At 40.1% G+C, this 117,931-nt stretch overlaps 2 protein-coding genes across 3 annotated transcripts; one reads left to right on the top strand and one right to left on the bottom strand.

The window, feature by feature from the left end:
* Positions 1 to 23,862: 23,862 nt before the first annotated feature.
* Positions 23,863 to 55,333, top strand: GDA (guanine deaminase). The gene is made up of 14 exons (XM_005530360.3): positions 23,863 to 24,090; positions 29,066 to 29,154; positions 30,856 to 31,027; positions 33,568 to 33,655; positions 34,896 to 35,001; positions 39,351 to 39,378; positions 40,786 to 40,893; positions 41,360 to 41,467; positions 43,580 to 43,677; positions 44,175 to 44,242; positions 44,697 to 44,843; positions 47,051 to 47,169; positions 48,012 to 48,039; positions 48,764 to 55,333. The coding sequence occupies exons 1-14, from the start codon at positions 23,968 to 23,970 to the stop codon at positions 48,832 to 48,834; spliced, it is 1,353 nt and encodes a 450-aa protein (XP_005530417.1). The 5' UTR covers positions 23,863 to 23,967; the 3' UTR covers positions 48,835 to 55,333.
* Positions 55,334 to 70,188: 14,855 nt separating this feature from the next.
* ZFAND5 (zinc finger AN1-type containing 5) lies at positions 70,189 to 86,379 on the bottom strand. Of its 2 annotated transcripts, none has more exons than XM_005530361.3 (6): positions 86,231 to 86,379; positions 83,095 to 83,252; positions 82,537 to 82,648; positions 82,091 to 82,188; positions 72,085 to 72,210; positions 70,189 to 71,835 (listed from the first exon to the last, which is right to left on the bottom strand). In XM_005530361.3, exons 2-6 carry the CDS (start codon positions 83,243 to 83,245, stop codon positions 71,687 to 71,689), a joined length of 636 nt encoding a protein of 211 aa, XP_005530418.1. In that variant the 5' UTR covers positions 83,246 to 83,252; positions 86,231 to 86,379; the 3' UTR covers positions 70,189 to 71,686. The 2 variants fall into 2 exon arrangements, with proteins under 2 accessions (XP_005530418.1, XP_087910170.1); XM_088054044.1 differs by lacking the exon at positions 86,231 to 86,379 and adding an exon at positions 84,998 to 85,018.
* Positions 86,380 to 117,931: the final 31,552 nt, after the last annotated feature.

Raw genomic sequence — 117,931 nt, 5'->3', positions numbered from 1 at the left:
AAGTATCTTCCTTTTTTTTTTTTTCCTTGCTTGTATATGTTGTGTACTTTTTGTAAGTGTAAAGAAGGTACTTTGGCATGTGTTTATACTCAGCACCATACATTCTCTTAGTTCTTCAGTTTCAGCTGGTTAATCTGAAAATATGTCTTATCCTACAAAGCCTTGCAAAAAGAAGAAACTCAATTATCAAGATAGACAGGGCACCATTTTCCAAAATCAGTTTGCAAAGAAGCCTCCAGATCTTTAATTACTTTTGGTATACACTCATTCTGAAAAAATGAGAAAAAACTTGAAGCAAGGTTGGAACAAAGATCCCATAGTAATTCCACTGTGAATCTATACAACACATTTCTTTGAACTGGTTCAGTACATCTCTTTTAAGAAAGATCAAAAGTTCACTCAACTATATTTCATGGAACAAAGTCCCAGCTGAGGAGAAAACTTGCATTTTAAGTGTCTGCTGGACTGTGACTGCAAAATTGAAATTCAGGCTGCCTGTTTCTGTAATCCAGATCTAGTTTTAAAACTGAAAGTGCTCATCTCTGCAGGGCTGTGACTATTAACACCAGAGCTGGACATAATGCCAGATTAGTGTGCTTTGGTGAAAAGTGAGAAACAGAGGAATGCTGCTGCTAGCTGTAAGATGTTTTCCTGAAGGTGCAGTAAATCACACCCACAATATTACAGGGATTCTCTGGACTGTTGATAAAAAAATATATTTTGTTATTGTAGTAATAGGAGCATATTAAATTTTCCTTCCTTTGCTGCTGGCAAATGTAGACTGAATTTTGTAGCAGAAAGAAGTAATGGTAAGAAAAGATGGTGGGGAGCTCAGTGTGACTTTGAGGGATCTGAGGGGGCTTTTGGGGTCCAGTCAGGATAAAGAAGATTTCTTTCTTCCAAATATTTCTTATGAGCAGAGTGCTGCTTTGCGGGGATGAGCTGGTGACCAACTCTCCTTGACTACACCCAAAATGGTGTGGAGTAAAACTGAGGATGCATGAGCTTGCATAAAATAAGGGAGATAAACTGAAGTCTCATTCTTTTGGTCAAACCCTACCACTCCCAAGCTAGGATTATCTCTAGAAACACTTACTGTTGCCTGGTTCCCTTCTTTATTTTGGCTAAGCTGTTCCCTGACACAGTCATCACTGATCTTCCCAGAAGTTAAATCACCAGGTGAGACAGGCCATCCATCTGAAACTCCAGTTCTTTTCTTATTTTTTTGTTTATAGTGCAAGCTGCTTTGGAGATTATAATGTTGTTTTAATCCTTACAGTTAACAAATGCAATGCATGACATGCCCTTTAGCATTTCTGTGGTGTGACACCTGACAAAAGACAACTCAAACAATACTTGGAATTAAAAAAAAAACCAATTAAAAGTAGTCAGAATTTTAAATCCTGTAGCCTATAGGTGTTCCAGTTATTTTGTGTGGAGATGGAAGACTGATCTCTTCCTCTTCAATTCAAACAAAGCTGAAGTAATTTTTTGAGATGTATAATAAGACCTTTTTCTAAGAAGTAGAAACCCTTTTTTTTTTTTTTTTTTGCCATACTCCCTGATCTATAATTTAAAAAAATGTATTTAGCTTCATCCTAAAATTTTAAATAACTTTGTTGGTGTTTGAATTAATGATGTCATGTTTTTCTCTACCAAACATGCATGGATGAATTTTATTAATGAAAAGGAATTTAAAGGGATGAGTCAGAGAACAAAATATATTAACTCAGAAAACCTGTGCTAGATTCTGAGGACACGTTTCATGTTTCTGTTCTGCCCAAAGTTTCACCAAACTCTTCTGAAATTGGGGTGTGAAAGATTGTGGGGGAGGTATTTGGTGAAAGAGAGGATTTCTGTTCTTTCTCTCTCTGTGGAATCTCTTGACCTTCAATCCAGACAGAGCTGTATATTTCTGAGGTTGGATCTAGACTAGCTTGAAATTCTTTTGAGTCACGGTGTTGCTGCAGCCAAAACCTGTGCATTGCTTAACATGCTTTGTTAAATCAACTTAAAATTATCGCCTCTCTTACCCTCTCTTACCTACCCCATGCATCAGACCTGTTAGTGGCTTTGTTCAGTGTGATGGCAGCCACACATATCAAAAGATTGACTGATATCAGGATCTGCAGGTTCTGTAAAGTTTATTTGGTGCAGTTGCATAAAAACAGTAGAACTAAGACAGAGATAGCCAGTGTGCAACTATTAGAAGAAATCAGACAGCAGTCACCTAACAGGTGACTTCTAGAAAAATCAAAACCTTCTAGAAAATCAATAACACATGTCTGGGAGGACCACAACAGACTGGCTTTGACCTAGAGAAGGAGGAAATAATACTTTGGGCCAAACCTGCCAAATTTGTTTCTCTTTTCTTTTATCACAGTGGTCTTGAGCCTGGCAATCCTGGCCTCAGAGACCTAAAGCCAGTCGATCCTGTAAATATCAAGCAGTATCAGACATGTGGTGTGATATACTTAAGGCCTGAATAATGGTGATTAATTTTTAGTTGCTAAGCATTTGCCTAGTCTTTGAACATAGGTAAAAACAGTCAGGAAGTTTTGAAGTTTACCTGCCCCCATCACAGCAATCCACAGGTGCCTAACAAAAACAGCTGCAACAGCACCAAAATGCACTGCTTTTTATGTCTTCACAATGGTCTTTATCCTTTAATACACCAGGGACACGAGACAGGAGCACCTGAGGAGAAAATCTTCCTCACAAATAATGTCTTTTAGAAGCATGTGTTAACTGCCTTTATGAATCTATTTTACAGTGTTACACATGCTAATACTCAAGTCCTTCACAGATGTCAGAGAATGTAAATACTATTGTGAGAACAATGGGTACATTATTATCACAATTTAACCCTGCAGATGGCTTTCAAAAGCTCTGTTTTCAAAAACCAGTTTCAAAACTGGTTTTAGCAGGCCAGATAACCTGTCCATGAGGTCTAGCTGTACTGTTTTCTGATTAATTAGACTGTATCTATATCTCAGCCTTGTACAGGAAACCATCTGACTTAACAGGACAAACTTTTTCTGACTGTGCTTTCAAAAACCAGAAAAGATCAAAATTTTCTTTACAACTGACAGGAGGCTGCTGAGGTCTGGTGATTTTTTATTCTCACCACTGTTGGTCACCTTGGCATTGACGCCACCACCATCATCAGAGCACAGCCTTCAGCAAAGGCTCCAGGCCCTGCTGCGCCCCTGCTGCAGTCAGCACCCTGTCTCTCTGAGGTGGCTTCACTCCCTACAACCTGGCAGCTGTTGCAGTATTGTACTCAAAATCCTGCTTATAGGACAGAGGAATCACAAGTAATGAGTGAAGTTATAAATGTATTGTTAGGATGATGGAAATCTTGGAAGACTAGCTCATGAATCTTTAATCATCTGTTGGATATGAGGGTGATCTGGCTGTGGGATATGATATGCCATGGATTTGCATGGGTTGGTCTGACTGATCTGGCTAGCTTAGGCAGGTGTTCCCTTTCTTCCTCGACGTTCCATGTGTGCTCTTCCTGATGTTGTGTGCTTGAACAATGAGGACAGCCTCCCCAGTAATATTGGTCGCTGGTCAAGGGTGTGTGGTAGCTGTGTTCCCCTGCTGGAAGTGCTAAGTAAGCTCAATGTCCATTTGCAGATGAGTGCAGGGTGGTCAACATCCAATACTGAAGACACATCCAAATGAGAAGCTGCACACAGCAGTCTGCCGGTGGCTTCTTTTGGAATGGCTGAGGGAGCTGGGGTTGTTTAGTCTGGAGAAAAGGAGTTTCAGAGGGACCTTATCACTCTCTACAACTACACGAAATAAGGTTGTAGGCCAGTGGGATGGGTCTCTCCTCCCAGGCATCGAGCGACAGGACAAGAGGAGGTAGCCTCAGGTTGAGCCAGGGGAGGTTCAGGCTGGACAACAGGAACAATTTCTTTACTAAAAGGGTTGTTAAGCACCAAAGAGGCTCAGTGAAAGCTTTGAAGGAATGACCAGACATGGCACTTTGTGCTATGGTCTAGCTGACATAGTGGTGTTCAGCCAAAGGCTGGGCTCAGAGATCTTTGGAGGACTTTTCTGATCTTAATGATTCTATGATTCTGTGATCTAGACCTAATTATTGCAGAACATGAATTAATAGTATTTCAGTCAAATCACTTCTATATGGAAAAGTCTTGATAATAAAAAAAATAAAATTGAAACACCCCCATTCTGTAGTTTTTATCCCCCTCTTCCTAGAGCTCATCTTCCCATTGCTCCCCTGCATCTTGAAGTAAACAGATTTGGGCCCCTAGAGAGAGAAGTGTCAGAACCTGTCACCCTCATGAATCATTCAAGAGGAAAACGATACTGATATCACTGATTTCTTCTTTCTCTTTTTTCTCTTTCTCCAGGAGCCACTTGAGGCCACTTGTACACATTTGCTAACATTATCTTTTTTTTACATCATCCTTTTTCATCAGTGGTGTGTAGCATCATGCTACATCCAAATTTACTATATATGGTGCGCTCTACATATGGCAGTTGTCATTTATTTGTTCTTTTGGTTATCTTTAAAACCAGTCCTGGCCAGCTCTGGGTCTGCATTTCTTTAACTGATCACAGGAGAGTTGTTTATAGCTGCAAAGTCTCTCTCCATGCCAAGCTTGCTCCCCGCTTTCTATCGCCCCATGCCTGAACTCCTCTGCATCATATTGTGAATCTCTGCTTTCCAAGGCCTCTGCTATTGCACCAGACCTGGGTTTCTCTGACTTACATTATTGTGCCACAGGTGTAATTATCCCAATCTGCATAGAATGGGGTATTTCTGCATAGAATGATCTTCACTGTTATCTGTAAAAAAACGTGGTTTGTACTACGCACAATTAAAACAATCATCACCGACACCTCCTCGATTAGAGGAATTACTTTCACAGCTGGGACAATAAAAAGAATTTGTTGATAGATCAACAAAAATTCATCCAGAACAAATCATTCAAATCAACAAATCAAATTTATCCAGATCTGAGAATCTTCAGACCCAAGGTCTTGCAAATTCAATACAAAGAGTAAGTATGACATGTCTCAGCCCCTGTTAGCTGCTCTGAGCCACCGTGGAAATGGGGAAAGATACCATTGCTGCCATTTGTACCCTAAAAAAGCCAACTAACAAGTGCTTTAGGAGCATACTTATTTCTGAAACTTTTGACAGGAAGGAGAGAGGGAGTTGCCTCTCCTCAAAGGTATTTGATGGGATCAGGATTTATAAAAAAAGAGATATTAAGCTGTTAGAGAGTGTTCAAAGGAGGACCATGAAGATGGTGAAAGGCCTTGAGGGGAAGTCTTGTGAGGAGTGGCTGAGATCCCTTGGTCTATTCAGCCTGGAGAAGAGGAGACTGAGGGGAGACTTCATCACAGTCTTCAAAATCTTCATGAGGGGAAGCAGAGGGGCAGGCACTGATCTCTTCTCTGCGGTGACCAGTGACAGGAGCAAAGAGAATGGGCTGAAGTTGTGTCAGGGGAGGTTTAGGCTGGATATTAGGAAAAGGTTCTTCACCCAGAGGGTGGCTGGGTACTGGAATAGGTTTCCCAGGGAAGTGGTCACAGCACCAGCCTGACAGAGATCAAGAAGCATTTGGCCAATACTCTGAGGCAAATGGTGTGGCTCATGGGAATCGTGCTGTGCAGGGCCAACAATTGGACTCAATGATCCTTTTGGGTCCTTTCCAACTCAGCATACTCTGTGATTTTGTCACCTGGATGAAGGGATTGAATGTACCCTCAGCAAGTTTGCTGATGGTACAAAGCTGGGGGCAGTGGCTGATCCATCTGAAGGTTGTGCTGACATTCAGCAGGACCTTCATAGGCTGCAGGTTTGGGTGGAGAAAATCCCAATGAGGTTAAACAAGGGCAAGTGTAGGGTGCTGCCCCTGGTGAGGAATAACTCCAGGTACCAGCACAGGTGAGGGGCTGACCTGCTGGAGAGCAGCTCTGCCGAGAAGACCAGGGAGTCTTCATGGATGACAAACTTGTTGAACATGCAGAGAACATTTTTTTCCATATAAGGCAAGGTGATCATAGAATGTTTAGGGGTTGCTCTGCCCCTATCCAAGGCTGTAGCCCCACCCTAGAGCTCACCAAATTCATCAGACATGATTTCCCCTTTGTAAAGGCATATTGCCTGTTACCAATCACCTCTTCATTTTCAATGTGCATTAGCAAAGTTTCCAGAATTTGTTTCATGATCTTCTCTGGCACTAAACTGAGATGGACTGGTCTTTAGTTCCCTGAGTATTTTTTCCTCTTTTAAAAAATGCATGTTGTATTTCCTTTATTCCAGTCATCAGGGACTTCACCTGACTGCCATGATTTTTCAAAAATTATGGATAGTGGCTTAGCAACCTCATCTGCCCTCAGGACCTAGGGAGGAATCTCATTGGGTCCCATGGGCTCTGTCAGGTTCCTTAGGTGGTCTTGAAACTGATCCTCTCCTATGGTGGACCTGGGGATTTTATTCTACCAATTCCTAAATTTTCTATTCTGGACTTAGGAGGCATGGCTGGAGAACATTGTCACAGAACAGACCTTGGAGATCAAGCACAAAAACTTAGCCTTTTTCAGAGAACTTGTAGGTGGGATCTCATAGGAAGTATTCCAAAGGGGAAAGAATTCCATCAAAGTTTGTTGGCCTTCAGGGAGAGCATTCTTCAAGTACAAGAATGGTCCATCCTCATGAAAACAAGGAGACAGCTATTAGTAGGCCAGCTTCATGAAACAAGAAAGTTGTGACACGTCTTCAACAAAAAAAGTACAATACAGGTGGGGGACAGGGGCAGGATACAGAGAAGTAATAAATAAACACTGCCAAGGCATGTAGAGGCAGAATAAGGGAAGCCAAAATTCCATCGGATTGCAAGAAGTGCCAGGGGCAGTGGATGTTTTTACTGCAACATTAGTCGCAGGAGGCTGACCATTGCAGGATGGGGTTGGGGATTCAGTGACAGCAGACATGGAAAAGGCAGGCCTTCACCACCCTGATTGCTGTGACCAGCAAAGTCTGCCAGGTCTCTGCACTCAGTGAAGGAGGAGAAGAGCTGTCAGTCCATTTTGATGGTCAAGTCAGGGATGATGTGGGAGCACTTCACACCCACACACAGCCTGGGACCGTCTCTGCTGCACCCCAGGGTGCTGAGGGACATAGCTGATGTCCACGTACAACCAGTTTCCATCAGCCTTTCAAGGCTGCAGATACCAGGGAGAACCCCAACAACTGGAAAAAGCCAAGTGTCACAGCTGCCAGGAACCACATGTCTGTTGGCTGACCGTCAGTCTGGGGTAAAATCAAGGAGGGGTACATCCTGGAGCCTACATCTGGGCACCTGAGGGAGAAGACAGTGATGGAGAGCAGTAGCAAGAATTTACCAAGGGTATTTGTTGCTGCTGGAGAAAGAGTCTCACAGTCAAACTCTCAATCCAGAGAATTTACATTTGCAGAAATAAACTAGGCATTCATCTGAAGTAAACACAAACTGAGCTACATGATGTTTTCTTCAGCTGTGAAATGCTTACTTTTTCAGAGGTTGGGTGATTGGAAAGTGGGAGCCAGAGCCAAATTCTCATAACTCCCAAGGCTAGATGGAAGATCACTGGACACTGTACTTATTCTACAGGAAAATGATTCTACTTTTGCTGCATTTTATCCTTTTGTGGGGCAGCTGTATTATGAGGGATACTGAAATATGTACATAATGAACAAATTCTTAGGGATCATAATCTGCAGAATGTCTCTTTTGCTGCTTTCTATCCATCAAGTTTTCCTGAATACAATGAGTATTGTATTGTATGAGTATTCTATGGAATAGTCAATATGTACCATCCTAGTAGCAGCACTAGCCACTCTCATTTCTATATAGTTTCAGAAAATAAAATGCAATCTGCTTTCCATTGTTTCTCCTATTGCACAAGAGCTGGGAAGTATATGATTCAATAAAACACACTGGTTTGTTAAGGTAGAGAAAGATCCAGAAGGAAAGATGTGTATGAATATTTTAGATTCCTGAATATGTCTTCCTCTTTTAGTCTTCACTGAGTCTTCAGGATGACTGGAAATACAAAGCCTGATTTTAAACCAGTGGGAGTCAGGTCAGCTCCATTAAGGACCAATCTGTAAGGCAAAGTGGCCTCTGAGTGTCAGGCTCACCTGGGAATCTTGAAAGGGAAATTCAGTTAGCCATGAAATTGGTGTATTTTTATAAGCTGATGGAGACATAAGAGTAGGACTCCCCCATTATTAAGAACAGAAATAAAATTTAATCACACTTCCCAAATAGCTCATAAATATAAAACCCCTACAGTGAAAATTATGTTACTCTGAAGCAGAAGAATAGTAGGGAAACGTACATGATACATTCAGCAATTCTACAGAGCTTCCCTAATGCAGAAAGCAGCAACTCATCTTTCAAGCCCTATCTTTCAAAAATAAAACTAACCAATTTCTCAAGTATCTCCAAAACACCTGTAGAAGTAATGTTAAAAATAATGAAGAAAGAGTTTTACCCAGTGTCCCAAGACAGAGAGAATTATACAAGGGAAAAATTCTCTCCTGTTTCATTAAGACCAATTTTTTCCCAGAATAAAATCACCACCTTGTTTTTTGCGTCCTTCTTTATTATGCTATTCACAATTCTCATCACAAATCTTTGAAATGCAACCTTACTCTCCCCTTCTACTGCAGCTGCAGTGATCCATAATTTGAGTTCACAGCAGATGCAAGCCTTATTGCAGACTCCTTTTATGGAACTTCTAGTAGGAAATAAGGAAATTAGTTTGATGTGTTATTGTTTAGGAGTGGTGTTCTCCAGTTTTGTGCTCCCACTGAAACCACAAACTGCTCACTCCCTCCTCTCCCTCTCTGGTGCGGTGTGCTTGAGAGGGGAGCTGGGGCACAAAAGGCAAAGACCAGGGGTTGAGATAAGAACAATTTACTGGAAACAACAAGATAAGAAAATAATCAGAAACAGCAACAATACTAATGACAGAATGTACAGGAGAGGGTGATTCACATGTAAAATGCCCACCTACAGCCTTGACCAGAAGACAGCCCTACTCCCTTGAAGAGACTGCCTTCCCCCACTCCTGGCAATGAATTGAGATGGTATAGAATAACTTCTGGGTTCTGGCCATGACCCTGCTGGCTACTGCAAAAATTAACCCTGTCCTGGCTGGAATCAGGACAGATTAACATATATAGTTAACATATTAAGATAGATTAACATAATAAGTTAACATATTTTCATTTCCTCCCTTCCTTTCTTGTCCTCCTGTTACTGAATTCCCAGATTCTTCATCTGAAGTCTGTCCAGCCACAGTCTGTTGTAATTGGGGCCTTTGAGAGAACAGGTGTATGACCTACAGCCATTATAATTATGAAAGAACAACTTATTACCTGAAAGAAAAACCTGACAGAACAACTACTTGTGGAGACCACTTCATTATAAGAGACAGGCTGACCTCGGTTCTGTCTTCTCACACTGTCCTCGAGATCTCTTCTTGAGATAAAATTAGACTTCCAAATTTTTAAGTAGAAATCTCAAAAGCCCTTCAAGAAAATCCTTTGGGGTAGGAGTTTCAGGGCTAGTATAATAAGCTGTTTCACATCCTCCACATTGAAACCGCCTCTCTGAAACTTTTTATACCTCAGTTAGAGATCTGTTAAGCAGAAAGCTATGAAAAAGCTCTTTTTTGGCTCTGCAAGCAAGCACCCAATGGAGATTGGACAGTCACAACAAAAAGAATTGCTGCTAAGTGAAATACATAATTTCAGAACCTTAAGTCAGAAGAAAGGAAAAAAGCAGGGCCAGAAGCACAGGTTAGGCTTGCACATTGAAGCTTATCTATACCCCTTGTGAAACACATATTGTCTTAGCAGGCACACTTTCACTGCAAAAGCATGTAATACGTAAACAGTCTTAAAAAACCCCTCAAGACTATCTTTAACCAGGTTCATCTGAGCATGATTTAAAAGAATGAGTTATCAACAAAGTGGGTGGTTGCATGTGGGAAGTGAATGAAGTTGTTCGGCAGTGAGGAGTTAACGAATTCTGGTGGGTGTTGCTATTTTTATTTAAGGCACACAGAGTTGCTGTTAGTATTAATACAACCTCCGATAATCAGTTGCTTAGTCTTTAACCATTACAGGGTATTAGAAAAGGTATCTTCTCAGTCCCAAAACTAGTTCAATTAAGTTGCCTAGAAAGTGAACTACAATCTGGCATTTTTTATGCCTTCACTGTACAAAGTTTCACAGTACATACATTCCTTCTCCCTGGAGGAAGAAACAGGTCCCTATCAGTAATAAAATATAATTTTAATATACACAAAATCATATATTTCTGCTGTATTTTACTGCCAAAAGTACAGGCAATTGTAAACCGCAGTTTCATTTTGTGATGTAAAACACAATTGCCCACTTTTTCTTTGTAGTTTGACTGTGTCAAAATAGCCTTGTTTTTTCACTTCAAACTTAATTGCTCATCTGAGGAGTGAAAGATGCAAATGAAGGTTCCACTGCAGATCAGCCTTCCTTATAGTTTGATAACTTTCTTATTTAATAAATTTTGTGATTATATAGATGAAGCAAAATCAGGAAGTCTAACAGCAACCATTTCATAATCACTGCCTGTTATTTCATTTCATCCAGTTCCAGTTGATTCAAGATTCCTAGACTTACATGGGATTTAAGTTTTGCAGCAGCAGAACTTTTAGGTCAGTGTTTAAGGAGCATCACCACTCGTAGCAAGAAATCAGAATGGAGTAACTGAGTAACTGAGAGGTCCATGACATTTTCCAGTCAGAAACTTGCTTGGATATTTCTGCATGATTTAACATGGTTAATTATTATTTAAAATGCTCTAGGTTTTGCCAGCATATAGCTCTGGAATAGCCCAGACACATCCAGCTTTGTTAGTTTCCCAGTGTCGCCTGGCCACTGGCTGTGCTGTGCAAATGCCTCTGCAGCAACAATGTGCTTTCTGGAAACCAGGAATTGCCAGGCATCTCTTGTACCCAGACCACCACCTCACTGATCATAATCGTGCTTGGGATTTGCCCTGGGTGTTGGCAATCCCCTTCTGCACAGTGAAGATGGCCTTCCCTCTTGGTAGTCATTACTGCAATACTGGATACCAATTATATGCCAGTTTCAAAATCTGTCTGGCTTTATCATGGAATCCACCAACCCAGAGCCTCCACTGAAGAATGGCACACATATGTGTGATCTGATCTTGCAGGCTTGGGAGGTCTATAGTTGCTGCAAGTACAGCTATAAACTCATTGACTCATAGCACTTACACTTTTCAGGAAGTAATGTTTTACCTAAATTTCTTGGAGAAAAAGCATTTTAAAAGCAAAAAAATATAGACAGAACCATTTTCTATAACATTCATTTCTGAGAATAAAATTAGAAATCAGTGTTGATACCGTGGGAGTTACAGAACTTGTCCTGGGTATGTATGGGAGCTGCTTTTCTTTTCCCTCAGCCCAGCAGGTGTTTCTGCCTCTATTTGTCTTGGAAGCTGTAGGGTTGGGATACAGCAAAACTTGTGTGGCTGTAGAGCCACAGTGTAGAAGTTCTCTTTCTCAAGTGACACAGCCAGAGCAGAGAGAGTGTCTTTGGCTGGTACTTACCTGGTTGTCCAGACATCCATTTTTTTCTCATTTGACAGGGCAATAGGATAAAATAGCTCACACTCTAGACAGTGAAGCATTCACTGAGAAACTGTGGTAGGTGCCTCAGCTGTTTTTCTGAAGCTCAGTGTGGAGGACTCAGAAAAAAGAGCCTATTTGATTTGCATAAATTAACTGCCTTTAACAAAGGCTTAGTTGTGTTGTGGTTTTTTTCTTTTCCTCCCTGTTGCATCTAATAGAAAAAAAACCCAAATTACAGTGTTTTAACAGTGAAAGTGTGTGAATGAGTGTGACTTACCAGGGACCAAGATTCTCAAAGCAGACAAGCCACTTTGCCTGCTCTGTCTTTCTGTCATGGTGTACTATTAAAAGCATCGTACTTGCATATCAAAAGAGCCTGTGAGTCACGACAGAACTTCTGAATCACAAAAAGTCTCGCTTGTGCCACGGATGAAAAAATAGCTTTGCTGTGAATGCTAGCAGGCAGCAGATAATTGAATACCTATGTTTATGAGAGTAGATGTCCAAAGCAGAGCTTCTATGTTCCCAGGAAGCAGCCTCCTACTTGAGCTACTTGATAGTTGCAAGGACCATAGGGTGGACCTGAAAATATTCATAATACATGGTTTAAATACAGATGGCATGTCCTGTGTTCTCCAATTCTTCAAGGGATGTAAGAAACCACTTAAGAGACTGATGACATGTTCTGCTTCTGCAAGCAGACTATTTGGGTTAGGAAAGCTGGAGCCTGGAAAAGAGTGGGTAAAAAAAAAGACAATTTCCTGGAAGAGAAGGGAGACTGGAGATCAGAGGGCTGAGTGAAGATGAATGCCAGGAGATGCCCAGCATTCTTAGCCAGCAACACACAAGAGAAGTGACTGCCAGAGGTGACACAGCAGGAGCTGTGTGAACACACGTGACATTCTGCCTGACAACACTGGGCCAGCAGTCACCTCCCTGCTGCAGACTGAAGTTGACAATTGGAAGCCTAATGCTGGGGGAAGTAAGGGTGTAAGTACTCAGCTCAGTCCCCAGATCCTTGATGAACTGTCATTCAATATACCTTATCTGGGAAACCTTGACAAGTTGCTTCATATTTTTGATTTAATGATTATTAAAGTATTTCAGAACTAAGATTTACTAATGTGTGCCAACAGATGCACACAGATGCTTTGGAGTAGAGATGCTATTGCTCTTTCCCACAGTCATTGAAAGAAATGATGAAAGAAAAAAAGCACAGGAAGTATTTACCTCAATGATTTTCAGCGCTTTTTTCTCTTAAACAAGATTTTTCTGCTATAATGGAAGGATAACATTGTGAAAAGCAATATTGAAAATTTAAAAAAAACTTCACACTGAATATTTATCCAATCTGTTTTATCAGAAATAACATAAGATGGGGTATCATACACAGTCTGTTGTTGACCATCCCATTAATTCATACAAGAATGGCAGACTTCTAGCCGTATAATGCTTCTAGCCCACTAATTCATACAAGAATGGTAGACTTCTAGCCATATAATATGGTATATTATACCATAATATACTTTCACTGTTGATGTGAAAGTATATTATGGTATCTCCATTAGAATTGTGAAGATACTGAAGCTGTGCTCTACATTATTCTTACCAGCCTTTAAAAAAAAAAAAATACAAATTGTCATTGGTACACTCTTAAAAAGACACAGATATGAAGAGTAGCAGATAATAGAATTTCACTTCTGTGATCTGAACATCTTGACTGCTGTGTCTCAAGCAAATTGTGCATACATAGACAGCAACAAATATGATCTGTATGCTGATGAGTGACTAATGTATATTACATTTATTCTGCAGCTAACTGAGATATAGGATTGACTGTGATCTATAAGGCAATATAACTTGTCAGTGCAAAATGACAATCATGTTGGTTTTAGCTGTATAAAAAGGGACATTACATAACCTCTGCATTTGGCTTTACCGTGATTGTTTCTAGCATATGGCATTCAGTTTTCAACATCCATGACAGACACTGAAATCACACAGAGTCAGAAAAAGGCACAAGGAACGTTTAAGCTAGGAAAGTAGGCTGTATTTTGAAGGACAAAAAATGCAATCCATTTAGCTTGTCAGGCAGAGAGAGTGAAGGGATCTGCTTGATACCAGTGAAAGCATAACTTTTATAAAGAGTTTTCCTACTCAATATAAAAATATTTTTTTTTTGTTTGGGAATCCAATGTGAACAAGGTCAAACTATAAATAAAGTGCTTTTTTTTTTTTTTTTTTTTTTTTTTTGCCAGGAAAGGTAGTTATCAATGAAAATAGTTTGGCACATCTTATTGAAGACCATAATGAATTCTCTACTACTACTGACAAATTATTGATCAAGGTCTTCCTAGAGATATTTGAATAAACATACACAACTTTAGGTGTTGCCAGTGGTGTATATTACATAGATCATCAGACTATAGGATAACAGTTGTTTCTTTTTTATAGAAAATTTAGCTACATATATGAATGAAAGGAACAGCTGTGGAACACATCACAGTTTAATAGTCGTTTAATAGTTGTATAACTTGTGTTAAGTGTCTCAGCTTAAAACTTGAATGGAAAAGGACATCTCTTCATGTCGCTGACATGAAAAACTGAAAGGCACACTTAAAAAAAAATTGGAAAATTTACTGTAAGTTTAAAGGAAGCCTGAAGAAAACTTTGTGTAAATTGTAACAATCCTTGAATACTGCAAGGCAACAAAACATGTCTGAGAACAAATTTGAATGTGATAGTATCCATCCATTCACTTAGGCTGAGGGCAAGTACATGAGTTTCAACAAGGTCAAGTACTGGGTGCTGTCCTGGGTCAGAATAGGCTGGGGCAGAGTGGCTGGAAAACTGATGGCAGAAAAGGAGCTGGGGATGCTGTTCAACGGTGGCTGAACATGAGGTAGTGTGTGCCCAGTGGCCAGAAAGGCAGAGGCATCCTGATCGGAATCAGCAATAGCATGGCCAGAAGGACTGGGGCAGGATTGTCTCCCTGTGCTCAGCACTGGTGAGGCCACACCTCAAGTTCGGGATCCTAACTATAAGAAAGACATTTAAGTGCTGGAGCATGTCCAGAGAAGGGTGATGGAGCTGGAAAAGGGTCTGGAGCAAAAGTTTGATGAGAGGTGGCTGAGGGGGCTGGGGCTGTGTAGTCTGGAGAGGCTCAGGGAAGACCTTATCCCTCTCTACAACTGCCTGAAAGGATACTAGCAATGTGGGGCTGGGTTCTTTTCCCAGGCTATCAGCAACAGAACCAGAGGACAGAGCCTCAAGCTGCACCATGAGAGGTTCAGATTGGACATTAGGAAGAATTTCTTCATGGGAAAGGTTGTTAAACATTGGAACAGACTGTCCAGGGAGATGGTGGAGTCATCATCCCAGGAGATGTTCAAGAAAAGACAGGATATGGCACTCAGTGCTGTGGTCTAGTTGACAAGGTGGTCATCGGTCAAATGTTGGACTCAATGATCTTAGAAGTATTTTCCAGCCTAAAAGATTCTGTGTGTGATATGCAAGATAAAGATTGCAGCATGAAGAGGAGTCACAGAACTGAAAAAGTGCTGTTAGTTACAATCTTGTCAATAAATTGAGGTGAGGAAGTAAAGAACGCCAAGCATGATGAAATGATGTCCTTGGACAACTCTTGGCTGAAAAAGACAGGTGATCCTATGTTTCTTAGCATTCATTCATGACCTCTGCAATATTTCTTTGTGTCTTGGTGCTGTGCTTCGTGGCAGTATGTCTCCAGTCAGTAAAGCTTGTCCAGAGCTTTTGCAGATACATTTCCAGCAGAACAATTTTGCCTTGGCATTGTTTTTGGGAGTAGCACTGTGATGATTTTGTGAATTCTGTTGAGATTCTCTTCTGGAGGTGTCAACAAGAGCATGGGTATGTGTTCCTTATTGTCAACTTGAGATTCAAGAAGAAAAGCACACTGTAAAATTGTGAACATGGTTTCTACCTTTAAAAATAAAAAAAAAAAATTAAAAAAAGAAGACTGATATCTTCAGAAGAAGGAAGATATTTAGAATCACTGAATGGTTTAAGGTTTTTTTGACACTTAAACTCATCTAGACCAAACCCTCTATCACAGGCAAGGACACCTTCCACAGGTCCAGCTTACTCAAAACCCCATCCAATCTGATCTTGAGCACCTCTCCATCAGAGATGGAGCACCCACAGCTTCTCTGGGAATCTGTTCCAGTGTCTCACCACCGTTACTGTACAAAATTTCTTTCTTATGGCCAATCTCATTTTAGAGTATTTCAGTTTTAAATTGCTACCCCTTGTGCTATCACTAAAGGCACAGGTAAAAGTAATTTGTATAATAAATAATTATATAAGATCCATGTTAGAAAAAGATATGTTGAAAAACCACAATAAAATCTCTACTGGAGTGTTTTCTTCTCCAGGCTAAACAAGCTCAAATTTCTGTCTTCACAGGAGAGGTGTTTCAGGCTATTCATCATCTTCATTGCCTAACTTTAACAAGTCCTTGTCTTTTCTGTGCTGGAAATACAAGAGCTGGATGCAGTACTGCAGGTGGAGTCTCACAAGAGCAAAGGCACAGAACCCTCTCTCTCACCCTGCTGGCCACATTGCCTTTTGTGCAGCCCAGCATACAATTGGCTGTCAGGGCAGCAGGTTCATATGTAACTTTTCATCTACCAACACGCCCAAGACATGCAGGGCTGCTCTGTATTCACAATTCCTCTGCTGATGCTGATGACTGCCCAAATCAACTGGATATTGTTGAACTTCATGAGGTTCACATTGTCTCAGTCCTCAAGCTTGTAAAGGTCCCTCTAGATGTCATCCTGTCCCTTCAGCTGTACCACTCACCTTAATGTCATCTGCAAGCTTGCACTCAAACCACTGCTTCTGCCATTAATAAAGACACAATCTTATCAGGGCCAATACAGATCCCTGAGGGATTGTCAGGGATCCCCTTGGAATACTGAGGCATTAATAACAAATCCTTGGATACAGCCAGTTTCTTATCCATCTAGTAGTCTATCAAAGAAGCATATCTCTCCTAATTTATCAACAAGGATGTTGTGTGAGACAGTGCCCTCAATGGCTTAAGTTCCCACCTTACCGATTGCCATGATTCAATGTGTTAATCTGCTGGAGGGTAGGAAGGGCCTTCAGAGGGATCTGGACAGGCTGAGACAACAACATGAGGTTCAACAAGGCCAAGTGCCAGATCTTATACTTTGGTCACAACAATCCTATGCAGCCCTACAGGGCTACAGGGGCAGGGGATGGGGTGACTGGAAAGTGGCCCAGGGGAAAGTCCCTGGGGGTGCTGGTCAACAGCCAGCTGAGCATGAGCCAGAGTGTGCCCAGGTGGTCAAAAAAGCCAGTGGCATTCTGGTGTGTATCAGTGTGGTGGTGAACAGGACTAGGGAAGTGATTTCCTCCTGTACTTAATAGTGATGAGGCTGCATCTCAAATCCTGTGCTCAGTTCTGAGCCACTCAATTCAGGAAGGACTTTGAGGTGTTAGAACAGGTCCAGAGAAGGGCAATGAAATGGGTGAAGGTTATGGAGCACAAGTCTGTATGAAGGGAGGCTGAGGGGAGACCTTATTCTCCACAGCTGCCCAGAAGGAGGTTGTAGGAGGACAGGTGTTGGCCTCTTCTCCCAGGCAACCAGCAACAAGACCAGAAGATGCAGCCTTAAGCTGAGGCAGGGCAGGTTTGGATTGGACATTAGGAAGAATTTCTTCACAGAAAGGGTGATTGGGCATTGGAACGAACTGCCCGGGGAGGTGGTGGAGTCACCATTCCTGGAGGTGTTCAAGGAAGGAGTGGGAGTGGCACTTAGTCCATGGTCTGTTTGACATGGTAGTGTTTGGTCACAGGTTGAACTCTGATCACAGAGATCTTTTCCAGTGTAGCTGATTTTGTGAATCTGTGATAGAAGTTTGATTTGATGTTATCTGTTGTGGCTCTAGAATCACATACCCAAGTTGTATTTACCAGCAAATGATTTGATGCTAGCTGATGGTCATCATGATGGGCACCACGTGTCCATACCTAATGTGTCCATGCCTAATACCACATACCTTATGTGTCCATGTGTCTGCACCTAATACATGATTCTTACATGAATAAGTTTACAGATTACATGTAAAACCAGATTTCTGTAGAAACATCCCAGATTTCCTAGTCTATACTAAGAGAAAACTGTGCAAGTATAAAAAGAAGATTATTGGAGGACCTTGCAAACAGAAGGGGAATTTTTTTGTGGTTTCCTGTATGCAGTCATCATTATTTCCCTTCAGCCAAGAGGAAAACCATGGCAAGCACACAACTGGTACTGACAAACAGACATTGCGTTACTTGAAATGTAGATACAAGACAAATCTATGACCAAAAAAAACAAACAGAACTTGCAAAAGGAATTTGAATGTGCAACTCCATCTGCTCAAACTGCCAACATAAACACATTTATTGGGTGTCTAGATGACACATACTAGTACTACTTTCAGCTTATATGATTGAGTGCTGAAGAGCCAGCAAGGAAGAAAAAACTGTTTTATGAGAAACACATTATCAAAAATACTCTGAAAAACTAAGCAAAATGCAGATAAAAACAAGGACTGAGGAAACGAATACAGAGAAGATTAAGGTATATCCACATCTGTCATTTCCCACCTGTAGGAAATCATGTTTTTTCATGTCCATGTGGTCTCTACAGAGGGTATTGACCAGTAGCCATAAGGCTTCTAACTAGGTAAACAGCATCTCATGGAGCCCTGTTAGGAAAGGATGAGGTTGGGAAGTGTTAGCAAAAGAATGAACATTATGATCAGCTTTTATGTGATGAAAACTCCACTTTTTTCCCACTTGTCACATTATTTTGCCCTTTGGGGAAGTCAGGGGGCTTTTATCAAATTTCAGATTGAATTTAGATGAATATGTACATCTACAAGATATTGCTTCTTTTGTCTCATGTTTCCTCCTTCCTTCTGTTCTCTCTCCTTCTTTAAGACAAACTATTGGGAAGTTCAAAATATTGCATACCTCAAATTAGAGACTACCACTTTTAGATGGATTCAAAATCCTGTTTTAGATGGAAATTAGGAGGTTTCTGCCAAGAAGTCATAAATGCCTTTTCAATTCCAGAACTGGTAGTTGATAAAACTATGTACCTGTGAATAAGTAAGTTAGTTAATTCAGTGTAAATACATCACTGTTACAAATGTAACGGTGTTTGGTTATTTTTTTAGTTCTGGCAGTTTATATATTTTTTTTTACTATCTTCTGGAATGAAATGATGAACTAATAATACTGTTAATATTTATATTATTTATATTTTTTTTATATTTCTAATAGACTTCCTTCAACCTGATCAAAAAACTTTTCATGATGATTTTGTTACTTCACTGCACACTTGAAAAGATTCTTCAAACAGCTTAGAAATGCAACTGTTGGTCATCATATTGCAATTATTAAGTGATTTTACAGGAGTAGGTTTGGATGCAAGGACTATTAATTATATCCGAGAATTAGATTATTCACCATGGTTCAGAGTTCACAAATCACTCAAAAGAAAAATTAATTTCAGCATAGGTGGAATTTGCTCTTTGGTAAAGCAGGAAAAGTGTTCATTTGTGGACAGCAATATAGCAGAAATAAATCGTAACATCTTACTTTAATTCCTTACGACAATTTATTTGTGACTACATGTCTAAAGTGCTTTATCTTCTGTTAGCAATGCATAGTTAGATAAACCATCACTGATAGTATGCTGGACATTATTATTTGCTTTTATTGGTTTTAAGCATGAGAATGAGACTAACACAGTCTTCTTTGAACAGTTACCTACAGTGGTTTATGTTACTTCCATGACCAGTGATAAGCCAATCCCATTCTATAATGTGTGTTGGCTCCACCATACAATGTAATTCCATGGATAAAGTTTATCAGAGAAAGATCTCAGGCAATAACAGCAAGTCATGTCCATTTTTTTCACATAAACCTCTGTTAACAGCAGACACCCAAATTCTATTGTATTCTCTTTAAACACAATCAGAGGTGAAGTCCACCAAGCACATTGATTCATCCTTTGTGTCATGTGGGAAATACAAACAAACTTGTCAACAAAATATTTTGACATATTTCACCCATTCATGCTTATACTTCTAGTGAGAGATAGGTTTTACTAATATTTGTGTAGCATTTCCTGTGTCTTCTTAAGAACTTTCCTGGCTTAGTTAATACAATTCGCATCATGAACAAGCCTTGGCAGTAAAACAAAAAAACTTCAAGAGTGTAAGAACTAACATCATCCAATCTGTGCTTCAGTTAATTATGTATCTGTGAGTGAGCAGCATGTGTCATTTGCAGGTTCTAATGATGGGATATTTTTTGACAGTACTATGCCAGTACTGGCCTCTTTAGGAGAAAGAAAGCATCAGAAGATAACTCCAGCATCCCCTGGGAGTGTCTGAGCCTTGCCTTCCCAAGCCTTTGTAGACTTAGGCTGAAAGCTCTAGCTGGGACCTGCGGAGTGAATACTCATGGTAGTAAATGACAGAGAAGCTGTGTTTATGGTCATTTCATCATATTCTTTTTTAGTATCATATTTTCACTTTTAGATGGAGTTGGAAAAGTTAAGGTAACATAGTCTGATTATATAAATTTTTCTGGGAAAATGAAGTGTATGAAGTAGCCTGTGCTGGATTAAAATCTAGCTCCCAACTTAACTTCTTACTTCAGACTAGGTATTTATCATGCTTCATTCCTTTTTTTGTTTTTCTCCTTAATAATCCCAAGGATTGCATAGTTGCATAATCAGCTCTTCCTTATACAGGGAAAAAATCAATTACTGGCAGATACACCAACTGGGTTTTTTCTTCACTTACCTAGTTGCTATGCTACAAATAATGGACAAGGTCCATTTTGATCATATATGCTATAATAACTTTCATTACCAGATCAGAGTAATAATTATCTTATCCTGGGACTCAGGCTGCACAGCCACTGACTTCAGCAGTCTCATGGCAGAGGAATTTTTTGTTGGTGGCAAGTACCCCATCAACTCATTTTTGAAAGCAGTGGGAAGAAGCAGGTTTCTTTTTCTTATATTTCTCAGATGTTGCAGGATCAGCTCAGGTGCTCTGAGACTCTGGATCAAGTAATTGAATTCTTCATTGGTACAGCATCACAAGTGAAGAAAACATCAGAAAGTGAAAGTGTTAAAGAGAATAAAGGCACTCTTATTCTGTTAAAATCTATCCTTTTGCTCCTAGAAATATATTGGCTGATTATTCTTCTAATTCTGAATATGCTTGGCTTCAGGACTCACCTAAAGACTCATTTCTATAGTTGTGTAGAAGTCAATATTTTAGAAGACATAGAGAATCTGATAAGCTACTGAATAATGAGACAGACTTTTTTTTTTTTTAACATTATTAGATTGAAGTATACACAATAAATAATTAAATGTATTAGCACATATATGATAATATGAAATGCTACTAAAGGAACACCCAGTGCATAACTTTTAAGAAACTAAGTATCTCTCTCAAGACAATCAACTATTTTGGGAGAAAAAAAAGCTACATTTTAGCTTAAAAGTTAATTACTATGTAACAGTCACAGCAGAGCATTACACTTCTCTTCCAGGTGGTAAGGTGCCTAGGCAAGTTTATCCCAGAAAAACTAAACATACTTCAATCTTACAACATTTTGGAACAATGACTCAGTTTTTCATAGTTGGCCAAGGTCTCACCTTGACTCATGTGAGTATCTAGGGCATGCACATGTAACTGGTTGCGAACTAAAAACCAAAAAATTTGTGGGAGGAGGGAAGGGTGTTAACCATTCTTCCACCAGCAGTTTTCCACAACTCTCATGCTTTCCCACATGACAGCTGGAAAAACAGAAAAGGCCTGTTTTTGACAGTTCTTTTGACAAGGAAACTATACAACTTCAGAGTGTTTGGAACTAAAGCCAAAAAATAAAAATACTACTACTAATAATAAAAAAATCATAAGCAGTGTTTGTTATTGACATTTCTCCCTAAACGTGCTAATGAAAGAGACTGTCCATATTTTTGGTTTTCGTCTCTTGCATAAATACTGTCACTCAAATAACTGCACTTATTTTTGTAAGCAGGCTGGAGGTAATCCCAGAGATTTTTAATCAAAAACCAGGGTTGAAGCAGTCAGAGATTCTCAGGAGCATCCCCCTTCCCCACCAAACACAATCAAAAGGTTCCTCAGGAACACTGTGCTCTGCTGAATATTATTTTGAGCAGCAGTGTAAATGAGTTTGGTAGCAGCAGATCCCTTGTTTTACCTCTCCAGTGTGCTGCCTTAGGACAGCTGTGTGCTTCACGTAATGCAAATCAGCCTCTTACAGTTCTGGCACCAAATCTCGAGCTCTTGTGCTGCCTGCTGCCACCAGGGCAAAGGTGAGTCGTGTGGAGCAGCAGCTGTTGCTGGAAAAAGTTGTTTTCACTCCTCTCTTCACAGGAAGAGCAAGTGAATTTACCACTGCAGGGCCTGGTCCCTTCACCCTGTTTCTCATCTCCACTCACCTTATTATTCAGTAGCAAAACCAGCCTTTCTCCCACTCTTTTTCCTTCCTGCTGCAAAAGACAATTTTCCTTGCCTAGAGTAATAGCTTGGAAAACAGCTCATTTCAGCCTTGACGTCCACAACATCATCCTGAGAAACAACTATGGGAGAGGGGTTTTTGCAAGTACTATTTGAGAAGACTTCTGGTGTTATTTTTTAAAAAAAAAATATTACTCTCCTCTTTGAAGAAACAGAAAGTGTTACAGTGTTTTAACCAGACTGAACTGCATGGAAGATTTTTATTCCAAAAAAATCTATTTTCTTCCCCAAACTAGATTAATTTGCAAGAGTTGTGATTTGGTTTTTTTGCTATTTTCTCATGATAAAAGATGTTAGAAATACAGTTAAAAACTTAGGCATGTCTTAAGTAACCAATTTTATGTCATTGTGAGTTTTCTTAAACTGCAAGACCTCTCACAAGAATTGCCAATATAAGTAAGTAAAAGTCACTTTCACATGTCTATTTTTTCTTTTTTTTTTTTCCCCACTGGTATCAATAAACCAAATATTTTTTTAAACTTCATTCTCAGTAACATAACACATTCTTATGCAAAGAAAGCAAGATAGAGGATGATGACTTGCCTATGGCAGACTAAAATTAAATTTATTCTCCACTTTCCTGCTGTGTTTCTCTTTCCTCCCACCATTAGTCTGGAGAGTTTGTAGGAAAGATAATCTGCTAGGCATTAGTATAGTGTCAGCACAATGGGGAGTGCAAAGGTCTTTTAATGATAAACCATGTAATGACAAACTTTGCAACACAGCCTTGAGAACGGTAGTGTCAATGCCCTTGGTGCCAAGTTCACTTGTCACTTGACAAGTTGATGTATACAAGTGACTTCAGTCATGAATTCAGAGGACATTCCTGGTGTTATCCTTGACGCACACAATTCTGCCTTTGTGAAGTCTTATCCCAACACTCTCAATAGTGATCCTCTTAGGGTGGGTTCACTATATACTTTGACTTAGGTTGTTGGAGCAGAATGTCATTCTGGGGATGCATTTCCAAGTTAACAAAATCAATTTTTCTCGGCTTTTCATTTTCCAGAGATTGTTTTCTCTTTTTCTGTAGACCAGCTCCATTGAATGAGGCTGCCTGCTTCTGCAAGTTCTGGTGCCTCAGCTAGCACCTATTCTCTATTCCTACACTCTTCTAATGTCCAGTACAGAGGCTGAGAACCGACAAGACAGTCTGACATCTGAAGGTTTTAAAAGTCTTTTCCAACCTACAAATCCTATTGGAAATTAAACTTCTGCAAGTGGTTACAACCCGCAGGTTGGTTGCAGAAGTGAGTTGCCAGGCACTCGAAAGACACTACCAGACACCTTGTCCAACCTCTCACCTCTTCCCAGGGGGAAGCTGGGACTCCAAAACCCACTGGGCATCTCTCCTGTCGTTCGCGCCCCTTGCGCGAGGGAGGACACCTTTCTGGGACGGGGGCATCAGCGGCGGGGGAGGCCGAGGGCTGGGGGCGCACCCCGCACACCGCCCGCCCCCCGCCCGCGGGAAGGCGAAGGGCGCGGCGATGCCTCCCGCCCTCCTTGAGCCGAAACCACTCCCCCTAAAGAAAGTCACCAGGGGGTGGGGAAATGGTGACAGCTCCAGGAAGCCGCCGGCGGCACCGGGAGACAGCGAGGGGAGGCAGCCCTCAGGGTGGCAGCTCCCAGCCCGCTCTCGCCAAACCCGCCGCCGCCGCCATGGGCTCTCCGCAGCGCCCGCCGCTCGCCCACGTCTTCAAGGGGACCTTCGTGCACTCCAGCGCCTCCGCCCCCATGGAGATCCTCCACGGACACCTTCTGGGGGTGGACGATAACGGGACAGTGAGTGGGGGGCTCGGGCGGGGTGTGGCGGGCGGCGGGGGAGATGCCCGGCGGCCCCCCCCGGGGCGCCCCGAGGGGCCGTGGTGCCGGCAGCCGCGCTCTGCCCTGGGTCCGCCCGCGGCGGCTGCGGACCCGAGTCCGCGTCCGGGGGTGGCGAGGGGAAGGGCCGGCCCCGACGGTCTCGGGGGAGAAAGCGGAAAATTTTCGCACTCCTGTCTGTCGGGGCAGGAGCCGCGGAGAAGGGATTTCGCACTTGCGGGAGCTGGTGGTAATCGGGATAGAGCGTCTCCTCGGCACGAGTCTGCAGGAACAGCAGCGTGCCTAGTCCTGGCATTCGTTCAGATTCTCTGTTTTCTTTCAGTTTCACTAGCTGTTTTTTTATTCTCAGGGTATCTAAACAGTGATGGTGAATAATAGCTCTGTACCCACTGCACAACTGTCTAAATGAGGCTTTTTTGTCTTGTCACAAAAAAAAAAAAAAAAAAAAAAAAAAGAAAAGAAAAAAAAGAGAAAACCAAAAAAAGAGTTAGAAAGATGGTGATGCTGGGCATTTCAGTAGTATAAGCCAGGCTTAAAACAAGCATGGCACTTACTGATAATGCAGGAGAGAGTCTGGCAGGGAAGCAATATCGTTCCCTTAACAGTATCACACTTGAAACTGAGTTTCGTAGTGCAGGTTGTGAAAGTAGGCTTGTGATTTCTTGTAGACTCAATAATATATATGAGCACCCTATGTAAAATTCATAAAAGTAATTTTCTTTCCTGTGGCTAAACAGCAGGCTTCAGTGTGTGTCAGGCTTCAGTAACGTTTGAAATCTGTGCAAAGCATATTTTGAGCATTAACAATATTTATTTTTTCTATTCACACGGGTCCATGATGGCCCGTTTCAAGTCAGCCCTTTTATAGCTGTTGAGGAGTCTGGTGCAAGGTGTATCAAAGTCTGTGAGGAGCTGTATTTTGATGAACATGAGGGGAGTAAAATCTTGCATAGTTATGTATTGGCTGGTGTTCTAAAACAATAGATTTGAATGAAAAAAAGGTTTGGCTGGTGTAACTCAGTTGCAGAAGATGGATATTCATACTCCATTCCACTCTCTTTAATGTCAGTTTCTGGAAAAGTGTGTCTACACAGCATCCTTAGGAAATCAAGATTTTTTTAGTGATTTTCCTAAAAAATATGTACATTAGTAAGCTACACCTAGGGATCTGTGCTCTCACTTACTCTCCCTCTTTTAGGGATCAAGGATTCATGGTATACTTTTTTTCCTTCTATAAATGGGCAGATGTTTTCGTTTTGTTTGTTTTTTTAATCCATTAAAACACTGTCTTCCTAAAATAAAATTTCCACCAGAATAGTGTGACAAGTACTCTTATTTTAATCTCTTTTTATTACAAAATCTTGACATTTTAATATTTCAGGGGTTGATAAAGTGATTATCCCATATGCTCTCCTCTCCCTGCTCATAATGTAGCCTCATGCAGAACAACGACTGGAATCACAGAAGAGTTGGCTTTTCAGGAAAGACATAGTGTTTAGAAAATGTGGTTACCTTTATTATTCAAATTTACACCAAAATGCTTCTGTTTTCCTCCCAAATATGTAGATTTAACTAAACAGGTATCCTTTTACCTCATGTTGCTGACTCCATTGTGGAAAAATTTTGTACTGTGTATTAGAGCTTGTATGAACAACTGGTTCTATTTTGCAGTGTGATTCCCCGCATGTCCTCCAAGGGATATAAAATGTCATCTCTCTCCACTTTGCCCCAGATGGAAAGGAAGTTTTATGAATAAAACCATTGCTTTTGTATATAAAAGTCCAAATTATCATCAAGTTAGCACAGTAAGGACCATGTTTAACTGAGTGGTTTGCAGAGTAGTGCACTGTCTCTCTTGAGGAACAGCAAAGAGAAAGACCAGTATTCCTCAGGGTAAAGAAAATATAGGTAAAAAGCATAAGTTGTTATTGAAATGCTGGTGTAATTATCCTAGGTGAGTAGAATATTAAGTAAATAGAAAAAAATAATAACCTAAAAGCCCCTGTGAAAGTCATGAAAAGAGCAAGAGTTGTGGAAAAAGGATTTTAAGAATAAGGTTTGATTTAAGCCATTTGGGAGACTGAGTGTACACAGGTCAGGTGTACAAGGAGGAAGGCATCAGGGTACCAACATCCATCTGGAGTTAATTGCTTAGCCTTTCTCCACAGGCTGGACAGTTCCTTTAGCAGCCATGTCTAGCAAGTGTTCTTGTCTCTCATTTAGCCTCACATTCCAGTTTTGGGAACTAGGCAAACAATAGGCATCATGTGTCTAATTGCAAAAGTCATTTAATAACTGTGGGAACAGGGAGGCAAGAGAGCATATGGGAGGGGAAAGAGGGATAGACCCCTTCTCATGTTCACCTATGAATTTCATAGCCAGAAATAAAGGAAGACAGCCCTGTTGGATCCAAACAAACCATGTTCCTTCAGCCAGAATTGTTCACTTCCTGTTCTCTTGTTAGCAAAATATTTGTGGTGCTTGAAGGCAGCCAGGGTTTGCTGCCTCAGGGCTGATGCACGGTTTAATGCAAGAGCTTTGGGTGTCACTTGGTGTACAAAAGGCCTGAGTCAGCCACAGGGAAATGTTTACCCCTGATATTTGGAGGCTTTAGCCCCATTATATGAGTAACACGTGAGATTCTGTGTTTTGTGATATACCTTTCCCAAAGTACCAGTTATTCTCCTCGACTTCCTTCTTTAAAGCTGAAGCTCTCAGTCTTGCACAGTTCTCTTGACTCGGTAGTGACTCTGCTGTAGAATTTCTTCTTGCTTCTACAGTCCTGAGGTGCAGAACTAATTTAAAGAACTGTGCATCCAGTTGGTTACCTTGAATGCACAAGCAAATACTGAAACAAATATCCAAAGACCTTAAAGCATTCAGATTTAGAAATGCATCCTAAAGCAATGGGGAACAACTCTTGGCTGATTAAGGAATTCCATTGGGAAGTTTGTTTGAAAAAAATGTAGATGTCTTGCTGATTTACCCATAGTCTAACTCAACCATAATACACCAGGTGTCAGGTTTAGAATAGATTTTATGTATCCAGCTTCCTTGAAACATATTTTCTTCATTTTCCCATAATTTAAGTATTTTATTTTTCTGCACCCTAAGAGTACATAACAGCCACTGCTTTTCCATGGCAACGCCTGTTTCCAGAATTTGTCATCTGGTGTTTCATGGGTTTTTTTCCTCTCTTTTTTTTCCCCCTCCCTCTTCACTCTTCTCCCCCCCAGCAGCTCTAACATTGCTCATTCTGCATCCATTTTGACTTCAGTCAAATGAATGACATTTTCTTTATTGCACATCAAATATTTTAGTAGGTCTGTATTCCAAGCCTTCTGCAGTTATACAGTTAATTAAGTTGGATGTATTCCTCTTTGCATGGGGGACAATACTGATTCTCGTGAACTATTAATGGAATACTATAATCTTACAATTTTTGCTAGTGTGGTATTTTTTTATATGACATTATTTAAATATGTTTTCTGACTGAAAATGTAAAACTTCTGTTCTTTAGACAATATAAATCATACCAGCCATGATTAATTTAAAAGACTAGGCAGCCAATAACTTCTTGTCTATAGTTTAGCAGCCTTTACAGTTTAGAAGCTTTGTTTATTTTTGCCTATGGAAAAACCAGAAAATGGTAAATTTCTATGCAAAAGAAACATACACATAAAAAATATCATTAATTAGCAAATAACTGCTAAACAATGCTTTTTTAGTCCTCTTGCTCTTCCTCCCAAGTTTCTTCCTGCTGCAATTTTAGAAGTACTAAGTCTTGCCTTTTTTAATGTGGGTTTTCTTTTCTTTTCAACTGTTGCCCTAGAAACTGCTGTCCTGAGGGTAATACAGGCCCTCAGTGTGGACATCATCCCAGGACCAAAGGGATACTGGTAGCAGGAAGAGTATTCCCTTGAACTTAGGGGCATGAGCTCTTACACCATGGGAGTTAGAAGGCCATGAATTGGTTTCTGTCAGAAGCTGTGGCTAGAGGCAAGAATTTCTCTAAGCTCAGATAGTCAGCCTTTGGCCAGTGGAGACTTCCAAGTCCTCTAAATTGTCAAGTGTTGAGGAAACTTGGATCCCACCTGGAGCCTGTAGTGGGCATTGCAGTTCCTAGGCTCCACAATCTCTGTTTCCTGAGGAGCTGTCATGCCTATTTGTGGATAGACCAGAGAATCAAAGAGTTGAGGATTCAGCTGCTAAGAGTCATGTTGTAGATTAAAATACCACGGAATTTAAAAATAAGTAGGAAATGTGCTAAAATTCTGATTAGGCAACAGCAACTCATCATCAGTAGAATCTATGTTCTCTAGAAGTCAAATGGGGTTGAGTTTGGCTCCAGAATGTCGGGTTTTATTTTGAAATAAGCAAAGATCTCATCATCCTTTTAGCCCATTCTGTAAAATGAAAATATTATCCACATTTTTTCCCTCAATTTCTTTTCTCATCCTAGGCACTGAAAAATATTGAGAAAGCCCAACACAAGCAGAAAATTAGAAAATTAGCTTGATGTCAGTCAGTCATAGGCAAAGCAGGTAATTTGACCCCTCTGGTGGTGAATGCTGCAATTCCTGTGAATATTGCATTCCTGTCAGTCTGTTGTACACCCCCTCAGCAAGTGACTGCATTGCTAGCATGATGTTACCTTAGTGTGTTACAGCACACTAAGGTCTGTGCTGTTCTGCCAAGGTATTATTTGAGAAGGAATTAACTGTTCTATTACAAGGTGGGTGCGGTTAGTCGCTGGATTATGGGGAAGTATTTCAAAATCATACTTGGTAGTCAGGAAGAACAAGTGTCTCAATGCAAACCTAACACCTCCATAGTAAGTGTGTAAAACTGGTCTTAAGATATAACTTGTTTTGTCTTCACATAAAGCTGATGTGGGATGCACGTTTAAAGTACTTAACTATGTTTTCTTTTTTAGATTGCATTTGTGGAACAAGCTGATCAGCTAGAGGAACTGGTGAAGACGTGGGGGTTCAAAACATCTGACATAAGACAACTGAGTAAACAGTATGTGTTTTATTAAAGACTAACTTCAGCAAATGCTGAAGTTTCTTCTTTGAGTGACGTGAAGCAAGTCTTTGGAATACATTTTGACAGGGAGCACATCAAATCCATATGATGCCCATAAATTTAAATGGGAAAATTTCCATTTCAATGCAGTAAGAGCCCTTTACCCAAAGGTGCCTATGTTCTGGATACGATTTGGAGAACAGTCCATGTTCTTTTTGCATTCCTTGGTTTGGGATTGCAGACATGGCTGAATGGTGCCGGCTGATGTATACTGCACAGAACAAAATGCTGCATTTAGCTTTCAGGCATAATCGCTTCTGTGCTTACAGAAGTGCCACTCTTTCTTAAGACTGCATTTTATACCCATTTTGTTAGTAGTGGTCTGTTCTTAACATGAAAGTCTAGATGTAGTAAATGTAGGTAACACTGACACTGCAACTATGAAACTCATTTGCTTGGACTTTGACACATTCCATGATAAAAATGAATATAATTAGAAGTTTTAAACCTTTTAAACACAGAGATTTTGACTTCTCACTATACTGCAGCTGGAACATTTTATTTCTTCTTCATCTACTGAAATCCCCCAACTTTATGGTGAAATGAAAATCTTTTGGACTGTATCTACTAGGCTTTGCATGTAGTAGGATTGTAAACAAATTGTGGCTTAGAATTGAGAGCTGCAGCATCCCTCTAGTAATCAATTGTTCAAAAAATTTTATGCTTTGCTGGAAGGCTAATCATACAATCTTTATGAATAATCAGATGTTTTCTTCACTTGAAATAGCCTGAGGAAAGTGGAAGGTGCAGATGAAGGTACAAGGTGGAAGAATATGGATCAGATTGAGGAAGACTTTTCAGCATTTGTTTTCAGATTGCAAGAAAACAGAAAGAAGGGGAGCTAAAAAGAGACAAAATTCAGTTAATTCAGTAGTCAGGAAGAAGGAAAGAGGAGTGATAGAAATGTTATGCAGTAAGAAGTTTCAGCACAAAACAAAATAGCCATAGCAACTTCCTAGTAATGTTGATGAATTCGTCTGTTTTATTGCATGAACATTACATGACAACATACAGAGTTACATTGTAAATAGGTCTTTCCTGTCAAGATACTGAGCAGAGCTTTTTTCACCGGTGTCTATGTCTGTATTTTTAGACACCGTTCTTCCATTAAGTCCTGAAATTCACTGATTTTATATATCTATATCGACATATAAATAATGTAGAGGAAAACTGGCATATAGAAAGTCACATTTGGTAAATATAATGGCCTGGGAGCTAGAGGCATTCCATCTATATCCATACTAGGAAACAACACTGTGTACAAATCTCTTTTTCAGGTGGATTCTACAGTGGAGTAATTTTAGTTGTGGTGAAGTCTGCTCCCTTTTGTTTGTTGCCATTTAGGGTGGGTCAATATTAGAGATAATTAGATTAATCATGCTCTTACATGGTTTTTCTCACAGTTAGATATATGTATTTTGCTGTGTAAATGGTATTATGAACTGCTTCATACCAAAAGATGGGTATGGGTAGAGGTACAGCAGGAGTTAATAGGCTGATGCTGGAAGACACAGGTTAATTTGTACTCACCATTTATTCTGGTGGATTTTACTGAAGCACACTCTCTAAAACAAAGCTAACTACCAGGGAGAATTTTGAGACATTTTGGATTATTACAATTTTATTTTCTTTCCTTAGTGAATTCTTCATGCCGGGATTGGTTGATACACATATTCACGCGCCTCAGTATTCATTTACTGGTACAAGAGTAGACCTGCCTCTTTTGCAGTGGTTGACTTCCTACACATTCCCAACAGAAGCCAAATACCAGGACAGTGGTTTTGCAGAAGAAGTGTACACCAGAGTTGTTGTAAGTCCTGCAAATGACCTTTACCTACTTGATGACATTCATTTTTGTGTAATATAGGTATGTTTTCAGAAGGTCAGCAGAAAGAGTAGAGAATGTTTTACTGTCATGGAAACCAGATAAAGCCAAGATAGCCACTGTTCTAATTGCTAGCCAAGACTGTCTGTTATTAGTTCCAGTCTTGTTGTGTTGTTGCTGGCAAGAGAGTTCCTTTAATCACAAGGTTAACAATGAACCTTTTATCACCTTTTCTGAATACAATGACCAACATTTAATCTACTCTCAGAATTAGTACAGCTAGCAGCTGCAGACAGGTGCTGCTCCATGCAGCAATAACCAAGTATAGTAAAAAATAAAATAAAATTCAGGGGATGTTCCCTTTTCTGTACAAAAATCCTCTATTATGAACTCCCCATCTGCAAAAGCACATGAAAGAGAAGATACTTTTCATAGAAAAATCTGGGGAGCTCTGAATTAGTAAAGGAAGACGTTGCTGGTGCTGAGGTCCTTATAATGGGAATGCCTTTCACTGCAGGGGCTTTCTATGGAGTCTCTCAATGGTACTGTGGGACAAGAAAAGACTGTGTTTGAGCTAGACTGGTTCTGAGCATTGTAAAATCTTTATGATCCACTGGACAGACAACAAGCAGCTAGGTTGTATTGCAGAGTACTAGTTCTGTCCTATAAATGAAATTTATCCTTTAATATGCGGACTGAAATATCTCCAACAGATTAAATTATTTGGCCAACATAATTTGCCTTGCATTTGTCTATCACAGTGACAGCATCTGTTGCCAACATAATAGCATAATAAATAAGAAATAAATAGTTATACTGTTCTTTGCCACACAAATTTAAAAAGAAATTTGTACCATCTGCCATGGTAAAAACATGAAAGAGCAGCTTGGTCATAAGTTCTAGTGACAAGCACATATGCTTTCAACTGCTTAAAAACAGAGGTGACCTCACCTTCAAACTGTGTGCCCAACACAGTTACAGCACAGGCTGAGTGACACCAGCATGTCTAGAGTCCTCACCCTGGAAGGTGTGTCACAATATCATCTGGAAAAGAGCTGCCAGAGAGAGGTGGAAGTTAGCTGTGGGAGCCTGAACACCAGTTATTTTTGTTGATTTTAGAATTTCAGGTCAAATTCATTTTAGAAATTTAGATAATTCATTTTAGAATGTTTGATTCACATTCCCAATGTGAATCAAAGAGAACAGGGTCAGGAAAATGTCTTCACCTACAGAAGATACAGAATACCAGTCACTCTGCAGTGTTTGGTGGGGCCAGTAATAACCTTCACCTGTTAGAATCAGGACTAAACTTAGATGGAAGCAATGTTTGTTCCTAAGTATCATTGTGCTTTTGAAGTTGTAATGAAAACACAGTGGATTTTTTCAAATCAAGATCCTGTTTCCAGCACTTTCTATACTCAGCAAAAGAAACAATTTAGGTGAAATTTTCCTGCCTTTAACAGGAACCTCCTCTTTGTGCTGATGATTTGGAAACAGAATGTTTTTAATTCAACAATGTTGTTAGGATTTCAGAAGTAGAGGATTATGAATTTTAAAAGCAAGGAAAGACAAGGTAACTTGTGTCAGTAATGAAATAGCTATTTTTGAGACTTTTTTGGAACTCTTAGAGATTTTCATTTGAATATTGTAAGGAAAAGACAGAGCTTGGCTTATCAGATAGTTAGCTCTAGCCCTCCTCCAAACATTGTGCTGGATGTCTCACCTTCTATCTTATTAAAAAAAAAAAAAATTAAAAAAAACTTTTGAAATTACTTGGCAGCCAGAACCAAAATATAGTTTAAGCCTGTATGTTGGATAAGTGGATAACATAGTTTGCATCAGGCCTAAGGACAGGAGAAGCTACACATTTCATAATGAATTAATGTAATTAAAATACCTATTATAATTTATTATTATGTTCCCCAAAAGTAATGTGAAGAGGTGTCAACCTCCATTTCCTTTCAAATGGTGTATCAGGTAAATAATTAGCTCATAGTTTGAGCAGTTGTGCTCAGTTTACTTTTACAGTTAAGTTTGTTATTTTGTATTTGGGATCAACAACAGTTTTTGATACATGAAAACCTGACTTGTTTTTCCAGCTAGATCAGGTTGCTAAAAGAAAACCATCATCTTCCCCAAAAGCCTTGCTTTGCTAACACTAGATAAACAGTCCTTCACCTATGAAGTGAAAATTGAACAGCCTTTCATAACTAGGAAATAACAAAAATGACTAGTTGTATTTCTAAATATAAGCTGGAGTATTTCTAGTTTGGGGGAAAGAATATAGACTGGTTTTTATGGGTTTAGCCATTGCAAAAATTCTGTGAGGAATTCTTTTATTTATTAACCCTCAGACTTAAAACAGCTTTTATGAAATTAAAAATCTATATTTTTACCTTCCCACTTCACTGCAAAATTTCACAATAACTAAATGTTCTTGTAGTTTGAAATGAGACTGCCTGTTCTGTATTTTGGCAGCTTTACTGATTTTTTTCCAGACAGTTGAAACTGATTTCTTTTTTTAGAGACGAACTCTAAAGAATGGCACGACTACAGCTTGCTACTTCGCAACAATTCACACAGACAGTTCTCTTATTCTTGCTGAAATTATAGGTAAGTCTAACAGTGAGTTTTGAAGGATACTGTATGGATCATGTTAGTTGAAGGAAACAATATTTAGGAATTTTAGACTAGCCAGGAATCTGTCTTTATGCTAATGTGTTTTTTATTCATTGTACCTGTCACACTGTGTCCCCAAACCCCACCTGTTACCCATTTTCATTTAAGTACCTCTGTTGTACTGTTGCAACTCGTCTCTTCACTCCCAAATCTGCTGCTGGCTGAGCTTGAATTAGGTCTGCTGGACTTGTTCTCCAGCTGCAGCTCTCTGCTCTTTCTAACCTTTTGTCATTTGAGTTTTAAAAGAACTGAATGACAGGAGACCCAGTCAGTACATTAATTTCCTGGTACTCTGAGGTTTCAGCTGATAATCAATGTCAAAAATCTTCACACACCCTCAAAAATCAGAGAAGTGGAAGCTGCATCAGAATCTTATCCTTCCCTTCTGTTCACAGTTGCAAATGCCTGCTGTTTGAAAATGTTGTAGTTCTTGCAGGATTTCTCAAGGCTCAGACAGCTCATAAAGCAAAGAAATTTAATAAGAACCTCAGATTTCATCAAAAATTACCTAGTCTTTCTGATTTAGTAGGAATTTTTTAAAACTTTTACAATAAACAACCCAAATAATAAAAGTGGACAAAGAGATCTGATTTAGAAACACATTTGACAGCCTAGAATTGGGTATCATACACGTTTTACATATGAGTTCTGATTTATTCATCTAGCATGGGTAAATCTCAGCAAAGAAGCTAGAATAGATCTGGAAAATTCTCCCTCTAACGGCATGTGGGGGACCTGTTAGCAATTTTGCTCCTTTTCCTTAAGGAGAGATGGTTTGCTGAGATCTTTGTGCCTTCTCTCATCTCCAGGCAGTCATCTACTACAGCTACTGTACTTTGATGCTTGTGTTTCTCATCCACTGTGTCACAGCTGTCTATCATTAAAAATTCTGGTTGTGGTTAAACTACAGTAATCTAGCTCTCATTTATAAAGTTGGGTCTTAATGTTAAATGTCCTGTTTAAGTGTTGTTTGTTTCCTTATTTCCTCTTTTCTTTTTTTACTTAAAAGTCACGTGAATGGTCTTAGCTTAGAGACAAGACAAGAGCATAAATTCTGGTCATCTTAAATGAAGGTGGGTGGGGTGGACTTAGTTTTTTTATTTCAGTTCAAGCTTTGGTAATGGGTTCTGAGAACCAGTGATTCTGAGATTTATATTCTAATGCATCTCAACAGATAAATTTGGTCAACGAGCATTTGTTGGAAAAGTCTGCATGGACATGAATGAGAGTGTGCCACAATACAGAGAGATTACTGCTGACTCTGTCCAAGAGACAGAAAGGTAAAATGATAAAATTGATGGCATAACCTTTTAAAATAAGATTTTTCATACATCTGAAAAGTGAATCTCTCTAAGAGCTTAAAGGTGTGAATTTATTAGCAAAGGATTTTTTCTTACTAAAGTACTATCCTCTGCAGTCCTGGCAATTCCTGCACATACAGCTGCTGCACAGCCCAAGAAGCATCTCTCTGGCTTTTCCAAAGAGAGGGAGAAACCACAGATCCAGGGTTTGAGAGGATATGTGTGTTTTCTGCTGCCTCTTTTCCTTCTCACAACTTTGTGTATGGAGGTCAAGGGACCATATATGATGGTGAGGTGGTAGCCAGTTCCTTTGTACTCATTAACTTCTAAGCTATTTCCTTCCACCATTTAGGCTAAAGCTTTATTCATCTATACCAGTCAAACTACTCCAACATGCAGCCAAGAGAATGAAGGAGAATCAAATGAATGCAATATTTGTAGTGGAGAAGAACCAAGACTGGAGTATGGCAGCTTACTGTCATATGTTTTTCTTATGTTTCACACCCATGCTCAGAAAACAGTTAAGCAGATATACAGCTCTTCTTATTTATTTATTTACTTATAAAAAACTATTTATTTACTTATACAAATGTTTCAAATGTCATGCTGAAAGAGAAAACCCTAAAGAGGGATATAAACATCTTATCACACTTGTGTGAGGTTGCTCCCTTGTTTTTACGAACCATGCTAAAGGCATGACAATGAAAGTTAGAAATGGTCATGTATTTCTAATGGTGTTTATATTTAATGACATTTTTAAAACATGTACTATTAGTTACCTTCACTCTTCCAGCATTTTTTTCCCCTGTGTAAACCCCCAGTTTCCATAATATGGCACAAGTCCTGCCATATGGGCCTGAAAGAAACAGAACTTCCAGTTATGATAGTTTTAAAAGCTTCAGAAGGATCTAAATAACTTTATTTTAAATACCTATCTTGTACCTCCAACTCATTCCTTTTTGGTTCTGCAATAAAAAATGTTTCTCAGCTTTGGGTGAGAGGTTGTCACAAGTACTCCATAGCTGTCTAGGGAAGAAAGCTGTGTGCTTCTTGGCATGGATCTGGAGTACTTACCTGAATCACAGCAATACAATTGCAGAACGATGAAGAGGTGTTTAATTAAGAGGGCAACATGTTAGTTGGTTTTTTTTTTTTAGTTTGCTTTTTTAAGAATCTAAGAAACGTGATGTCACACTGTCAGAAAATGGACTACACTCATTTAACTTATTTAGAGTTAATATCCAGAAATATTTGTATTGCATGAATGGAAATAAGACAATTCCAATTTCTTCATATATTAAATTTAAATTTGTCAAAGATCTGAATCTACCATTCTTTATCAAAGAGGATTTAATGAAAAAGTTAGGGAATTGAAGTCTAGAGTACCATATATGGCACTATTAGTCATAGTCAGCTGCAAAGGTGAGAACCTCTGTTCAAGTCAGTTCTACTACAGAAGACTGTGATTTGAAGCTGAGCTTCTTTCCTCATAGAGAAGTACATAAGCCAACAATGTGTATTTTTGCAAAACATATTTCACCACATTTCATCAGTTTTGAAACAGCTCACACTGTTCAAAGAAAGTGAGAAAGAAGGAAAACAGCCATATTGAAATTTTGTGTTGTCACCTGGGCATTATTTTTCTGTTAGAGCTTCTGTTCAAGCCAGTATTTTATTATATCAGGTTAATCAGTAAGAGGAGAGACAGCTACTAGATGATAGCTAATTCACCTTGCATTTTGGATCTCAAAGGTATAGACAGTGGTGGGCTCAAACTCCTTTGGGCTTTGCAGAAGTCAAAACTGGGTCTCTCACTTCCATCTGGTGATCTAGCATGAGCTACAGGGCTGTGAATGTAGCCTCTAGCGTAATTTTCTTTTCCTTCTGAAGACATTTGGTAAAGTTTATACAATATGTGATCAAAATGACAGTTTTCTTACTATGAACTATGACATAAAAATTCACAGATATAGTGGTTTAGATTTGCCAATTTGAGTTTCCCGGCCAGTGCATCAAATAATGTGGTGGGTTTGGTGCTGGCTAAAATTGCCAGTACACCTACTAGAATTACTCATTTCCATCTGTGATATATGAATTAGGAGGAGGGCAAAACAGGTTCAAAACTTTAAAAAAGTTATGAAAAAGGTATGAAAAAACCCCTTTATTAACAGAACTAAAAGAATAAGAAGAATCAGAATAAACACCTTCAGAACACTTTACCTCCCTGTGCCCGACTTCTTTTCTTCCCCAACTGACAACATAGGGACAAGATCTGTCTTGTTTTAAATCAGTTACTACTTCTACAATAGTCTTTCATCAGTTCTTGTAGGGAGAGGAGTTTTCTCCTGCCATGCCATGGAGAATTCTCCACAAGAAACAGCTCTTTTGTGGCCCTTCAGTTCCACGATATAGCAGCTGCCCACGAAAAAATCTGCAATTGTGAAGCTCCTCCCATTTTCACAGCCTTCCCACAGCTGAGTTCATGGGCCATGTCAACTATTACTGTTGTAAGGGTGAGCTGTTCAAAAGCAAAAGTTCTCTTCATCTATCTTTACAATCATCTTTATCTCTGGGAAGAGAGGTCTTCTTCTTCTCTCTGTGGGGGCAAGGGGTCTTCATCACTCTCATCTCTCTCTGTTCAAGTTTGTCATGGGATCAAAACTCCTCAGCCTCCACTTTGTTTTTTCATCATGGATGCATCTGCTCACATCTACAGTTTGAACACTCCATCTCCCCATACGTTCTCATGAATTAAAGGGAATATTTTAGTGTATCATAATCCATCTCTGTGGCCTTACCAAAAGAACTTTCAGCCTCCATACTAGGGAATCTCCTCATTCTCCTTCCGTCTGGGACTTGACTCCTTCTTTACTGACCTTGGTGTCTTCATATTGTTTTCTACCTGTCGTCACTCTGTTATTTTCTCTCCCTGGAGAGGATTAAGGTCTGCAGGTCTCATCTGTGAAAGGGTTAATATCTTGTCCAGACCTGCAGATGGTCATGGGCAGTGGCCGCAGCAGTCACGGCGACGGATTTCAGGCTGCGCTGGGCCCCTCCCTCTGACTGGCACTCGCTGTGGGGACGCCGCAGGGGAGGGAGCCTGGCCCGGCCTGCAGCCGCTCCTGGGGCTCAATGGACCCAGCTCGGCACGGCCGATGACGGGGAGAGGGCTGTGTGAGCAAGGTGTTAGCAGCTGTGAACTGGCCCAGCTTTGGCCCGGGTCCCGCGGTCTCCCGTCCCCACCCTGCCGGTGCTGAGGCCCGGCCCCGCCAGGCCGCGCAGGCTGCGGTGGAGCATGGCCGGCCACACCAGAGCTCACTTACCTTTCAAGGCTGGAAGCAAGCGACAGAGTTCCCGGGCTTGTCTGTTTTTAAAATGTGGAATTCACAGAGGTGGAATGCTTCTAAATGGTTTAATAGGTTGTCAATTCTCAGAGCTAGCCAGATACTGGATTTTTCGAGGCACAGAGGAAGCTCTTAGCATCTCTCAGGGAAATAATTTCCATGGGTGGTTTCTTTTCTCCTTACTCCTCCTCTTATCAATTAATGGGAAACCAGCACAAGAGATCCTGTCCAGAAAGCATTTCAAACTGTCTTTCGGAGGTCACTTACATACACTGAACAAATGCGCATTCAAAGAATTTCCTCCTTTCAAAGTAGGAGGAAGTTTCGTTTGGCGATCTGCATCGATCTGCATCTAGCAAGTGTCTGCTTGCGGTTTTTTGTAGAGGTCTGAGGTAGCATTTTATTTAACAAAGTAAGTCTTTATTTTCTGGAAGGTATATCATCTGTATGCTAACACTAATATAAGCATTTCCAAAAAATCAAGGGTTCTTTAAGTGAATGAGGACATATGCACCCTAATGTAAGATATAAAATATTGCTGCATCTTCTAATACTTGGATTTGAAAAGGTTTAAACACTGCAATTTGAATTCATGGACAAAGTTTGCCTTGTTTTTTCTTTCTTCAATATTGCAGCTGTAGGTTATAATTTTGTTTTCAATTCATTCAATGTAGCATGTATTTGGTTTTCAGGGAGAACTCAGAATAATTACTGCTTGTCTAATGCTAAGTATTTAGATGAAAAAACTTTCATTAGTCTGCGTGTTCAGAGTCAAATTCAAAACTAGCATAATTCGGTGTCATTATCCTGACTTCATTGTGTTCCCTCTTTTTATTTCATCTGAAAATCTGGCTCAAGGTTCTGTAAAAAAATTGATCTGTCTGAAATGTTTAACAGGGTGTCCAAGTATATATTTTTTGTATTTTTCATAATCTATAACATAGAGGACAGATTTATAGCAACTTTATTTCTACCCTTTTCCAGGTTTGTTAAAGAGCTACTAGAAAAGAAAGTAAGTAGTGCTCTTTTTTGAATTCACTTCTGTATTCAGAAGATGCTGTGTGAACACATGAAATAAATAATCCTGCTATCCAAATCTGTTGTCTTAGTGAAAGATCAATAAATATATATCTTTCTGTGTAGTAGACAGATACCATTCTGAAAAATGTTCTGCTCGTCATGTTGAGAAATGTACACTTGTAATAGCATAAAATCAGTTTTCTGTGCTCAGAGCAGAGCAATGTCTCGTGCATTTCTCTATCAAGTTTGAAATACCTGGATTCCTAGAGAGGACAATCTCTAGTTTAAGAAAGGTGGAATTTGGTTCATCACTCTGTGGAATATAAGTAGACAGACTAATTGAAGGAATCCTCACCAGCAGAAATCATTGCTTTTTTAAGTAAAGTAAGTAAAGTTACTAATCCACTATGAAATCAATGTTTTAGGTCAGTGCATGCCTTATAGTGTGTTTCTAAAGAAATTCATGCTTACTCTTCTGTGGTAAAGATAGAAGTTTACACTCCAGTATTATACACAGTAGTACTTTTCTTATCAGCCTTTAGTTTTCAATGGCTTCTTCTGACATCCCATCTCAAAATGTTCAGGAGCAGTTGCCTGGATTTTAATGCCTGAATGGTATGTATCACTAGAGTGATGCCCAAACTCTTACTAGAGTAAGTTGGCTAATTTGCAAAGACCCAAGCTCCTTTTTTTCTGGGACATAATACAAGGAACTGGAGTCCAAGTTATCACTTACTTGCTTGTGCAAAACTCTTGCCTCTGACTGATGACAGAAACTGTAATCCTGTTGACAACTTCCTTAGGAAAATTTTAATCTAGAGTTGCGAGGTGTAAACCTCTGTAGTTCTTGGTGTCTTCCCCACTGTTTCCTACTCTATAACATATCTGGTTATACCACTATTCCTTCTGTCTAGGGAGTTCAGGGCTTTGTTGCTGTTATAAGTAGAGAAGATTGAACAAGAAAATGGCTTTGGTTTTACAGAAGCTTGCAGTTTTGCATCATTATATCTTCAATGGTCACAGAAGTGGGACTGGAAAATATCTGGTCGTTCAACTGACTTATTTCTCATCATCCATGTAGGCTGTAAGCAAATATGAGAAAGAATCCAGTGCTGCTGAAGACTGGTAAAATTTCAATGACTTGATGACAGTTCTAATGAAAACAAACTCTTTAATAAAGTTCATTAAAATTGTTGTAAGAAACCCACACTTTCATTCTCTGTTTCTGCAATGAAATGTCTAATGAGAGCAAGGAAATTACAGCTAAATTTGAGTTGGCAAGGATGCAGTAAGCAGCAAGCAATGAAGACAAAATGTAATTGCCATGTAGCTGCTAGTCTTACTTACGGTTTCTGAAAAATATATGTAGAATACAAACTCCATCTTCTATTATTTTCAGTATCCCAGAGTACAGCCTATAATAACCCCCCGCTTTGGCCCCTCCTGCACAGAGGACTTGCTGAATGCCCTTGGGGATTTAGCACAAACCCACGATCTCCGTGTGCAGGTAAGCTCTGAGAGCTCTGTGTGCCATTTAAATGGCATGGACAGACAGCATGCTGACCATCTAAAGATGCCTTTGGGAGGAGATAAACATCTGATGCCCTGGTCTCAGCATCCACTCTGTTGTAGGCTTGTTCTCTCTTTTTACCTCACAATCACATTGTGTGTTATTTTATCTATTATTTTAACATCTTCCAAAAACTGGGAGTGGGGCCATTGTGTTGCCACACTACTGGGATGTACTCATGTACCATCTCATATCACTTGTAAAAGAACAAATGGAGATACTTCTTTAGGTCCTGTGAAAACTTCTTTGGGTCTGAGGAAAAAAGAAATGCAAGGACTAGATCTAACTGTAGGCTTTACAAACGCTGTTTTTTCTGAATGTATGTTTAACATCAGGAGATTGCCCAGATTGTAATGTCAGGTTCAATGCTGTTTAAAGGACTCTATGCATTTTCTTGTTGCAGAGTCACATAAGTGAGAATGAAGAGGAAGTCAAACTTGTGGAGAACATGTTTCCTGCCTACCAGAATTACACTGAACTGTATGATAAAAACAAGCTGCTAACCAGCAAGGTAGCCACATTAAAAACTTCCCCAACATAACTTGCATTAATCCATGTAGAAAATATGATGGTTTTCTGTACTTACCTGAAAAATCTGTATTGTTCTGTCAAGGTCTGTGACGTCTGGGAAAAAGTAAATTTGTTTTATGTTCTCTGTTGAGGTGTTGGATCTTAAACAAGCCCACACTGTTACTAAGTATTTTAGAGGGGGTGAAAAATAAACATATTTTTATGCTTCCTGATTAATTTTCCAAAGGCTCCAAAAAGAATTAGTGCAGTGGGATTAGAAGGAAGCTAGGTAAAGCTGGTTTTGTATGAATTGGTAATTCTTGGATAGTACCTAGTTGTCCTTATATTGCAAGATACTGTCCAGTTTTTCCACAATGGCTTGCCTGAGGATTTCTTCTGTGGTGTTACATTACAACCAAATTAATTTTCTTCCTATGGAGAAGCAGCCCTCCCCGCTTAATTCTGATCATCAACCTTGCTTGCAGACCGGTGGACTTTATCGCTCTGACTATCCAAAAGCACTCTCATCTCATTTTACCAGCTGATTTTACCAGTCTTTGAGAGGCATAATATCCTGAAGAATTGAAATTCTGTACAGCTTTATGCTGTTGAGATAAATGTGATATACCTGCCCACTGCCATTACAGGTTGGAGAGCCAGGGCACACCTAACTAGATAGTGGACTGCCCATGCAAAAGTGAATATGAACAAACCAACTACAGTCAGAGTACTTAGACATCAGTCAAGTTCATTAAAAAATATGGGAGAGAATTTTCAGATGCACAAGGAGAAGCTGGAAACTCCCTGGGAATTAGCTCTTGCACTCCCATTTCTGTGTTTGAAGTCGTACCCCAGTAAATGACTTGCTTATTCTTCTTTTTGCATGAGAAATCAATACAGACTAGAGAAGTACGTAGACAGTACTAACCTTTTTTTCCTCACATGGTCTTTTGCATGCTGATTTGATGTTCTGAGTGAGTGTTCTAAAGAGCATGTTTGTGCTGCAAAAGCACTGGTCTTAATTCTGTGACTTGTATGCACACAAGTGAAAATGGTAATGAAAAGTCATGATTACAGGTGCCTGCTGGAGTCAGGCTCCTGGGTATTTGGAAAGCATTCTATTAAACACAAGCATAGCAGTAGAACCTCAGATATTGTCTCCCCATCCACTCAAACTAAGACACCAAATCAATTTTTTTTAAAGTGTTTTAAAAGCAGGGTTTTTTTTGAGCTGTTGCTGAAATGTTTCTTTTTAATAACAGTATGGATTGGCAGTGATACGCTTCAAGTAGCTACCATATGTAGGTCCTTATCTGAAGACGTGGCTATTCTCCTTGAGTTTTCAGCTACATTGAACTTGACGAGTAGAGATGGGAGAGGCACAATGTTATTAGGAGATGCTCAGTGAAAGCAGTCTCTGTGCAGTACTCAATTTTATGTGCAGATTGCTAGATCTAACAGAACTCTTGCTCTTCTCTTTCAGTGGGGCATTTGGCATATGAGGTAATGCCAATTAGATTTGTATGGGAATAATTGGTTTATGCACTATTAAATTATCCTATCCTATACTTTTATGTTTTTCTTGTGAACTTATTTTTAATGGCAGTTATGTAGGATAAGAAATAAATGTAGTTTATCAGTTGCATTAAAAATTAGATTATTTTACTTAAAGAATTTTTAATCTCTTTCTCTCTCCCTGGTGCAAACCTTTAGAGACCCAATAGGAAACATTACATACATCTTCCATTTTATCTGATTATTCCTAGATCCAGTAGTTAATTTCTGTGTTAGCTACAAAATATAAATTGTAAGCTTGCTATGGCACTGGGACAATTGGGAAGTTCTCGCTTTTGTCTTTGGTCACTGCAAATCACTGCAAGAGTAGGCACCTTAAATTTTAAAAATGCAAAAAAGCTGAAAGAATGATATGTCAGGCACACTGACAAACTAATCAGTTTTTTTCCTTGTAAGTTTAAGAGCTTCCTTCAAGAAGTGCATTAATTTCACTAGATGGTAACATGTTCTTTTTGGCTATTTAAAGCCATGCAACAAACCTCACAGCCACGGAAGTAAATGAAATACTGAGTAAATTGGTGATTCTCGTTTTCTTTAGACAGTGATGGCTCATGCCTGTCATCTTTCTGAAGAAGAGCTGAAACTTTTTAGTCTTCGTGGAGCTGCAATTTCACATTGCCCCAATTCTAACTTTTCGTAAGTTAAAAAAAAAAGAAAATAGGAGTGGTGTATAACTAAATAAAGCTGTTGTTTGTGTAGTACCCTGAGTCAATACTACCATTGCAAAGCTATTTATATGATACCTCATTACATCATAAATTATATTGGATTGAAGATGACCATTCATCATCCACTTCTGCACAGCGTGCTCTGGACTGATTTGTGGTCTTTCAGTTTAGTTATTGCATCTGTAACCATGTATATACATATTTATTTTCTAAAAATTTGTTTCTTTTGACTGTTCTGTCAGTAGTAGATTCAAGGCATCTCCCTTCCCCCTGAAGTGTGCTTATGTTTTGAGGGAATAGACTATAGTCTTCTTTTTATTAAGCAGACATGAGATACTGCATGTATCCAGCCAGAATAAATAATAAAACAAATCTTGTCTTTGTCATAAAATGACTCTACAGCCCTGCTTTTCCTGAACTTTTTCTGCATGTACCCCACAGAACACATTTCTTCTTCCAATCTAGGTTGCGCAGTGGTGTCTTAAATGTGCGAAAGGTTCTCGAACACAATGTGAAGCTTGGTCTTGGCACAGGTTAGTAGTTTGCTGTGAAGATGGTTTATTCTGGAAACCATTAGGAGATACAAAAACATTCACCTTTTAACATTTAAAAGTCAGCATATCTTCAACTTTTGGTCCTCATTTGTTTTCTCCACTGCAGTAAGGAGGTCTAGACTACTGAAATCTAGGGTTGGTCCAAAACTGTTATAAATGAAAACAAGAAATTAATGAATAGTTTTGCTGTTGTGAGCTTAAAAAGGGCTTGAACAATAACCTTTTAGGCTTCTGCTTTTGTGTTGTGTTCTATTCACCTGACTGTGTGTGACAGCACCTTTATTGGGAATTTATGCCTCCAGAGACATTGCTTAGCAGGAGAACTTGTTGGATTTACCACATATGTCTTTCACAAGTTTGAATTAAAGCTTATAGAAATTTAACATAGAGAATTATACCCAAAGCTTGTTTCTAAGAGTCTGATCCCTTCTAGATGTTGCTGGTGGATATTCAGCTTCTATGCTTGATGCTATAAGGAAAACAATGATGGCATCTAATAGCCTTCAGATCAATAAAGTGAATGAAACAGGACTAACTCTTGAAGAAGCTTTTCAGCTGGCCACTCTGGGAGGAAGCCAAGGTAAGAAGAAGATTATTTGGTGTGCACACAGAGGGCTACAACTCTTTTTGATTATATGTCTCCCTGTCTTCATGGGAGATTCACAGATTTTCTGGTGCCAGAATGGGATCTAACTGGTGGGCAGAGATAATCCTTCAGTTTCTCATACCCATACTAGGCTTTTCAGAGAAGTGTACTCTATTAATGCTGAGAGTTTAATAACAAAATCTTAATGGCTTTCCAGGGTTGTACATTTGCTTTGGAAAGATCCTCAGAATTCTTAGTCATAAGGCTATAAGTGCTTGTCTATTTAATGTACCAGCTGGAAATTTGTTTTCTCAGCAGCCATCACATAGAAGAAAAACTGCAATTACTGTAAAATCATGCATTCTATTTGTCATCGGTTTCTAATTTTGCTTGTGCTTTTTGAGCTGTAAATGAGGCAGTTTGTTGCAAATCAAAACATCATGCAAATCACTCCTCACTCAGGGAAAAGCAGAAAGTGTAAACAGGCTTTTCACCATGGTTGTCCAAAACACAGTTGCATCTGCAGAATACAGTCATATAGTGTATGTGTTATCCAGTTTTGGAGAGCTAGTTTTGTTATGATCAGTGTGCACATAGAAATAGATACCATTAAAAAAGTTTTAGTGGAACTGGTATGATTTAGCAGAGAGGAAATCCACACATAAGTGGAAATCTATTGTTTCAGTTAGCAGAAATGAGCTCACTGCCTTCTTAAGCATTGGTCCCAAATCTTCACAGTGTAACATGTCTGTAGCTGTCAAAAAGCTCCATTGGGAATTATTAATGGAAGCTTAAAAGATGTAGTGAAAATGTCATCAAACAGGTCTTCTAAGGACTGTGTTTGAATTCCTGGAGAGTGTAATGGGGGAAATAGAGAAGACAGAAGATGAGTAGGGAACACAAAGTGTTCTTTTTCCTGCAATATATACTGTTCCACAAAGTGTGAGAATAAACCAAGACACAGAAAGGAAGACTTACAAAAATCCCAAACTCTTATGTGGTTTCCCTTCCCAGCTTCTCTTGTGCTTTTTCTATATTAGGTTTTTCTTAATAAAGTGTTAATTTTGTATATTGATTTTAAGCTGTTTTATCCTTACTGAATCACTTTTAAGGGTAGAATATAAATTACTTTTACAAGATTTCAGTAGCCTGGATACTGAAAGGGAGAATTTCGGTAGCAGAAATTTAAATGTGATTATTTTGTGGGAATCATTTGCTTTGTTAAGACTTCTAAGCACTTGTCACCCTCTTGTGTTTAGTCTAAAAATTGCATTCTGCTCATAAACCTGAAGGAACATGAGATCATTTTAGTTGAAACTAGTAGGTAATCAAAATATTTCATCATTTGTGAGAGTTTAAATGTCTTTAATATATTGTGATATTCTTGTCACTCACAAACTTCAATGAAGACTGAAGTTCCTTTATTAGATCAATCTGAAAACAAATGAACAAAATATTTGCAGATACGTTCTTTGATAACTGAATTTCAGAGTACTGGAAAAATTAATTTTATTCACTGATACTTTCTACAAGTTCTAATTTATTTCTAAAGAGGCACAAAGGCTTCTCTTTAAGTATTCTAAGCACTTGCAAGCACCATAATATATAGCAAGCACCAAGATGAATTTTTTAGGTTTTCAGGGCATGTGGACCTGAGAACTTATAGATGTAATGAAACTTTGAAAAAATAAAGCTAAATAACAGACCACAAGCCAACCAAGCCTTACAGATGGGTATGAGACCTTCAGACTGGCTATAATTATTTTTCCACACCATATTGTTCTTTGTTCCTTCTAATTGCAATTACTCACTGGACACCTCTTTCATTATCATATTACTATATATTACTATTGAAATAGGCTTATACAACCTTTCAAAATTGCTTAAACTTTTTTTAAAAATGCAGTCTAATACTGCCTTAGCAAGGTGAGTGCTATAATATGCTTTACTGTTTCTCTGACTTAATTTCATTGCTTCATTTGGAGTTTGAATGTATTTGCAATATAACCTATTGTTTCTTAAGTCTCTGAAGAGCTCAGGTGATAACATACTCACTATTCAATTTGGTTTTGGGTTTTTCCTCATAATCATTTAAGTTTTTGTTTGTCTTATGAATATTTCAAGTAAGTTGCCAGGTACTTCTAAATGGTAGAAGGAGGCTGGTCCTGAAGACATGTTTATGAACTTGTTTTCTTCCTCAGCTCTAGGATTAGATGATGTGATTGGAAACTTTGAGGTGGGGAAAGAATTTGATGCACTGCTAATCAACACGAAGGCTTCAGATAGCCCTTTTGACTTATTCTCTGCTGATGATTTTGAGGTAATCAGAACAGGATTCATGATCAAAAAAAAAAAAATGGGGGAATGATGTGGAGAAGGTCCATGATACAGACAGAAAATGTCTCTTGATTCTGGTGACAAGAATTGGGTGTACAACAACACTGCTGTCTGTGCTTCAGCCTAGACATATTTCATATATTTCAAATATTTCCATATTTGTTTTTTTTCTTCAGAACCTTGCTTATCCCAGTGACTGCCATAACACCATGAGAAAAATGCATGTAATATTTCTAATACATGTTTTATTAGCCCAAGATAAGTTACAGTTATCTATTTGCAGTGACAAATGGCAGACAAGAAAAAGCAATTTAATTTTAGTCAATGCTTAGAGTTCAGACTGAAAAATGGCAACCTGTTCTCAGAGAAAGGTTAGGTTGCCTTTTCTACATTGCTGTTACAAAATGAGGCAAGCACTCAAGATGGCTAATTTGAGTTAAAAGCACAGTTTTTATGTTGGTCTTATGGTATGGAAATAGCTTCTCATTCAAAAACGTTCTCTGACTAAATAAGACAATTAAGAGCAGTTACCTGAATTTATAAATGTGGCCAGACTGCCTGGAAACAATTCCAGTTCTATAAAAATTATTATTTTTAAGTTTAAATTGAGACTTTTTAAGCTAAATTATTGGTCTTTAGCACTTGACAAACACTTAAAGTTTTGCCTTATTTTCAAAAAGTACATTATGTATGTTAAGTTTTGATATCAGTGTTACTGGGAATATTTAGGAGAACTGTTTTTATCAGTTCTTTCAAGTTCCAAATGATTATGATTCAGGACTGCAGATATTGCTTTCTGAATTTGTTTTCTCCCATTTTTTATAGGACACTCTCCAGAAGTTCCTGTATCTAGGTATGTTTTGATTTTCAATTCAAGCTGAATTCTCATTTCCTACATCAAATGTTGTGTAAATTAATGTGGGGGTTAATAATAAGTTTATTTTTATATAAGTAAGTATACATTTCTTTGCAGTAATTAAATATATTTATTCAACTCTTATATGAACATTAAAATGTCTCTAATAATTGGTATTAATATTTTGCATTAATAAATAAAAACTGGTTTATAATTATTTGTAAATAATACAAATAATGCAGTGTCCAGACCAGGGCTGTGCTGCTGCTGTGTTGTGATGTTGAGGTGCCTGGTGCAGCTCTGGCCATAATGTGTCATGCTCTAACGAGACTTTTGCCTTTCTGAGGATCTGTCTGGGTCACACCAACTTTCTTGCTGGCTGGTTCCCCAGACAGTTCTGATACTGTGCAACAAATAATTTTCTGTACAGATACATAACATTTTGGGGTTTGGATCTACTGAATGTGCAGAAAATCCATGACACTATTGCAGCTGTTGAATGCTATGTTTATTTTTTAAAAAAAAAACATGGGATGTTAAACATTTATTGGTCTTTGTGGTATCCCTGACTATTTCTCTCCAAATGGGCTTTCTTAGTTCTAGGAAATGGTTGCTACAAATAATGTGTTCTAAAACTGTTTTTGTGGACTGCATAATTTTCATTTATTAAAACAGTGTTTGTATTTATGTGTAAATCTCTTGTTTGACCATGTTATTTCAGGCGATGACCGGAATATTTCTGAAGTGTATGTGGCTGGAAAGCAAGTGGTTCCTTTTTCAAGCTCTGTATAAATCCATTTTACTTTTGCAAAATACTCTGCTGATCATTCTGCATCTGATTCGGAAAAGGTTGATTAAACACAGTGCCTGGTCATAAGGAATGACACCTTACTTTTGGATAATGTTATAAAACTTGCAAGCATTGAAAATTTTGTTAGACCTTTCGAGAATTACTTTACCGAAATTACTACCAAAATAGTTCTAGAGGAAATGGCTATTTAAATTTCTTTGTAAAAAATAGCATTTGTGCATTGATAGGGGATCTGATAAATAATTTATTTAAAGAGGACACCTGCTGCTGTGTTTAATAATAGTATAGGAAGCATTATGTGGAACGATGAGATGTTCATTGTCTATAGGAATAAAAAAAAACCCCACTGCTTGTAAATTGATTTTGCAGGTAATAAATATCATGGAAGAATGCAATTTCCATAATATTATCATCAAGTATGAAGAAATCAGTGTCATTTTGGGGAATGGAGTTTTCAGTTTTTCCTAGGAGCTCTTTTAAAAAAAATTTAATTTAAAACATTATTTTTGAAGAGGAGTTAAGTAAGAATTGTGTGTTTATAAATAAATAAATAAGGGTCCTTATTAAAGAATTTAGAATTGTCATTTGTAGCCAGACACTCCATTGAATTAGCTTGATCTGAGTGATGGCTAAATGAAACTTCTGTTAAATTAGAAGCAGGCACTAAGATATCTCTGCAGGCTACACAATGGCAAACAAATTAAGAGGGTTTTCTGGACTAGAGGGAAAGCTTCATCTAGTTCAGCATCCTGCAGAATCTTCCCAAACTCATTTGCTCCTGACTGTTCAGACAGGATGATATGATATCCCTTCTTCTTTCTGTAAGGGAAATGAGTGCATTTAAAAAATTTCCAAGAGAAAAGGTCTCTTTCTGGCCATTACCACCTTTGACTTGAGGTGAAAATCAACACTGAAAAAAGCAGCTTAGCTTTACTGTGCTCTTTGCATTTTTCAATGTGGCAGCCATAAATCCAGCCCTGTTCAATTACAGGATTCCAGTTTAAAAATATGCCCTTTTTTTTTGGAAATCTGAGTGACTTCCTTTCCTAAAAAGGCATATTTTCCTCCTTATTTTTATTTTTATTTTTATTTTTATTTTTATTTTTATTTTTATTTTTATTTTTATTTTTATTTTTATTTTTATTTTTATTTTTATTTTTATTATTTTTTTATTTTTTAGTAAGATTTGTTTGATGAGGGGATTTCTTCTTGTTTCTCTATTATGTTTTTGCAACACAAAGAATGTAAGCTTTAATTTCAGGGTCATTAGAGACCAATATTGTATTTAGATACTGTAAACATGGTTTTAAGGCCTGCTTCAAACTTCTTTGATTTCACTAAGCCTTTTTTCGCACTTTTATCTCACTGCCTGGGGATATAGGACTTACCTCTGTTCACAAAACAAGGGAGGTCACTGCACCAAAGTTTCACTTCATGTCTACTTCAGAGAGAGTGCTCGGCCCAATGCCATTCATAATGTTCTGATTTTAAAAGCTGATTTTTAGAGCTTATGTATTGTTATGATTATGCTTACATGAGACAGCACAGAGTCAAGGAAAAACGTAACAGCTAATTTGGGCACCTACAGCAGTACAGTCTGTTCATTGTGGTTTTTTTGCTGAAGCTGAGGGGCCGTACCAAACAGCGGGGAATAACCAGCAGGTGTCTTGCAGACATCGCCTGGACGCAGCCGCTCACTGAGAGTTCGCTCAGGTATCTTTCAGGCTGCTGCACTGTGCCGCTGCTTGCCGAGGTACAGCCTTCCTACCCATTATGTCCAAAGACTTCTAAGGCTTTAGGAGTCAAGATCTAAGGATTAAGATTTACACATTCCATCAGGGTGTTTTCTCAACCATTATGTTTTTCATGTGTCCCAATCACCTACGCAGTAGCACACTTGTTCAGCAAATAACAACCATTCAGCTCTTTAACTTGGTTTCCTGATTCAGGGACATTTTTTCTCATGAATTTTGACATGAATTTAATTGACCAAATTTCACATTTCAAAACCAAAGAACTGTGAGACACATGTTTTAATCCTCCCAGTTACTGTTTGAAACTATTTTTAGGGAATTATATGATTTTCAGCTTTGGCCTTCCTGTGGTGGAGAAAGATCACACAGACTTGTGTACAATGTATGCTAGTGCCCTACTTCTTTGCCTCCAGAGCTATGAATTAAATCAATGCTTTTATTTTAGTGGTAGTCTTAACTGTCTCTGACTTAATTGTTTTCCCATTATTTTGTGGTGTTTTTAAGAAAGGGATTCAACATTTCTTCTTAAAATTCTTTTGGGGGTGGACAGGTTGCTTATTTGCAATATGAGAACACACTAAAACTTTTAACAAGTTCAGGACTACACTGCTGGCCCAGTTACAAAGGGACTCTCTATGAATATTGCTGCCTGTGAGCTTTGTATCTGTATTTTTTTAATGGGTCATTAGCAGTTTTGTTAAAATTCAAGGATAAGGTAGGAACTCACCTTTTGATTATAGCTTTTTTAATGTCTAGTATCCAGACATTACCCAGACATAGCAACAGAAAATGATCTTTTTTAAGAACCTCAGCTAGGGGAGGAATTTCTGCCTGCAGGTAGTGCCATGGGCTGCCTCCAGCACTCTGCAGTGCTCAAGACCAGGAGGAGTGAGGCCCAAAATGGATAGCATTACATTGAATGCTGAGGTGTTTAGGGATAAAGGAGTCTCAATCTGATGTTTGAGGAGGCCAGTGGAGGAATTCATATAACAAATAAACTGAGGCTCTTTTGACGGCAACTTGTAAGTAGAACTGAATGGAGAAAAAATGTGCTGCAAGAAAAGTTCGGTGGGGTCATTTGAGGCAAAAGCTTGTTTAGTGGAAGATGGCTCATGCACAGAAAAATTTAAGGTTTTAGATCAGACGAAGAACGTAGTAATCAGAATTCTCTGAAGTAATTTAGGGAAAATGACTCACTAAGGAACACTAAAGATCCCACTGTGAAGTTATGGTCCTTGAGACTCTGTGCCTGTAGATTGCCAAGATGTTTGTTTTGGTGGGGGTGGATGAAAGCAGTTACTGCTGAGACTTACACATCTACACTATAAGAAGCTCAAGACTACATATATTCTGCTTCCTTGGACAGATGCCCCTACTGCATATGCACTTTGAAGCAGGCCAAGTAATGGGCTCAGGTTCTTAGAGTCTCTTTTAGAGACTGGAGTATATTTGGAAGGCAGCTGAGCCTACAGTGTAGTTTCCTCCAAAACAAGCTTAATTCTTGTATACCAAAACCACCCTGAAAACTGAACTAAGGTTCAATAAAGGAGAATGACTGGGAATTTAGAACAGCACTATTGTCTCAAACCAAAATGCTAATGGAGGCTAAAACTTGAGCTATTCCCCTCTGTCCTCATCCCATCACAGAACTTAGCAGCAGAATACAAATTGAAACAACCTTCTTCTACCTTCCTCCCTTTTCCCCAACACCACCCCCTCCAAAGAAGAAAAAAAAAAACACAAAAAAAACCCCACCAAAAAACCCCAGACCCTAAAATGAAACAACTGAACACTAAGGGGATATGAGTATGTGGAAGAAAATAAAGGAATATTTTTCAGTCAGTATAAATTGACACATGTGACAGTATAAGTTGACTGATTTAAGATAAAACCTCTGGAAAAATGTACATGCAATTCCAGATGTCTCTCCCCACAAGTTCTCTTACCAGATGGTGGACGAGATCTTTCTTTCTTAATATGTCTTTATGTTCAATGGTAGCACACCATTCAGAGAACAGGAAAAATAAAGGGTATTTGTGTAGAGCTTGCTTGTTGGGACAATATGCTTACTGTGTTCTGTGGTCAGTTGAGCACTTATTTATTATAAATAGAATGTATTTGAATTACTGTTATATGTTGATCTCATTGTGTCACTTTAGGTTTTGAAATACTAGTAAGAATTGCCTATGCATTATGCAGCATTATTTGAATTATTCATGTGTGGCAAGTGGAGTTCTGCACTTTAAAATGTTGCCTTGGCCTAATGTTTATATTTATGCTGTATTTTTGTGCAATCTTAAAGTTTTGTAGGGGAAACAAATGTGTATTTTTTCACTGTACTGAAATTTTCAGTAAGCTGGCTTTCTTTAAGAAAAGGGAACTTGAAAATTACCCTGTCTAAAAGTCTGGGCCTGATTATACACTCATGAATAGAAAAAATTATAATGGTTTTATGATTAGTAACATTTAAAGTAAAAATAAGTGCAGATAAATATAATTTTTAAAATATAATTAGATAATGCAATGTAAGTTAGCAAAAGATATTATTGTTGAATATCTACAGTTTTATGGAGCAAAAGAGAACACAGTTATTCTTGATTATTAAATTAAAAATGATGCTTAAGTCTTGAAAAACAAAAAAACCCAAGTTCTTTCAAAGAATATCCCAGTTTTAAAAGGAAAAGGTACTAATGTCATTAGTCAAACAAGCTGTTTAAAAATATTATTTTTAGCCTTTCCAAGGAACAATCAATAACAGATGATAAGGTGGACATCTTTTAAAGCTCTGGATTTTCATGAATAAACCATGCAGCCCGGTATGTGTTAGGAGTAAACTCACCTGTAAAATTATAGTTTAGAGTCACAGAGTAAGCTGAGTTGGAAGGGATCCTCAGGGATCATCATGTCCAGCTCCTGGCCCTGCATAGCACTGTTCCCAAGGACAGGGAAAAAATGAATTGTAGAAGACATTTCAAAAGATGGGTAGCAGAATACAAAATACTGCAAAGTAGAAGGGAGATAGATAGAGGAACTCATAAAAAGAAGATGGCGTGTCTGTGAAATTTTAGGTGTGAAATGCTCAGAAAAAAAGATACATTCTCAGGTAATATTCTATTAGATCATGGATATCATTCCTTCTAAAAGTCATTGAGGTCCAAAACCTGACCAGGTTTCCAAAGCAATTGCTTACATGCTTAATAATACAAGCCCAAATACCTGCTCATGGCATAATTATGTAACTCTTGATAACTTCTAGACCTCTGCTCCGAGATTTAAATCAAAAGTACCTGTAACAGCTGCAGAAGAAATATCATATAGGGGCATATTATTTTTTATCGACACCTGTCCTGTGAAACACTGGCCAGAGCAGAGGCTGACTTAGTCTGGTCCCAGTGGAGAATTTCTGCTCCTGCATGCCCCAGACATCATTCCCTGTCATGTGCCTTGTCATGCAGTGATAACTGAGCCCAGCACAGGACAGAGTCTGGTGTGACTGAAGTGACTGAATACAAACTCTTTTAAATATCAGATTGTTTAGAAATTAAGCTCATTGCTGAGACCACAGCACATTTTAAATTACACAATCATATATCTAGTACTGAACTTCTAGATACTAGGACTTTGGCTTAAAGCTGTGGGGGTTTTAAGCCCTTGCACTATATGTGCAACAACTCGTGCTTCTCTCAACAGAGAAACCAGTCAATGACATCCGTATGGTATGCAAAAGGGTAACCACAAAATCAACAAATACCATTCTTGGGAAGCCAAAAGGACATCATCAACATTAACAACAATCTGTTTTTTAAAGTTAATAGAACTGTTAGTTTCTGTGGAAAGGTTGAGAAGTGTTTTTGGGAGGCAGTTTCCTGGAAACTTCAGTGTAAATTCTTTCTTAGAAAATGCCCAGTATCTGTGTGCTCCAACAAAAAGGTCCCTTGTGGCTTTTGCAGAGGCAGTCACTTCTGAATGCCTAGACCCTCGCTTTACCCTGTCATGACTCAGAAGTGTGTATTAGCTTTAATTCTGGCACTGATTTGTGGTTTCTCACAGACTTAGTTTGAAAATAACTATGCTAAAGGAGTGGAGCTGGGAGAAGGATAAGGATAAAGGGCAATCTTAAGCCAGCCTGCCTAATGCTTCAACACAAAATATTTATCTTACCAGGTAGCTGTTGTTATGTTTGCACAGCTCTTAGGCTCAAAGATTTAGCTTAATGACTTGAGTCAACTCGTAAGAATTGAACTCAGTCAATGCTAAGACATAAACTGTGAGGCAGTTTTGTTGGCAACTGAAGGCTGTAAACTGCATCCTGTCTGGCCTTGTGGCTTTGGAGCTGAGTTGTGTTCTCCTCTAACAACTTCTACTGATAAAGCTTTCAGAAAGCATTAGCATGTGCTACTTACCTGAGGATATTTGTGCCCCTTGCTTCATGACAAATTTTCTTTCCCCAAGAGAGAATTCACATCTTGCTGGAGTAAGTTTTTCTGATGCTGATTTGTTGGCTTGTCACCTGTTGTGCATAAGCTCTGGTTCATGTGAAAATGCCTAACTGGAGTTAATGTTGTTGAATTTATCCTTCCTTTTGTACTTGTGCAGTTTCACAGAAGAACAATGTATTAGGAGAAATGGTATATGCGATTACCACTGTTCTGCTTGGTTTTGGTCATGCTAAATAGGAAGTCATGTACTGTTGAAACAAAATAAAGAGGCCTTGTGTTTACACCAACCCTTGTCTCTTTCTGTATTTGACTTTTGAGAAGAGAGAGAAAGCTGACAAGCTAACTTATAAACAATGAAGGCCTAAATACACAGCAACACACCCTGTTCTCTGAGGAACCTGGGCAAACCCCATCACTGGAGTTTGCAAAATCTGTTTAGTAAGTACAATGTTATTTTAGGGGCTCATTTCAAAGTTCTTATAGGTTTTGATATATCTTTGTTACCAGATTTGTTTGCCTCATAAATCGAAGTCAGTGCTTCAGTAACTACTTTATTTCTTTTGTGTTGAAGTACACTGTGCTGAAATGATTGCTTCTTCTGCTTAACAAAAGATCTCTTCGTGTTTCTTCACACATACGTGTTTTTTCGCTTTCTTAATTTTCAAAGCTTAGGCATAAAAATGTCCCCAGTCTAAGCAGCTCTGAAACGCACCAGAAGTGGATTTTCTTAAATCAAAAACTGCCATAAGAGGACCACTAATTACACACTGAGGAATTGTATACTGAAATGTTGAGAATTATGGGCAAGCTGTCACCAACTTGCTCAAAATTTTGTACAAGAGAAATAAAGCTGTTCTGTATTTTCATCAACCAGCAGAGAAAAGAAAATGAAAACAACTTCTTTATAGACTACTGTTCTCAATAGGAGGGCCCATTTAGGCTTTCAGAATGGGAATTCTGCTACTTGACACTTTACCTTTTAAAAACACCATTAAGAAATGCTTTTGCAGTATTTCACTGGAGTACTTTGTTGAGAATTACCTGTTTAAAACAGTATGAGACCCAGATGCAAGCAGAGTTCTTATGGTATAAAGGGTTTCCAAGTCAGTTTGAAAATCTGAGAGCCTTTGGCATGCTCTCAGTAAATCTCAGTATATAATTACCTCTTTCACTACAATGAGTTGATGCAGGCACAGTTTGTACAAGTGAAAACAGAGTTTGCAATTCCCCCAAAAAGTCACTGAATAATCCTGAACTCTTTATCAACATGAATTTAGCAGTCTTCTCCCATGACTGTAAAGCAGAAAACAAAAAATTTTCTTGGTTTGAGATCAGATACTGGATCACTTATATTTCAGCTTGATGGGTTTGCAGTTCATAGTTAAAATGCAAAATGCAGGTTCTTGCCCTATGCTTTTACTCTGTAATCAGCAGTCTTCCTTTCAAAGTATGTGACTGTATTCTTTCATTATTTTTAATTAAATACGGGCATTAGGAATTACCTTAAAAATATGGCATAAAAGCCATGAAGTCAAGCTGAAATATGAGCTTCCTTTTATATTTTGTCTTAGTTGTAACATCTCAAAGTATAGAAGTATTTTTCTTCTTAGAAACTGAAAGTATTAAACAGTAGGTACGTTTTCATCTCAGCCCCTGCTTGAACCAATCTCACCTCCCAGCATACTGGTGAAAGTTCACAGCTGTCAGAAACCCAACTTGTCTGATAATTCATACAGAATATCAATTCCAGCTAGCTAAGGGTGGCATTAATGCTCACTGTATTCTCTCAGTGCTCTAAAAATTACTCCCTGGCCTTTTGTTTGTAAGAAGGAATCCCCATTGTTGTATTTTTATGACTTGTGAAACAGCAAACGATGTGCCACATGAGATGAGCACTGTCTTGCAGGACACAGCAGCCAGTGCTGAGCAATCCTCCCTACCCCAGCCGAGGGGCTGCATCTGGGCATTTCCAATATTGTTATACAAAATCCACTGCTTCGAGGGGTAACAGGAAGAAGAGAAGAGTTTGGAGTGTGTGCAGCAGATGCTGTTACAGAAAGAGAGATTCACAGATTTTGTAAGTGTAAACCTATAAAGAATTGACAAGTTGCAATCCTCTGCTCTGGCCTATCCAAGTCAGAGAGAGGTGTCTGAGGCACCCATGAGGCCATGTCTCACATCTTCATCGTGCACCCACCCTTGGGGCTGAATGTCTCAGTGTAACACTGTAACACAGAGCTGGTTTGAGTGGCCAGGATTAGAATTGTTTCAGGCACAGTATGTATCAGCAACATAACACTGTGCACGTGCTAATCACTCAGTGTCTCAGTTTATTATGGGTCTTGTTCCCTTAAGCGTAGTGCTGTGATGAATCCCGTGCTAACAATTTGGGAGGTTGCTTTGACACCCCTTGCTCACCTAGCCTACAGAAGCATCCCAGATTTTCCCAGAAAGCCTGTTGGAGAGCAGGGAGATCCCATCACGGGTGCATCCTCATCTCAATGACGTCACAAACTGTCAAATTAAATCCAAATTTCTGCATTTGCAATTCTTCTGAAACAAAAGCCATCTCAATGCAGTTTATGTGCACAGACAGCTCTCAGCTGCACCCCTGCCTGTTTTGGGAGCTGCTGCTGTTCTGTAGCAGCTGCCCCTTCTGGCTGTAGGTGCTGATGTGGAACTGAGACCAGGTGAGTCAGCATGAGCTACCTTCATAAACTCCTGCACTTCAACTTTTCCTCTCTTTAAAAGGTGCAGAAAGGAAAGGAAAGGAAAGGAAAGGAAAGGAAAGGAAAGGAAAGGAAAGGAAAGGAAAGGAAAGGAAAGGAAAGGAAAGGAAAGGAAAGGAAAGGAAAGGAAAGGAAAGGAAAGGAAAGGAAAGGAAAGGAAAGGAAAGGAAAGGAAAGGAAAGGAAAGGAAAGGAAAGGAAAGGAAAGGAAAGGAAAGGAAAGGAAAGGAAAGGAAAGGAAAGGAAAGGAAAGGAAAGGTGAAAAGGAAAGGTGAAAAGGAAAGGTGAAAAGGAAAGGTGAAAAGGAAAGATGAAAAGGAAAGGTGAAAAGGAAAGGTGAAAAGGAAAGGAGAAAAGGAAAGGTGAAAAGGAAAGGTGAAAAGGAAAGGTGAAAAGGAAAGGTGAAAAGGAAAGGTGAAAAGGAAAGGTGAAAAGGAAAGGTGAAAAGGAAAGGTGAAAAGGAAAGGTGAAAAGGAAAGGTGAAAAGGAAAGGTGAAAAGGAAAGGTGAAAAGGAAAGGTGAAAAGGAAAGGTGAAAAGGAAAGGTGAAAAGGAAAGGTAAAAAGGAAAGGTAAAAAGGAAAGGTAAAAAGGAAAGGTAAAAAGGAAAGGTAAAAAGGAAAGGTAAAAAGGAAAGGTAAAAAGGAAAGGTAAAAAGGAAAGGTAAAAAGGAAAGGTAAAAAGGAAAGGTAAAAAGGAAAGGTAAAAAGGAAAGAAAGAGCAAAAGTAATAATGAGAAGAACAGCAGGAGAGGAAAAAAATGTGTTCAGCTTTTTCCTACAAGACTTCCTTGGCTTTATCTTACAGAGGTGTTTCATACCAGTGGAAGTAGCTCAGGGAGGTGGGTGGAGGGCAGTGCTTGGCTGTGCTGCTCTTCCCTATCCCTGTAGAAGCTTTCTCCCTCTTCCCTTGGAGCATGACTCCTCAAGGCTGGCTGGCAGGATAACTACAGTCGTCTGAATCCCCTGGTAAACCACGGCCCTCTGAGAATGCCCCTTCAAAGTATTGTGTTTCACCACTTTTTGTGAGCCCTTCTCACCTCTGAAGCACAGTCCATCACCTAGAGGAGCAACTGCTTGCATGCAATTTGCAGTTGTTGCCCTACAATAACCACCACCATTTCATACTTTTGCCCTCAATGCCATATAAATTTTCAATTAAAAAAGTCCTCTAGACTTCTTGTAGTAATGAAATCTGCTCTGGAGAAGAGGACACGACCTGGCCAAAGAAACACTTTGTTGTTTGGGCCATGAAAATTGCATTTATAAAATCACTGCAACAATAACAGAAACCCCCAGCAACACACACCCTCCAGGATCTGTGGAGTTACCTGTTGGTTGTTGTCCAAAGTGCACATTTACACAGGCTGCAATGCTGAGGGCTACAGCCTGTGCAAGCATGAAATGAAGGTGGTACCACCTTACAGTGCCTTACCTTGTCCCAGCCACACATGACTGTGTGACAGCACATCACAGGTGGCTGCAGGATCTGTGCCAGGCTTCAACAATAGCTCCTTCCAGGACAGGAAGCTGTGGACATGGGTGCTTGTGCTTGCAGCTAACCCTCTCCACTATTTTCTAGATCTTTCCTGCAAAAAGTGATTTGATTTAAATTAAAGTGCCTGGTAATTTTTTCCAAAAAGATGTTTGCTGCTGAGTGAGAAGAAAGAAGATGTACTTTTAAGGTGATGAAAAAAGAAGTTGTCACAAATAAGTGGATTAGATCACTTGAAGAATCACTGTCATAGGTATTAAAAAACAATTTTAATATAAATTTCCAGAAGCACAGTTTAACAAAGTTCAATGGCAAGATTCTCTGCATTACATACTACATGGGTGAAACATACAGAGTAAAATCAGATAAGAACTGATTTAGAATTATTTACTAAGAGACATAAAAAAAGTAAGGATGCAAAAGGGGACACCATATTTCTGAGTCATGAGATTCAGGATGGACCTCTCATTTTCAAAACTACCAGCTGATATCCGTCAAGTTGAGATCCCCCATGAGTGCAAGGGTGACACTTGTGAGATTTCTCCCAACCTCCTGTAGAATGAATCATCTGTCTATTCATCCTGGCTAGGTATGACCCAGCTCAGTGCCTTTCACATCCTTGCTTAATGAATAATGCAGTTATCTGTAAGAGGCCACCAGGACATCCACTCTGCTGACCTTCCCCTGATCTTTACCCACTCAGCCTGTCATCATCATCATAGGTTTCAATCTAATCTAAACAATCCCTCTCAAAGAGTACACCACTGTCTCTACTGCTTCACTTTTCTAAACTTCTTATAGCCAACCACTGCCAAAAAATAAAATAAAATAAAAAAAAATTATCCTGGAAAATGTTATCTGTAAATTCTGCTGGGAATATTAAACTGTTGTGGGACTAAATAGGCATCAATCTGGCTTGAGCAGTTCTTTCTCCTACATTATGTCCATTCTGTGGATTCACAGAAGTCTTCAGCCATCCCACTGATAACCCTTCAGACCAAAGAAACCCATAACTTTCTGATGTATTAAAAATAATTGATTTGGGAAAAAAAAATAAAATACAGCAAAGGGAGTGGGCACAAGAATTCCAGAGTTGCTAAAAGTATTATATTCTTCACATGGACAGCGGATACATCTATATGACACACCACCCTCTCCTCACTGTATGTCCTCTGCAGGGATAACTGCACTACTCACAAGGCAAGGATGTGAAAGGCACAGAGCTGGGTCAGACCAAAGGTCTATCTGTGGGAACTGAATTAGCTGAGATAGGTAAAACCTTGGACCAGGTTCCTAACACAGAGGGAATAAACCTGAAGCCTTGGGAGGTGGGTGCTAGAGGGATATTGATGGAGTCATTCCACAATAGGTCATGTCCCTATTGGATTGGGGATTGGTTCTCTGCCCTCAGATACACATTGTGAAGCTCACCACACCCCTGGGTCTTTGGATGCAACCCCTCTGACTGTGTGGTCTCTGTGAACATTAAAATCTATCTTTGGGGACTCCATCGTACCCGTCCTGATTTACTCTACCACGCTTGACCTGGCCGAACCAGGAAAGACAGGTCTCAGAACCCCACTGTGACATCCATCTAGCAAAACTGTCATGTTTCTAGTAAGGTTAATGAATATTAAGGATATGGAGGAGGAAAGCAGGACACACAACAAGCCTTCCTTTGCAGACTCCCCTGCTTTCACCCAGCAAATCATATACATTTAACTCAACACTGCATTAGAGAAGTTGGTTTTAGCTCTTTAGTTTGTCTAGTCCCTTTCTGATACATTCAGATTTTTTGCTCTTTGCAAGATCCAGCAACTGTGAATCCCATCTGTTCATTTTTTGTTGGGTGGCACAGTCCTTTCTTCTGTTTGTTTTGCTGGCTGCCTAAACACATCCCTGATTCCCAAACTGCAAGCTCTAGTGAACTATATAGTGTCACCTTTTTGACTAGCATCACTGTCCTTAAAAATGGTTTCAAGAAAGACTAAGAATATTTTGTGTTCCTTATATTTTTGGTTCAATTTATCAAAAGGGTGTCTTCATGTATTTATTTTGTAATTTGGTTTGACACAGAAAGATTAGGGCTGGACAGTAAATGACACATGACTGGACTGGTTTCTCAGAAAACAAGGAGGAGCTGCCAGTACTGCCTATCCCCCCAAAAAACCAGACTATTTCATAGACCTGGAAGCAGCAGAACATTTTGCACATTTTGCAAGGGCCAAACAGGCTGGCATTTGCCTGAAGCCATTAAAATATCTTGTTTCTCCATGCTAAAGGCTGATAGACATGCTGATCTGGGAATTGCTGGAAGATGGTGTCAGACTCAGGATTCACCAGACTTTAAAAAAAAATGTTGTGGAGCTAAAATCCTTCCTTTGATCCAAGACTGATTTACAGTGTCAAGTTTCCACATTTTCCTCCTTCCTGTACAAACGTGCAGTGTGGTATGTAAAGAGGGTAGCAGAAACTATATGACAGGGCTAAGAAGGAAGGGAGATAAGGAAGAGAAGGGTATTTCCTTCTCCCCATTGGCCCTTGTGTATGTAAAACCTAATTCTTTAAATAAATTATTTCAGACAGAACAGGAGTACATTCAGAATATGGAATGTTGCACTTCTAGTAAGGACATGAGGGGAACAGGCAGTTTAGCTGGTTACAGTGTTGCTCTGGGTGTGCTATCTCCTTTTGGAGATGTTTTATGTGTTCCTGTTGATGTGCATTCTGTAAGCACTAGCAGAAATTTACATTCTGGGACAAGTTTAAAAATTTGCGCCAAACTACAGACATGCTTGAGTTCTGACCTCAGCGAATTTAAAGCTTGCTGCAACTGGATGCACAAAGTGCAAAATATCCTTTTGGATCATATATTCAAACTCACTTCTGTTATTCACATGAACACTCAGAAACATCTTTTTTTTTAAATTGTCTGGATAAAATTCAGATACTGTGGTGGCAAATGTGTGATGGATGGATGGATGAACTATATGATATTACTAATAGCAAGGATAAGAATTTGTGAGTTGTTTCCTGAGGTTACCATGCAACCTCAACATGAAAAAGACCATGAAAATTTCAGCTGGCCTTCTCTTGGAATAAGGTCACAAAACCAAGGTATTAGACATTACCAAGAATTAGTTCATAATAACAACAGCCTTTTAAAAACGCGTAGTCATTCTTTTACTGTAGAGGGTAAGAACAACAGCATAGGCCCTTTGCTTTTTATGCCTTTGGCAGAGGCCAGGAGAAATCAGATGGACACTGTGGCTTCCCTGGTACAATGGTGAGCACCTTCCTTGGGCCTTGAGGAACCTGCCAGCTCTGCCCCTCTCTGGAGCAAAGGAGGGCAGTGCTGACTGCTTGCAAAGGTCTAAGCATCTTGCTCTGCTAGATGTTGAACAATTGCATTGTACTGTTCCCCTCTGAAAAGTTTGTGCATTGTACTGTTCCCCTCTGAAAAGTTTGTGCTGCTTTGGAAGAATTAAACCTTTCTGCAGGCATAATTTAACCAACCACTTCCACTTTCAACAGCATGTGAAGATTTTTATAAAGAGAATTCTTGCCTGTTGAGTAAACACTACACCCTGGTTACTAAAAATGTCTATATAATTGTTTTGGGTGTTCTGTTACTTGGGCAGGCTTCTGAAGTGTTAACTGTGATATTAGTGCTAAATGCACTGAGCTGTCTTTTGCATTTATTGGAATTGTGACTCACTGAGCTGACTAAATCGCTACATGTTTAACTTCAGAACAAGGCAGAGCTAATGTATTTCAAAGTGGTATTTGATAAGCAGATTATTCCACTGCCTACAAAAATCCATACTAATAATTAGAGAAAATTAAGTATGAGAATGAATTACGTGGTGTCTCCTGCTGACATAAATAGCTCCCACACTCCTCTCTGCATTTTGCTTGGTCTATTCACAATGCAGAGCGTGAGTAGCTTGAAGCAACCATGGCCTCAACATTGTATACTGGACTTTGAGGCTCCTATTTTAACATTTTATCATATTGTCATAAAAACAGAACAAACGCTCTTATCTCCTGTTACAGTCATTATAAAATTCCATGTTGCAAATCTTTATAAAATCATAAACCAGGGGAAAAAGTATTCCCCCTTCTCTCACAAGTCAGAACAGACATGGCCAAAATTCACAAAGAGGCCCTATAAAGAACAACCATACTTCAGGCATTAAAACTTCCTTGTTATTAAAGGAAAAACATCTGAAAATCAAAAAAGGGACTTGAAGCACAAAACACCCTCACTGGATGATCCACATGGCCGCTTGCAGGGCTTTGTGCAAGCTGTTGTGGCACTGTTGTGCCTTGCCTCTGACCATAGGTAAAGTGAAGTCAGTGTCTCTTGTTGAAACTCAGTCATCCCTGGCACTTGCAATGAGTGTGGGGGTATGAGAATGCTCATGCTGGAGCAATGGTGGTGGAGGAGGTGCTGTCCTCCCCTCTAGCAGGCTCAGCTCTGCCTGGTGACTTGGAGCATCTTCTCCACCTGATAGTGCCTTGTCCCAGCAACCTGGGGACCAGCAGAGGCAGTATGTTGGGTGTAAGCACTCACCCCCTCCATGGTGCCCTTGGCAGGGCCTGGCAGCTGACTGCATCCCCATACTGCTGAAACTGCAGATCCATCATCACAGCGGTGCTGTGCCATAGACAGCCCCAGGGCACCATGCTCTGGCCTACTCAAAGTCCTTCTGAGCTCTGGTGCTGAGCAGTACATGGTCAAAGTGATCTGATTGTGCCTCAGCTTGGCACTATCAGCACAGATTAAAAAAACACACCTGCCTAAAATATTTACTTGTTCCTGGAACTTTGCTCTGGGACTAGCCAGTGTGACTGACAACTTCTTTAATTGAAAAAAATGGGGTCGTTTCACCTTTAGTTTTTAGCCTTGGGAAAGGGGAGCCTTAAGGCACCAGTTAGTTTATTTTATTTCAGTATTTTTCTAAAAGCAATTTCCTTATATTGAAATTCCTTTTAAGTACCCAGGGAGGAGGAGGAAAAAAAGGTTGTTATTTAGCTGGCTGAGTCACTGAAGAGAGAGGTTTGTGGCGGTGCCAGGACGTGTTGCAGGGATGGCGTGGGCTGGGGTTGGTGCTGCAGCAGGTCCAGCTGGGACCCCTGCAGCCCTGCCAGCCAGCCTGGGGCTGCTGCAGCGACACAGGTGGCCCAAACTGGGCTCTGGAGAGACATGACAGCTGGGACTCCTGCTTACATGGGGATGGCAGTGCCAGGGCTCAACCCGCAGCAGGGAGACCCTGATGGGCTGTCCTGGACACCCTTTCTCTGCAGCTGATTTTTGTGACTCACTTTCAGACATGCCAGAGGGAAACTGAGGCACAGTGAAGACTGGCTAGCCACTGGTTATGTTAAGCTCAATCAAACTCCTGAGTTGGTTGTGTTTCTACATTTGTGGGCTGAGAATTTCCTTTAAGTAGGAAAAAAAAAGCTATGAAGTGTGTTCATGGATGTAAACCCTGCACACACCAAAGGTTTTGAAACACAAAAGCATGCATCTCTGAACAAAACGTTTTCCTTCTCTACATACAGCTTTCAGAGGACTGGGAATTTTCAGGTGCAGCTGTTGCCTAGAACAGAGCTGTGCAGCAAGCAGGTGTGTTTGAACAACAGACTTTTTAAAAACTCAGTGATGAGGTTTGGGAAAACAAGAGATTTCAAACAGTACTTTTGTCGGTACTCCACCTAACTAAATTGTGTTAAGAACAACCCAAATGGAAGCTAGCAACATAACTGATGTTAGTAAAACATTCCCTAAAAATAAGCATATTTAGAAGAAAAAGAAGTGGAAGTTACCCTGACTGCTAGGATTTGCAGTCTATTGTGGCATTCTTGCTTTCAGCTTTTCTAAAAATAGTTCTCAATTTGTAGCCCACACCAGCATACTACTCATACTGCAGGCTGTGCATATATTAACTTACTTTCTTCAGTACTAATCAAGTCTGTAAAGATATGTTCTTGGCATAACCTTTTACCACAATTAAAAAACAACACATACACACAGATCAGCTTCTCAAATTATGTGAACTGCTTTAAGAAAATCAGACATGTTTACTTCAGACTGTTTAAGTGCTGTCACAAGTGGGGATGAAATGAAAGAGAAAAGGCCATTCAAAGCTTGTGCAGGAGTTAAGTTAGAGTGAGGGTAAGGCAGCAGAAGTATATGGGTATTCTTGCCAATTGGTGCTTTTCTTGTTTGGCATTGGTGTGACACAATTGTTTCCTGAGCTGAAGTGCCAGTGACTGAAGAATTTTAATAGCCTGATGAGGACCAAGTGTGTTGCTGGGTGGATTTTAGCCTCCAGAGAAGCATACCAGAGTTCACAGATCTTTTGGGGCAGTATTTGCTGTAAGGCAAATATAGAAATGGCAACTCTAGGCTTCACCTGGTTTTGCCCACCAACATGATATAGTGGAGCTGTGTCTTGAGTAGTACCTGTTCAGGCCCCAGCCAAGGGGGTGCTGCTCCTCCCCTGACCCTCCCTGATGACCACTCTGGAGCTTGGGGAAAGCAGGTATGCCACAGTGACACTTGAAGAGGCAAGGAGAGCTGGGTCAAGGACATGGCACTGCTGCTTTTCCCAGCCAGAGGAAGCTTAGAAGTCCAGACGTTGCACTCCTCTTGAGAGATGGCATTAGTCGGTGCTTGGGGCATTCCTAGATGTTGTATCTCTGCTTCTGGAAGCATAACCCACCCACCCTCTCTGAGATCTGTGACACTGCTCTTTAAAACGTGGCTTCTTAACTTGGGTCACTTGACCAAAAACAAATCAGGAAGAAATTGCACAAGTTAGGGTAACACTGGCGCTGTAGAGACAGTCAAGCAGCTGGTGGCAATGGTCTGGTAGGTAATATGGCACAGCTGGAGCCAAACCTGCAGGACTGTGTCCTTGCCGACCCCTTCTGTGCTTTGTCCTTCCCTGTGTGCACCTGGGACAGCAACCCTTACCCACCACCAGAGGGGCTCTAGGAAACAGGGGCAGAGTTAGTAAAAGTCCTGATGTTACTATTCACTGATAAAAACTTTGGCCTCCAAAGGCAGCTATCTGCAGGGTGCCTCTGTTTACTGAAGGCTTGACAACACTGAGAAATGACTCAGTACTGAACTCAGCCTCAGCAGATGACAAACACACCCGCTTAGGTGAAATGAGGTGAAATTAATCTTGAATCTCAAGGCCATTTCCTAACATATCACTATTTCCAAACTCTAGCTTAGAAAATGCTGCTGAGAAGCCAGTGAACTGCTGGTACTGTCAGAGGTCCAGACATGTAATCACTAACTTGTTTCAGCAAAAGTATCCCCTTAAATGTAAAGCTGCAGGTGACTGGCTCACACTCCGCTAGCAAACCTTGAAGTTGCAAAGGCAAATGCTAATCTTTGCATCACTGCTGTGCTTGAAGCTCCCAGCCAAACTGTTTCAGCATGGAGACTGAAACAATTCCTCAGCAGTGTGTGTAGTGGTCTCACCTCTCCGGCCTGCCTGTGCACCATCCTCACACCAGACCCAGTACCCAGTGAACTTCTCATGAACTGCTGTGGTGACAGAATTGACAACGAAACATCCAAGACTTTGGTCATACAAGGTCAGTTAGGAATTCTAACAGAAATATGCAAACCAGTATGGGTATTATTCATCATATGAATCCAGCAATCAAAGGAACCAGCTCAGTCTCACTCTGAAGACTGAAACCAGAGTGAAAGGGATCAAGATTTTTCCAGGGTCATAAATCTCCTTTCCCTCCATAAATCCCATGCTACTTAAAATACAACTAAGGAAAATCTACTTTAGCCTAATCCTATTTAAACCCAACCTGATCCGGTCTCCCAGAAGCATTATCAAATGGTCCTGCGCACAAAATGTTTCACAAGCTTTCTTGGGAATTCAGGGTACAGTCATTGTGCACCTAACTTCTCACTGATCCACTAAAGAAAATTCAATCAAATATAAAAATGTTTTCCACTCAAGGAAAACCCTAATAAAAAAATGACACAGGCTGGGTGGGTTTTAAACAATATATATGTGTGCTATGGTAAAGAGTAGATGTACAAGAATGAGGGATGGTGAATTAAATTGATTTCCTTTTTCTCAGATCTGTGCTACAGTCTCACTCATACTACCACGTGAAGATTCACAGTGGGACTTCTATCTTTTTTGCTATTATTTGAAAATATATTTAAAAGGCAAAAATACTAGACACAGGCATTGTAGGTCTCCAAAAGTGAAAGGTCAGAGCTGTAGGCACATTTCTTCACCTGCATGCTTGCCATACAATAGCTTGGCAAATACTTTCTGCTTCCAACACCTCTCACAAGATTATGCCAACAAGGTAACAAACATCTCCACCAAAAGGCTTTCAGGCAACAAAATCCATTAACTACCAGTCAAGACTGCCGTCAGTGAAATCTGAAAGTAAACCAATAAAGGGAAGTCCAAATAAACATCTCTAAATAGGCCCAAGTTAACATTTAATGACACCTTTCAGACACAGGATAAAGGGACTGAGAGATATGACTGCAGTGGAAACATGAAGCTGACAAAACTTCTGCAGTGAGCAGGGCCCCATACTGAATCATGGCTTCAAGTTTACCTTTTTTTAAAATTATTTTTTTATTTAATTATTGTGGCATCTAGGAGCAATAGGAAGATTCTAAAAACACAGGGACCAGGAAAAGTTTAAAGTGTCTTCCCATAGTGCTCACTGCTCTATCAAAATTAACTCCTGGTAAAATCCCCATACAAAGCATTTAAAAAGTACTTATTTTTCCCTGCCCAAACCAAACCATGCTGAAGATGGCTGGACACAGAGGAGGGTAAAATAAGCTCAGACACGGCCACATTGCACAGCAGCTTAGCTAGTGATTCTGCATGCAGCTAAGGTGTCTTCAGTCCAATTAGGCAAGTACCTTTGGCTACTATGCAGTGACTCTTTAACTCCTTCCCTGGATTTTAACATTTTCATGAAACACGGCAGTCTTGGTGGTTAATTTAGCAAATATGGCTCTGGTCTGCCAATAGAGAAGATCATGCTACACTGCTAAGTGGCACACACAATTCCCTCAACATTTTTAAAAATAATCCCAAACACATGTAACTATTGAAAAAACAAACAAAATGAAGAACTTGATCCACAGTCACAGTGAGACAACTGAGAAATGTCACCTGATCCAAAAGCATGGATCAAAAATAACATCAGAGCAATGGTAGTTATTTAGCACTTACAGGCATCCCAGTGGGAACTTGAAAGGAGCAGGGTTCTGGAAGTTCCTTCTCTTGACACAGATCATGAGTAACCTGTAAAATGCCTATGAAGAGGAAGGCACTTCACCCTGCAACCCCCTCAGACACCTCGTCAGTTAACTGAGACCTAACCTGCCTTGGACCAAGACTCATCACACAATAATTAGAGAAACACAGAATATTCTGAGCTGGAAGGGATTCACAAGGATTACCCAAGTCCAACTCCTGGTCTACCCTGCATTGCTTGTACTTAGGTGCAAGAGTAGATACAATCATCCCATTTATTTTTTGTTTTCTCTCCATAGTGAATAAACCTCAGATTGGGAGAAGCAGGCTTACTGCTGCTTGGAAATAAATGCTGGTGAACTGGTTGTGGATACAGAGAGAAAAGAAAGAGCACCACAAGGGGGTTTAATGAAGACAGATACCTCACTAAGGCAGTTTGAGCTGAAGTAACACTCACTTGAAAAGCCCATCTTCCAACACTGCTGCAATACTGGCCATGAGCTTGCAACAGAAACACACATTGAAATGGTCATTAAAAAAAAGAATTTGGCATCTGCATCTTACTATCTAGTACAAAAGAGAAGTACAAGACAACTCCTTCAGGAAGCTGTAACAGTAGAAATTTCAATTATCAACTTTTTTCTTAATAGTTTATCTACGCAAATAAAAGTCAAGCCAGTGTTGGCTACTATTGTAGGTGTTGATTCTTGCATTTATTTCAGTACTCCCATCTTTACCACTATTTTAATTTAATTTACATCAAATCACAGACTGCTGGTTTTCTGCTATTTTGCATCCTACAGAACTCAATTCTTCATACTGTTAGAGATCAGTCTTTGGTTCGGCTATATTAGGCTGTGCCCTTTCAAGCAGAAATGGCCTCAGTTACTCAAACATCCACCTACAGGGCATTCTCAGGTAAAAAAAACCAAACAAAAACCAACACCTTTACACCACCTTTAAGCTGTAGTGGAGTTGCTGACATTGCTTTAACACAAAAGGTAGAAATACTGTCATTTTGGTGCTTTAAAGCAGTCCCTTGATGAAGTCCCAAAGCATGCCTGTGGTTCCCTTACTGGAGGTAGCCAGTGGGTGGAGTATTAACTTACCAGCTGACTGGTGGGATACTGATTTCTGATATAAGCAATTTTTACAGATCATCCAGTACTGACATCTTCCTCCATTGCAACATGTGCAGAGTACTGTATCCTTTTCCTTCCCACTGGAAAGGATAAACCAGGCACTTTTACCTCCTATATTTGGTTGTGGACAGAGACAGTAACTCTGCCATGGTCTGCTAGTGAGGACATAGGTATAACAGCTTAGTCAGTGTACTAGCTCTATCGTGACAGATCCACTGGAACTAAGTTCGCAGTTTATTGCTAATACTTTCCTTTTCTCTCTTTAAAGCACATGATTGTTTTCTGGCATTTCTGTCAGGTCATCAAGTAGTTACCTGCATTCCAGTTGCTTATGCAATTTGTCTCACGAAAAGCTGGTATATCGAAATAAGGACATGGGCAAGCTTACACATAAGACAACATCTGTAAGAACTTACATTAAGCTTCGCACTTGAGCCTCTGCAAGGTCACATTCTCATTAGAGCAAGAACTAAAACCAATGGACTACCATAAAAGGAAATATTTCCTTCTGTACATTATTTTTATTATTTACATAATACAATATAGCATAGATGCTGGGTAGCTTATGTGCAATACATAAATATGAACTATCTGTACATGTTTGCATATCTAATAACTAAGAACAAAGTTAGAAGCGAAAACCTGACGCTTTTAATAGTAAAGTAAAAACCAAGACTGAACACTGGCAATAAAAATCAGGCCAGAAGTAGTGCCTTGTGTACGTATGTAACTATTTACAGATGAGAACAGGCATTACCACAACACTAGTCTAAACCGTATTTGTTTATATAAAAAAACCAAGTTTCATACATCACAAAAACCCCTTCCATTATAACACAGAAGTGATATATATTACCAGACAAGCATCAGTGAAGAATACTGCCTTTTCTAGAGTTGTTATTGTACAATGCCAGATAACGCAGCCCATGCAATACACCCAAGAACACTACAGTCCTATACCCAAGTACAATTAAAAATGATGAAAGCAGTCCTCCAAGAGTGGTTCCAGCTACCATTTAAGTCTACAGCAGCCATGTTAGGTATGGTTTTCCATGCAGAACGGTGCAACTGTTACATTTAAAACTAGAAAAATTAATTCCTAATATTCTTCTGAACTTGGAACACACAGAACATAAGTAATACATGAATAGTAAACTGCTCTAGTATTTCAGCAACTTATTTAGACCCGTGTTGCTTGATAGAGATGATGTGATATGTCTAGAAACATTTGTAACTGTTTTTTGAAAACCAGTCTTACAATATTGTGCTACACAACATTTTTAGCTATGCAAGGAAAAGCAGACAACTCTGTTGCAGGCCAGTTCAGAAGCTCCTAATGGGACATTTCCTTTGGGAACTTTTTTCTAGATTCTAAAGTTAATGTAATTTTTACAAAACAATTTTCCTCTCATATGTATCTGAATTTTTCCATTTTGCTCACTGCAGTTTTTAAGTGACTTAAATATGGCATTGACACTCATGTAACTGGGATGGTAGACCCATCTACACAGCATTCTGCTGGAAAACTAAAATGGAGTGTGGCAACTAAAAGTAGAATGAGATTTTAAATGATAGAAGTAGACTGCCAACTGTTTTGATGTATCCTTCTCCAAAACAGGCATATAATATTAACCGAACATTAAACAACTCATGCACATCTCAAAAGGCAGAGCTGCTGCACACATGCAGATTGCATACATCTGTTTGGCACACGTGAACTAGAGTCTGTCTCTGGGCATGTGTATTCCTGTGCAGGGTTCTGATCATCCATCTATTCTGGGGAGGGCATATATATATTTTCAATGGCTGTATCTATCCAATTCTGCCTGTATCAAACACCCAAACATCTGAAGTATTGTTTAGACAGACAGGACTAGAAGTATAACTCTGGAAAACAAAGGAAAATGACCATGCACCTGCTCTTTTCATGTTTTTAGGATGTATTGAAAAAAAAAGCCCCACAAAGAGTCAGTCAGTCTTTTCACAAGCAGATTAATTTATATTCTCTGAATTTTTTCAGCCACCACGACTGGATTCTCTTTTCTGATTTTTGCTGCAGCTTCTGCTTTATAATCATATGGGCAATTATGCTTGTCAGAATAACGGTGAAGTCCACAAAATAGGTTTCCACATCGGCAGTCAAATCCTGTACACAGAAAAAGAAGCAACATTACTAGGAATATTAGTTTTAATTAAGGATATTAAGGGTGCAGTCACTACATATGCATATGTCTCTCTACTATGACATACAAAGTAAGAAAAAGTTTACTTAATCATGTGAATTGTGAAGAAGCAGCTAAATTTAACAGAACATGTATTTTGCCAAGTTTTATCTAGCAAGAGGTAGATTCATCAAATCATGCAAATCTGTTTAAAACTGACAGTATCCTCATACCTGTAAGGCCAACCTTCTTCCTGCACATGAAACATCTGTTCTTCTTTGGTTTCGGCAGTTCAGCAGCTCTCTCTTCACTTTCTGAAGTACCAGGCTGAGAAACTGATGGACTTGGTTGAGTAACAACTGTTAAAGCATGTAAAGGAAATAAGGGTTAAATTTGCTTTTCCTGACTTCACTAGGTATCCAGTAGTATGCGCGTACATTAAGGATTAATTCACCCACTACATAAACTTAGGTCTAAAAATGTGAATCACAAATAAGGATTTTTAGGTACTTTATTCATCCCTTTGGACTCTACTTGAGATACTCAGATTTTTCCCCACATTTCAACCAACTAGAAAATATATGGCACTTACTCATTATACCTTTATGGGCTTGAAAAGCATGACAGAAATTCCATGTACACATTTCATATTTAAATAAATCATATGATCAAGCAACACTTAAATCTAAAACTACCAATACTGTCACAGCTGAAGTTGCTGCACACAGGTACTTCTGTAGGAAATATAACTAACAGGAACATATTTTAGAAAAAAATGAAATTCAGTAATATGTTCCTGCTATAGCAGTGGGTTGTTTTGCCACTTTTGCAGTCAAGTCAGGTATCTAAAGCAGCTCACCAAGACAGCAGCTAGGAAGCTAAGACAGCTACTAAGAATTTAATTCTGTGACAGACCCAGAACACAGCTACAAAATACACTGTTCAAAAGAGCCTTCATTTAAATAATAAAGTACAGATTTGCATTGCATGTGTATTTTTTGTAAAATAATTGTAATTTATTCAGTTTCGCTGTTCAAGCAGGTACAGTCAAAATGAATACTTTCATAATTGCCTCTTTAGACATCTTTAGAACATCTTTAGACACAGCTGTTTTATTGAAAAACATGTTTTTCCCCAAAAAAATTTAATTTTTAAAATTGCTATCCTCTTCATATCCGAAACTGGAATTAAGGAAAGCTGAGAGATGCACTTGTACACAACTGTAATACCTGCTCTTGGTACAAGTTTGCTGAGCACTCCCTATCTATCACAAGTCTATTAACTACATAATACATTTCATAATAAATGGAGTATATAAGCCTCCAGGATGTATTTGCAATTAACTTCATACAAATATAATTTGTTGAGATTCTTTTGAATAGTACTTGTTTTTTAAAATTGTGCTTGTATTGTCATAGAAAACTTCACAATTCACCATACAACAAAAAAGGCCCCAGGTAGGACTTCATAATCTAAACAAGACTTATAAGCAACAAACTCTCAGAAGTAACAGGGACCCTTCAGTGCCCATCACCAAAAAAATCTTATGCAGTAAAACAAATGACTGCTAATATTTTCTTATACTTCTGTATTATAGCAACAGTCCTAATGAATAAGCAAGGTCATTTACCTGTCTTTTTTGTCACATCGCAGATACTTTACAACTTTGTTTTTTGTGAAAACCATTTGTTTTGATGAAGATTTTCAAGATGAAAATCTTGAAAATCTGAACATGAACAAATATGACACTCTGAACTTGTTCTTAAATCCTAAGAAAATCAGTGTTCAGTACCAGTTTGTCTACCAAAAAGCCTGTGACAAAAATTTGGTTTAACAGCCAGCAATATCACAGAGTATACCTGTTGGATGTTATGCACCTTGACCAACAGCCATCAGCCATGGCCTTAAAAAAATAAAAATACTAAACACCTCCCCGAAAGCATAGTCAAACCTCTTTTTTAAAGACTTGTTATATTGCTAGTTTGTTTCAAAATGAAATGCTAATGTAAGCCAAGACAGATGAATAAGAGGAACCAGAAACATGCACATTGCAATTTGGTATGTAGTTAGCTAAGGGAAAGCTTCATCTATGTCAAAACTAACTTAAAAATTTGATGATGTTGCATGCTGTTTCAATCATGTGCAAAAGAAAATGTAGAGGGGGACAAATGAACAGTGACAAAGTCATTTACAACATACACTAACAGAAAATGAGAAAAGAACCATTTATATCACTGCCTAACACATGTCAACAAGGAAGCAAAAATTAAAACAGCACCTTCCTAGGAATTACAAAGTCAAAAAGACAGCTTAGTAGATCACTCTACTACAAAACACAGCCTCTGAGAACAAATTAATCCAGGGAAAATGTTACCAATTACTACAGGTATACTTCCATCTTTGCATCAAGAAACAGCAACAATGGCAGCCCACAATGATGTCACCACTAAGTGATGAAAGTGATCCTCAGAAACTGTAGCAGCACATTTCCTGAAAGGAATCCTGCTGAACAGGATCCTTCCCCCATAACTAAAACATCTTCCAAGGAGGAAAAGCAGTACACAACATGCAGTAATGGTCACTAAAAGGGGGAACAAGAGAGGACATAGCTCCCTAAATACAAACATAAAATGTTCCATTTACTACTTTCCAAGAATAAAGGATTATCCTATTATTTCATGCCGGCAGACTTTAGTCTGATTGGCTTTTATGATGTTAAGTGTTCATAAATGTGCTCCTGAGTAATGGTGAGGACAGAAGAAAAAGCTGCCTACTATGTCCCTTAAAGCTCAGAACAAAACTCCTTTTTCATCAACCTGTAGATGAAAAATACCAAAAACTGTAGTAGTTCTGCCACGACATGAGGAGCCCACTTAAATCAAAATACTGTTCTTACAGTTTCTTGTCACAAAAGGCTTCCTTTAACACAAGAGACAAATCCAACTGGGCAAGTGCAATTCCAGGCCTCAAGACAGTAAATTTAATTCATGCCAGAAATCACACAGTGTTAATCGAAGTGCTGTAAAGATTTATCTATCACTGCAGAATGGGTAGCTGAAAAGATGCCAAAAGCTAGAAAACAGTGGCTACTGGTACCTGTTGACCTGCTTCCTCAGTAACAGTGCTCAGATGAAGCAAACTCCTCACCACTAAAACTTCTTGCCACTGTAAAAGAGCTCATACCGGCATGCATTGGCTTTCTCATCCTGATCTCCAAACTGCAGGAACATGGATTTGAAGGATGGACTATGTTGTGGATAAGGAATTAACTGTATGGACACAGCCAGAGAGGTGTGGTCAATGGCTATATGTCCAGGTGGAGACTAGTGAGCCAGGTGGAGACAGAGCCCTCAGCATGAAGGAGGAACAGGGAGATCTGGACAAACTTCAGTAATGGGCTCAAGACCTGTGCATCTACTCTGCATTAGATTCCATCTGGAGTGCTGAACCCAGCTCTGGGTTCTGAACTCAGCACAGGAAAGATGTCAATCTGCTGGGTTAACACCAGAAGAGGGTCATGAAAATGTTCAGGGGGCTGAAGTGTCACCCCTATGAAGTTGAGCTGAGAAAGATGGGGTTGCTCAGCATGGAGATGACAAGGCTCTAGGAATACCTTATTGAAGCCTTTCCAAGCTTAGAGGGCTTGTAAAACAGAGGGATAGATTTAGACATGGGCAGATAGTGACTGGACCAGAGGAAAAATTTTTCAATTACAAGAGAGAATTGTATTAGATTCGATTTCTGTTAGACAGAAATTCTTTAAGAGTAGTGATGCACAGGAACAGAGGTTGGAACTAGACGATCTATACGGCCCTTTCCAAATGGTTCTATGGTTCTTTGTAGCCCTCTCCATCACCTTGGTCATGTCCACTCCCATCTCTGGCTCAAGACCTGCAAAGATTTACTTCATTCAAATTTTACCAGATCAGGTCTCCTACTACAATGCCAGAAACTTTAGGAACAACTCATTTCCAGAACTGGCTTTTATTAACAAATATTTTGGTCTTAAATGATTGCCTGTAAGCACTATAAAGATGCATTACCATCATGCCCAACAATCACTATTACCCTAGCAAATCAATGATAAATTAATGTAACATAATCCTATACTAGAAGTGGATGCCTGAATTAGTCTACATGCATGCATTTCATCATAAATTTGGGAAGTTTTCCTTCAAATTTAGCCTAAAGATAAGACATTTTTATGAGGAACACCAAGGCCACCGATAGAATCGGTCAGCCACATGACAAAGCACAACAGCAACTCAGTCTGCATGCAAAAAGGTTCTACAGGCTGGGAATAAAGTTCCTCTTAGACCCATAGGAGTGCCACTCAAAATTAAAAACCACTCTAAGAAAGAATGCTCAAAGCTGTCAATAGTTTTTCTTATATAAAACAGTACAGCTGCTTCAAAAAAAAGCATGTCTCTTACCAGTATTACAGATTTCACACTGGACAGGAATGAATCTGATGTTTCAGTTGAAGAAGATACATTGAAAATAAATCAGTACTATTTTCTAACATTCCACATATCAAAAGTGACCAGAAAGGGATACAAAAGTAACAGAATAAAGGTTTTAGAAGCTTCTCTGACTGAAGAAAAATTCAGCAAAATTAGATCTAAGCACCCTAAACTTCACAGATAACAGTGGCACAAATTCTTAAAAGCACAGGGGAAAATGATTTAAGGACCGTGACTTGATAAAACTAACTGCCAACTCCCACCATTTAAGAAATGGAAAACACAACAAGGGAGAAAAGGTAAAGTCAGAAGTTATCCAAAAGATATTAGATGCATTTCTGCTGTTCTGGAGCTGAAACAATAGCAGTAGTAGAAGTACTAGAAACAATACCATGCTCATATTGCACATTACCACAATTGTCCTGGTTTCAGTTGGGATAGAGTTGTTTTATTCTCAGGAGCTCGTATGCTGCTGTATTTTGGATTCAGTATGAGAATAATGATAGTATTAATAACACTAATGTTTTAAGTGTTGCTAAATAGTGCTTTTACTTTAAAACAAAGACTTTTCAGTGTCATGTGCTCTGCAAGCAAACAAGTACACAAAAAGACTGAAGGGAGCATCACTGGGACAGCTGACCAGAATGAGCTAACCAAAGGAATATTCCACACAACAGAACACCCTTCCCAATATATAAATAGGGGCATGTTGACCAAATGTAGTATGCATCACTTGTGAAGTTCCTGGGGTTTATTCTTCTTTCCCCTCTTTTCATTACAATTATATTGTTATTGTCAACAGTATTGCTTATTTTACTTTAATTATTAAGCTATTTTTATCTTAACCCACAGGGTTTAGTTTTTCCCCCTGTAATCGTCTTCCCCACTGGGGAGCAAGAATCAAGTGAGAGACTGCACAGTACTTAGCTGTCAGACGGGGTTAATCCATGACAATGAAGTGCTTGTACATACAATTTTAGTCTAGAAAGACGGGCAGTACCTGTAATGCTTTATCAAGCTTTTGCTCAGGAACTACAACTGCTATTTCGACCTAGGTGCCAGTGATGGTAGGCTGCAGAACAAACCTCCATCATGCTTTCTTTCATGCTGAAGAGCAGGAACAGAAATGTTCTGCAGCATGCTACTCACATTCTGCAAGTCCAACTCTCACTCATGTATTTGTGTATTTAATGTCTTAATTTAATATGCCACATTAACACAACATAAAGATTCCTTGGTTTCAGTATCACACAGAAACACAGTTTAATTTGGTTATTATGAAGACCTGACATGTGTGGTGTACCACTATTAGAATAAAAATAATGTGCTATCACCAAAACACACAGCACCAGCATTTAGGTCCTCAGCTTTTCTGTATGCAGTGGACAGCTTCAGGGCTTACAAGAGATTTCATTTCTGAAATTTTTCAATCAGGAGCATTTACCAAAGCTGCAGTGGACATGGGAAACATGAAGAAAAGCTAATTGTTTTTAACACAATACAGAATTATCGTATCAGAAAATGTTACTAATTCAACAGAACAGTTTACAGAGAGAAACATGGTGAAATTACTACAGCCATGTGTGAAAACTAACCACAACTAACAAGGCACTCATTACAACCAGATTTAAGGAACACCATGTACTTACATCTTGATCTTATCAGGTCTCAAGCTACCATACTTGCATCTTACTCACAGTATTACCTGCAACACACTGGCTCTACCTACAACATAGCAAAGCAAGAGTAACCCATTATAGGGTCTCACAACCGGAATGCCTAACAGCTGTAGAAGAGCTCTAACCCTAAGAGCTTGATAGAAAGCAAAGAGGTGCCAACCACCATTGCCTGCTGTCTTCTAATGCTGCTGTGGCTGAATGAAAGGGTAGGTTACAGCAGGGATGGAAGTAACCAGTATTTAAGTATTTTTAAAATACTTCATTTACAAAAATATCATTATCCGTTCAATTTCTCGTTCACTTTTTTATAAGCAATACTACTTGCATGTAACACTACTTGCTAAACAAGAGCATTACTGCATTAAAAAACCCAATCCAACTCCAAAATCTGTAAATAACAGCAACAAACAACCACAAAAAGTACTAGTCCCTTGAGCCAGTGCTGATACTATGTATGGAAACACTGACAGACCTGACTAGAGGCTGACCATTCAGCAAAGTATTCACCTGCAAAAGGTCTAAGAAAATGCTTATAATATGCTATGCATTAAAACAATACAATTGTTTAAATAAACTTGTTTTCAAAAACATTGATTTTTAGTGGTGTATTGGTTTTGCATGGCCTGGTTTTGGTAGCAAGAGACTACAGAGGTTACTTCTCTCAGAAAATGGTAGAAGTTTCTTCGAAGTCTGGCAGAGCCAATCTCTGGTGACTCCAAAGTGGGGTGTGCCCCTTTGTGGCCAACCAGAAAAGGTGGCAACACCTCTGTGGTAACATATTTAAGCAGAAAATAAAACAGAAGTTGTTGCACAGTTGCAATTCCATCCAGAGAAGAGCTGAGTGAGAACGTGCGAGAAGAACAACTTTGCAGACACCAGGGTCAGTGGGGAAGAAGAGGCAAGGAGGTGCTCCAGGTGTTGGGGCTGAGATTCACCCGCAGCCGTGGTGCAGCAGCTGAGCCCTTGCAGCCCCTGGAGATCCACAGGCAGGCAGAGATCCACCCACAGGCCAGGGAGGATCCCCCCACCAGAGCAGGGGGATGCCTGAAGGAAGGCTGTGACCCCATGGGAGACCTGTGGAGGAGCCCTGCTCCTATGCAGGAGCAGGCTGTCCTTGAACGACTGCACCCCATGGAAAAGTGACCCACACTGTGGCAGTTTGAGGGATGCCATTGCCCATGGGATGAACTCATGTCGCAGCAGTTCTCAGGGAGCTGCTGCTCATAACATTGACTCATGCTGAAGAAGTCAATGGAAGAACTCTCTTCAGTGGGAGGGACTCCTTGGTGCAGCAAGGTGCAATAACTCCTCTCTGTGAGCAGTAGGAGCCTCAGGTGATAAACTGACCACAACCCTCATTTATTCCCTGGCCCCACTGGGGTAGGAGGTACAGAGCTGTTTTTGCTTCTCATTATCCTATTCTGATCTTTTTAACGATAAACTATCACTTAGCCTGTTTTGCCCACGATGGTATTTGGTGATCTCTCCCCATCCTTATCTCAACCCATTAACCGCTGATTTTATATTCTCATCCCTGTCCAGCTATGGAGGGGAGTGATAGAGAGGATTTGGTGGGTGCCTGGCATCCAGTCAGACTCAGTCCACTACAAGTTAAAGAAAACAACCATGAGAGCTACAACCAAGTTACCGTCTACCATGCCTTTCTTCAGATGTTAATGTACAATTAATTGTCTTAGCACCAGATTTGTTCTGAAGGTGAATCTAGGTGGCAACCTCAACCAGAGCAAAGAAGAAAAAAACTAAAATCCCAACAAAATCAAAAGAAACAAGCTTGTCAAGCTTCATAGCTTAATTTTTTCTTAATTTTTCTACGTCCTTGTCAGTTGTTTCAATTCCAAAAGCAAAAAAGTATAGTTTTATGCTACAAGACTGCAAAAAAATAAGCAGTTACCAGATGAAATCCTTCTTTTAAACCTTCCGATTCATAAGGGAAACATACAAAATTTATTTTGCTAATGAACATCTGGCAGAAGAGAATGTGACTTCATACTCTTGAAGATACAGCTCATGACCTATTGCCATCTGGTTATGAAATTGTCCCTAGTGTCAGGATATGCTATCAGCTACACTGTATTTCATTAACAACTCCATGACTGCATTATCTTAGAGAATCACACCTCAAAGAAAGTATTAACTTTTGTTGCTCTAGGTGATGCGAATTATTTACTGTTGTTCTAGTTTGTCCTTGGGAGACCAACACAAAATGGAAAAAGATCTGCCTAGTCCAGATACACCAGGAATATTTTTTATAAAAAGTCTAGGTCAGTTTCTCTTGTGCCTGCAAGACACACAGTAATGCACCACTAAATAGTCAACACTGCTAATTTAAGATGTCCAACAAATCCTAAGAATAGTATATAAGGACATTATCTTATGCTGTCTAGGATCTGTGCCAAACAATAATACTTAAAAGGGAACTTGGGCATTAGAGCAGCTGAAGCTGCCTCATGAATTTACAGGTATGGTCTCTCAGGAGGCAGTTAGTTCTTCACGTTTTTTCCACAAGTATTTAAATTCTCTGGTAGTATTTCCAATCATCTCTACACAAGCCTGTGACAGCTTTTACTGGTTTCAACCTGTGAGATCATTTACTACAATTCCTAAGTATCTCTGAGCTGCTCTAGATTTTTTCCCTCGTTCTCATCAATAGTCAGTTGTGTGACCTATCATACAGCTGACCCACAGTACCTGAAAAACAGGTTATGTATCAACAATAACTAAAGACCTTCTTTATGGCTGGCAAAATGATAGCTATTCCAAGAAAAGTAAAATCACCTATTACTGCTGCACTACTACTGTTTTATGTATTCCTATTTCCTTCTTGACGCATTCCAGTGGAATTTCCTAACACAACGGGTTAATGAATACTGTTGCAAAGTCAAAATTACTTTTCAGTCACATAACAAAAGCCTTTTCAGATGACATCAGCTCAGAGAGTTAATAACTGCAAAAATTCCCTTTTAGTCCATACATAATGAAAAAACCCCAATATACTGTATAATTGTACTTTAGTTCATGTCACAGAACCTTGACTCAGCATGACTTATGAAAATGGTAAAACCCTCTGTACAAATACTGAACAATTAAACATCAAGCATCAGACCAGTTTTGTTGGCAAAGACAGAATTATATAAAAATCACTTTGATACAGTGCTTAATAGCATCTTTCTGATGCCATTTTCATCTCAATGACTTCAAAACTGAAAAAAATAGATTTTATCTTCAGTTTGAGTAAACAGACTTCCTACTACATCAGCTTTTAGTTTTTAAAACTGTTTCAGAGCTGATAAATAAAATAAAGTCTACATTTGTTACAGTGCAAAACAAGTACGTTAAGATATCCATTTGAACAAACTGGTATGAATTCAGTTGTGCACCAGTTAGGTTAAGCAAGCTGCCTCTCCCTCTGCCTCACTCCCAGAAATAGTTTACACACTGAAGTTTCACTACTCCAGCTATAACTATCCAGCATGAGAATAAAACTGTTAAATGGACAATTCACACACAATTAAAGCGACAACTACCTACATCCCTGAAACAATGCATTGGTTATATCTAGGGACTACTCAATTAGTTCAAGAACCCTAAGCAACTTCTATTTTTTTAAACCACACATTCTCCCTTCCCCCACAGCCTCACTCCTCTGTAGAATGGAATTTATTAAGCACCCTTCTCCAACGAGACATTTTGAGTCAGCTGGAACTGTTCTGCTAGATAATATAGCAAATCCCAACAGTTTGACTTCAAAACCGAATACCTTACCTTAATACGATTTTAGAGTATCTCACTTCTAAAAACTAATGTCAGGGATCTAAAAACCCTCATGAGTGTCAGTTATTTTACTAACAACATATATTTTAAAGCTTTTGTGGAACTACAGCTAGTAGTTCTTCTTCTTGATTCTGCAGAGATTCTTGATTTGCCGGATTCTTGATTCTGAGGAGACAGTAGTCAAATGCATCTTAAACACATTTCTTAAGACCACCACCATAACAGGAGATGGCTACTCAGAAAGTAAACAAACCCCAACTTATGTTAAGTCCCTGGTTGTGCCCAGTGTCAATCTGACAACATACCTGGCTCAGTCTCTGTTTTTGGTGTCAATTCTTCTTCTCTTGAAATACTCATTTCTGTCATTTGCTGTGTTACAGGCAAAGCAGCAACAGGCACGTTTCTGTTTAAGCACAGTGAAACACGTAATTTACATCAGCTTTACATTCATAATAAAACCTTGAACTGTCCAGACCCATTAATGAACTACTGGTTCAGTCATTACAAATATGCTATCCTGACCTATGCTTCTACTATCTTCAAAATACACTTCTTTATTCTATTTTAGTTTCCCTAGAAGAAAACAGGCAAGCCAGTAACTAATTAGTTCTGTACACAAACAAAAAACATTCTTTATACTGCAGCACTACAACACCCTCTGCAAACACTCACTGCAACAGGGCAGGACTGCTGCAGGCCTTCCCGCACACTCACAGCTCATTCAGCCATCACAGTACAATCTTAATTTTACCTTGTTTTTTCAGATGTGCTGCCAGCAGCACCTTCACAGTTGTTTAAGCTAGTGTCTGCTCTCTGTACAGATGCAGAGTCTGAGGTAGGACTGTTTGGACCACTGGTTGTTCCTATGTAACAATAATTTGACAAGTTATGAACAAATTGCAGAAAACACATTAATCAAATAGTCTCCTATACAGCCACAAACTGCCTGCACAACATATTCAATGAAACTGCTTGTTACTTTTTACTTAGAGACACTTTTTACTTAATAACCAAAATACAGATTGCATAAGAAAATTCTAACAGAAGTGGCTAAATGGGAAAGCAAGTTATGGTTGTGGAAAGTATACGTGGAAAGCAAACCACAACGCATTACACAGAAATTATTTTTATCTTTATTGTGCATTAAAGTAGTATTCTCTTTGAATATTCAAACTGAATTGAACTGAAACTCTTTCAGTTTATTTTTCAGAAGTTATCCTAAAAAATGTTCTAGTATTCCTTGTAATCCTCTGTGTATCTTATTTCAAAAGAAATAAAGAAACCCCCCAACAATTCCCCACACCCTTACCCATTGGGCTGATTCTACCACTATTCTGCTGTCGCTGAAGATGTTCTTTGTAGCAAACAGAACACATCCCATTTGTCCTAGGATTTCCATAAAATCCACATCCTGTACTACACAGCATAGGCCCTGGGGTCTGGTTTGTCTCCTGAGTCATCTCGATGCTGTAAATAAAACAAAAAACTGCATTAGGAGCTGGCATGTCACCAAAATCAATTACAGGGTTAAAAGTATTAAGTATTCACCCTGTTCACCCTGCCCCACCAAGTGATATCACCGTGGTTAAAGAGGGTTATATGAACGTTAATATACCATACAAGACCACAATTTATTGCTAAGTAACATCATTATGAACCTTTAAGACAAGTGTCATCATACTAATACTGAGAAATAATATACTTGCTGAGCACTGAACTACATGTGAAGGCTAATTTAATTTGACAGCCAAAAAAACCTCCTTAAGTACTACCTTCTGAGCACTAATAGGGATATGAAGAGTAAAACTAAATTCATACCTGCAAAACAGTTTTGGCAAACAACATAGCTTATTTCTGCAGGACTCCAGCAGAGCCAAGAGACTTCAGCAGAACAGCCCTCCTTTTTCAGCGCTTATCTCACATCATTTTGAGGCTAATTCCACATTAGCAGTACTTACTCTCACAACACTCTTTCAAGGGAGATAACATTAACAACGCCAAACTGTGCAGTATATTCTATTACATATCTTACACATTTACAAGAGAAAAAAACCAAACTTCTCTAATCAAGTTGTGTCAAGACTTCTAAGCTTCCCAGAGGCAGTCAGTGCCAAACATGTTAGAAATAAGGTTTTCACCTTCACTGCCTGTTAACCTCTGCAAAGCAAGGTTAGTAGAAAACTGTATAGCCGCCAAATCCTGGATTCCCAAGGGCAATAAAACTGGAACACAGTAATCATGCATTTGCTACAAATTGAGGACATGTAATAATATTGCATTAAAATTTAAATTTAGGAGAAGCTGTGCTTATGTCATCTGAAGACTTTGGATTGCTGTTTTCCTGCTCAGAAACCGTCACAGTAAGAGATAGTTGACGGCTGACACTTGCTAGAAGTAAAATATGCCAAAAGTGAACTTGTTACTTGAACAGTGTAAATAAAAATGCTTCTAATTAACAGAGCTCGCACTTCAAGTAGTAAACTTACGCTTCCCTAGTACAGCAACTGCAACTGACAGGTACCTTTAGCTAAACTAAACTTCTGGGATCACAGTAAACCAAAACCAGGAGAAAGTAAACAAGCAAAACTCATCTTGTCTGCTGGTGGTCATAGGACCTAATCTTCCAGGTATAAATAGCTGTACTCTTTATAGCTTTTTAACACCTACCAGGTATAAATAGTGTCCTTTCTGGCTACAACACGGCTTCACACTTATTCTGATACAGTTTTACAGCCAAACACACCAGTCAAGAGAGCTATTAGAAAGCCTGAACCACGTAGAGGAAACCTAAAAAAAACTTGCCATCTTCGACAAGATGTAGACCTATGTCTGTATAATACAAAAAAACTGCTTCTGCCCTTTGGTTACTAACCAGCTAAGATCAAACGCACTGCCAACATCAACTGACTTGCTTAATTTCCAAGTTAACACGCTAAAACAAATTTCACCACTTACTAAATGTTGCTTTAGGTGCCAACTCTAATATTCTAGTACAAACTAGACACTAAGCAGCTCCTATGGTCTGCAGAGTCTTCCACTACTTGCAATGCATGCCCCTAACGGAACGATCAAGTCGTTGCTACCCAACGCAGAACAAGCCGTGCTCTTCCAGGCTCCGGGGGGCGACCGGCGCTTCACCCGCGTTCATTTTCAAGAAGCCTCCCGACAGTGGGAACCCCGCTACAGCACAGGCACCCCTGTCCACCGCTTACCGCAGCTCTGCGCCGGGCACTGCCCGCTCGGCGCTGCCGCCGCGCTGGGTCGATCACATGGGCGGGCGAGCGCCTGCGCTTCCGCCTGTCAGGCGGCGGCGTGACGGGCCCGGGCCGCCCGCCCGCCCCCGCCGCCCGCTGAAGTCAGTCCCTATTTATATCTCCTGCAGGCCGCCGGCTCCGGCGGGAGGAGGCGCCGGCGAAATCCGACTGCCCTTTCCTTCCAAGGAGGAGTGGGGAGAGGGGGTGCTGACCTGCCCCCCAAAAAATGCGGCATCACCAGCCCGCCGCCTCCCGCGATCGGCGCCCCGGGGCAACCATCTCTCCACGAATGCGCCCCGCAACCCGGGGCGGGTAGGGTTACACCCAACCGCTCCTCTTCGAGAGGAGGGATAAAGATAATTGAAAAAGGTCTCCTTCCACCAGCACCCCCGCCGTCACCAGCCCAACTCGGAGGAGGATAAATCCCGTTAGCGACCCCGGCCGCGCACCTCAGTCACCCCTTCGGCCCCGAGGCCATGGCCGGGCTGCCGCCGTCCCGCCGGGCAATCCCACACCGCCGGCGTAACGACAAAAACGAGGGCCCCAACACGCGCTGAAACCAGCCACAAAACCCGGGCACTGCGTTAGCAACGGGCTCACTGACCTAAATACCGGATTGCCTCAACATCCTCCTCCCGAAGAGGGGTCACGATAAACACGAGAAACACACGAACAAAACAAAAGGAGGATGCGCAAGGGCTGCGCGGGTCACTCGCCGCTCACGGCCGCGCTCGGGCGAGGCAGAGCCCCGCGTCGGTACGGGGGAACCGAACCGGCGCAGGGCGCTCCCCAGGCGGGTGCAGTCCGGTGGCTGACTCAGACAAAAGCGGGGGGCCCTGCCAAGCGCCCGCAGTACCGCGCGTCTTAGCTGCGTCGCCCACCCCCTCCGCCTCCTCCGACACCCGGACACAAAAGACCCGAGAGACTGCCGGGCAGGAGCGGTGGCAGCGGGCGGGGGGGGTGTCCGGCCGGGCCGCTTCTGGCAACCGCCTGAGTCACGGCCGGGCCCGCCGCCGGCAGGCCCCACGCCGCCGGCAGACACAGGAACCTCATTGTCTCGCCGCCTGCGCTGCCCCGCACCGGCCCCGCCGAAGGCCGAACGCAACGAGGCCGCCAAAGACAAGGCCCGGGCACACCTCGCCCCGGTGAAGGCCCCGCGGAGCCGAGACCAGCCTGCCACATCTCACCCACCTGTTCTCGGCGGGGGCCACAAACCCCGCGGCGGCCGCCGGAGAAGGAGCCGCGGATAGCTCCGGGCGGTCGTGGGGAGAGCGGGGGCTGCGGGGCGCGCCGGGCTGGCGGCCGCGCCGCCCCCGCCTCGCTCCTTTGTTCCCGCAGCGGCAGCGGCGCCCGTGTCGGCAGCGACGCGAGGCGGGACCGGCCGAGCGGGGAAGGCGGGCGGCGGGAAAGAGCTGGCGGCGGGTGGGTGGGGAGGGGGAAGAAGAAGACGGCGACCAGGAGGAGGAGGAGGAATAGGAGGAGGAGGAGGAGGAGGAGGGAGGAGCCCAGCCCGCCCGGCGGACGCGGCTCCTCCCCCTGCCGGCCCGCCGGTGCATGCGTGCTGTCGGCCCGCGCTCCGCCCGTTGCCGCTGCGGGGCGGCGCGGGCGCGGGGCCGCGCCGGCCGGTCGCCCCCGCGGACACGTCACGGAGCGCGGCAGCCCCGGGCGGCGACTGCTCACCGCTAGGTGTCCGAGGGACACCCGGCACACCGCGGCACGTCGAGTCCTAGGGAGCGTACATTGCCTTAAAAATACCGTTTTCTTGGGTATTTCTTTCTTTTTATTTGACCTAAGTTTGCCTACGAGATCCGGGCGTCTTGGGGGATGAAAAGTAAAAATGCAGGAGCATTGCCCCGGAACGGAAGAGAACTTCCAATTTAAATAATAATTTCTGATTATAAATTTCATTTCCATTGGTCTGATAGCTTAGTCCTTTCACTGCTCTGAAAAGCAGAGGTACACAGGGAAAAAAAAAGAATAATGAAGTAACTGTACATTTTACTTAATCCAGTGATAACTAGCTAATGCTACTTGCTATTTTGGACAGAATCTTACACTCAAATGGTTAGTACCTTGAAAATACCGTGAGATTCACAAAAACTGCCTTGGAGACCGTTTTTAACTTGTGATGTTTGGAAGGTCAGGGACCCAAAGAAGGAGGACGCTCCCGGTAAGCCTAGGATTTTACCGCAAGGAGCAAGAGAATATGTGTATCCTTAGAAGCCACAGCTTCAGCAGATGATGGTGATTTTGGACCTTCTGTTGTTTGCTTAGCAGCATCACAAGCAAGCTGCCTTCTAAGGAAGTGGGTGCCTGGTTCAAGGATGCACTTTTAAGGAAGTCTCTGATGAACGCACTCACTGTAGATCAGAATCATACTGCTTCAATTGTCTTACACCTGTTGTTTCTGGTTGTATGTTGTGAATTCTTGAAGAATGTGGGTACCTAGAACTTGGCAGATGAGGCAAGCAGGAAATAAGTGGCTTGGGAATCTGTCCAGGATTCCAGATGTTCCTTTGAAAGACTGTAAGCTCACCTCCTGATGATGGGCATCTGCCTTCTGAGAAGACTTGAACCATAGCATTCCTGAAATGTTTTGGTGGAGATACATTGTTTTTAGATGTACATGGTGTGCAGTCCAGTGGAGGGATGAGTGACCATCTTTCCCACAGATTCGTCTCTAAAATGCATTGGACTACTTAATGGCATATAAGTTTAAGCTTTGACCTAAGAAGGATAGTAGAAGACTGCCAGTACTTTCTCCCTGCTACCTTCTTCTGTGATGCTGACATTTGAGTATCTCACCTCTGTTGTAGGGACTAAAAGAAATGTAGAGGATGACTTAGACTACAGGGTCTTCATGCTGTTTTTCTGTTTACTTTCTTTTACTGAAAGTATTGTGAACTCCTATTTCAAGGTACAACGAGATAATAATTAATTATAATTATACATATTATTATAATATTAGAATTAGTATTACTGTGGTATAATTTAAGGCATGCTGAATTGTGAATCTCTGTGACTGTGGTGAACGAGTGCCTCAGTGAAGCTGGCCGTGTTGGTCCTGGCCAGCGCTTCTCAATTTCCTCATCTTGTTGTGCCAATGACACATAAGTCTTGTCCAGACTTATTTTAATCTTCAGAGTTTACTGTGCTCCCAAAAGTCGTGTCAGTTCATGGTCTATTCTGCATGGTATTCTCTTTGTGCAAATCCTCCCCTTCTGCTCTCATATCTCTCATTTTCAACCCTCAAGACCTCTTTTTAATATATGATACTTTAATAATTTTGTACCTTGTTTTCTGCTAGTGCTTTAAATAGTTTTGCATCAACAGTGGCTGGCTCTGCTACTAGTTTAATTTCTCTAGTGACTGCATGACTTTAAAACCAAAATCAATGCACAGAATATAATCCGTGGTTTGATAGTCTGTACTTGTGGCTGGAAAGTTGTATCTGACCATAGGTATTACAGATTTCTCCATCCAACTCTTTTCTGCAACATTGCAAGGAAGAAGCCCCATGTTTGGATGTTTCTGTCATCCAAAGCGCTGCAGTTGTTTAAGATACTTAGATGATCTAAGTCAGTAGTGTCCAGAGTGGGGTACACGAGATGATATAGTGGGGTACTGGAAGAAGATACTAGAACTTCAGTAATGTATGTATACAACTGATAAAATAAATATATGCACACTTGGTGTGTGTGCTCAAAAATGCTTTACTATAGGGATGCACCAAAAAAGTGAAGTTATAGAAATTTTTTTACATCCCACAGAAATCCAAGTAATTGCTGTGCCCTGAAAAATTTATCAGTGGAGACCACTGATCTAAATTATGCCAGTTTTATGTTGCTGTTTGTTTTGTTTTGTTTTTAATGCAATAAGGGGATAGATTATTTGCTTTATTTGCCCATGTATCTTCCTCTCAATTATTTTCCTGAGAAAAATTGCTGTATTAGTAGTGTATATCTACTTCTCTTGAGAAATCCTGATAGTTCGTTGTTTTTGGTTTTTTTTAATTTTTTTTTTTTCTTCCTACCATTAAATAGGAGTCAGATAGGGTCATTTAGACTGCAGGGAATTTCTGCCCACTCTAGGACTTTATTTTTTGTATCTAACTATTAAAACATTGCCTTAACATTTGGCTTGTTGGATTTCTCTGTATTTTTGAGCATCTCCTAAGCAAAGACCAAACTGTATATGTGTTGTGGTATGACCACACACCCTGATACAGAGAGCCTGAAACATGACCAGTCCTGGAGAATCAACAAGTGTGTTTTAATTTTTCACAAAAGAGACGAGTATTTTGAGGTGGGTGTTGTAGCTGTAGTGTTGATCGGTAAAGAGGCCAGAGGGGTGAGCAGAGAAGCTGCAATATGAAAGCAGGTGAATCTGCAGCACCTGTTTGTTCAAGACAGGTGAGCAGTGTTCTCATTCACATAATGCTCATGGTGGTGGCGGCAACATTTTTTTGTCTGTCTAGCTATACAGACCCTGTTCTTAATACCTTTCTTTATGACTGATGTAATTGTAAACTAGGGGTTTTTGACTGATACTAGGATGAATGTCATACAAAAGATAAATTTGTCAGGGCAGAGCAGTTACTTAGATTTCTGCGTGACATAAAAACATTCCTACAGCTTCACTTGGAGAAGTTCACCTTCCTGTCTTTTCAAAGTGGGATTCTTTTGAGCTAATTTGTATATGTGAATTATAATTTGCTTACCACAGAGATGTAAATATTTGGCAATGTATTGTTGGTAGTGGTTTATGAATGCCCTCACTAGGTCTATGGAAAAACATCCACCCCCTACCACCACACCCCAAAAACAACCTAAGTTTAACTCTTTCCTCACAGGAGTTTTCAGGATAATACTCTCTCTTTTCTGTTTCCTCAGGAATAGGTCTTATCTCCCTTCCCTGTACTCCAACACTTTCATGTGGTCCTCTGTGGGAACCCCATAAATGTTAGAGTATTGTGTCAAAGCCAACCTATAATAAATTTCCTCCGAGAATTAAAATTATGAATTGATGCAACCAAAAAAGATATTTACCTTTTTAAGCTGTTTAGATCCTTCATACAAAAGAGTCCAAAGAATTATGCCTTGGAGCTAAGATTGGATCAAGGACATAGAAAGGAATAAACTTAACTCTGCTGCCATATGGAAACTCATGCTGTACTAGCAACATTGTAATGAATAGGTTTATAGGGTATTGGGTGTGAAGAAGCCAAAATTATTTTATGACAAGTATGGAACATTTTAAAGGATGTAATTTTAAAGGCATAACTGAAACTTGCATATCAGGACAAAAAAGTTTTGCAGCAACAGGAGTAAGAGAGAGTACTGCTGGCTTCAGAAGGCTAGAGCTAATATGAGGTATTATTCAGAGTTACTGGTCTTTGAAAATTTGCTTCCTGTTTACATTTTCATCAGGACTTAACTGAGCAGTAGGGATTATGCTAACTTCTCGCTGAAAGATGCCTTTTGTGAAAAAACTGATTGATAGCCCCTGATTCTAATATTTATTTATATTATTGTATTGTTTTGTGGCATTACTTATATTGTGTATTATATGTTATTTATAGTTTTATTTGAATTTCATGGCCAAATATGGATACATAACAGTCCATGCAATTTGTGACTACAGGAAATAGTAATCATTATTTCAAAGAAGACTATTTAATACACTTTGATTTCAAAGGAAGATAAACACATTACAAGAAATATGTTCAGATTCTTTAGATGGACATACATTTAAATAGAAGGGCAGATTTTCCATTCTGATACACCCTTTGTCATTTTTACATCTTTGCTCTGAGGAGAGACTACCTCTGAGTACTGGAAACCTAAAAGCAATTTGTTTGAACTTTGGTTCAATTCTCAGGGGTGTCCACAAATACATGCATGCCTGTAAAACTGGATAAAAAGGAATCAGTACACAAATAATTTCTTTCTGCAGATTTAGGGCAGTTTATGTTAAAATGTTCTTCTAGGACAATAAGGACTTACAGGTCCTATTTGGAACATTTGGTCTCTATTATGTAAAGCATATCACCTTCAGACAGTACAAGTTTCTTGGTGAAGCATCCAAGCCCCCCTTCTAACTAAAATTCTAATGTGGTTCTGAGGTCTTGCTTATTTTCTGGATTTTTTAAATGTTCAGTGGCCTGTGGAAGATGGAGTTACATATTTCAGTGTGCTGTAGTGTATGCATGTCCCTGAAGGGGCATTGTGGCAGCTACTGCAGTTTAAAGTGACTTAAAGACACTTCTCCATAGGTACTCATTAGCAGAATTTCATTAACTGATAACACCAAATTTGCAAGCATACCAGAAATCTGAAATGTCTGCATTTTATCCCCTAGTAATTCTGCTGTCACTCACACGAAAGTTAAAACAATGTGTTCCCAGAGAAGCCAGCTGTCCGATGCATAGCCAGAGACAGTCTTTAAAGAAGATGCTTTGGCAAAGTTCTTGTAAGCTCCACCCTGAACATAAGCCTAATGTGTCCTTCAAGGTGTCCAAGTTACAACACCTAGAGATCCATTTACCTAAAATTCTTAAAAGCTTTTGAACATCTTGATTTCAGTGACTTTTAAGAGGTATGTAGTAACTCAAGAAAGCCAAGATGCGTGTTAGTCTGATTTCCGCAATGACTGGTTTCATGTAGTGGCCAGTTTGGACTTCTGCAAAGGGATTCTGCGTGCCAGCCCAGAATTCTTACTGTGGCAGCCTCAGATGTATTTCCTTAATTTGTGAATGTAAAAACGTTCATGAAGAACTTTTTTTCATAAGACATTTGCATCAGACTCTCTTAACTGTCCATGTTCTTGGTTTGGCAAGTCTTTAAACGCTCTGTAATTTAGTGTCTTTTAAAAACCCTTGTAAATGTAAACAAATTCAGATAATTTTGATTAATATGGTAGTTTTATATTCATGTTTCATATCCAGAAGTAAGGTATGTTTGGAAAAAGCACACTGCCACTGCTGAGAATGCATTAACAACTCTGAGAAAGCATTTACTTCATGGCCCTCCAAAGTCACCACAAGCCTTTTTGTTACCTGCTTATTCATTTCTCAGCACTTGAAGATTTCTTTGTCTGTGCATCCCTGACCCATTTCCAGATACTTGATGGCACCAGTTTCTAGCTTCTGCTTGTCCCTTTGATAGTCTTACTAAACAAAGAAACAAACAAATAAATATTTTAAAAATAATTTATGAAAGAATGAAGATTACCTAGAATATAGGATAATGGTGATACAGAAGGGAACACAGATGGCAGCAGGGAGAGCTGTCTATACAGGTGCACTTGCAAGAGTGTCTTGCCATTTTGGGCAATGTTTCATGCCCCCTGGCATTTTAACCTGAATTAAAATGCAAAAATCCAGTGATTACAATATTGATCTATAATATTGATATATAAGGCATGTAGCATTTTCCTGCCAATGATCTCATTACATTTACTGCTTCTTTAATAAAGCCCCCACTCTTAGCAAATGATGCATTTCTCTCCTGGGACGAAGAGAGCCTACTGTACTGGGATCAAAGTGGGAATTACACTGAACCCTTCTAGAAATCAGGTCAATACCTTCATGTGGATTTATGTACTAACTTTTGAACCTGTTTGTCTAATAGACTGGGACAAGAGCATGTGTGATGACAGTGGGAGGATCAAGGGATCTTTGGTGCCCTGCCATTTGTTTAATCCTTTGGAAACTACATCAGTGCTCTCAGTACTCCTCCTTGTTAAATATTATCCCAGCATGCCATGCTAGTTCACAGACTCAGTAAACCTGTTTCTAGACATACAGTCTGAGAAGCAAATGTACTGATATGAATGTCTCCCCATGGCATCAGATTACTTTTTCTACCATGCTGGTAGGTGGAATTGGCCAGTTTTGTTTGTTTTCTTCATAATCTGGAGGTTGAAGGCTGCAGAGGCAGGGAGAATCTCCGCTGAGAGCTGGCACTCAATGTGAAGGTACCAAAGAGATTTCGAGGCCTATCATGAGCAACACCAGGGATACCTCCCTAGACCTCATTCATTGGGACTCACCAGTGGTCTTGCAAACTCAGTCACCATAGGCCTGAAAATTCCTATAATAGTCCTTTAATAAAATAAGCATTCAAAAAATACAATGCAATACAATGCAATGCAATGCAATGCAATGTAATGCAATACATAATAATGTTATTAACATTTCTTAATCTGGGAAAATATATAAATTATCAGAACTCTTAAAGAAGTATTAAATCTTTGGACATTTGTTGTCTTTTCTTGCTTCTTTTTCCAGTATGTGTAAGCATGTTGTATATCCTATATATCTTTTCATCCTGTTAGATTTTCAGTACCTGGTCTTAATTTATTTGTTTTAAACAAATATTTAAACAAATATTTAAACAAATATTTAAACAAATTTTTTTTAATTTTTAGCATTATCTTTTCTGATGTGTTTCCATTTTTGATAACCTGTCCTCTGGCTTCAACATCACATTTTTTTCTTAAATCTCTTTTCTTAAATCTCTTAGTTTATGACTAATGCAGATTTTAAAGTTAGGTAGCCATGAGGGAGTTTACTGGAAGTATTCATATTGGACCGAATTCTTGGAGCTTTGGATTCTTAGTTCAGTGGAATTTGAAATCCTTTCTTGTCCATCTGTCTGTGTCCTCATGGTCACAGCAGTGGTAGTACCAGAGCATTTACAGTGCTTTTTCAAAAGATATTTTCTCTATCATCAGAATCCCATCAGAATCCCATCAGAATGAAGCTGTGCAAGGTCCTTTTGTACATGTTGAAGAAAGCCTTCTTTACAGTGTGTTCCAGCTACGCACACATAAGAGAAATTAATTATTTCTTTATTTTCCTGAAAAGAAATACAGTGGCCAGCAGGTACCTTTCTTAAGTGGTCAGTTTTTAAGAAGTAATTTAATATCACCTTGTTAGCCTGGTCTCGTCCCTTCTTTCCTAAGAGTCAAACTATTTGTTGAAGGAGGTGTGTGTCTTGGTTTAAGACAAGTTAAGGGGATTCACAGTCTAAAGTGAGTTACCTCCCCTGTAGTTTAACCAATCCCCTTCCACCAATTACGAGAAGCAAAGATGAGTACATGTAAGTGAAAAAATAACAGTTTACAAAGAAACCTCAGAACAGCAACAGGTAAAAGATATCAGTAACTCACTACTTATTAAGGTGCTGAAATCTCACTGACCCTGGGGACAGAGTTACAGTCCTGGGGGCAGAGTGACCTCCAGTATGCTGCTCCCATTGCCGACCCGTGTGGGAAGACAAAGGGAAGTGGTGGTAGCCCTGCCCTCCTTCTCCATCCCTCTGGCAGCAGCAGCTCTGTTTGCAAATTGGGCTGGAAGCTCTGGCGGCTGATACTCGCTCAGGGGCTGGTTGGTGCTCAGCCAGGGACTCGTACTCAGTCAGGAGCTGGTATTTGGCCAGGGGCTGGAAATTTTTCAGGGTTCATAACTCATGGAGGGATGATGTTCTATTGTCGGTAGTAGAGAGCAAGTAGTCAGCTTGTGCAATTCAGACTCTGCTGTCTCACTACCTTCTCCTGTTCTCCATAGCTATCTATGCTGCTGTTCCCATGGGTGTTTTGCAAGGGCAAATACAGTGTTCCCAAGCACTGAAAATGGTACCCTCTGGCCATCACTGCTGCAAAACCACTCTGAAACAGTTTTTTAGTGTGAAATGCAGTTTCTTGCATTTGTACTGTTGCCAGTAGAGCCAAGAGGCAGGAAGCAAGAGAGGCAAGAGACAAGAGAGAGCCAAGACAAGCCACCAAACAGGAGAACTTAGCTTGGGTGATGCTGACTTCTAATAGGGACCAGCAACCCCGTCTGCTGCCCTGTGGTTTAATTTCTGGCTGCAGGGTCTTGAAGAGTAACAATTGAAGTAACAATTGAAGTCTTGAAGTAACAATTTTGAGCACAGATAGATAAGGAATACAATAACATTTTGGCTTACCCAGGACAGTGGTTTATCTCACCTCTATTTTTCCACTTTGCTTGATTTATCACTTCAACATTTGAAAAGCACAACAGAGCATAATTATACTGAAGAATGTAGTTTAATATTGAAAACTTTTCTTTCCTTTGTTCAAAGGAACTAGCTTTTGCAAGACAGAAGCAATATGCCTATGAGCAGTGCTTTGACAAAAACTATTACTACATCTCATAAAACACAAGCTGAAGATACAGAGTATGGGAGAGCTTAATGAAGTCTGATTTCACAAAAAGAGTAAATCTGAAGTGTAACTAATAATCTGAAATATTTATATATTATATTATATTATATTATATTATATTATATTATATTATATTATATTATATTATATTATATTATATTATATTACGTTACGTTACATTACATTACATTACATTATATTATATTATATTATATTATATTATATTATATTATATTATATTATATTAATATTATATTAATTTTATATTAATTTTATATTATATTTATTTTATATATTTTTTTTATTTTATTTTTAATTTTTTTAAAGTGGTAGCTTTATATTTGTGACATTTTCTGCAGTTGCAACTGCTAATTTTGTGACCTCATTTCTTGGCTGCATCTTAGCCAAATTAGGAATTAGATAACTGTGGTACAAGTTTATAAAACAGAGACATCTTGATGGTGTTATCTCTGACCGATTCTGTGCTACAGACTCTTCTGTGCATGCACCTTTTAATGCTAAAATTATGTTTTTGTACCTGTGGCTTTATTCATCCGTAGGAGGAACAGAAAAGCAGATTTATTTTACTAATACCAGAGATATTATGGTGAACAAAGAGTGATTTGTCAGTACAATATAGCAGAGTTGCTATATTATACTTTTTTTCTGGCAAAGACTGAGATACCTGTTTGCAGATTTAACTGTAGCACTGGCATCTTGTAACCTGCTTTGATTGACTTGGCAAACTTCTAAACTTTTTTCCATGTCCTTTGAAAACTAAGAAACCATTTGAGATCAAAAATGCTTTTCAATGAAAAAACACAATCTTTTACCAAAAAGAGAGTCAAAAGTGGATGTGTAGGATGGGGTCACCAGGGAACATCATACAGGAAACCTGGGCACCTGTGTGCAACTGAGGAAGTGCAATGCAGGCAGGCAGTCTGGGAATCTGTCTGTCAATCCACTAATTAAACACCTCTACTTGCCTAAATCCCAGCTAACAGGTCATCGTGACAGCTATACTAGTCTATAGGCTGCACAGATAGCTTAGGCTTAATACCTAGCTCTCAATGAGCTAGGCTGGTTGAGATACCAGCTCGACCAGCCTAGCTCATTGAGAAAAACAAGTCCCCGGACACGATAACGACAGGTCAGATTCAATTCCAAACTGAGGACCTCAGCCAACCCCTTTGCAGCACAGATGCACCCATAACATTACCAGTGAGCTGGGTGGAGTTGAGACCCTTGACCAATCCTGTCTGTAAGCACAGGAAGTTTGAAAACCCTATAAAAGGTGCTGCCACAAAATAAACTGACTGCTGCTGTGTGAGCCTGTTGGGGGCTTGTCAGGAGAACCTGTCTCCAACGTCAATGTAACAATTGGTGCTGCCGATGTGATCACAACAAGCTGCTGTGGTATTGCAGGGAGACGGGGGCAGCAGAATTTAAAGTCGGCAGCTGGTTGTGCTGCAGAAAGCTGTAGGCACAGAGTTGCAGGCAGTGTAGAAAACTGTGGGCAGAGAGTTGCGGGCAGCAGAAAACTGCAGACAGGAAAGGGTGCTGCAGGCAGTGAGGAGAGCTACAGGCAACAGAGAGTGCTGTGGGCAGCGAAAAGTGGCAGTGGGGAAGGCCGCATGGGTCCAGATTCCCCTTTTGTAAGTTGGAGATGCTGCTGGGAAAATGGGACAGTGGGCTTCCCACTAGGTATGGACTTTTCTTTTTTATGAAACTGTGGAGAGTTCTGGAGCAGGCTCTGAAAGCTGCTGTGGCCATTATGAAATTGTTGAGATCTGTTTTGGACCAGCTGGAGCAGTAAGAAGCTGAGAAGAATGCAAAAGCAGCTGTTAAGACTCCAGTGCCTGGCTCTCAAAATGGTGGAGAGCACATGGCATTGGATTCACTCACCCAAGATGGTGGAGGGTGTGCACCAAAAACCAGAAAAAAAACAGCAGCCCCGGTGCCCAGGGCTGTGGACTGCTGCGAACCACCGCATCCGCAGTTAGGATCTGGGAAACCTGGGAGGTACTGAGGCAGCCGTGGGTGCTGTCAGCACCCAAGAGACTGGGAGACCCTGCCAGCAGTGCCTAGAATTGTGGCACATCACATCATGCCGGCTGTGAGCAGTCCCAGACTCCAGCAGGGTGAGATGGGGTCACCTGCTGCCACCTACAGCTGCGTCACCTGGCAGCAGCTGCCAAGCTGCTACCCCTGCATCGCACATGGCTTCGCCTGTGCCACAAGCACCCGAGCCATTGCCAGAGCCTGAGACTGCAAACACCGTGTTTCATTGCATTTGCAGCCTAATCCAAGCTGTCATTCTGCATCCACAGACCAGATAAAGAAGGATGCTTGTGCCACCACGGTTGTCGCTGTTTGGTGTCCATGACCCCAGCACCAGATCAGTCTGGGATGGGGCCAAATAAAGCAGGGATGGGAATGACAAGGGTCTCTGAAAAACAAAGTACTTTAATAATGAGGAAAACAACAAAAGAGAACATGTGCACTGTATGGGAGAGCCTTGAAGACCCAGAAAACAGGGTGGACAGGAACATACATAGGTTAGATATGGGCTGGGGTCCATTGAGGATAAGGGTCCAATCATAAACTGGGATTAGGAATATGTAAATTACTGCAGTAAAGTACAACCAATAAGGGGGAAAGAACTGGGGAACATTCTAGTAACATTAACATAACATTTGCATAAACACACCTGTAATCTCTTTTTTCTCACTATAACTTAGATGTTTTCCATCCTAACATCCCATTTCCTATGGTCTGAGATTGAAGCTTTCTTCGTATGCAGGTGGAGCCACACTATAGTTCAAACCACCCAGCCCCATTCCAACACATGGCCTCCTCTCTGAGTCTTTCAACACCTTTAGCCAACAGCTGTAGGTTTATCAGGGCATGGGCAAAGCTCCTGTGGAGAGCCTGGTGAGCAAAAAGTGGTGGCAGAGGTGGTGGGGTAAGAAGTGTGAGGGCGTGGTGCTACAGGAGCAGTAGTGACTGAGCCGTCCCAAAGAAATGGTGCCAGCTGCATGGCACAGCTGCCACACAGTGGCAAAGGGCGGGCCACCCTCTTGGCAACCCTCTTGGTGACCCTCTTGGCCACCCTCTTGGCCACCCTCTTGGTGAGCCTCTTGGCCACCCTCTTGGTGAGCCCAGTGGGACGGCAGCACCTTTCTGCATGTGGGCAGTGAAGGGGTGACCCAGGGGGCACAACAGCCCCAGCAGGGGCAGTGCAGCGTTCCCTGTCTCCCCCAACGCCAAGACAGAGAGAAAAGCCCACCTGCAGCCTGCTGCTGCTTTGAGTCTGCCAAGGCTTTCATGGCCTGCAGGCTCTAAAAAACTGATACTAAATGGAAGAAAAGATTGAGCTAGTTCAATAGCCCCTTCCTCAAGAGAGAGGACTGCAGCATTTGTATGTGCTAAATTTGAAACTGATTCATGTAACATATCTTTGTTAGCTAATTCTTTTGCAGCTACTATGAAGGTGCTATGCCAATGTTACAAATATAGATTACTGTTTGCCAAATATGTCCTAAAGGTTATAGTACAATGCTTGTTGTCTTTTTTAGCTAATTATTTTGCAGTCCATGAAGTCATGCCAGTGTTACAAATATAGGCTACTCTTTTCTTAATATGTCCTAAAGTTTATGGTAAAATGCTTATTAATTTTGCTTTTATGTACTCTACAAGCATCATGTTTGCTCCAATAACCTGAAAATCTGTTTTCTTCTTCCAAAAACCTTAGAATTTCAGTTATGGGATTTCAAAATCTAAAATAAATTTTGTTCTCAGTCATTTAAAACTGTGCAAAAATATAAAGCTCTAAAGCTTAGAAGCAATGCCATTCCTCATGCTGTGGGCTTGTAAAAACCTTTGTTAAAAGAAAAAATTGTGCTTTAATCATACTGTTATTTTTAATGGATTTGGATCCTCACTTCTCTGCTTGGAAACTCTTTACTCTAAAGGAGCCACTACAGCCCTGTTCTGTGCTGGAGGCTTCATGCCAGCACTCATGGGGTCAAGCGTGCAGCACCCAGATCTTCCCATTCACAATACCTCTATTCCAACCACATTACTAATATTTCCCTGTTATGGATCTTCTATAACCTGTTATCCTGTGCTGCAGAGATACTGCCCTTTAATATAAATGCATTCTACCCTGTCGGTATGGAGACTCGGTTACTTTTAGGGAGTGAAATCCCAAGGCTGTAAGGAAAATGTGCACGCACCTTTCACTGCTTCATGGAGTTTTCTTTGATATGATCTGGATTTTTGAAACTTGACTTGTCTAAGGGTCTTGTTAACTTTATTTCAAAGGTATTTCAGACAGCAGGGTTAGCAGTAACATTTTTAATTTCATTTCAGTACATAACTCTTAAGATACTCATTTCCTTAAAATATAATTTGATTTATACAGAGGAATGTTTTAGTCCATAACTAGCACCCAAGGATCACAACCAAGCGAAGATGCTTTCACAGGAGAGTTTCAGGAGCTCCAGGTACACACCTTGGACCATCTAGGGGACCCTTGGAGTGACAATTTACTTATGACTTTACAAAAAAACCTTTACAAAAAAATATTTTAAAGACATTGCTAGCACAAGGACATATCACATTTGGTCATGTATCACAATATGACCTGAAAAACTTAGCTGAGATAGGGAGATGTTTTCCTTCGGTGGTTTTGAATTGGTTTGTTTGTGACAAGGAGGTAAATGGTGTTTTCCAAAGAATTGTATATAGCATTTAGGCAGTTTAAGTTTCACCTCATTAATTTTGTTCAAAAAAAATCTCTTTTTCTATTATAGTTGCTTAAACAAAGAAAGGGGGAGAAGAGGGGTGGATTTACACCCCTCTCAAAAGTCTTGAGTGCTCTCATGTTCTCATGCTTTTCTCATATTTTTCAACAATTTCACATCATAACCTGGCAAGCCAACAGCTTGTTCGAAGCAGAAGATTGTCAATAGTAAGCTAATCTGCCCATTACCCTACTCAAACACCAAAATTCAAACATTGGGAAACATCATTAGATCAGAAGGATGTGTGTTTTCAATTGAAATAGTTTTGAGTTGAATTGTTTCTTCTTTGTAGTGTTAAGTTACAATTTTGTAACTCCAAGTAATAAGCCTGAGGTGTGCTAATCTTGAAAACTTTTATTGTTGGTAACTTGTATTGTTTGACAACTCCTGGAAATGAATGTAGCATCTTCAATAATATGTGGGATGCATCACTGTCTGGGAGAGGCCAGGCTTGTCAAGTTAGGTAGAATCATCTGTGTTGTTGTGCTGTCTCGTCATTCTGTCTATGCAGGGGATGAAAAGGAGCACTTTGCATTTTTAATAAAGCCAGAAGGAGGAGCTGTGACAGCTATAGCTGGTCTATAGGCTGCACAGATAATCTGGCTTCAAAGATACCAGCTCAACCAGCCTAGCTGATTGAAAGAAACAAGTTCCCAGACACGAGAACGATAGGTCAGATTCAATTCCAAACCTCAGCCAACCCCTTTGAAGCACAGATGCACCCATAACATTACCAGTGAGCTGGGTGGAGTTGAGACCCTTGACCAATCCTGTCTGTAAGTGCAGTAAATTTGAAAACCCTATAGAAGGGGGCTGCCCCACAATAAACTCAGACTGTTGCTGTGTGAACCCATTGTGTGCTTGCCACTTCTGTCTCCAACATCAACGTAAGAGGTCATGTCTTCCACTTTCTGTTTCTTCCACAGGACTGCTTGTCAAGTTCAAACTGGGATAATGCTGAGATCCGGGATTCAACTTAACATTCCTTATCACTTGTGGTATAAAGTGCATAGCCCAGTTAGTTGACCTACATACTCAGCAATATTGGAGCCATATTAAGGAAAGTGGAATTTAAGCCAATTCTTGATAGGATCAAAGCCAGGATTGAGAAAATGGGTACGCTTAGGAAATTGGCTGAGACACTCAAGGAATGAAAAGAAACATAACTGTGATTGTCATCAGTCTCAAAATGATTACCTCAAAGTAGCTAAAATTATGTAGGTGAGAATAAGGGGTAGTTATAAAAGGTGACAGCTGACAGAAGAGCACAATTAGCACTAATGTTTTATAATGTATGTAACTTGGGTCCTTTTGTAATTGATTGTGAATCTCTAATGTCTGTAAAGGAGCAAAACGTAAACAATATGAGCATTGCACACTTGCAATTAGGACAACAGAATGAGACCAAAGACAGAAAACTGTAGCAGTTACTAAGCTTAACCAGAACCCTGTAGAAATACCTGTGGATGATACCAAATACCAGTTGTTTCCTTCTGGGTAAACTGATTTTATGGCAAACAGATAACCAAGATGAATATTTCTTCCCAAGGAAAGTACCAATGCTACACAGGTGGCAGAGCATAGAAAATTACCTTAACAGTCTTAGGGCATCAGGACAACTAAACCATGAAGAGGTTATCGTTTGCATTTTTCCATTCTCTGTTTCTCTTTGCTATACTTTGGGGAAAAATACCAGTGTTTTGTTAATAAAGAAAAGAGTGTGTTTGCCCTCTAGACTTGAAGCTGTCTATACCAGAACATCTTAAAGGTAGTCTAAGTGTCATTACTGATAAAATTCCAAAATAATATAAAGTAATGAAACAGGTAATGAGACGAAAATACAAAAATCTATGGAAATTCTGCCTGCAGATTTCCTTGTTGTATATCTTGCTTGTAGTTTCAGCCTCTCACAGGAATTCACCTGGCAAACATCACCATGTCCTCCAAACTGACACTTAGAAAGTTTTGTGACTGAGCATGGGGTATTAATCCCTTCCCTCTGCACAGCAAAATAGCCTAAATGTTATGTGCAATTTTGTTGGTTTCTTCTACTACTAATTCAGGTTCTGGGACTTTGCCCTGTAGCAGAAAGACAGGAGAGAGTGGCCAGACCTTTCCTTGGGTACAGGTGGGCCCTGATGCCAGCCGGGGCACAAACAGGAGGGTGCCCATGAGTGGTTATTCTGTGAGTGACCCAGTTCAGAGCAGCTCTTTTGGTGACTACTTGCTGGAGATCTGATTTACACTGCCAGCAAGGCAGTATTATAGGAGCAGCAGGGAAGGTCCTGAACTCTTCTTCCTCTGTGTTTTCTCAACAACATAATGAGAAAATCCTCATTGTATTTGCTTACCCACAGCCTAACCAGCTTAGCTGGCTTTGTTTCAGTTTAGACATTAATGGTTTTTCCAATGTTCTAAGCTGTACATACTGAGCTACACTGAGTGGAAAATAATGTTTTAGGTTTCTAGACTGGGCCTGTGTGGAAGATCAGACAGCTACAGAAGCTGAGCTGGGTAGCGCTGCCAATCTCTTGGCCCTGGTACAGTGGAAGCCGTGGGAGGGATAAACTCAAGGCAGGAACAAAAGTGAAGACATCATGTTTGGTCACTCTGACCTCTCTGACAAGAGAAGATGTAACAAGGACAGTGCTGGCACAGAAGAATGTAATAGGGACTTGATAGCTGAAAAGACTGTGTTACTAAGGAAACAGTGGCATGGGGGTCTGAGTGGAAAATTTTGTACGGAACTATAAATATAGGTAGTGTATAAATTAGTGTAATAAAGTGCCTTTTCTTGCATAGCATGGTCTGTGTCTCTCAATTCCAGCAAATGGTCTTCCTGTGTGAATAACAATAATTTGCCTACCTGGCCATCCAGCAGAGAGCCCCAGGGAACTGGAAGCGCTGCTGAAAGGAAACAGGAGCCAGCCAGCAATAATCTTCAGGTTTTGGAGGTCAGCTGTGGGGAACATGGGCAGTAATATGTCCTCAGAAGAAAAACATGTTTTCGAACTTATGTCTAAACTTTTAGAGAAAATCCACGTGATTTGCACAGCAAATCAGTTGCTTCTCACTCTCTTATGCTGATTTTATGCTGTGTGGAATCACTTGTTTAAAAGGTTAAACGCCAGCATGGCTTTCACAGTGGAGCTATGGGATGAAGTGGGGTCAAGCTCTGGGATCAGGTGAGGAGACCAGGAGATCAGGTGGTAAGATCGTGGCTGGTTTCTTACCCCTGTGGAGAGCTATTTTAGAAACTCTTAAAGCTCAGGAGGGTGCCAGAACAGGCAAGGATTCTGCAGAGGAGCTTTTAACCTCCCCCATGCACCCCATTTCTGCAAAAGCACAAGTTTCTGCCCATAAGGGTCCCTGAAATCCAGTTTACTGCCTCTAATGGGGATTTGGAATTTGAGGATGATCCCTTTGATCCTAAACCTGTTAACATGGAGAATGAGCCTGATTTGTTTTCCCCTAATTTGCATAACAATTGGTGGGTCCAGCAGCAGCCACTAACAGCAGGTCATTTAGAAATTGTGCAAGCAATTGTTGCACCTGTTATATACCACCAGCAAAGACCTCCTGCATGGGAAGGTCTGTCTTAGTCATCAAAGAATGACGGCGCACCGTGATGGAATATGGTATTAATTCTTCATATTTTACTAATGTGCTCTCCGCTGTTCTCAATTCCTATACTATGATTCCTCATGATTTAAAGTCGCTCTCCCAGCTGCTGCTTTCATCAAAACAATATACAATCTGGGAGGCAGAATGAAAAAAGCTTTTAGAAGCACGGCTTTTAACCTATGCGGGAAATGCAAATCAGCAAGTTGCTGCCTTAACAATTGAACAGCTCATGGGGACAGGGCAGCATTCACAGCTGGACACTCAGGCAAGAGAAATTCCACGGGAAGTTTTAGATGATATTAGAGATGATGCATACCATGCTTTTATGAAAGCCCTCGATGCTGGCAAAATGCAAAAGGCTTTCACATCTATAACTCAAGGGGCAAAAGAGCCTTATATGCAATTTATGGATTGCCTTTGAGAGGCATTAGACACACAAGTTGCTCATCATGAAGTTTGTGATGTATATTATTCTTTTAAAGTAAGCAATAGAGAATTCAAACAGTGACTGTCAAAAGGTTCTCAGGCCACTTAAAAATCCCACAATCATAGAAATTGTTGAAGCTTGTAATTGTATCGGAATGGTTGAACGCAAGTTTGAAATGATGGCTGCTGCTTTTACTGCACTTAAGGTGTCCCCTTGTAGTATATGTTGGTATAATTTGTCTTTTATTGTACATATATAAGATCAAGTATAAAAGCATGTTTTATGTATAAAACACAAACAACTTGAGATTGCAAAAGCAGCTGCTGGAAACCCAGGAATTTGCAAGAGAACGACCCAGCAATTAAGATAACACCAGAAGAGATGGGTCCACCCAAGCAAGACAGCCCAATAACGATCCAGCAATTAACGCCTGATACTGATCTAGTCAAATTCCTCAGGACCATACATCTCCATGTCCAGTTCCAGAAAAACTACTCAAACTCTCTTCCCTTCTTGGAAAACTCATCTACAGACCAGCAGCAGAAATATGAATGTGTAACAACACAAGAAAGAGAAAGAAGCTGAAGCTGCATAGCCTCAGGCCGACAAAACGGTATAAAACTCAGCACTCTGAAAGACAGTTTGTGAACTTGGGGGAGCCAGCGTGACATAGACTGGTTCTGAGTTCACCCAGTGCTGACCCCGAGCTCAGCGCTGACTTTCATTGTGTCTGTTCTGAAATGCGGTTTTACAAATTTTTCAATAAAATCCTTATTGATAAAATTTGGCTGATTTCATTTATAATACCCTGATCCCATGGGACAGACTTGTTTTGGCTGTGGAAAACCAGGCCTCCTTAAAACTGCCACGCCCCAAAAGAAGCAAAGCCAAAAAACCCGCCAGGACTTTGAGATGCCGCAAAGGACGGCACTGCTCTAACCAGTGTCGCTCTAAATATGATGTTGATGGCAAACTGATCTTGGGAAACTTGAATCAGAGCACGGGATGAACACCTGCTCAGACACAAATTCTTCAGCGGATCTCTGCAGCAAGAGTGCTGCTGCCTTACAGCCAGAAGTGCCGGGGTGGACTTGGTAGCAGCCTGTGCGGTAATTATTTTAGATTCCTCCGTCCATCTGACCCCTCAGGGATTAATGGACCTTTAGGGCAGGGACGGAGTGTGTTGCTTTTGGGGCATTCTTCAACTACTTTAATGGGATTGTTTGTGGTCCCAGGAGTAATAGATGCAGACTTTTTAGGAGAAATCAAAATAATGGTCTGGACTCCATTCCCCCCCATATACTGGACCCCAGAGTTCTAAAATATCTCAATATTTTTCACAGTACCAATGTCTACTAACACAGTGCAAAAAGAGAGGAGGAGGGCTTGTCCCTTGTCCACAGGGACACCTCAGATTTTCTGGACTCAGCAGTTAACTGTTCGATGTCCCACTTGTAAATGCAAGCTGTCATGGAAGGACAGCATATCCCTCTCACAAGCATTATTGATACAGCAGCTGATGCCATGGTCCTTTTACAAGCTAAGTGGCCCCCCAGATGGCCACTTACTGCAGTTCCACAAGCACTCACAGGTATTGGGGGGAGCAATACTCGCTTTCAAAGCAAGGATTTTATCCAAATTGTACGTCCTGAAGGACACACTGCTATTACTAAGCCTTTTGTTTTGCAAATTCCCATGGTAGGGGGCTGTGACATACTCTCATGACAGATGGGAGTCAGAATTTAGTCTGATTTTTCATAGGGGTCACTGATTTGTGGTTACACTGAAACTGACCTGGAAAACTAACAAACTGCTGTGGGTAGATCAGTGGCCCCTGCAAGCTGAAAGATTTACCGTCTTACAAAGCCTGGTTAACAAACAACTGCAAGTGGAGGTATTGTCCCCTCCACAAGCCCTTGGGACTCTCCTGTATTTGTCACTCAGGAAAAAAGCGGTAAGTGGCATTTGCTCCATGATCTCAGAAAAATAAATGCAGTCATGGAAGATACTGGAGCCCTGCAGCCAGGCCTCCCTTGATTCCTCAAAATTGGCACTTAGCAATCATTGATTTAAAAGATTGTTTTTTCACAATTCCTCTTCACCCAAAGGATGCACCAAAATTTGCCTTTTCAGTGCCCAGGTTAAATATAAAGGAACCTTTGCAAAGATTCCACTGGTTGGTTTTACCCCAGGGGATGAAAAACAGCCCCACAATTTGCCAGTGGTTTGTCTCCTGGACACTTAGCCCAGTATGACAGGTAAAGCCTCATGTGCTACTGTACCACTATATGGATGATATACCCATTGCAGCTGAAAAACAAGATGACATGAACAAAACCTTAGCCCACACCACAGAAGCTGTAAAATGTGCAGAATTGCAAATAGCTCAGGACAAGATTCAGCAAATGCCTCCATGGCTGTATTTAGGTTGGCATATTATATCCCAAATGGTACAGCCACAGCAATTACAAATTTGAAACAAAATTTCTACATTACATGAAGCACAAAAGTTGCTAGGGACCATTATTGGGTGAGACCCTCACTGAGAATCACAAATTCAAATTTAGCTCCTCTTTTTGCTTTGTTAGAAAGAGAGTCAGATTTATCTTCCCCAAGACATTTGAATCATGAAGCACAATTGGCCTTGCAAAAGGTAGCAGATACTATTGCCCATAGGCAAGCCTCATGATGGGCACCTGATCTCCCATTTCTGCTAATCCTTTTAAATCCTTCAGGACAACAAGATGCTTGCTCTTCCAATGGGATCCTAATAGAGCCAGCTCTTTGCTTATCATTGAATGGATTTTTTTGCCTCATTAAATGACAAAGACAATTGTTACTCAACATGAAATATTTACACAGCTCGTTATCAAGGCATGACAGAGATTACAAACACTGGAAGGTGGTGATTTTGAACAAATTTGTATAGCTATAATCTACCTGCAATGGCTTTTGCAAATGTCAGGACCTTTTCAAATTGCACTAACTGATTTTTCAGATCAGATTACTCTCCATTCACCACCTCATAAGTTGTTAGCTACTAACTTGAATGCTATGGAAAGACCAAGCGCAGTGAAACTCCTTTACAAGCTCTCACAATATATACTGATTGTTCTGGATGTTCCCATAAATCTCTTACTTTGGGGTGATAATGATACTGGTACATCGGCCTCTGATGTAACTGTAGTTTCTGGTTCCCTACAAATTGTGAAATTATTTACAGTTGTTTGTGCTTTCAAAAAATGGCCTACAGCTTTTAATTTAATAACAGAGTCTGCTTATATTGCAGGTATTGTTGAAAGAGCTGAAGCTTCTGTTTTAAGAGAAGTTTCTAATGCCAATCTTTTCCAGAGGTTACAACAATTAATTTTCCTTTTAGGTGCTAAACTAATTTTGTTATGCATGTTCACTCTCACTCAACATTACCTGGCTTTATAGCAGAAGGAAACCAACAGGCTGATTTACTTCACCTATCCAGGTACTCCCTGATTGTTTTGCACAGACCAAACTTAGCCATTCCTTTTTTCATCAAAATGTTGCAGCTCTTTGTCGCACATCTGCTTTAAAGTGGCAACAAGCAAAAGTCATAATTGCAGCTTGCCCTGATTGCCAGCATCATAATTTTGCGACAGGCTCACCAGGAATTAACCCGCATGACCTACAAAGCCTCTAGATATGGCAAACTGATATCACCCACTACCCTGAATTTGGTCATCTCAAATATGTTCACTCATCCACTGACACTTTTTCAGATGCATTATTTGCATCATGCCACACAGGTGAAACTGCTAAAGATGTTTGCTGCCATTTTTTGGCTGCTTTTGCAGCTTTAGGGATTCCTCAGCAAATGAAAACTGATAATGGTCTTGCTTACACTTCTCAATAACTTTCCTGCTTTTTTGACTATGGGGAATCTCTCATATCACAGGGTCCCTCCCTTCCCTCTAGGACAAGCAATTATTGAATGTGCTCATTCCATGCTTAAGCACCTTTTGGCTCAACAGAAAGGGGGAATGCAGGGATGGACTCCAATGGAACAGCTACACAAAGCAGTGTATGTTTTCAATTTTTTAAATTGCTATGTTGATAACAAAGTTCCTCCTATAATAAAACACTTTTCTTCTTCTAAAGAAATATTAGACATAGGGAAAAAAGCATGAGTCCTCGTAAAAGACCCAGAAAGTGGAAAAAGCATAGGCCCATTTCCCCTTATTACATGGGAAAGGGGATCTGTTTCCACAGATACCAGCCCTTGGTTGGGTTCCAGCCAAGAACATCAGACCCTTCATTGGACAGCCAGCTGATCAAAATACAGAAAAGGAATAAAAGATAAATCTTCCATCTTTGGAGAACCAGTTGATCATACCTCCTGAGGTGGTCACAAGTCTATTAACTTCCTTTCCCTGCTTGGCCTGTCACACAGGGGATCATCATAATAATAGATAATTCTACTACTACTACTACTACTACTACTACTACTACTACTACTACTACTACTACTACTACTACTGCTAAACTGTCTGCTTGCATAGCATGGTCCGTGTCTCTCAGTCCCTGCAGGCCTAGATTTTGTAAGTCTAGTGCTTAGGCAGTAACAATGTTAGGAGAAGTTTTAAAGATTATACCAATGATATTTCTGTGGAGATCCTGAGAATGGCACAAGTGACTTGTGAACTCTCTGTTTAGGGGTATACCAGAAGATTTCATTGATGTTTTGTCATGGGATTTTCTAACATGTCTTTCCCATAAACTTTACTGAAAACAGGATCATGGAAAGGCAGTGGTGAGGTACAGCATGGCTGTGTTGTCTGCTTTCACATAATGGCTGGGGCCTCCCTAGGATTCTTGCCCACTTGAATATGGTGACCAGAGCATTGCTTTCCCATTTTCTTCTTTTCTCATCCTGTCACAAAAGATCCAATCTTCCACAGTAGAGGCTCATGATGATTCTGTCCCTGTACCCCTCCTGTGATACAGAAATCACAACAACCCTGCCATTTAACCCACACATTTCATTCATGTTGGTAGGAGGGCTTTGTACTCGGGCTTTATACCAGCCCTGCAGCTGTTAGAAAATATATTGGAAAAATTTTTAAAAAGCCCAACCAAAAAGAGATGTCATAGCTTATAGCTTTGAAACTTAGCTTGGCACTAATTTGCTTAATTGATTTATTTTACCATTCTCTCTATAAAGAGATAACCAGCACACACTCAAGCTTACCTCTGATTTTTGTTTTACTCTAATTACCTTGATGCTGCCTTTAAATATCCAGGAATTAGTGGGCATTTCTAGCTTGACTTCTGCCGAGCAGATGAATGTGGGTGCACAGATTTTTGCTTTCCAACTTGCAGCTGTTTTGTAGCTTTGCTAATGTGTGCTCTAGGAAAAAAAGCAGACAAAGAATTGGCTTGACTGCATGCCGCTGTCTTTTCTTGTGTCCAGATTTGGGCAGGAGTGTAGTGAACGACTTTCTATGCCTTTGGCTCTCATCTCCCCTTTGTGCAATGACTCCTATAGTTTCTACTCTAAAAGTTATCATACTTGTAAGTGCTTGTCCTAAGCCAATGGCTTAGTGACTTTGGGGAGGTTACAGTCATGAACCTTGGCTTTTAATAAAGGATTTGAATAGATTGCTTGTTGTTTACAGGCTCAAAAATTCTCCAGAGAATAGGTATGCAGAACCCACTGGGCTGTATTTGTGTACTTTGGTGTGGCATTTTACCTGGTGCCAGTGTCTGGACATTCTGCTTGCTCCTATTCCTCCCAAAATTTCAAATCAAAATGTCAAATTATTTCTTATGGTGTAGGCAGTGGATTTTGTATTTTTGGATTAATTTCTCCTCCCCATGTTTTAACTGCTGTTTATACTTTGGAGGAAACAAGCAACTCAGTCCTGTCAGGTCTAAAATACCTTTTGTGAAGGCTTTTTTGATCCCTTCTTTTTCTGCTCTTTATCTATGGACATCAAGCCATCCCACTGTAGTACAACTAATTTTTTATTCTTTTAACTGTAAAAATTCCTCTCTTTTCCTTCCTGTGGTAAGGGTAGTGTGAAATTACATCCCATTAACAGGGTATAAAAATGCATAGGTGGGGCACAAGGGAAGCCAACCTCTTTTAAGGTAGTTTATGGCTGGCAAAAGCTCCAAGTGGGTCTGGGGTCACACCCTATCCGTGGAAGGAGTTACCTGGCAGCTCACAAGAGCTGGTGGTAGAAATATTCCTGTGGACCATCTTACTAGAAAACACAGGATTATAAAAATGTGCATTTAGCCGAGTCCCCAAAGGGTGAAATGATAAGAACAAAACATCTGCAAAGGTTTATATGAATCTTTGATGTACTGTCTTATTGCAACATGTGGAATATGTAAAAGTTTTCTTAAGAAAGGATGTTCTTTGATGTTTGATCTTTGTATACTTTCAAGCCTAATCAACAAGAAAGGAGATTTAATCTGTGAAACAGATAGTAGCTAACAAGCTAACTGTAAATGATGCCCATGTATCAGAAAAATAAATCCTTGTTTAAGTTTAGGGCTTGACATGCTTCAATGATCTCAGATCTAGGGGGAGGTTTAACAAGGCTTGGGAAGAAAGGATGTTCACTGATATTGGACACAAAGAATGCAGAATTTATGTGACATCTGGTAGAACTCCCAAGATAAGGGAGAAACTAATAAAGCCAACTCAGCAACTGTGCTGAAATTAGCTCTGACTGGGTAAAAGGTAATTCCTTTGGGGGGATCTGCGACCACCAGTTCACAGACCACCAACCCAAGAAGCCCACTGACTCAAAAGAAGAGAAAGACTGAGCATGCAGCTAATTAACAAGAGAGTCATTAACCAGTAGAAGAGAGGATACTAATTAATAAGAAATATGTAACAAATGTCTAACATTGTGGCTAATTCCTTCGTTTGCTAAAATGTATAGATACTAAAAACTTTTAGTAGTTGGCGTGCTTGATTTGTGGAATTCCACTAGGCATCCAGGCTTGTGCAACCTTGAAATAAACAGCTAATGCCTCTCTAGAGTGTGTAATTATTGGCTTGTTGTACACCAGGTAATGAATCCATTTTTTGCAGACAACAGTCTGTTAGTAAATATTCTGTCATCACTGAGTCACTGTACATGACTGCATCTCCTACAATGACCTTTTCTTTCCCTTAAAAAAAAAAGTTTATTTTAATGGTTTTCAGTACATGGTGCCACTTGCATTAGTGAAATTAAAATTTTAGGTAAAGTCTTACTGCATGTTGTAGCTTTAGGGATCACAAGACCATTAATCCACACATCATTTCATGTCGGATATAAGATCAATTCTTACTGATTAGGGGAATGAACAGGGACTGTCTAACAGATAGTGTTTATCACCCACTGAAGAATCTTAGCATCTGCTAATAACAATGTTGATTTCTTTGAAAATTGCCAATCTTCACAGGTGTCCCTTTGCTCAGGAGCTTTGGTGTTACACAGATTTTTTTTCATCTGCTTTTTCTAAGGTTACATGAGCACTTCCTAATTTTCACACTTTTCCAGTTCAGGCTGATGGTGAAGCAAGAGCTGGAGATATGCTTGTGAGTATGGGTTTAGATGGTATGTCACAAAGAATCACCTGTCTTTAGTTTAGCAGATTCCTTTTGCTGAGCCTTGTGTATGCTCCCCTTTCCAGAAAGGAGAAAAACATTCTGAGGAGCTTCTAGGGTTGTTGAGTGGTAGTGGCATCATTCATCAGCTCAGCAGAACTTTGCAAGATAAGGCAAGAGGACACAGAAGTTCTTGTACTGAAAATGTGGTGGTTCCCAAGTAGCAGTTGTTAGCAGTGGTTAGGTTTTCAGTATAAGGACAGGGAGTTAAGATGCGGTTTTCTGGTAAGAAGGTTTTGTGGTTATTTTTTGGCTTTCAAAAGTGAGACTTAATTAGTGTATATCTTTCCATGGTCACTGTACACTGTAGCACTTTGCTCATCTTTAAGAACAGGGAGACTTCATTGAAGTTTAAACTTTGCATAGTCATGTCAGTTTTTGCTTGTTTTCTTTTTTTTCTCCCACAAAAATCAATTAGAATATTTAGAAAATCTGTATTTTTCAAGGTTGTCTTTGAAGCTCAGGTTTTATAAAAAACTATGCTTTCCATACAGCCAGAAACAAGGCTTTCCACAAAGCTTAAAGTAGACACTTTGTAGCCCAGAAGCCTCTGAAAAAGAAAGATCAACATTGTGGAACACAGTGTTTGAAAGTCAAAGTTGCCCTGATAGCCTTAGCTCAGGCCCTCTGAGGTTAGGCATTATGCTGCCAGCTTTAATTACATTGTTGAATACATTTTTTTCATACATTTTTTGCTACTTAAAATTTCATCTACTGCTGTGCTAGTGTTAATAAACCTTGCATAGTTTGATTTTGTTAACTCTGGCTGCTCTACATCCCAGGAATTGTCTTAGGCCTCCACCTTGACTGCCAGGCCATTGGGCTCCCTCTGAGCCCATTGCAGGCAGTGCTCCTTGGAAATTCTCTGCCTGACCAGCAGCTGCTATCTAATGCCTTGGAATGGCATGTTTGTGTACTGCTTGCCTGGATGAAACAGTATTATATTTACTGGACTTCTGAGGAAAATTCCAGCCCAGGTTAAGGCCAGGAGGAAGGCAGCTACATCTTACCCTGAGCAGCAGTCCCTGATGAGGCTCTTTGAGCTCTGCTGGGCCACAGTAGCTGCCCCAGCACCTCCCTCCCATTTCAACACCTCTTCAAACTCAGAAATTTGGCTGTTCTCACCACTCAGGCCACCAAAACCTGGCATTTGGGTCTGGGCTGATACTCCCAGCTTTGAAGCTCAACACTCACCTGTTGGGAGGTGCAAAGGCATCCAACATGAGTATTTCACTGAACTTGAGGTGAGTTTTTAACAGGTATAACCTCTGTACATACTCTGTACATACATACTCTGTACCTATATACTCTGTACATACTTCTTTGTATGTATTCATGTATGCATGAATTGATTTAAGTATGATTTTCTTTTGTATGTTCCATTCATGTTATAACTAAAACACTGAACCTTACATTGAACTTCGTTAAGCTGTGCTTTTGGGAATTTATATTAAATCTTTTTTTTTAAAAGAGAGAACATTTATGGTGATTCTTTAAACAATATAAATTATTCATTCATGACAGATGTGGAGAAAGCTGGAGAAGCGGGGATATAATTTCTTGGGATTTTTAAAAAGGAATCCACCCGTTAAACAAAATAACTGTCTTCTTGAGCTCTCCTGACCACCTTTCACATGGGTCTTTAACAGAGATAAGAAGTCCTGATACTTTTCTCATTATTTGAATTAAAGGTGTGACTGGTGGTGTTAGAAGCCCAATTGACTTAAGTTTCCTAAAACACTAAACAATAAAACCACAGACATGTAATGCAGCTTGGGCTACTGTCCTCTCTTCCTCAATGACATGCAGCACTCTCCTTTCCCAGTCTGAGAGGCTGAGTATTAAATGTGAAGATGCTCAAAGAATAATCAAGGTCTCAGGCCTTTAGGGCTGTATGATTTTTTGTTCATTCTGCCAATGAACACAGGCCTTGTTACTGCAGCAGCTATTCATCTGCTTTTAAAATGGCTGAGAATTGCAATCACCCTTTTCCTAGTTCCCTCTCAGTGCTCTTTGAAGAATGCTGTCTTGGACCTCCCTCGTGAGGAGCTAAGCACTCACACTTTTCAGGAGCTGCTCAACTTCTCAGAAGACACAGACCATGTAGCAAATGACAAAGTATTTTTTCTAATGAAAAGAATATGTTGGAGGGGAAAATAAATTACTACTTAAACAAGGCCTTTGAGATTGTTTTTAGAGAAACACAGACACTGGAAAAGGGAAACAATAAGAACATATTTTTAAAATCAAAATCTCATGGAAAAAGATCTTTGTGTTTGAGGGGATGGGATACAGACTCCAGTTTCACCAGCTGTAATTAAAACCATAAACTTGTGATCTGATTAAAAAGAAATATCCAGGAATCCTTATGGAAGTCATTATTCAACCTCCTGGTGCACCACTGAAAGAGAGAAGGAAGCTCCAGTGTCACAAGTTACTCTACATGGGCAAACTCCTTTACCTTTCGTAAGTTCCAATAATTTTACTAATTAGTAGGGTAATGATGTTGTCCCAGGTGTGAGCTCATTACCTGATGCACAGCACCGATTCACATACTGAAGTGAGTTATTTCTATCTTTTATTCTAAATTTTATTCTAAATAGGAGCATGGTGGTAACCCATGAAATGCCAGCTCATGGATCATCAAAACTTCACACTATTCATACATTTTAACAATTTGTAAATCAGAAGTCATTGGTTACAGTTACATAACTTTTTTGTTTTTTAATACTCAAACCTCTGTTTATTAGTTTTATCTCTCGTTTCCTGTGCTTCTTAGACTGCAGGTGCAGCTCTTCCCTTCATTTGAGTCTGGGGTCTGTTTTGAATAGGTGGGCTCTGAGTCAGTGGCTATGACAGCTCGATGCTGGAATTACCTTTCCCCCAGTTACTGCTCAGTTCTGCTGACTTCACCCTGGTGGCTCTCATCCAAACACCCCACTCACCTTGGAGTTGCCATCAATTTCCCTTAAAACGAAAGATTAGCCAAGCATACAACATTTGCGGTGCAATTGCTTATTCACAGCTACTGATTAACAAATAAAAGTTTGATTAAAATTTTCAGGTGCTTAAATCTTGCTGGGCTTGATGTCAAGGTCTTGAAAACAGGTATAATGGGCAGTGTTGGGGAGCATCAGTGCTTGGCTTGGTCTCTGCTTTTTAGTTTTATCAACATGGGCACATTGGCAGGATGATGGCAGCAGCACTAGAGCGGCTCGATGAGTCAAGCAGACGGAGGAGCTTTGCCTGGCCCAGCAGCTGCAATGTACTGCTGTAGTGATCTGCTCAGCGCCTCACTTTGACACGATGCAACACGGCTGTGCTGACTTTGCCACACATTCAGGGAGGTGAGGAGTGCTGGCTCTGCTCCCCAGAACTGCTTCAGTATAGCAGGGTCCTGGGTCTGCATCAGCCCATCTGCCATCCCCGTCCAAGGTGTATGTGCCCATCCTACTGCAGTGACTTGTGGCATGAGGGCCCCAAGTGTACAGACAGACAGTGTCAAGCCATGAGTGCCTGAAGAGATTTCTCAGCATTTATGAAAGGATGCCTGCATATAATCAATAAGGATCTAACTCTTCGAACTTTGCAACTATGTAGGTAAGAGATGTGCCATGAGAAGGGAACCCTTTAGGACCATTATAACTTTAATAATCTCCCCTTTTACTTTCTCTTTTTTGAAAATATGTAGGCAGAAGTCTCAGGAAAGAGAGAGACCAAGAGCAAAAGATGTCCAGTGAAAGGGGTTTTATTTTCTTGTCTTTCTGTCCATGAAAGAGTTCATTGTTCCACCTCCACAGTTCATTGCTGCTTGTAAAGAAAGGAGCAAATTACTGAGTGCCAGCAGTGGAAAAGAATGGCATTGAACTGGGATGAACAGGGGTTTTCATCATGGCAAGAACAAGACTGATAAGAAATCAGTTGATTTGTGTTTGATAGCTGATGTTATATTTTAATATTCCAGTGGTGGTTGTGCTGTCTCTGATTCCTTTTGGAACTGTTTGTACTTTGATTTAATTGAGAATTAAAGCTTTAAAACATATTCAGTAAGCCCTCAGGGGGGAAGAGCTTCTTGTCAGCTGTGATTACATTTAATTAGTGCAAGAGTGAACTTTGCCATTTTCCCCCTCAATCTTAGGTCACCAGGCTCTATTTAGTGTCTTTGGAGTTCCATATTCCCTTTTGGTTCTTTGGATTCTGAGTTACCACCATGTTCCTGAGGTGAAGTTTTGTAGCAATCCTTGGTGACATAGGAAAAGAAACAAACCCAGTCAATATGAAAAAAAAAAAATCATGTTGCATGACCAGGTCATAGCAGAATGTACAGTACAATAAGGAAAAATTACTTAGTGGATGAGTATTAATTGTACCAGGGACTTTTGTGCATGTTGAATTTACTCAGTGGTAATCCAAGCTGCGTCGATATAGAGCTCTGCATTTGGCAGTGAATTCCTCTAGTTTAACATGATTTACAGCAGCTATTTTGCTAGGGTCTTTTTTGCTCAGCTGTGCTATCAAAAAGTCTGAATGATAAGGATCAGAAGGTTCACATTCAAAGTGCACCAGAACTTTCCTGGAGCACTGCTGCTGATCATTATGCAATATCTACAAGAACTGTTTGATAACCTATGTGAGTACGATGAAAGGGGTGGAAGAGGTATTCAGAGGAGTTAACATGTAGAGGACAACCAGCAAAGTAGCAGGCCAAGGAGACAAGACCTAGGAATTGCTGAAGAAGGGGAATTGGTATATTCAGGCGATTGGAAGGTATTGCAGAAGCAGATCTTATGGTTAAATGAACTAACAAAGCATGCTTTCATGCTGCTCTTCTCCTTCTTCCACTTCAGTTTCTGACTGCCTGTACTTTAACCAGAAGTCACATCAGCAGCAGGCCCTGAAAACCCTGTGCCTGAGGAGATCGCTGCCCATAAGAATCTGTGACTCAGAAACTCCAAAGGGAAGAATAAATCAGGGCTGTATACAGACAGTCTTCAGGGATCTGAGCACTGGGAAGTGTTCAGCATATTTAGGGGCTGGTGGGGTTTTTCCTGCTACTCTGCAAAGGCTCTGTACAAAGGCTGGTGCTGCTGGGCAGAGAATTTCCTTTTGACAGGCATGAATTATTCTGCCTCCTCCCAGAAGCATACCTTGAAGTGTCATTATCGTTCAGCTAGTGATTCCTTTTGTAGTGAAAACAGTGACCCATGGAAGCTGAGTTGCTTTGATTCTTCTGGAGGTGAAGGTAGTGCTTTATTAACTCCTTCAGCCTCTGGAGTTCCCAAGGGGGTTCCATGAGGTAAAAAATCCTTGAATCAAAAGATTAAGATTTTTCGAATCAAGGTCTTTCTACAAAAATATCAAGATCTGCTACAGAGCCCTCACTCTTTGCACAACATGTAAGCAGTTGCAGTTTAAGAAAAATAGAGCTATTGTTTGTGCAAATGTAATTTTAATTTTGTCATTTTGCCAGTTAAACCAAATGCTTCTGCTCATAAAGAGCTGGAAAATACCATTTTACAAGGCATGAGGAGAAATTCCACAGAAAAGTCTCTCTTTCTTTGAGCCAATAGGCCAAAATGTTTAAATAGATGGCATGTGACTTCAAAAAGGCACACTGAAGGTGAAGCAAAAGTGTGTTCTCAGGAGACCTTGGCTAGTGGTTCACACCCCATGAACCAGGAAACCTGACCCAATATCCTGGTCAAGGTCTCTTTTGCCAAATGGGTGTCTTCATGTTTGTGTGAGATGTCCCTGATACCATATCCCCAGAAATTCTCCTTTAGGAAGTGGCACCTCCTAGTGCACTGAGACTTGCCTGGAAAATTGATGTCTTTCTCTTTCTGCAATGAATCCTGAACTGCTTCAGGCAATACTGGAGCCAACACTTCAAAATGGATTCTGGGGTTGATATTACACACCAAGGATCACTTTTTCCCAAAAAGATGCTCTGTGGTACCCCACATCTATTTTGGTTACTATTAGTTCCTGATGTAATCAAGTCTTCATCAGCTGTCGTAGATGGAAGAAGAGGAAGATTCAGAAGACAGGAAAATACACAGTAATGTCCATAAAGCTGGTCAGTAGCTGTCTTGAGAACTGCTGGGGGGAAAACAGTAGCAATAACTGTAATCCAAGAGATGTGCTCACCTTCGTCATAGGAGTTCTGCTTGCCAGGCTATCAGCGCTGTATTAATTAACAC

Source organism: Pseudopodoces humilis, chromosome 4, assembly GCF_049639895.1.
Source record: "Pseudopodoces humilis isolate 2021_Gansu_Grassland_sample_001 chromosome 4, ASM4963989v1, whole genome shotgun sequence".
Taxonomy (NCBI): Eukaryota; Metazoa; Chordata; class Aves; order Passeriformes; family Paridae; genus Pseudopodoces; species Pseudopodoces humilis.
This window is presented reverse-complemented; position numbering and strand designations above follow the sequence as displayed.

Excerpts from the sequence above, each read along its gene's own strand:
- GDA (XM_005530360.3), top strand. The coding sequence starts at position 23,968 with ATGGGCTCTCCGCAGCGCCCGCCGCTCGCCCACGTCTTCAAGGGGACC. Across the intron at positions 24,091-29,065 it reads GGGTGGACGATAACGGGACA|ATTGCATTTGTGGAACAAGC; the intron begins GTGAGTGGGGGG and ends TTTCTTTTTTAG. Across the intron at positions 41,468-43,579 it reads ACAAGCTGCTAACCAGCAAG|ACAGTGATGGCTCATGCCTG; the intron begins GTAGCCACATTA and ends CGTTTTCTTTAG.
- ZFAND5 (XM_005530361.3), bottom strand. The coding sequence starts at position 83,245 with ATGACTCAGGAGACAAACCAGACCCCAGGGCCTATGCTGTGTAGTACA. Across the intron at positions 82,649-83,094 it reads TGGTAGAATCAGCCCAATGG|GAACAACCAGTGGTCCAAAC; the intron begins GTAAGGGTGTGG and ends ATTGTTACATAG. Across the intron at positions 82,189-82,536 it reads AGCACATCTGAAAAAACAAG|AAACGTGCCTGTTGCTGCTT; the intron begins GTAAAATTAAGA and ends GTGCTTAAACAG.